We start from the raw sequence: 138,583 nt of genomic DNA on the forward strand, positions 1-138,583 counted from the left end.
ATGGAAAACGGAAATGGAAAGTGGAAATGGAAAACGGAAATGGTCAAATTGTCACGTAAATGTACCCTAGAGTAAAGTCCTTGTTTAGTGGCCACCTCTTAAAGACCACCTTCTTACAAAGACTACCTCTGTACAAAGACCACATTGTAATTGGATCTCAAATAGCTAAGGTATAGTGACCTTATAAGACCACTTCATGGTCACCTTTTATAAAGACCACCTCTTTACAAAGACCGCCTTTTCACATTGTAATAATAGCTAAGTTCCAAACATCAATCATTTCATGACTTTATCAAAACAGCTAGGTCAGCTAAGGTCAACATCTCCTTATGAGACTTCCTTTTTCATTGATCAGTAGGCTGTAGTGACTAGCTGCATTTCACTTGCATGGGCTATTTTTGTTATGACATTCTAGTACAAACTAAGCAATGATTTGAGTAAAGTGTGGAACAAAATATGGGTGACCCCTTTCTGTGAGTCACAAAATACATATTTGAATATTACCATGTAAAGAGGTGGTCTTTGTAAAGAGGTGGACTTTATAAAAGGTGACTATGAAGTGGTCTGATCACCAAGTATACCTTAACTATCTTTTAGAACCTAATTACAATGTGGTCTTTGTACAAATTGTAAAAGGTGGTCTTTAAGAGGTGGCCACTAAACAAGGGTTTTACTCTTGGGTGACAATTTGCCATTTCCACTTTCCATTTCTGGTTTCCATTTCCACTGTTCATTCCAATTGCCTACTGTAGGTTAAGCTTACCCAAACCCCCTTTTAGAGTACATGACTACACCTCCTTATCCTGTGTGGTAGCTACAATGACAGAGACTTAGCTATAAGTGATATAGCTATAAACATTGTGAATGTGAAGAATATAAAGTTCCAGGAAAAGTTTAGTCCCCAGGTCTCGGATTCTTGGTCCTCAGGTCCACTGTTTATGCCAACTCCAATTTACACATTCTTATTGTCGTTACAGAATGCAAATATTCCGTTCCAGTACCGAGATATGACCTGTAAAGTGACGGAATGTAGTTTGCTCCCACATGCCCTGTTTTCGCAGGCCCGGTCACATTTGCTCATAGTTCTTGTTACGCACAGCTATACACAGTCTTGGGAGTAACGCGCTACTTATGTAACGCGTTACGTAATATTATTACTTTTGTGGTAACAAAGTAATATAACGAAATACGCTATAAAAACAGGTAATATAACGCAAGCTACTTTACTTACAAATGTAACGCGCTACCTAAGTAATATAGTTACTGTAACGAGTCTAATATTACGTAATATTATTACTACAAGTAACGAAGTTACTAATCTCGTTAGTTATCATCTGAGTAATGCCTAGCCACAGTGAAGTAACGAGGCCTACTGAATGAAGCTTATTCACCAGCTTCTTACTTATAACCAAAATTTGCATATTGTCCAACAGCGCAATCATGTCACGTGATAAGGTGGTAGTTTCACACGTGACAGCTTAAGGCTGTGGACACAAAGTAATATAATATGTAATATTATTACAGTTACTTTATTTTATAGGTAATATGTAACTGTAACTAAATAGTTCAGTTGCAAGTAATATGTAATATGTAACTAGTTACTTTTACAAAGTAACTTGCCCAACACTGGCTATACAGTAAATTAAAGTAGCCACATAACTATTTTAAAATTGGCATGAAGCGCGCGTTTCTCAGTATCTATTAATTAAATTCCTCACAGATCACACGAGGTAATACGTGAAGGCATTGGTTGGATTGTTTACACAAGAAGGTCGCCTTTTCAAAACATGTTGGTGTTTACCAGGCACGCCTCCAGCAAGCGGGACTGGTGCTGTAAACAACCTGTTACGGTAAACAGACTTGTTTATCGTATGGTCCTGCGTCCTTACACTCCGTTACGACTGTGATTACTTCACCACGACTGAAGAAGTTCAGTGAGGATTCTTCGTTTACGATTACGTGTCAGTCGGCAGTTCCCATTGGGACCCACGTGTGTTCAATTCTCAGAGGAAGGACGCGAGAAGAATGGGGTCCCGATTGCTACTGGGTGAGTCACGCACATTGTTGCTACACTTTTAAATACAACATACGTTAGCAGTGAATGGATGGTACTGTATTAGCTACGGTAGCTATATTCTGGCTACTTGCATCAGCCGGTGTTATTTAAACAGCTGATAATGTTTCATACGGCTTCTTTAGGCGCTTGCATGTGATCAAGTGTATCTTGCTTTGTTCTGTAGTAGCCTTTTTATGCATGGTGATTTTTCGAAGTTTATGATTAGAGGTGACTTTATACCAGTTTAAGAAACAGGAGATGTAGCTATCAAGCTCAAAGTTAAGGTGATAGTTACATAAGCCAATTAACTGTGTTGTGACAAAGCCAACATCAAAATATTTACATTTCATGAATAAAGGTTGATTTGTGCAAGAGTTTAGAGTGCCAGAGTGATGATTAAAGGTGGTGTGATAATATTGCATGATGGCTAGATGTGGCCACATTTTGGTAGAAGAGGTCATTTCATGTGGTAATGTTATTATGTGAGTGTGGTGACTGTGTATAGTTGTGTACTGGTCCTCAAAGTATAGGTGATGTTAGAGGTAAAATTAGTGGTTGTATGTGGTGGCAGACTACAGGGGTACAGATCAAAGGGTTTAAGTGAAGCCTCCTGTAGCCTCTGGGATAAATGCAGTTCCTCTGATGTATTATGATATGGCTTAGTGTTGAAGACTTGCATATTGGCTGGGACACTGGAATGGCTAGTAAGTTTAGAGCAAAAGTGAAAACCATTTCATTTCAATAATTGATATTTTCTCGGTAATCAGTGATTTGTAAGCACGGTTTTATGTACTTGAAGTCGTGTGCTAGTCCTTCTCCAACTAGTTTGACACCTTACATAAGTTGAAGCAGAGCACATTACAGAGCTCGAGACTTACTATTATCTCGATAGTAAAATTGTTATCTTTATCTCAATAGTTCATATAGCTAGTATTAATCTAAAATATTTCCTAGCCTTATTAGTAAGGACTCTGGTAGCAAAATATTATTGTCTGTTATGAAAACTTGTGTAGTTCTTTGCAAAAAAAAGTGCACTGGAGCTTTGGCCAAGGGGGTTGACTGGCCTGGTATTAACTAAGTTATTTACTCTGCTGTTCATTTGAGTGTTCAATAAAGCACTTCTTCACAAACGGAAATCTCAAAGTAGAAAATTTTCAAATGGTGACTCCTTTATTTTTTTGCTTTGCACAATGATTTTCTAATAGAGTATGATGGCTTTTGAGAATATATAGGTGTTGTGGATTCGTAATTTAATTTTGAATTTCAAGACAAGATGGCGTGAGACAACAGCCAGCATTTAAACATTACTTATGCACATATAAATGGGTTGGCTGTGTGGTAATGATAAAATCTATGTCTTGTTAAGTGACAACAATTTTGTCTTGATAATCAATATATGTCAATAATGATGTAACATCATAGGACTGTTTTGTAAACACAATTTTACATATATTTAATTTAATTTTATATTTTATATAATTTTATCATGCCTCCCCAACTAGTTTAACACCTTTCCACAGACTTTACCATCCGACTATGTATAGATTACAATTACTCACTATTATCTTGATAAGCAAATTCATTATCTTATATATGATAGGTGATATAAGTATCTAGATAATCTTTTTATCTAAATTATCTTCCAGTCCTAATGTAATTATTATAGTATAGAATTTCCTTATCAGGGAAATCTTACTAATTGCTTGCAGTGTTGAACAAATCTTTTTTGTGGACTAAAAAATTCTTGTTCTAAAGTAGTTTTCTGAAGGTACACTCCCTGTTTGTATAGGCTGTCTGAAGTGAAGTAGCGGGCGTTACTATTCAGTGGGCTGGACTACTGGACTGACATATTTTTGGTTTTTACACATTCTATGGTTGGATTTATTATGGAATCTTGCTAGTAAGCACCCTTAGGGCACTTGCAGCCCACATCTAAACGCTGAAGACGAACAGTGGAATATGCAAAAACTGAATTTACTACCATTCATTATGCCACTATCATGACGGCACTTATCCCTTACCCTGGTGTGTGGTAATGCTGCAGGCAGTGCAGGGAATGTGACAGCATTAGTTAACCAGCAATCAACTTGCCTGTAGACTTAGAGCAAGCTTGAGGAACAAACTAGTCTCGCTTGTCTTGCTGCTATAGACTTCTCAGTGTTTCAGTGCAGGGGCTTATCAATTAAAGATTATAGCTAAGTGCCCGTGCTGAAAATGGAATTGGTAAGCTCCTGCACTGAACTAGAGGTCTGGCCATGCGAGACTAGCTTGTTCCTCAAGCTTGCTAAGGATATCTCGAAGGATATTGTCTACTGGCAAGTTGATTGCTGGTTAACTATTGCTGTCACATTCCCTGCACTGCCTGCAGCATTACTACACACCAGGGTAAGGAATAAGTGTTGTATAATAGTAGCGAAATTATTAAGAGACAGTTTTCGCATATTCCACTGTTCATCTTCTTCGTTTAGAAGTGGGCTGCAGATGCCCTAAGGGTGCTTAGCTACTAGCAAGATCCAATAAATCCAACCATAGAATGTACAAAAACCTCAGTCCAGTAGTCCAGTCCAGTGTTCCAGTCCAGTAGTCCAGTCCACTGAATAGTAACCCCCTGAAGTAGCTATCACTTACAAGACTGATCATGTCTACTACAATTTTACGAACAGTTACTGCATGCAGGTGACAAACATGTGATTATGTTTTAACAGATCGGTAACTGTATCATCAAAAAGCATGGTTTGTGTATCATTCTTTTTCTAGAGAATTGTGCTGAAAAACAATAAGTGAAGTAGTGCATGCTATAATGAAAAATTAAACAAATTTAATTGCTTTGTCACTCATTAAAAAGTCACAAATTGCTGAAGCTAGTTATACTGTCTTGTTTATAGTTTGCTTAATGCAATGGACACTGTTTGTTTTGCGTTGCAATAGATTCAACTTGGCTGGCATGTATGAGTGAAAAATAGGACTACAACTTTGATGAATATATGGTACATGGCAATGCATGCATTGTAAGTCCCAATCCAGATGTTTCATTCTTCCCTATTGTTTTTTTAATGTTGGGTTACTTATACTGTGGTGATAACATTCCTTTACTGACCACAACATAGCTGTGTATGTGTGTGGACTTTGTTTACCATTTTGCAGTATTATTAGTATGTCAATTATCTTGATATATTCAAAGGCACTGCTCGGGTTTAACTTGCGTATTGCCTGGGAACATGGGAAAGTGGTTTATTCATTTCTTTGATGCTCAACCAGTTCACAGATATGATGCACTTTGACTCGTTATATTGAGCAACACAGAGCGTTACATTTGGTTGTTTTTTATTTAGTTTTATTTTGAAGGTTTAACTAGGCAGAATGTAGCTGAAAAATTTTAAATAGTTAATGAACGATCACTAAAATTATTTGGGCAATGAGTGGATCATGTATGTTTACCCACCGTATGTCAGCCATTGGACAGACCACGGAACAACAAAAGTAAACTACATTGAATACTTCATGCACTTGACTTACTGTTCCAAAAACAAAGTTAGTAGGTTTACAAAATGGTAAACTTAGAAACTCAATCCCACAACTGTCTAGAATTGTGCATGAATAGCTTTCTTAGGACTAGTAGTCCATGCTATTATATAAAATCATGATCGATCATCAAACAAACAGTTAGTTAGTTCTTTCACTTATTAGGTGAGCACACGGTGAGTGATATATATAATCACTCATACATATCACAACTACTTGAGATTGGCTGTATATATATCCTTAGTGCAAGAGCCTGTGGCCCTTGGGTTACTGGGTGTATATATCAGCAATTCCCTTGTAGCCATCCTATACGTAACTTACAATTAGCAGCAGTATAACTATAGCTGGTTGAGCTATTATGTGTATTAATTTGCATCTCAATAATTATGTGATCCCATCTGATAAAACTGCCTTTCCGTATATCCTAGTTTGATAATTCATAAATTCCATGCCTATTACAATTATACTTGAAACATTCCCATTATTGCTCTATGCAAACACTTAAATTGATAAGGTTTAAAGATGCTACCTCATTTACAAGACAAGGTATGTTTTGCAATACGTTATAATGCAACACCGATGACAAATTAGAGAATGGAAAAAGGTGTGTAAGACAGTACCGTGCAGATTTATTTTCTCTGCTACACAATATATATCTAATTTGTCTTACTGTGATAAAATATGATAGCAATAACCACGATACGTAATATACAAAATATTACTAAGTTATTGCACAATGCTATATAGTTGTAGCTAATGTTTACAGCTTATTGACTCATCCTGTTTGTTATTGTATGGCCTAATATATTTCGAGGGGCAAAGTTTTTGAGATTATAATGTACTAGACTATATGAAAGTCTAAATATTACAAGGATAAAGTTTTCATTGTTAACCCTAAAACCTTGAAATCAGCAAAAAAAATTCTCCCTCAAAATATTTAGGTTACATGGTGAGTTCATCTTGACTTTATTTTACACATTGTGAATTGAGAGTGGAGATACTCGGGGATTTCATTGTGCATGTATTATTATATAATTTTAATGTAATAGACAGTACATACCCTACAATGTACATAATATTTAGGAACGTAATTTTTTCTGATAAGCAAAACATTGAGGATCACTTGCTTTTTCACTGCCAATGGGATAAAGTAAATCATAAAATTTTTGGATGAAAATTTCATGTACAGCCAGTAAAAATAACGGTGAAATTATGATCCTTGAAATTTTGTATACGGTATGACTTACTGTATCTTAAAATGTAGAATTAAAATTTTATGTATGCAATAAGATTGTTAAGTTAACAACTCAAATGTTGTACATATGTACATACATATAAATGTGTTTTTCATTTGTTTTGCTATTGTTATTTTAAATTTTATTATACAGTGATAAGCATTGCTAGCATATTAGCATTATCAGAAGAGACTAGTATTTTATCCGCCACTTATTCGTCACTAAATGTTGGTAAGTCAAGTTTATAAAAGACTGTATCATGATCTTATAATACATGTAGCTACTGTAACTGTGGCGTCATCTATAATGTATAAAGAATTGCTTGACTAAATCTATGTATGTACCAAATTCTACCAATGGCATGGTTGGTTGTCACAAAGCTACTAATGCTCCAGTATTTTTAAGCTACAAACTGTACTCTAGTGAAATTGCTGCATTCGTATCTATATAATAAAGAACTTAGGACTGAAAGCCAAAGCGAAAATAATGCTATAATTGCCATACAGAACATTTTATGTGACCACAGTGCTATATTGAGGTAGTTATAGCACTGTGAAGACATTTTGATTAGTTTCGTGGTGCCCAACCCTAAAATGGAGACAACAAGGATGAGTAACTGGAGAAGAAAGCACCCCAGAGGGGTCTTCAAGGTACGTCTATATCCAGAGCGAAGTCGATTGTCTCACTGGAGGCTGCTTGCCAAATCTCGAATACTTTTGCTCGTATTTTGCTCAAGCCCCAGCTTGGAGTTTTTAAAATCAATGAAGTTGCTGTACAAATCAATTTATTTGCTCAAATATATGACCATCTCAGCAAAAAAACAACCTAGCTCACACTTGAGATTGTTTGTTTTCTCACCATTATTCATAGTGTCCAAAAATGGATTACCAAAGTGTCAACCTGTTGTTGTGAGAAGTTATAGTGCTAAGACAATGAATAAATAAACAAATAAATAAGGATTTGGACAGTGATGATTCTGATAATAACTTACAGGTACTACTTACATTTGCAGACAACTTCCATTAGCATTGGTCTATGTAGTTAGGATTTGGCTTGAAATGTTCACCATGGATTGGCACATCAGCCAAGGTATAGTTTTAGCCCTATAGGCCCTTGCACACACATGTACGAAGGCATGTTAAGTGAAGAAATGTATGTCTACTGCATCGTAAACGATCACAGGTGACATGAATACAGTTGGGGGTTACAAAGATATTAATTTTGAACTTTCCATTAGCTGGCGAACAAGATGGTCAATTGATTTGAACTTGCTTCCCGAGTAAAGGCTCAATGAAACAGCAACTAGGTTTTCCTTTGCTGAGATGGTCACATATTATGCGCTAAGTGTAACTCACATACTCACAAACAAACAATACATATCTACAAAAATGTGTATCATACATCACTTCTAAACAATAATAATAATATTGCTCTAGAATAACCTAAAAACTATTACATATAATTGTTTTATTGGAATAAAACACCATCAGCAGAATTAATGGTACATAGTTATTGGTATCTGAAGCCCAGAGTTGAGACCTCCATAGCATAGTCACAGTGTTTCACATGTTGAAGGGCACACACAGAGTCAGAAAGAGTTAAGTTGTAAACAAGTATCCTACATAAACATTCCACACCACAGTGTGGAATTCCATCACAAGGTCACACACATAAAATCACACATTGTGGTCATTGTAAGGTGGGTTGGTATAGTTATGTAAACTAGCTAAGTTGTAAACAACTTCATGCAGAGCTGAACCTATAATTTTGTACAGGCTGACTACTTAGTTGGGGAAATTGAAAACAGTGGAAATGGAAAGTGAAAATGGACAACAGAAATGGTCAAATTGTCATATAAATGTACCCTAGATGTCTAAGGCATACTGACCTCTTTATGGCCACCTTTATAAAGACCACCTCTTCACACTGATAAAAAGCTAAGTTCCAAACATCTATTTTATGACTTTATTAAAACAGCTAGGTCAGCTAAAAAGGCTAGACTCTTCAGAGCATCATCTCCTTATGGAACCTAATTTCTGTTGATACAGTAGGTCGTAGTGTATTAGTCACATTTCTCTTGCATGGGCTATTTTTGTATGACATTTTGGTACTAACTATAAGCAGTGATGGTAGATGACTTGAGTGAAGTGTGGACCAAAATTATGGGAGATGACATTGATCTCTTTCTATAGTCATGCCTTTCTATAGTCATGCCTTTCTATGAGTCATGAAATACATGTTTGAAGCTTATCAAATATTACCATGCAAAGAAGTGGTCTTTGTGAAGAGGTGGTCTTCATAAAAGGTGACCATTAATGAAGTGGTCTAATCAATTAGATCTCAAGTATGCCTTAGTTATCTTTAGAACCTAATCACAATGTGGTCTTTGTACAGAAGTGGTCTTTGTAAAAAGGTGGTCTATAAGAGGTGGCCGCTAAGTGAGGTTTTTACTCTAGGATACATATATATATAAATCGACCATTTTCTGTTTCCAGTTTCAATTTCCGGTTTCCAGTTGTCCACTTAGTTGCTCAAGACCCAGAGGAGGTTGTCATCTAACACCTCATGATCTGAAAGAAAAGTTCAGCACATTCAACCTTGACACCACAGTATCAATGTAAAGTATTGTTACGGTTGCAGAGCCCCTCTTTCAGCTGCCCAACACTTTGTGTGGCTTTTATAACCAAGAAGCAAATGCTACATATTAATAGAATTCCACATTATTCATGAGAATGTCCTCCTTTTGTGTCCCATTTTGTTTTGCTAACAGCCCATGGTGTCGATTTGCAGTAATGCAATGGCTTCCCTACATTTTTAATGGGAATTGTCCGTATTTTCTGTGGTGACTGGATTGATTTCAAAGGCATATTTCGTACTGCTCTTCGTTTGTAACACTGTGAAATGGGCTGAACATAGCTGAAATCGAAGCGTAATGGCTATGTCATTTTCGAGCCAGTAATGGATAGTTGGAGCACATTCAGTTGAAAACATCTTTGTGCGATCCTTTCTTTTGATGTGGCATGCATGGGTTCACCAGTCATAATAATGTTACAAACATGTTAACAAACAAGTACGTATATGGAAAAATTAAGAATTTAAAGTTTGATTTGGGATTGTAGGAAAAAGTAGGGAAGCAAAGGAAGGTTGCCTACACCTGTAGATGTATTAGTGGGCATTTAATCCCTAATTCAGTTGTGGGTACATACTCTTAATCAGGGATTTAATGTCCACAAGTATATCTGCAGGTGTAGGCGACCTCCCTTGTTTCCCAACTTTTTGTTCTACAACCTGTAATTGAACTTTAAGTTCTTTATTATTATTATTGTAAGAAGTTCTTTGAGTATAATATTAATGGCAATACTGTGTGAAACTAAAACATCAGCCTGTAAATAAGATGATGCATTCTAAATGTAAAATTACAATTTATGTGGTTGATTATTTACAATTTATGTGGTTGATTATTTACACTGTATTGTATAATAAATTTTGTGAATGAAAAGTCACATTCTTGGTGAAAATGTTGGTATATTGCTTTCAGGAACAACTTATCATGTTTCTACAAGTACTGTAATTCCCATTGAGTCTTCTGTTATTCCAGAAAGAACAACGTCAGCTGGTGAGTGTAATGTGTAATAGATGCAGTATGAAATCCTTAATGATGTATACATGGTGGGGTAAATCGTTTCATTACACTTTATTACATTACAGAAATTACACCTACTGTTCAAGTTCCTTCAAGTACTGTAATTCCCATTGAGTCTTCTACTGCTATTCCAGAAAGAACAGCATCAGCTGGTGAGTGTAATGTGGTACAGTATGTGGCTCTTATTGATGTAGTGTAAATGCAATGGTTTGTTTGCCTATTTGTTATGTGGTATATTATTGCTGTGAAACTGTTCTGTTATAGTACACCTCACTAATGTGTAATAGTGTGTACTACTTAATAGCTAATCAGATGTTATTATGTAGTCACATACTTACAAGAACCACAACTTTGCATTTTTGGTCATCAGTCTCATCGCAGTACTGGAGACAACTTGACAGGCATGCAAACAAATAGTGATGGTGTATGGGGAGTGCCTTTGAGGCCAAGATACTACGTCTTGAGGCTCAGCTATACTTAAGAAATGTTTGTCTTGTTTGTGTCACTTGTAGTTGTAGGTTGGGAGCCTGGGTTGGATTAGTTTGAAGCTTGTAATAAACAAATGTAATATGTGACCCGGTCTGAGAAAACTGATCTTATCACCTATTTAAAGGTACCGAGAAATGCCAGTTGTAAGTATTTAGTGTGTTGTAGCTTGCTAATGGTTGAAGCTATATATGTGTACCAAATTTTCACATGTTTTACACCAATACCTTACCTTGAAGACAATCCACAGTACAAGTAGCCAACACTCAAGTTTCCCGTCATTTTAGATAGTTTTTAACTCAATGTTGACTGTAACTGGGTGAGGTCCAAAAGGGGTTGGAGGCGAGGGCCAGAGGCGGGCAAGGGACTGTTTTAAAAAATTAAAAAAGAAGGCATAGGAATGAACTAGGCCAAGTTATAGGCCATTCAGGTCTAAAAACTAGCTAAAATGAAAGGACGTTTACAGCTCAGGTGTGTATTCAACAACACGGGACTGTACTGCCATATACAGCCAACCCCAGGCTGGCCAGAGCTCCATCAGGGCCCCAGACCACTTGTATGAATCGTCACTGTGCTTAGGAAAAGCAGCCGGCAAAAGCAAGTCTGATTTTGGTGATAAAGTTTGATAGTTTAGTTTTATAGCTTTGTGTTATTTGTGAAAAATTAAATCTGCTGTCATTATGGATGAACAATGTACATATGATTTTACGGTACTGGGCTTTGCAGTGTGAGGACACTGATTTCCTTTCTCCAACCCCTGTTGTAATTGTGCTTGTAGTTTAGTTGTAGAGTAATTTGCATTGTAGCTGTAGTTAATTTTGTGTTTAATCACGAATTACAAATTTAAAAAAAAAGTCTGCTGTCATTGGCGATCTCAGACCTGTAATAATATTACTAGTTACAGACCTCAGAGTAATATGTAATAATGTAATTTTTTTCTGGGAGTAGTATGTAATTGGAGCATGTTACATTGTGAAAAGTAACAAGTAATATGTATGTAACAAGCCTGGTAACAAGTTACGTTTTTAAAGTAACGATGCAATTCTGGGTATGTATATGCCAAGATATAAGTTGTTTTGTTTTCCACTGTGTGCCTTCTCACGAAACTCACTTTATTCTTTACAATATAAATGTCTTAGCGAAAAGCATTTATTACTATAAAGGCATTGGAGTTAATCCTAGACCTGCACCAAAAATATTACATAATACTCTAAGCAGTTAAGTATTCTAATATGACAGTCGGTTCAACACAAACAAAGCATGGAAGCCATTCAAAATAGAGACCAATGTTAAAGTGACATCTCACAAGAGTCTGTTTGTAGAGAAAACTTGAGCTACATTCCTGTCAAAACCACGAACAAACAGCCAAAGTGTTAGCGCATAGAACTGTTAACCCAAAGGTCCTGGGTTCGATTCCTGCCCATGACAACATTTCAGTGCCACCTTTTTGTGACACACTTTTTGATATGTCAGCTGTTGATGACACTCGGCAATCTGTGCATGTATTGAAGCGAAATGAAATGCTCACCATCTGGCTATGTTGCAAAGTTTATTGTAAGCTTCTACTTGTGTTGCTTCGTCCACTATAGCACGTTGAAGGCCATGATGTAGCTGCATTCTATTGCTAACCACACGATAAACAGCTCAGCTGGTAAAGCACCTCCCTGAAGTTGTTGCAGTTACTGCTGTGTATAGGGTGAGGGTTTGAATCCCAAAGCTTTTTTTTTTCGTTTTATATACCTTTTTGGTACATACTTTTCTAACTCAACTTTATTTCTCATTGTAAGTTCATAGTACTCTGGTATTGTTTCACAGCACATGGACTGTTGGAAAAGTATATAGTAACACATTGATAGGTGTAGAGCAGGCATAAGCAGGGTACATGTTTGTTTGTCTGGCTGTTTGTCCTGTGTGTTCTATTAGAGTAAGTGCCTTCTCTTCAATTCTTTGTAATGTTACCTATTTACCTAAATTATAAAAACAATTATCTAGGAAGTGTACACTTGTGTGTAAAGTTAATTTTGCTCAAACCTTTGCTTGCATTATAGCTACAACAAATAGTACTGCTTTAAATATATATTCTTTGTTGACCACGTTATTAAGAAGTTCTTTGAGTATAGTATCAATGACAATACTGTGTGAAAACTAATAGTATCAGTATAGTGATATTATGCCAGTAGTATAATATAAGATGATGCATTCATATAATGTGACAGGATTTTGGAAAATCACCCGTATGGGCGCATTGTTGATTAACATTTTAATATTTTAAAGCATTGTTACTCACCAGCCTTTGCAGCTATGCATATGGATTTTTCACCAATGATGGAGCAATTCGTAACCTTTAAGAGCACCTGGTCTCCAAGGTAATCCTTGTAGAGTTTCCATAGGTTTTTCACTAGTGTTGCTGTGCTGTATCACGAGTTCTCAAAAAGGGGCGTAGGGTGGGCAAGAGATAGACTACAAAATGGATGAGGTCGATAACAAAACAGCTCGTCAGAGGCAGGAAATAGGCTGAAATCGATGTACATCACATATCCAGCTCCCTGCTCATCTGTCCAGAGTGTATGAACCCCCCTAAGCACTTCTCTGTTGTTCACACACCTGTACAGACGTCTGGCGTGGTTATACAGGCTGCCAGAAAACAGTCCACCAAAAGCGGACCGGATAATTTGAAGGTGAGTTTGATGTGGAGATTGTTAGCCTGATAACGCAGCAACTTCATGCTGGTGTTATTTCAGTTTTGGCTCTTGCGCCCGTATTCAAAATCCAGTCACAAATGTTGTTGTTAACTATTAAACAGATTTGCACCAAACTTGGTATGTAATTGTGCCGCAATGTGTTCTAAAAGTGTACCAAAGTTCACGACAATCAAGGTACACATTTGCATTTTATAAATAGTTTTGTAAAGTGTGCGAAAAGAATAATCTATGTAAGCCCCCAAAAAATGAAGAAATTAAGCTGAATTTTTGAAGGCTTATATTTCATGCGTGTACTAGGTAATCTTGCTCAAATTTGGTATGTGGGGTGCTGAAGGTGGAGAGCATTTGCAGTGTAAAAATTATTCTAATTCAAGAAATGAGCATGGAGCTATGTATGCAGAAAAATTGCGTTTTGTTTCTTCCTGTAAATATACTCACAGTGTGGTGTGCCGGCTTTCTTGGCTACACGACACACTACCGTGTGTCTTGATTGTGGTTGATATTTATGTACACTTTAGTTGGCAAATTTTGTGAATGATAAGTGGTAAGTCATCTCATTATATTACTTACAGAAATAACAACAACTTATCAAGTTCCTACAAGTACTGTAGTTCCCATTGAGTCTTCTACTGTAATTCCACAAAGACCAACGTCAGCTGGTGAGTGTAATGTGTAATAGATGCAGTATAAAACCCTTAATGATGTATACACAGTAGGGTAAATCATTTCATTACACTTATATTATATTTTATTACAGAAATTACATCTACTGTTCAAGTTCCTTCAAGTACTATAGTTTCTATTGTGTCTTACTCCTCAGTTATTCCAGTTCCAACTTCACCTGGTAAGTGTGAACTTGATGGTAATAGATACAGTATTATGTCTTTTAGTGATGTAGTGTAAATACAGTGGTTTATTAATTTAATTTATTGTACAGTGTAGTATAGCTGTTCTGTTACAACGCACCTCACTTTGCTGTGTATTAAAGTGACTACAGCAAATGCATGCAGCACTGATATCGAAGTTCTTTTAATTCTCTTCAAGTACCATTACAATAAAACATTTCTCACAGTCTTTATTTCATAACAGTTCATCCTAAAGTTTACATTTTTATTGCAATCTTTTTCAGACTGGGTCACATATACTGAACATTTGATTGCTATATTAATACATGCTTGTAATGTTCATAGCGCTATATATTTCTACTTCCTTATAATAAGATTTTTCCAAGATTCAAAGGCATAATTATATTGATGCAATACTTACTGTATGTATTTTGAAGGATGCATCATGGGCAATTGGAAACAGTGGAAATGGAAAGTGAAAATGGAAAATGGAAATGGTCAAATCATCATATGTAACCGAATTTTGGAAAACCGTCGATATACGCACAGCAGTACCTTTGTAATAAAACGCATTTAAAAACTATGGGTAAAAAATGCAAGCTCCAGAAAAAAATTACGCAAGCTTTATTGCCTCACTGGTGGGCGAATTAAGCCGCCAATGGATAAATCCTGGACATCATCGTTTTCGCTTGTCCATAGGGAGTACAAAGATCTTTGTTTCAACTCCATACACAAAACGATTCCAAAGTTACAGACGTTTGTTTACATTGCGGTGATGAAAGAATTTACCGATGATCGTTATTCCGTAAATTTGAATTCCTTCTCGAAAACAGAAGCATGCCTGGGGAAAAAAACTATACCTTGGTGGATGCACAAATTCATGGCGAACACAATGAGCCAAGATTCAATTCCGTACGTCGTTGTATCAGTACGTTATGATGGTTTATGTAAGCGCCTGTAGATTCTTTTCTCGATAGCTTCTGTACATGTCAAATTATTTGCTCGTCCGGCTGTCTAGTGCTGTGTTTCCACCGCTGCTTAACTTAGGAAGCTGAAACTTGGCTAGTCCATTCCTCTGTCCCTGTAGAAAACAAAGAACAAATAAAATGCGTTTTGAAAATTGTGCCGATATCGACAGTTTTCTAAAATTAGGTCATGTATATATGTATCCTAGAGTGAAACCCTTGTTTAGTGGCCACCTCTTAAAGACCACCTTCTTAAGAGACCACCTCCATACAAATACCACATTGTAATTAGATCTCGAAGATATTGAGCTGATTTTATAAGACCATTTCATGGTCCACTGAAAGACCACTCTCTTATAAAGACCACCTCTCACATTGTAATAATAGCTATAAGATTTCAAGCATCTATTTCATGACTTTATCAAAACAGCTAGACTCTTATGGTCCTAGGGTAAAACCTCTAAGTGTCACTTTTAAAGACCACCCATGCACAAAGACCACTTCTATACAAAGACTACATTGTATAGGTTCTAAAGATAGGTTCATGGTCATACCTTTTATAAAGACCACATGGTAATATCTGATATGCTTCAACCATGTATTTCGTGACTCATAGAAGAGGTCATTGTCATCTCCCATATATTGGTTCACACTTCACTTAATCATCTACCATTATCGCTTATTTTGTACCAGAATGTGTCAAGTCATTAGTCCATGCAAGTGAAATGTGGCTAGCACACTACCACCTACTGTATTAACAAAAAATGAGAAAGAGACGATGACCTGAAGAGTGTAGTATTTTTTAGCTGACCTAGCTGTTTTGATAAGCCCTGAAATAGATGTTTGGAACCTAGGTATTATAACAGTGTGGAGAGGTGGTCTTTGTAAAGAGGGTGGTCTTATAAAAGGTGACCATGAATTGGTCTAATAAGGTTAGTATGCCTTACCCATCTTTGAGATCTAATTACAAAGTGGTCTTTGTATTGAGGTGGTCTTTATAAGAAGGTGGTATTTAAGAGGTGGCCACTATACAAGGGTTTTACTCTAGGGTACATTTATATGACGATTTGACCATTTCCGTTTTCCATTTCCACTTTCTGTTTCCGGTTTCCATTTCCACTGTTTCCAATTGCCCATGCGTCACTGCTGTGGCTACTGGCATAATTATATTCAAAAGGAATACACGCATTTTAGATGTGACCGGATCTGCAAGAACCCCATATGTTAATGCATTTTTCGAATTCCATCTTATTACTTTTCTTTATCTAGATAGCCAAAGGGACAGTTAACTGAAGTTTCAGCTTTAGAAGGCAAGAATTTTCAAAGTTACAGTGCTACAAAGTTGTAGCAGCAGAGAAATCAATTTGTACAGTGACAATATGGAAAATAAACTACAGGTGCTTACATAAACAGTAATAACTTTTGAATGCAGTCCTTTACCAAGATACAACTTGTATCATTGGATTCTCCATTAACAGGTGAATCCATTGGTTTGTAAGTTTTGTCTTTCAGACATTTCCTAGAAGCTGGGCAAAGGTGAAAACATAAGAAAACAAATGATGAACTACTCCTCCAACGTATGACAAACTAGCACTGATATTACCTTCCATCATTGTGAAACAAGCGCTCAAAAAATTAACAGAATTTTTTTTTGGTTTTGTAAATAAATTTCACCTACAGTATTGCGATAATTGCATTCTACTGTAAAATTAGGCTTACGTTAACGTGTGGGATTCTTGCAGATCTGGTCACTTATTATTGTTTATGTTATTACTTTGTGTTCTATTCATCTGTTCTTGAAAGTATAATATTAATCATGTAGTAATTTTATGTAACTCACAGGTATCCCACCAACACCAACACCGATACCAGGTATGATCTTTATACATAATATTTGTGATCAGCTGAGCAAAAACTGGCCATTTTCGCACATTCCCCGAATTCAACATCTCTGTAATCTATTGTAACAAAAGAGTGGACAGCCAAAGTTTCAGCCTTTTATGATGACTGGTCTTGGAGTTATAGCGCTTGACAGTTGAACAGTGATAAACTCGATTTGTACAGCAACAATACGGGAAATAAATTACAGGCGCTTAGATAATCGATCATAACTCACGATTTAAACCAGCTACAAAGATGGGACTTGGCTCAATCTGTGCACCATGAACTGGCAAATCAATCAAGGTGTAGTGTTTTCCCTGTACTCCTCTGTGTTTACAAAGAAAAAGGCCATTCCAACAAAAAATGATGACAGTGAATGTCGTTTTTACCACATCATAAATAAACTTTCGATAACTCACGTATCCTTTGCTGTGCAAACACAAAACAAAGCTTTGCTTACACTCTGAATCCAGTAATGTATAGGTTTTATTAATTTGAGCCTAATTTCAGTGCGTACGGATGCGATTAAAGCATAATAATACGAGTGTTTTTACCCAGTGTGAAAATGGCCAGTTTTTGCTTAGCAGTTCACATTCATGTGTACCATAAGTGTATATCTAAACTATAATGTACTGTTGAAATTTAGAACAAAAAATTTGAGCACATGTTTTGTAATGAATGTAGGTGCTAATGGTAAAAGCCTTGGAATCATTGTATACCCCAAAACAAGAGTTTTATTTTAGTACTCCCAAGGAGATACATGATGCATTGGTATGCCTTGTGGTAGATTGGCAGTTCACTTTTATCTTTAACTCATAATTTTCAGTTCACCCTGGTCATATAAAAGACTTATAATGCCTAAAAATGGACACACCTATTTATGGGGAACCGTATGGTGTATGTTATGCCACTATAAGACTGCATTCTTAAATTATGTCCATTTTAGTTGATTTTCACTGTACAAGTTGACCTTTTTGTTGTTGCTACTTGGTAGTACTGTGGCTTCTAAAAGTTTCTACTTCTATAGCTGAAACCCTGGTTGACCATTCCATTGGCTATAGTAAATGGAATTGGAAAAATGCTTGAACATGTGGGGGTTTATGCAGATCTGGTTAGATACACGTGCTAAACAGTACTGATAATCAAAAATTTGAAACATTTGTTACATGTAAATGTATTATGCAGTGGTTTGTGATGAAGGAGATGTTCGTTTGGTGGATCGATCTACACCTTCTGAAGGACGTATTGAGATATGTAGCAGCAACACTTGGCTGGTAGTCTGTGATAATCCCTTTAATACTGAGCGTGAAAATCGGGATCGTCTTATTTGCAGACAGCTTGGATATGCTAATGTGTTACACAAGCTACGTGGACTACCTCAAGGATCAGCTTCATACTTACTTCAAGATTGGAATTGCACTGGAACTGAGTCAAATCTACTGGAATGTGCATCAAGTGATGTCACAGAGTTAGAATGTAATGTGGCTGGCGTTGCTTGTGAAAATGTTGTTGGTAGGTTTTCTATATAATCCTTGTAGTGTTCATGTATGATCCAAAGCACACACATGTACGCACTCACATATTTACTAATTTACAACTAGTACTATTAGTTTCCTCCATATGTAGATGGTTGCCGAATTTACCCATCATACCTCAACTTTGACAATGATGTGTGTGAAGAAACTTGCCCATCAGGGACATTTGGAGTAACAAATGGAACTGTGAATGATTTAACTACTGATCGGCTCAGGGCTTGTACTCCAAGTAAGTGAATTAAGATGATGACTTAAGAACTGCTATATATTATATTCAGGCTGTAATCTATGATAGCATGCGACACAATACCATATAGCCGGAAAGTTTGCAAGGAGGAAACTTTGGCAAATTTGTCGCAATATGATTTTGGTGATAATAAAGTTTGGGAATTTTACACATTTGTATTGGACAAACAATTGGCAGATTTTAACTCAGCAAAATACAGCCCACTTGCCAAAAAATGTGCCAAACTTTCCAGCTGTACAGTAATAGGTAAAATAGCATGTAACAACCATTAGTTAGTTTACAATAATCTAATCATGTTATAAGCTGTAATAAAACCTGATAAAAAGAGAATTTCTTTTTGTTCCAATGTGTAGTTTAAAATGTATCATGATAGTTTCTACATAAATGCCACAATAGTGAAAACTGACTCACTAAATTAAACAACAATCTTTGAGAATGCTTGGCTGTGTAGCTATTACATCCCTACACAAAGTGTCAGAGGTGTACGCAGGGACTTGTTGTGTTGAACAACAAGGATTTACAGTGGAACTTCAGTTATCGGAATCCCTTGGGACTAGGGGTGGTCCACAAGTCTGAAAAGTTCATACATATCTCTGAAACTGTGTGTAAATAACTTTAAAATAGCATAAAACAATCCTAAAAGTACCACTACACTAATAAAACAGTCGTTACTCTAAAAATCAGTCATTTCTTTAACTGAGAATCCGGTTGGGGTCCGGATAACTGTACTGTGATTTAGAATCCACTAAGAAAACAAGTAAAATTTAACCCTTAAACTTGTCAGAAAACTGGATTTAAACTTAATAAATGTACATTCCTTGCATGAAATGCTGTAACTTTTGAAGCAATGTCATATTGCTATGCAGTTTATGTGATTACACTCATGATGTAACAAGGATTAAAATGAAACCTAGGGTTTTATCCTAACACTAAATGGTGAAACCAAAATTAGCTATGCAAGTAACTTTTCAATAAGGAAACATGCAAACCCTTTACATACCTTTTTAAAATGATCCATAACTTGATGGCAGCTAATATCAGCTTGCAACAGATTTGCTGTTAAAGTTTTTTGTATTAGGCCATATACGAATCACGTGGGTAAACTTACAATCAAAATTAAACATGTGGCTAGAATTTTGAAACATGGAGATACGGCATACTGTTGTTCATTGCTTCATAACGAGTAAGCCGCTGTAGTTGCAGTGCTCATTTTACCTTCTCCTAGTAGCCCAGTGAACAGACTTTTAATCAGTGTGTTGTTGTATATAGGCTATAAGAATTATACTACTCCACGTAGTGTTGTCATGCACACCCATGTTGTGTAAGCACGCATTTAATTTTCCAATAGAGTTGTGGGTTTAAGGGTTAAGAGTGCATACCATATTTCCTTTTATAGAAGCCCAGGCGTTTTTTATAATTGTGACCGGGCCTGCGAAAATAGGGCATGGGGGTACAAATTACACCCCATCACATAACATCTCATATCTCAGTACTGCGATAGAATAGTTTCATTGTGTAACTTGTGTTGTAAAGCCAACTAAATGTTTAATAAGTGCTAAAAATTTCACAGCCACAAAGTCATGCAATACCACAATATGACACATCAAAGTTTGAATAATTAGGCAATTTTTATGTGCCCACATGCCCTATTTTAACAGGCCCAGTCACACAATTCATCAGTGAACCAGCTGAAAAATCTTGTTGCTCCTTGTGGCAGCTGCTATTGACAAACTTCTGACAAGTTACGGGTTTCAGTAGTTGTAGTAAGGCTTGTTCTACAAATTACTACTCCTTGTATTAAGGTAGCACCCCCTGGCCTTTTTTTGGACCAGGTATTTATTTGAATGTGCATGGATTTTATACGTGAAAATATGGTATGCATTTGGGAAATTATAACAATTATTTTAAGTATATCTAGTAGAGATTTCTGTATAATGTAAATACAAATATTTATTTATATTTTTATCTGCTTGTTTAGTTCCTGCTGGATTCTTCATATTGCTCAATGCTACACAATATGAGTTTGATGTTGATTGTAACAGTCCTAATGGAACAGCTATTTTTGAAGCATCTATCATCCTGGAAGATGTTAACAACATAAATATTGTTGGGGCCCGTTTTATTGGGACTCTGTCGCCATACTTTTTAATTAATGGATTATCCACGTTTAGCATCAGTAGTGGAAGTGCAGGGTTTGGCAGTGTTATTTCATTGACAATCTCACTTGCTCAGCCACTGAGTTGCAGTAGTGAAACTTCAGTGTTGGTAGTTCAGTTACAGACCACAGCATTTGACAGTTCAGGCAATATGTGTGAAGATATTTCAGATGTAATAATCTACAGTAGACCAAGTAAGTCCTATTAATACCTTATTATATGAAATATAATATATGCAATTCCATTTATTATCATACTATATATTGGTGATCATGAAGGTTAGGACTTTTTGGACCAAAAACATCTGCTAAAAACATAATACTTTCAAGGTGCCGCTGCAGTAATGGCTGCGTATACCCAAGCCCAAGGTACCTTCAGTGTAACCCCAAAATAAGTTGCTATGAACTTCCAAAAATTTTGTGAAATTTTCTGCTGACTTTACTATTTACTTACTTACTTGCTAACTTTACCGACTTACCAATGGCATCAAACAAGTGGATAATGGCTATAGCTATGGGCTTGATTTTTTCACTGTTAAAAGTCACTTCAGTCCAACAGGTGCACATGCTGTTTAAGCCTGATCCTATTATGCTTTTGAAATTAACTATTAGTATTTTGACCAATGTGCAAAATTCGTGCCTATTATGCTGGAATGATGCTCAGTTCTTTACCTACCTAAAATGTAAATTAATTAGGTGTCATATTCAGCATAGGCCTAGTGTTCTTTGACATTCCACAGTACACACATCATGGACTTTTCTTTGTCCTTCATTACGTCCCGGTACTTTTCACTGATAATGCAAGGTGTTCATTCATATTTTTCAACCTCTGCCAGGCTCAGGGACTCCAAACGTTTTCTTAGAAATGCCTTAGTTAGATTGGCGTCAATTCCAATTTGAGCGATAGACTCCTGACTAGCCATTTATTAGTGGTATACTGCTTGGATCAACACTTGAACTTTTACTATCTCATTCTACACAAAAGAAAAGTACGAAGCCTGACACAATCACGTAAGCCTAAATTTACAGTATAACACATTGAATATATGTGACCCAGTCTGGGAAAACTGGTCTTATCGCCAATTTAAAAGTATCAAGAAATGCCAGTTTTAAGTATTTAGTATGTTGTAGCTCGCCAATGGTTGAAGCTACGTGTATCTAATTTGCTCACATTTTACATTAATTCCTTACCTTCCACAACATCCACTGTACAAGTAGCCAACAACTAAGTTTAGATAGTTTTAAAACTTTAGTTGATTGTATCAGGCTAGCTCTAATAAGGGAGGGAGGTTGGGGCGCGAAAGGAGAACAAGAAGCTGTTTAAAAAAAATTGAGAAGGAAGTCCTAGGGATGAATTAGGCCAAGGTATGGGTCATTCAGGTCTGAAAACTCACTAAAATAAAAGGAAATTCACAGCAGAGGTATTTATTCAATACCATGGAGCTGTACAGCCACATACAGCCACCCCCAGTCTTATTAGGCCCCACACCGCACGTATGGATTGCCACAGGACTTGGGAAAAGCAGCCAACAAAACTAGGCCACACAAGTCTAGCTGATTTTGATTATGAAATTAGGTAGTCTATTCATGTAGCTTTGTGTTCTGGGTGAAAAATCGAATCTGCTGACATGGACGATAAGACCGATTTTCCCAGACTGGGTCACATATACAATGGATGAAATACTATTTACAATTGTAAAGTTTTTGAAAGCTTTGTACTTCAATGTAGAATGGGGCTAATGATAAAAACGTACATATCATCTTATTCCCCCTACTCAAGAGGAGCCTGAAAATCTTTGTTTTGTTACAGTAGATGCAAGGTTGCAGAAGTTATTGGCAATTGCTTATGTCATGTCGAAATAACACGATTGATCTCTCTTCAATGATGTTGCCTTTGTATGTAGTGATGAAAGGTGATACAAGTTAAAACTTACCCATTCCCCTACTCATGGTAACCACAATGGTGCAAATTTTAACTCTGTGTGTTATTCTGCTTGTAAGTTACAACTGTTTTAGTAAGCGCCTGTAATTTATTTTCCCTATACTTGCTGTACTAATCAATTTTTCTGTTGTTGCTACTTTGTAGGAATGTAACCTCCAAAGTTATTACCATATCAAACTAAAACTTTACTAGAGCATCCATAACTATTAAATTTTAATAAATAGGAATTCGAAAAAATGCGTAATTGTGTTGGGCTTTTGCAGATCCAGTCAAATAATGGTTTCCTTGTGGCTGACTATTCTGTTTATTTCTGTTAGTGACTGAATTAATTGCAGAGATATTTCTCTTACTGTTCTTTGTTTGTAGTACTGTGTAATGGGTAGAACGTACGTAGCTGAAAACGAAGCATAATGGCCTCTTGCTTTGGGACTCACAATGCTACCCAGGTTTATGCTGTTAACACCATCATTTATTGTGTAAGAATGCTAAAAAAAATTTGATTTTAAAAAACAAATTGTAAATATTTTACCTATGGAGTTCTACTGTAAGCAAAATTCAATAGCATGATTGTTACAAACTTCCTAACCACAAAAGGTTTGAGGTTCTATACAGGGTAGTTAGCCTATCCATTTTAAACTTCTTCCCATAAGCAGTGTACCCTGTAGGTACGTCAAATTATTGGTATTATTTTTACTAATGAATAACTTCATGATCATTTATATTGTATTCAAATTAAAATTTCAAGAGAAGAAAAAGAAAGACCAATTTTTTGAAGGCTTGTATCTGGCACAATTTTGCTATGTGGATTACAAGATGGAGGGCATTTCCATAATAAAAATTCTCTCATTTCGTAAAGGATACATGGAGTTGTATATGCATGAAAATCAGGTTATTTTTCTTCCTGTTAATAATGCACTGGTATGATATGCTGGCTTCTTGGGTGACAACACACACAGTAGTGTGCCTTTACTGAAAAAGAATCAAGTCTCTACAATGAATTACGTATGTGTACTAGCTTTTTAATATGTGTTTAAAATGTTTTGTTTTATCATGTGTAGGTGTCTGTGATCCTAATCCTTGTATGAATAATGGAACTTGTGCAGATGGAATTAATTCTTTCACATGTAATTGTGTTGATGGTTTTACTGGAACAAATTGTGAAACTAACACAGATGATTGTAATCCTAATCCTTGTGTGAATAATGGAACTTGTATTGATGGGACTAATTCTTTCACATGCAGTTGTGTCGATGGTTTTACTGGAATGGATTGTTCTATTAACATAGATGACTGTAATCCTAATCCTTGTATGAATAATGGAACTTGTACAGATGGAGTTAACTCTTTCATGTGTAATTGTGTTGATGGTTTTACTGGAATGGATTGTTCAATTAACATAGATGACTGTAATCCTAACCCTTGTAGGAACAATGGAACTTGTACAGATGGAGTTAACTCTTTCACATGTAATTGTGTCGATGGTTTTACTGGGATTGATTGTTCAATTAACATAGATGACTGTAATCCTAATCCTTGTATAAATAATGGAACTTGTACAGATGGAGTTAATTCTTTCACATGCAGTTGTGTCGATGGTTTTACTGGAATGGATTGTTCTATTAACATAGATGGCTGTAATCCTAATCCTTGTATGAATAATGGAACTTGTACAGATGGAGTTAACTCTTTCATGTGTAATTGTGTTGATGGTTTTACTGGAATGGATTGTTCAATTAACATAGATGACTGTAATCCTAATCCTTGTATGAATAATGGAACTTGTACAGATGGAGTTAACTCTTTCATGTGTAATTGTGTTGATGGTTTTACTGGAATGGATTGTTCAATTAACATAGATGACTGTAATCCTAACCCTTGTATGAATAATGGAACTTGTACAGATGGAATTAATTTTTTCTCATGCAGTTGTGCAGAGGGTTTTACTGGGAATGCTTGTGAAACTAACACAGACTTTTGTTCAAATAATCCTTGTATGAATGAAGCTGCATGCATCAACTCTTCGTGTGTATGTGCAAGTGGTTTTACGGGAAGTCTATGTGAAACTGGTAAGTTTATAGTAACTGCACTGTCTGTCAATCATTTTTTTTTTTTTAGTTTTGCAAAATTCTAGTTTATTTTTTCGTTTTCGAACACTGTATCATACAGTGCGGTAGTACTGTATGGTAGTACTGTATGGTAGGGATAAAATGATGCACTCCCCCAAAATCCCAACCATGCAATCCATCACTGAAATACTGAAATGTGTGACTGACTGAGCAGAAAACAGCCATTTCTGTACATTCCTTGAACTCCATTTTAATGCTTCTTTGTTATTCATAATAACAAAGGAGTGCGAAGCAAAAGTTTCAGCTTGTTATCATGAATAGTCTTGAAGTTATAATGCTGAAATAGCAATAAATTTGATACATACAGCAACAATATGGTAAGTAAGTTACGGGTGCTTGTTTATTTGATCACAGATCATGGCAGAAACAAGCTACAAAGACGAGATTTAGCTTAACCTGTTTACCAAATCCATCTAGATATTATAGAACTTTACCTGTACTCCTTGACAAACCCATACCAACAAAGAAATGTGACTGGCTGAGCGTAAACTGGTCATTTTTGCACATTCCTTGAATTCGTTTTATTGCTTAAAGAAAGTGTTATACATTGATGGAGACAGGTAAAGTTGACAGTCGGCCTTTATCCCAGACGTGGCATGGTGGACATGAGTGCAGATATGCATGCACAAGAGCAGAAATGGGACAAATCACAGCTGTGGAATGGATCACACTGTACGTAAACTGCATAGAATAGTTCTTTAGAGTGTAATACACTTTAGTAAATAGCTAGTTGGATTCCGTTTTTGTGTGGGCTGATTTTTACCAAAGTGACTTTGTTGTTAAATAACTTTGTCGTGTTTACTGTTATGCATACAAAAACAATACAGTCGACCTCCTTAGTTTATAACGAGTATTTAGATATATGGTTACTCAGTAGTTCTGTATACTGGACGGTTAGTATGATGTGATTCGGCAGTTCGGCCAGTGGTCCTGGAGAATTTGGCCATCAATGGATTATTAAGGATTAACTGAACAAATACTTTTAAGAAGTGTCCCCAAATCAACTATAGTCAAAGTACTACTAAATATCTGGGCAGCTGGCCCATGTAGCAAGAGTGTATTAACAAGAAATGAGGGCTCAGGTGAATGCGAATATACTATAGTGTCTGTTACTCTGACAATACAATGCCTATGATTTCGTTGGCATACTATACATAATGTTTGAAATAGAATAAAAGTCAGAATAAGCATAAAGTCTTATTTGGGCATTTATTAAAATGTGCTTGTGAACTACTATAGTTGTATGTTTGGACTACCCAACATTTCTTGATGCTCAAAGAGGAGAATGTGTGGAAACATGTCCACCAGGTTATTATGGAGTAGTGTCTGATAGTGATGGATCTGTTACTAGGACTTGTGAACAACGTAAGTGCTTTCATTTTTTTGTAATATAGTTTGATTTTGTTATATCTTGTACAACATGCATAAAGGGTGATTAATTATTTGAGTTGACATTAATAGAAGGGTTTCAAAAGGTTTTCATAATAGAAGCTTTATTTAGCATTCTGAATGATATTTTTACAAGCAATTTCTCACCCTTGATAACACTTTTGAATTTTGTGCTCTTAACCCTTAAAGGTGCATAAGCCACTATAGTAGCAGGATATGATATGTATGGAAAGTCCATGGTGTTTAAGTAACAACTGTTTTAGTAACAAAACTGTATAATTATACTTACTGTGACTGGATTTGCGAAAGGGGTCTTCCACACACATCCAATTCTATAAACATAGGAGACCATAACGTACTGTTCAAGAAACATATTAACTTAAAATTTTCTCCATCAATTAAGTTATGTTGGTGCCTACTACAGACCAAATTTCAAGGCAATAGCTTTTTCCAATTTTAAGTTATAAATCATCAAAGTTTGTAAATTGGATGTGTGTGGAAGACTCCTTTTCACAAATCTGATCACAAATTATAAAAGTCAGTACTGTTTGTCCACTTGTTTCACGGTCTTATACACCTGAATTCAGTTGAAAACCTGTACTTGATTGACAAGAATTGCCATTAGACTCCACTTGTAAAGATGACAATGCAACTGATCTTGAGTGATTTCACTGAAAGTAACACTGTTTGAACAGTGGCATTGTTGACCTTATCAACTTTTAGATCAACATGTAAACTTTCCGTACAACTAAAATTTACATTTTACAGAGTTTAGTAATCTCAAAGATATCTTCTTCTACAACCCTGTGTATTTAAGTATCATAGCTTGCATTATGTGACTGGATTTTACAAATGAATCCAAAATTGCACATCAAGAAAAATCAATCTAGCACCACTGGTGGATAGCTACACTACCAGTCTATTAGTTTTGTTACTCAGCATTACTCAGTATACTTGAGGCTGGTTTTAACTCGGTGGTGTGATGAGCTTGAATGGCAGTTTCTGACCTTCTGAAGGACCTGGCTTTATGAGAATCAAAGGTGCACAGGTGGATGGACTCATATAGTGAGACATACACTTTCTGTGTGGTTTTTTCTGCGCATCAGCCACTAAGGAGCCAGCACAGCCCTGTAATGTCATGTTTGGACTTCAATCGTGGTACGCCTCCATTTTGAAGTCTAGTATCTTGCCCACCACTCTGCCTCCGCCTCAGCACTCATAATACTACTTAGCTCATCCAGCTGAGATTTTCTTCTATTTGGTGGGAAATTCTATTTGCAGCCACAAGTACTGGAAGTGGTTTGAAAACTAATAAATGATTCATCTCTTGTGTATACGCATGCTCACTTCCTTTTGCATGGCTTTTATACTGTTTATCTCAAAATTTCTATTCTGCCATTTGGATTAGTTTTATGAAATTCAGTTATTTTACTCTTTGTGATATCAACATACAGAAAGTATAATATTTCCAGTCCTTACAACCTTCTGTATATGGGTTATAGATTGACAAATATCAATAGCCACTTTAGTGGCTTATGCAGATGCAGTTCATGTATTTATACAGTTTTATATGGCTTTAAGGGTTGTTGTATTTCCTCGTATAAAGCCCAGCTTATTTATTGTTATTATTTGTTAAGGATGTAAAGGCAATACCTGTGTTTCCTGCATGAGTGTGTACATAGTGTAAATTTACAAACAATCATCATGCCAGTAATTATCTAGTCTGTTCTTAAAGGTATTTAGTGAATCAGAATATACTACTTGATAGGGTAAATTGTTCCAATTATTGATCCCTCTTACTGAAAAACAATTTCTTCGACTGAGTATACTTGAAAATGGTTTGTATATTTATAAAGTTGTGGCCCCTTGTGCTGTTAAAAGTTGCTAGATGGAGAAGGGTGGATGTGTCCATGTCAAACTGATTGTGTAAAAGTTGGTAAGTAAAAATCATATCACCTCTCTTATGTTCCAAGGACGGTAAGTTTAGGGATTTATAATCTTGTAATCTAGTACTACCCCTTGTATTAAGCTAGAGCCCCTGGCCTTCAGGACCAGGTGTTTATTTGAATTCAGCTTTTATACAATGAAATTTGGTAAATGTTAAGCTATTTATAGGAGTATGCTATACCTTTTTCTATAATATACTGGTAGTACTTCACTTAAATATTACGTGTTGATGTAATGACATAATTTTTATTTTTTTTTAGTTCCAGCAAACATTTCCTGTTCATTTAATGCTACACATTATGAATTTGACATTGATGTGAACTCTCCCATTGGAACACTTGTTTTTGAAGCACTTTTCTTCCTGAGAAATCCTACAGAGTTTGATACACTACTCTTTAATTTTCCAGATTCAGGAGATGATTGTTCTAGTTTATTCCAAATTAATGGGGTAAGATTAGATCAGATTGTTAGACCAACTGAACAAACTTTATTAAATGTTACACTTAATGAAGACCTGAGTTCTTGTGAGAATCCTACATGGTGTCAATTTCAACTGGCCGCTGTTAAGATTGGAATTGATGGTACAATCACAACCACTGCAAATGTCACACTTCATAAGACAGGTAAATATGTGTAGGTCATGTACTTGATAGTACATACTATAATCATGCAGAAACTTTGTAGTATATGAGTCAAAAAATGATTATTGTAGAAATTTTTGTGTAATCAAACGCATGTTTACAGATGAGTTTATTGTGCCTATTGTCTAATCTTGAATTAGAAATACAAAAACCATGACAAAATAATCATTTTTATTGTCCAAGCCAGATATATTTGTTCTGTCTGTCTGCCTGGTCACAGTCAAAAAGGCGAGAGGCTAGGGACCCACTGATTATGCTTTTTATCAAACGGTACGGTAGTATTGTGTAAGTAGGAATTGTCCCAAAATTTTTACATACCGCCTAAAATTCTGCCTTTGAAAATCACCCTAGAGACATCTTACGTGACAAAAATCGGAATAGTACTAGTTCATATAATACATAATACAGCATACGTAAAATATAACAAAATACTTACTGGTGCCTGGATATAGAAATTTTAAAAAAATCTCCAAAACTCAAATTTTAGTCTCACTGTCTGGCTGCCTTACTGACCACAGTTGCAAGGCTAGAGCCTAAACAAAGCAGCACACGGCCATAATTTTACGCCACAGTAACAAACTCACAAGTGGGATGTGCCTTTTGGGTGCTCTGATGAGTGTAGGCCCTCTGCGCCTTATCTTTTCTTTTATCTCCAATCAGGCAGCTTGTCTTCTTCTTTATCCAATGAAACCCATATCTAGGTGTTAATTTTCTGTATCAACTCTTTCAGTAGCATGTTATTTAGACCAAATTTAGATGCTGCAGGATTATTTCAGAGTTGGATTTTTGTGCTTCAGTCTTGGCGCTCCTAAAAAGGTAAACCGTTCTAGCTAGATATCTGCAACTTCGTGATTGGGATCCCATTCGCAATTTGTCTGGCGGTGCCATACAAAAGGGCTGGCCGATTGTGGTTGAGAAATGAACTCACTTCCATACAGCCTGCTACAATGACTCAATCATTTTGCTATGGAATTACATGTCTAGACAGGTTATTTATGCCAAGTAGAATATTGTAAACAGCATGAATACTTGAAGGTAATGCAACAACACCAAGCGCTAAGATGCTTTTGAACAATGTTAAAATTTAGCCAAAATTTTGCTCAACATTTGTGACCGGATTTGCAAAACCAGGCTTCCACACACATTCAAATCTTTGACTTTAAAAGGGCAGTACGCTAAGCCATACAAGTGTGACAAGCATTTGATGTTGTTTTACATAATTAGCAGTTCTTTTTGGTATTAAATAACAATGCAAACTGCAGGGAAGTTACCTTACGAGTAAAACAGTACAAATTGATACCATTACCATTGCTTTGTTTACAATTATCCCATTAGAAGATCACTACAAGCTCAGGATTTTGTGGTGTTATGTAATAAAACGTAACAAGTTATCACGTCATGAACATATTTGACGGGATGTAAAATTAGCACTTGTATGGCTTGATGTACTGTTAATTTAATCATTTGCAACTCAGTATGCTATTGACCTACGGTTTTCACACAATTTTTTCATTGCATTATACAATAACCCGTCCAGATTTGAAACTGATAGCTTACTCCTACATAGAGGTATAGTCCTTTAAAGTTGTATTAATCTGGATGTGTGTTAAAGCCTGATTTTGTCAAATCTGATCACATTTATGCCTCAGTTCCTATGTTTTACTAATAAATGTGCACTTTATGGTATAGTTAAAGTGCCGCCGTGTGTGTTTATGGAAATTACAGAACAAGGGGTATGTCAAGAGGCCAATACAGCACGAGGCAAAGCCGAATACTGTGTTTGCCTCGAGACACTCTCCGAGTGCTGTATTTTTCATACAAACAAGCATAGGCGGTGTTTTATTGTACTTCCTGGTCGTCTGGCTCGGAGCGATTTTCTGTAGTACTCAAACCGCTGTGATATTTCTAGCCATAGAACAAACTAATAGGATTAGATAGGCTAGTTTAAGAGATTTACAATGCCACGCACATGATCAATCGTGCTGTCTTAGTAGAGTCGTGTTTAAAATATCTTCGTAAACAGACGATTAGTAAGTGTTTGTACAATCCATTTCTAGCTGTAAAACAATCTGGTAGGATTAGTTTGGTTGGTTTTTGCAATTTACAGTGTCATCCAAGTGGGGTTGTTTTTTTTTATAACATTCCTTAAATGTGACCGTCTCAGCGAAAACCCATCTAGTTTGCACAAGGATGCGTTTGAGAAAAATTAAATTAAAAAATTGGTGAATTTATGTGTTACAAAGGAAATTTTACATAAGTTTTAATCAAGCCATTACTCAGAGAAGGAAGACTCAATTCAATTAAACCTATGCATTATCTTGTTCGCCTACTCACGGGGAGTTCAAAACTCTTTGTTTAATTTCTGTATCCCAAATGGTGTGTGTGTCATGTGCATTTATTTATGATGCCGTAGTTGTAAACAAAATCATTGCCATTTCTTCAATAAAACCGCCCTCATACGCTTATGCTCAAGTAATTGCTGGGAAAAAACTAAACCATGGTCGATCTGCCATTCCATATTGAACATTGTAAGCCAAATCCCAACTTTGTAGACTAATCCAAACGGAAGGTATGGCTGTGAATGTAAGCGCCTGTAATTTATTTTTAGTGTAGTCCTATACAAATCGATTTCCTTGCTCTTCCTACTGTCTAGCGGTATAATTCCAAAACTACTCACCATAATGAACTGAAAGTTTGGTGAATCATTCCTTGAACAATAGAGATAATGCTGAGAAAATAAAAATTTGGAAGTTGTGCGAACTAGACAGGTTTTTGCTGACATGGTCACAAATCCACATAACTGTACTGTATTTGCCCAATTAGCTGCAAAACTATACTGTTTGCAGACATGGGGCCAAGTACATTTGAAAGTACTTAAGTAAAGTACAAGTACCTTTGAATTTTCCAAGTACAAGTACTCCAGCAACAATCAAGAGAGTACTTAAGTAAAGTACAAGTACATGCTGGAAGTACTCAAGTAAAGTACAAGTACATTTTGCTGTAACAAAATATATACTGTTTTCAGTGTATTGTAGTATGTAAGTGTACCTAGTGGGGTTGATACTTTCTGGTTTTTGTCAACCATTCAATCTCTTAAACTCTTAAAATGCACTAACTTAAGCAGCAGAATTGTTTTTGTTTGCCAGAATACTATGACATCATTAATCGTGGCTACATGAGACATAGTAAGGTTAGGGAAGGCACTAGAAGAATTGTACACTGCACCTTCATGCAATTTTGTTATGTACCCACTGTGTACAAACTACATACAATGTTTGCAGTACTTACAAGTACGTAAGTACTTGAGTATAAGTGCAAGTACGTTTGGGAAATTAAGAAAGTATTTAAATAAAGTACAAGTACTTTCAAATCTGTACTTAAGTGCACTTAAGTATAAGTACTCATGTACTTGGCCCCATGTCTGACTGTATGACTCATACAGCACAGATATGCTGCTTATTAGTACTGTATGGACAATGCGATACGCGGCATCACTTTGATCCTCCCATGCAAAGTACAATATGGGTAAACAATAAGTGGCTGAAGTGTAATCTTTGCTTGTCAAAATGCACTTCAGAGAAAAAATTGATATACTTTAATAGAACAGTCAGCTGCCTGACTGTTCTATTAGAGTTACTGACTGTTCTATTAGCGTATATCGATCTTTTTCTGTGATATGTATTTTGGCATGCTAGTATGGCACAAGTATTATGCTAGCAATATACCTATTGCTTTCAGGCACCTATGATGTTCAACATTATGCCAGGGATAATTTTGGCCAGTTCCTACTATAGTCACATGGTAAAACCACTATTTTACATGACAATACTTATTTTTTGATTAGAATATTAATGTTAACAATAATAAGCTGTGGACCAGGTGTCCTACAGACCTTCAGCACTTGTGCTGCAAAGTCTTAATATAAATAATAAATACAATATATATACATACAAAAACACAAATGCCTAAGTATATAAGACAAAAATTACTATACAAGATGAAGAAAGTGTGGTCTTTTCCTGCAATCAGTGCTGTTTTCAAAGACTACCGTAGCTGCCCTATAAGTCTTTTTGCAATGACCTTTCCAAAAGCCATTTACAAAAATATCTAGTTGAGCACCATTTTCGATGTTTGATGAAGCAAAGATGAACTGTTTGTCTGTTTACTGGCTGTAAAGGAGGCACTAATTCAACCTCATGGGAGACTTCAGTAGGTGTAGAGTAACTGTCAATCATTATGACATATGGAGGCAAAGCCAGCCACCCTTGGGAAACACATAAGTGAATGTTGAATAGAAAACTTATAGTTCCATAGACATGTTGATGAGGCCCTTCCCATATCTGTGAGTAATGTTATCATGGAAAGCAGTTTTGTGCTGTGAGAAATTGTATTCCTGCTAGGAAAGAACAGAAAAGCAATTAAAGCTTCTTTCCTTACTATCATCTTGATAGGTCTATTAAAACTGGTAGTGGCTTCTTCCAGTAAAGTGGCTATTTGGATGAAATAAGGAGAATTTCAAGCAGAACTTGACTGGAGGCAGAAAACGTGAAAGAACACAGTTTGATAGTATAGCCAGGTGGTGATTGAGATACTCTAATAAAGCAGACACCTTAATATGTAGCCCCACATATGATATTCTTATAAAGTAGTCACACATGCATATCATATATACCCAAGCTGGAAGGTTAGAAATCAGTCTCTTTGTTTTACTGCTTTTCTCACATGGATCCCTACTCATTTTTAATATTTAAATGCATGTTACAATAACTGTCAAAGAATGTGCAAGTAGAACTTGTGATCTAGGCCTGTGCCAACTATGCTAACATAATTTGAGAATAATAGGTCACCAATTTGTGAGAGTAATAAGATGGTTACAGGCATAGTTTTACAATTATCAGAAGTCCATGGGAATAATTGAGGAGTAGGCCTGGGCCTATTATGCTTTTGAAATTGCCTATTATGCTTTTGAGCAATGCTCCAAAATTTCCCCTATTATGCTCCAATTATGCCCAGTTGTGTCCCATTATGCTCCTAATATGCTCATATAAAATTGTGTCTTGACTGCTCTATTAGAATACCTAATGCATCTGTGAGGATATTTCATTATGAGGTGACTGTTCTATTAGAGTATATCGATCTTTAACTAATCTTTTCTTCACAACGTAGCTGTAAATCTGATTTTTACCATGTTTGCACACTATCCCATTCTGCATCATGCAAAATAGACAGAGTTTCAGCTTCTCTGATAGCCAATGCACAAAAATTTGCCTATTATGCTGGCATTATGCTGATGCTTTTGGTTTCCTATTATGCCCCAAATTATGCTGGCATAATCGGCGCAGGCCTATTGAGGAGTGTCTGTTTTTGATTAGGTAGAAGAAAGTTAAGCTACTAAGAATGATATATAGCTGACAGTATTATGCGAGTGTTGGCTGAAAAGCTTTTATAAGATTGATATACTCTCAAATACTCTATTAGAGCAGTCAGATCATTCCAATGTTTGAGAGATACCCAAAAAATTCTACTTTAAGTGAAAATTATAACCACCCCAAAAACACCGCTGTAAAAAAAGGCGCGCCCAAGGAACTACAAGTATCTGGAACCCAATGTAAAAAGCAAAACAAAAAACAGCTCAGCTGAAGTGAAAAGTAACTGGTAGAGCTGATATCTGAAGCGGCCAAAAATTATAATCTGTTTTCCATAATTATTCCTGGTATATATATCTAATCCAAAACAGCCAAGCTGTAAAAAAAGTGTGCGGCCCTCAGAAAGGCTATGGTGAAAAAAGATGTGAAATCCAAGGTGGCGGCCAAGAAATGGCTGTGATGGTAGGTTAATGGTAAAAATTTTAATAACGACAATTCAGGTGAATTTTTGTGCCGCTTCACAAAATTTACCTAAATTGTCATTATTAAAATTTTTACCATTAACCTACCATCACAGCCATTTCTTGGCCGCCACCTTGGATTTCACATCTTTTTTCACCATAGCCTTTCTGAGGGCCGCACACTTTTTTTACAGCTTGGCTGTTTTGGATTAGATTTCATTTCTTTTTGTATTTGTATACCCCAAAGCCGGCCTATGGCCAGCTTTGGGACTTTTTTAACCTATGTTTTTTTCTTTACTACAGGAAGAAGAAAAGATTAAGTAGATGTACTTTAAATATTTTATCAGTAAATGTACAAATTATATATACTGTATAATACATATGTGACCGGATTTGCGAAAAGGGGTCTTCCACACACATCCAATTTGCCAACTTTGACAATTGATAACTTCAGATTGGAAAGAGCTATTGCCTTGAATTTTGGACAGTGGTGAGCACCACTATAGCTGAATACGTGGTGAAATTTTTAGGTTAATATGTTACTTGAACACTGAGTTATGATCTCCAACGGTTACGGAATTGGATGTGTGTGGAAGACCCCTTTTCGCAAATCCGGTCACATATATTGATTACAGAAATCTCCATGGTGGTTTCTTTGTAACTGAACACTCTACAAGGTGACTTCTTCTAATTGCTCTCTCTACAGGGTGAATTGTTTGTAGCTGAACGATCTACAAGGTAACTTCTTCTAGCTGATCTCTCTACAGGGTGATGTGTTTGTAGCTGAAATCTGTATAGGTGATTTGTTTGCAGCTGAGCTCTTTACAGAATGGTTTCTTTGTAGCTGAACTCTCTAAAAGGTAACTTCTTCTAACTGATCTTTCTACAGGGCAATTTGTTTCTGGCAGAATTTTCTACAGGGTGATTTCTTTGCAGCTGAACTCTCTACATGGTGGTTTCTTTGTAGCTGAACTCTCTACAAGGTAATTTCTTCTAGCTGATCTCTCTACAGGGAGATTTGTTTGTAGCTGAACTATCTACAAGGTAACTTCTTATAACTGATCTCTCTACAGGGTGATTTGTTCGTAGTTGAATTCTGTACAGGTGATTTGTTTGCAGCTGAGCTCTTTACAAAATGGTTTCTTTGTAGCTGAACTTTCGCCAAGGTAACTTCTTCTAACTGATCTTTCTACAGGGTGATTTGTTTGTAGCTGGACTATCTACAAGGTAATTTCTTCTAGCTGATCTCTCTACAGGGTGATTTGTTTGTAGCTGAATTCTGTACAAGTGATTTGTTTGCAGCTGAGCTCTTTACAGAATGGTTTCTTTGTAGCTGAACTCTCTACAGGGTGATTTGTTTGTAGCTGAAATCCCTACAAGGTAACTTCTTCTAGCTGATCTTTCTACAGGGAGATTTATTTGTAGCTGAGTTCTCTACAGGGTGTTTATTTGCAGCTGAATTCTCTACATGGTGGTTTCTTTATAGCTGAACTCTCTACAAGGTGACTTCTTCTAGCTGATCTCTCTACAGCGTGATTTGTTTGTAGCTGAACTCTCTACAGGTGATTTGTTTGTAGCTGAACTCTCTACAAGGTGATACTTCTATGTGATCTCTCTACAGGATTCCTTGTTTCTAACTGAACTCTCAACAGGGTGATCTGTTCATAGCTGAACTTTCTACTGGGTGATTTGTTTGCAGCTGAACTCTCTAAATGGTGGTTTCTTTGTAGCTGAACTCTCTACAACGTGACTTCTTCTAGCTGAACTCTCTACAAGGTGACTTGTTTCTAGCTGAACTCTCTACAGGTGATTTGTTTGTAGCTGAACTCTCTACATGGTGGTTTCATTGTAGCTGAACTCTCTACAAGGTAACTTCTTCTAGCTGATCTTTTTACACTGCATATTTGTTTGTAGCTGAGTTCTCTACAGGGTGATTTGTTTGCAGCTGAACTCTCTACATGGGAGTTTCATTGTAGCTGAACTCTCTACAATGTGACTTCTTCTAGCTGAACTCTCTACAGGGTGACTTGTTTCTAGCTGAACTATCTATAGGTGATTTGTTTGCAGCTGAACTCTCTACATGGTGGTTTCTTTGTAGCTGAACTCTCTACAAGGTAACTTCTTCTAGCCGATCTTTCTACAAGGTGATTGAGTTTTTTGCAGCTGAACTCTTTACATGGTGGTTGCTTTGTAGCTGAACTCTCTAAAAGATGACTTCTTCTAGCTGAACTCTCTACAGGATGATTTGTTTGCAGCTGAACTCTCTACGTGGTAGTTTCTTTGTAGCTGAACTCTCTACAATGTGACTTCTTCTAGCTGAACTCTCTACAGGGTGACTTGTTTTTAGCTGATCTCTCTACAGGGTGACTTGTTTCTAGCTGAACTCTCTACAGGTGATTTGTTTGCAGTTGAACTCTCTACATGGTTGTTTCTTTGTAGCTGAACTCTCTACAAGGTAACTTCTTCTAGCTGATCTTTCTACAGGGTGATTTGTTTGTAGCTGAATTCTCTACAGGGTGATTTATTTGCAGCTTAACTCTCTACAAGGTGACTTCTTCTAGTTGAACTCTCAACAGAGTGATTGATTTTTTTTGTAGCTGAACTCTCTACATGGTGGTTTCTTTGTAACTGAACTCTCTACAGGGTGATTTGTTTGTAGCTGAACTCTCTACAGGGTGATTTGTTTGTAGCTGAACTCTCTACAGGGTGATCTGTTCATAGCTGAACTCCCTATAAGGTAACTTCTTCTAGCTAATCTCTCTACAGGGTGATTTGTTTGTAGCTGAATTCTGTATAGGTGATTTGTTTGCAGCTGAGCTCTTTACAGAATGGTTTCTTTGTAGCTGAACTCTCTACAAGGTAACTTCTTCTAGCTGATGTATCTACAGGGTCATTAGTTTGTAGCTGAATTCTCTACATGGTGGTTTCTTTGTAACTGAACTATCTATAAGGTGACATCTTCTAGCTGATCTTTCAACAGGGTGATTTGTTTGTAACTGAACTCTCTACAAGAAAACTTCTTCTAACTGATGTCTGAACAGGGTGAATTGTTTGTAGCTGAACTCTCTACAGGGTGATTTGTTTGTAGCTGATCTCTATACAGGTTACTTATTTCTAACTGATCTCTTGAATTCTGTTCAGGGTGACTGCTCTATTAGGATGACTGCTCTATTAGAGTATCTCGATCTCGCACTTGCTACACCAAGTTGGATTTCGTGTTATAACTCCGTGGCTTTAAGTCTGATTTTTCTACACCATTGAAGAGCCTTTCTAAGATGATAACTCCATCTGTACAGCGATTTTCAAAGCATTACCCCAAGTGGTTTATCTGGTAGGCGTGGCAAGCAAAATAATAATAATAATAATAATAAAAATTAGCTAATCTTGATTGCATAATTGTTACACACTGTTGATGTTTTCGCTGTATCTTCTTGGTTTTTAGCTCGATTTCTTTCAAACCACAAAAGGTTTGAGGTTCAATAGTTAACCTATTCACCCACCGATTTTCAGCTTCTTCCCATACGCGGTTTACCCTGTAGGCGTGACAACATATTGGTGTTATTTTTCGTGCATAATCGCTCATAACTCTTTGCCTGTTTATGGTATTCCAGCCAAAGTTGGTACAGAGATGTGCCTTTATACCCCCCTTCTGTGTGCCACATTTCAAGGCAATCGGATAACGCGTTCGCGTTTTATAGCAGTTTTTGTAAGTGTGCGAAAAGAGGAAGAAAAATAAGAAGAAAAAAAACGAAGAAACTAAGCCAATTTTTGAAGTCGCATATCTCAGGAATGCCTGAAGCGATTTCGCTCAAAGTTGGAATGTGGAGTACTGAAGTTGGAGGGAATGTACACAGCAAAATTTGTCTTGTTTCATCAAGGCAGCACAGAGCTACGGAGGTGCGAAAATTGCGTTTTCTTTCTTCCTGTCAATATACTCACAGGGTTGCGCGCCGGCTTCTTGGGCCGCACGACACACTACCGTGTGTCTTGATAATGGAGTTTAACTTGGTAAACAAGGTTAATGTTGGAAACCAATTGCGCAAAGGTGGGGGAGGGTAATACCATCAAGGAGTAGCTACAGCATTATAGGAACGGGCATCAGATAGAGTCTTGTGTTGACGCATGTGTGAAAGATCCAATGAAGAGCCATGTGGTTGGTGATAGTGTCTTTCTCCCCACCCGAGCCCTACCCCCTAGGTTAAGAAGACATAAACTTAAAAAAAAAATTTTAAGTGTGTAGGCTTTTTACTGTAAATGTGCACATCTCAGGGGAGGAAATGCACCTACACTTTTGAGTGTGTCTCCAGTGTGAGATATAGGAGTTCCTTATCGGCTTTTCCATCCCAGGATTAACTTGGGATGTGATAGTGCAGGGTTTCTTTAGGACCTATAGGTATGCTTTGAAAATTCCTGTTGCTTTAAAGTTAGTAAATCCTCAGGTATTTCACCTCCAAGCCTCATGCAATCAAGAGAGCCACTATTGTGGCTATACATCAAGTGGTCCTGTTAAAAAATCAAATAGAAGAATCCTGGGAACCCTGCACAACCTACCAAATCAACCACCATCAATAGACGGCGGTAGATAAAGGCAGCTGTAGTATGCTTTATCAGTAACTGGAAGCGGCTAATACTAAACAAGTATTTTAGGGTTAAACAAGCGACCAACATTAATATATATATATATGTGTGTAATAGTTGTAACACGGGCATGAGGCCTGAGGACAGAGGGCATACATATTAGGCAAAGCCCAAATGCCCCGTGTTACAGCTAATATGTGACACTTATTAGGCTGATAGTCTGTACAGGGCAGTCAATCACCGAAGCCAATACGAGTGCAGCCGCTGGATGTCTTTTATATGTACACCTAAAATTTTTGATAATGGGTCAGCAGCTAGTACGTTCTGGTTACGTTCGGTTATGATAAATGGACATATCCTAGAGATATCACGGAGAATTTCCGTTACATGAGTAATGCTTTAATCAGTGCTATTGAATTGTTTATGGGAAAACTACACAGTTCACTAAAGGCCTAGACAGGTAAGCTTGCTTGTAGAGTGGTTACTCCGTGCAGAGTGGTAGCTTCGTGATGGGGGCGTGTTCCTTATTCGAAAACGTGTGGAAATGATCAAATGAATAAGCTATAGTGCCAGTTCTCACCTTAGCCCAACATTTTTCAACTTGTAGGATGGCGAGGATAACAAAACGCTCTCCATCTGAGTGGTTTTCATGGCAAAATCCAAGTCGTGCATTCTAATCACGTGAGTATTAATCGGTGTGTGTACTAGATAAAGCACAGCCACGAGTTCTGTTTGGGAAAAATAGCACGAAAAGAGTGGGCGAGAGACAAATAAAGCACGAGGAGAAGCTGAGTGCTATTTTTTGTCTTGAGACCACTTTTTGAGTGCTATATTTCCTGTACAGCATGAGCAAAGGCAATGCTTTATCTGGTATAGGGAACTGTCAACTTGAGATACACACAAGACACATATGAAACTCACAGAGTAGTGTTATCATTGGTAGAATAGGCATTGAGCCTGTGTTTTGCCTGTGTTGCACTGTGCTGCTCCTGCATTAGTCGTTTTGTGAATCTAGTCTGTCTTCTCAACAAATAAAAGTTTTCGATTGTGGTACTTTATTAAGCATATTTTTCCATGATATTCCTAGGACTCATCCGTTTATGTGAACAAAACATAGTAAGAACGTTCACTGCTGCTGACTACAAGCAACCATCATCGAAATCTTCAAGTGTGTATAAATTAAATCCAGTGGTTCTTGTCTTACTGGTTGGGCTGACTGGTCAGCCAGTGCAGTATAAGCTATCAGCCTAGACTGGCTTTATTGATAGGTTGTACTGGCCAAGAGTGAGTGATCACTTATTCAAAACAGGTTATTAGCCTGCAAATAGGCCTGGCAGTTCTATAACTACCTGATATAGAACTGTGGGTCTATAAAGTGTTCTATAACTGCCCAATATAGAACACTTGTGCTTGTATGGCAAATAAAGAACATTTTTTTGCTTTGATCCTCCCACGCAGAGTTCTTTTTATATACATATATATGTATAATATGTATGTAAACAAGTATGCTGTTTGTCTTGTGATAAATAAATTTGTATTCCGCTTTTCTCCTTGTAATATTTACTATGTGGTGTTGTATTTACAGGGGTTTGTGTCACTACTACAGATTCTATAAGATCTACATCAGTTGTTGTTACTCCCTCCATTGGTAAGAATTTATTTTTGACCAGTACTACAAATATCAGTTAAATGCCATGTGCAGTTGTAATTTGCTTATCCGACATAAGTATAAGCACAGTGTATGCCCTATAGTCTTGGTTTCCCACAGTTAATTGCCATCTTTTGTGTATTTGGTAGATAATTTATTTGTGAGTGATGCAGCAGTGTGTTTTCTACTTATAGTTTTGTATTGTATGTAATATAATGTATTTTAGATAAACAATATAATATCCTGATGTAGTTGTATCATCAGCACAAGTGGAGGTATCTTCTACCATAGTTCCATCATCATCTGAGCCAGTACCATCATCATCAATGATGCCAATACCGTCATCATCAATGATGCCAATACCATCATCATCATTGGTGCCAATACCATCATCATCATCAGATCCAGTACCATCATCAACAATGGTGCCAATACCATCATCATCGTCAGAGCCAGTGCCATCATCATCAGTGGTGCCAATACCATCATCATCGTCAGAGCCAGTGCCATCATCATCAGTGGTGCCAATACCATCATCATCAGAGCCAGTACCATCATCAACAATGGTGCCAATACCATCATCATCATCGTCAGAGCCAGTACCATCATCATCAATAGTGCCAATACCATCATCATCATCAGAGCCAGTACCATCATCATCATTGGTGCCAATACCATCATCATCATCAGATCCAGTACCATCATCAACAATGGTGCCAATACCATCATCATCGTCAGAGCCAGTGCCATCATCATCAGTGGTGCCAATACCATCATCATCGTCAGAGCCAGTGCCATCATCATCAGTGGTGCCAATACCATCATCATCAGAGCCAGTACCATCATCAACAATGGTGCCAATACCATCATCATCATCGTCAGAGCCAGTACCATCATCATCAATAGTGCCAATACCATCATCATCATCAGAGCCAGTACCATCATCATCATTGGTGCCAATACCATCATCATTGTCATCATCAGATCCAGTACCATCATCATCAATGGTGCCAATACCATCGTCATCATTTTCAGAGCCAGTACCATCGTCAACATCAGGTACATATTACATCATCGTGAATTTATATGAACATGTACATGGTGTCACTTTTAATAAATACAGATTTGTATATGTACAAACTTACATTAACATGTGGTCGTGATATAAAGATGTAGTTGATAAAAGTCTCATTAAGCTTCTCAGCCCAGTATTCAAACCAGCAGTGATATTTAGAAACTGATAATTATGATAGCCTTCAAATGGAGGCAGACCACAATTGAAATCCAAACTTAAGGTGCTGGCTTCTTAGTGGCTGATATGCTGCAAAACCAATGCAGAAAATGTTTGTCCAACTGCATCAGGACATCTACCTGTACACCACTGATTCTTGTCGAGCCAGGTCCTTCACAATGCCAGAAATTGCCATTCAAGGTTGCCACACCACCTCCTTAAACCCACATATGCTGATAAATCAGTGTGTATGCATGGCTGTAAACAAAGCATTGTATTGTATGAACCGTTCTTTCTATTTCTATGTAATCAACACCATTTTATTTGTAATCAAAAAGGATTAAAATGGTGTCTAGGGGTTTACCCTGGCACAAAAACATGGGGCCACAACTCACCCGAAGCTATCGTTACACAAAATAAGCACGCAAAGCCCTTACATACCAATAGAAAATAGTTAATATCTCCTTCCTACTTTATCAGATATGTGTGAAATAAAGATGAAACGATTCCCATTCAATGGCGAGTGATGCCATATATAGCTCACGTGATTTAATTAATTAAATAACGAAAAATTAAATTTCCTTTTTTCATAGCTCCATAACAAGTAAGCCTCTGTTGTTGCAGTGGCAATTTAGACTTCCTTAAGTAGCCCAATGAATAAACTCTCTGTTGGTATAATTATGGCTTTAGGCTAATAGAGTTAGGCTAGTCTGGCTAGACAGGCCCATTTAAAATGATTTTGTGTGAATAACCACGTATTCCTTAAAGTTACATGTGGGTTTGAAGGGTTAAGAGAGTATAGAAATACACTGACTAGACAGTCTGTCATCAATACGTCTTAAGATTATGTGTGAAAGAATAAAACTTTTTAAAATACTTTTAATATTGCTATATTTTGCAAATTAATCTGTTTTATAATTCCCTCAAAATTTTTGCATTACTGAAAGAGAAGGTATTCATGGTATTGTAAATGTGTGACCATCTCAGTAAAAACCCGTCTAGTTCGCACAACTTTCGAATTTCTTTTTATTTTTGTAGCATTATCTGCATAGTCCAAGGAATGAAGTTTCAGTCGATTATGGTGAGTAGTTTTGGAATTACAGCGCTAGAAAGTAGGAAAAGCAAGGAATTGATTTGTGCAGTGACTATACGAAAAATAAACTACAGGCACTTACATTAGCAACCCTAACTTCCGTTTGGATTAGTTTACAAAGTTGGGATTTGGCTTACAGTGTTCACCATGGATTGGTAGTTCAGCCAAGGTATAGTTTTAGCTCTGCAGTCACTTGCACGTAGGCGTATTAAGGCGGTTTTATTGAAGAAACGGCCATAATTATGTTTACGTCTACCGCTTCATAAACAAATGCACGAGACATGCATACCATTGGATCTACAGAAATGGAACAAAGCTTTTCGAACTCCCCATGAGTAGGCAAATAAGATGGTACATAGGTTTAATTGATTTAACACTACCTTTCTTGAGTAATGGCTCAATTGAAACTTGCGTAAAATTTTCTTTGTAACACGTGTAATTTCACAATTTTTGTTATTTTTATTTCCTTTTTCTCAATACGCATGTTTGTGCAAACTAGACGGGTTTTCACTGAGATGGTCACATTTAGTAATACTTAGATTACGTATTATAAACCTTTAATAGCAAAAGAATGGCTAAATTGAATAACATAACTGAAAGTCATTAACTCATCACAGATCTAATAATACAATCTATAAATAAAGTGCGTAAACCTGTTAGTAACTTTCTCTAGCTTAGTTCAGACTGCATGTTATTCTAATTACATATCTCTCAACAGTTTCCACATCTTCATCAGTGTCAGTATCAATGACACCATCACCAACACCAGGTATGTACGTTTACTAGTATGTTATTTGCTGTGATCATTTCAATTGTATCATGATTTCCAAATTGTGTGATAGTTATATTGAAATTGTAGTATTTTTGAAGGGAATAACTGAGTCCCCAGTGGGATATAACATTATCTTGATTAACTATTCATCAGTTATGTTCCCTTGGTGCCAAAGTTTATAGTTGTTAGCCCAACAGCAAAATACATACTTTTTTCCATAGTTTCATCAAACACAGTGTATTCCAATTTTCATAGATATATTCAAATATTAGGTCACAAAAAGTTAATTATATGTTTCTGGTTCTCTTCCTGGTTATTTTTTGTTGAATGAATTCCACAATCACCATAATTATAATTTTTTTATATCTGTCGAAAGGTTTTCATGTCTTGTAAATACTCTTTTCTTATAAAGATGCACTGATACTTTGTTTTTTTTCCCCTATAATTTGATGTACTGCTACGGTACTGCCCAAGCGCAACATCGCACTCGCTTGCACACACAACTTTGCTCGAGATTTTTAAAAGAATCGCTAATTAAGGGGCGTGGCAACTGTTTTGCTCATGATTCTTGTGAACGAAACAGCTACCACATTGTCTCACAAGCGAAACAAGTGCTACGCCTCTTAATTAGTGATTTTTTAAAGATCTCAAGCAAATTTGTGTGTGCAAGTGAGTGCGACGTTGCACTTGGGCGGTACCGTATGTCATATGAGTGTACCATATTAAAAAAAGTTGCCAAAACAACAAGCCTGATTACCTGGTAAATTTTGGCAAATTGGTAGGACCAGAAACATAAAATTAGCTTTGCACGACCTTACAAGAAAATGTTTAATTTCTACTGATTTGATGGTTAAGAAAAACAATGTACATGCATAATGATATCTTTCTTTTGTTATAGACAACATCACTGTAAGCTTTGCTCAGAGAACTTACACTGTTGGTGAAAATGTTGGAGAGTTTACAGTTGAAATAGTATTGGGTAGATCATCCAGTGAACATATCACTGTAGAAGTGTTCAGTAGAAATGGAACAGCTATGGGTGGTAAGTGATAAAGGTTTACTAGTGCAAACAAAATTGGAGATATGAGTCTCCATTTAAGTAATGAAGGTATTACAAATGTAACCAAATCTTCAGAAACTGAACACGGTTGTGCAAGCTTAATTTTGCAGTAAAAATCATTGTTTATAATGGTTAAAATTCATATATGTGTATTATCAAAAAATTCCATAAATCACTTTAACCCTTAAACCTGCAGCTCTTTTATAAAACATAAGCACTGAAAATGCGTAATCCAGTAAACTGGATTGCATGCTTGCCTTGTAAAACTAAATTCTTTAACACGAATACTGTTGAAGTCTTCTAAAGCGGCAAACACTACCTTACTCACTGTTAAATGTTGGTTTAAATGGTCCCATACTCCATTGCATCCATCCAACCCAGAGATTCCCACTTCATTTTGAAAGAGCAAAAGAACTATATCCCTCCATCTTCCTTCTTCACATAAATATGTACAAAGGCTGTACTTTGCTTTCTGGTGATGGCAATTCAGTTGGATAAGCGTAGATATCACATGATTAAGTCAATGTCGGATGAGCACAATGACGATACGAAGGTGAAAGGACACAAAATGATTCAGCACGTCATAGTGGTTGAGTTCCTTGTTGAATGTTGAAAATTTATACACAGATAGATAGCTTGTTTTTTGCCAATTATCAGTTTTTCTAAGCGATCGGATGAATGCTTCATGAGATGCGCCTGTTTATAACCACCTATGTAAATTGGCAAAAGTATTGTGCGTTTTCAATTCGTTTTCAGGTTTAAGGGTTAATGCTTTTGTTCTTTGGGCTAACAGTAAAATGTGGGTAATCTTATTTGCCTATTGAAGAGAAGTTTGTGGAAATCTTCATAGGTTATGGGTGTTTGTTTGTACGGTCAGTGAATCATGTAACAGCACTCTCAGAGAGAGAGAGACATGCAATAATTGATAATACCACATGCAAGGCTAAAAGCAGACACTCTGACAAGAGAGAGGTGTTTTACAAAAAAAAGACACTTTCAACAGGAGGACAAATATGGTACAACACTAAATCTTCTGCTTCGATAGTCAAATGCATAGCTGATGACAGAGGATGTGATGGGGAAGGTAGTGTGTTAACATGGCTGCTGCAATGTCCAGTGACTCCCATGTTGTTCAGATTCATTCAACTAATAGTTCTGCCAACTCATGCATTATCATTACTGTTGCTTGCATCATGTCTACTACCATGATTTAACTACCATTCCCCCACCACCACACCCATACACTTAGTATTTAATAACAAGTCTATAAGTACTTACAGTATATAAAGGTGTATTCACCATTTCTTGTGGCTATAATTGTTTGGAATATCCAGTTGTCACCATACAAAGATTTACATCAACTGTCAGCACACCTTGTCTTATTATTGTGTTCACAAGCAACCTTTATAAAAGAGTATAGCCAGCAGTATTAGATATAATCACAAGTGCTAGTTATCAACTATTGTTATTTTGAAGCCCAGTTGGCAAAAGCATAGTTTATGAGTCAAGTCCGTAAATACATTTGGTCTCTACAAACCACTAATTTGTCAAAATAATATTTTCAAAGTGAAAGTGTCTTATCATATTTATAAAAGTGTACACTATCTGAATTAGCTGCAATACTGTATCTTGCAAATACAGATAAATTGTTTGAAAGTCACTACTTAATATTTTGGTTTTAACAATGTTTAGGGTTAATTGGAGATTTCGTGTTCACTCGTGCAAGCGTCACGTTTGCTCCTGGTACAATGATTGCAACATTCACAGTTGACATCACTGATGATAGCATGGTAGAACCTAATGAGAATTTCATTATCAACATTGATCAGTCCTCACTACCTGATGGAGTTGTTGTAGTAGATCCTAGTCAAGTAACAGTGACCATTGTGGATAATGATGGTGAGTGTGCATGTATAACACCTCTTGTGTATGCAGTACATGCAATTCAAGTAATTATTCCTAATCTAAAATTGCTATACACAGTAAATTTGTCTTGAGAATGTTGCATATGCCAATTGTGTTCGCATAATTTTGAACATGGTAGGTGAAAAGCATTAAGCATTATACTAGCAATATTCAGGTGTTTTAACAAAAATATATACAATGCTTGTGCAAAAAAAGATCACACTACACATTATTACTGCATATCGTAGTATTATTACCGTGTTCCCTCGAATATCTGTCCCTCTTGGGACCAAGACATACGCATTTACATTACCATTTTGTTTCTTGTGCAATGATTAACAAATCAATTTAAGTATAATTACTTCTTCACAGAATTTATTTCTACCAGTGCACTCCCCACAAGTAGTAGCACTCCAGTTGAACCAACTTCAGTTCCTACAACATCAACAAGTTAGCTAATATATTGTCTAATTGTGTATACAATAGTAATGCAGTTATTGCAGGAATAAGATACACAAGTACATAAAAGATTTGTGTAATCTATTGTAGATTATTGTATTTTAGCTTTACTGTTTTTACAGTAGATGATTTTTAAAAATACGGTAATGCCATATTAGGTATAACAGTTGATTGATAACTTCATCATTTTATTTTGAGTCTCATAAATCATATCCCTAACACACTTTTAATGATTTATATATTGTTGTGTTTTATGCATTTTTTTCAAAATGGCATAAATACTGAAATTTAGAATTTAGAAACTGATATATACCGTCTAGCTTAATGGCTATCATGTAGTTGTGTATGTAACTAAATTAAAAGTCTGTGTAATTGCCATAAAAAATAATTAGCTGAATACACAGTATCAGTTGTCATACATACAAAAATTCTGATTGGGACTCACATGAAAATCAACCAGCCAGATTATTTCAAATTTTTGTGAAGTATCTGATTAACATTTTTACATGATACCACAAGCAAATGATATCGCGAGCAAAAAGAATTGTAACTGACAATTCTCTTGCTGTCTATTGTACTCCATTGTGCTACAGTATATGTTACATAGTCACTAATTAAGTTATTTTTTAACATGTAAACCAGTGTATAATACTCTATGACGTGTGTTCACTGGAGTCTTCTGACTGTATGTTGGTTACAATTTATCACAAATTTGAGCGTCATAGATAATGTTTTTATCTGAACATGCCGCAGCTATCAATTACTGACTCGAAAGTGAAGTGGCAGTGAAGTGGCGATTACGCTTCACTTTTAGCTATATTCAGTCCATTACATAGCACTACAAATAAAGAACAATAGGGGAAGCATCTCTGCAATCAATCCAGTCACCACAAAAAAAATTTGGACAATTCTTGTGCCCCAACTATCGATTACTGACTCGGAAAGTGGTCATTAGGTTTTGCAATCAGCTATGTTCAGCAGCGTAGAACAGTAGAAGCCACCATGGAAAATACAGACGATTCCAGTTTACAAAGATGAGGAAGCCATTGCGCTAGCTACCACGAATTGACACCTTTGGCTGTCAGCAAAAAGAAATGGAACACAAAGGAGGACAAAGTTAAGTCCATGATGTATACATTGTGGTTTGCCAAAAGGCACGTCTCAGGATGAAGCAACATTGAACAGTGGGAAAATCAAGCCTGTAGCCTTAGCCCTAATCGAGTTGCACTTGTCTGACAGCATCAGTCAGTCAGTCAGTAAAAAATTCCACTGAATATTTTTATTTCATAGCAACTTTTTGAAGGCATTTCAGGTCATACTGAAGGCACTTTTGGGCTTGGTTACACTTAAAAAATGCTACCAAGGTGCCATGAAGGTATTGTGAGGCTGGGTTTAGAGTGATATTTTTGTCCAGAAAAGTCTAAACCTTCATTATCCCTAGTATATGTAGTACTGTATGATATTTTGCTGATAACTGAAAGATCATACATGCTTATATTATCTCCTTCTTTAGCTCCACCAGTGGAGTCTACGTCATCATCGTCACCAGGTAAAGGATGATAATTTCTCACTTTGAAAGATGTGAAACTTTATGAACAACTATGAGAATTTAAATAATCAAAATGCTTTAATAAGCCAGCCACCATTCTACGGTGTTTATCTCAATAGAAATGTCATTTAGGAGCAAAACGTTTACTTTAGAATTCTGATGTATGCCTTTGTACAAGGCAAGAATTATGATTTATTTTTAAAAATGTCATCATACCATTAAACTACCTCAGTGCTTAGTATAATCTCATCGTTTAATATTTTTGTATGTGATTAATTAACTGAAATGCTATGCAATTTACAACAAAGACTTAATTATTTTATTGCTTATTCACAGCAATTACAGCTACTAGTATAGTTCCTACAAGTAGTTCAATTGAACCAACTTCAGTGATTACTACTATAATTGGTAAGTTCATGTGTTGTCTTTCTGTGTGTACAGTAAGTGAAACTTACAATATCCCATTACAATAATATGTACAATAAAATCTGCTCAATTTTTATGTAATACAGTAGTGCATAACTCGTGTTCCTTGCAAATTCAAATTGTGATCGTTGCTGTAATATGCAGCATTATATACTTGTAAACATTTCTATAATTGTTTATAATTTTATGCGTGTATGATACGACTATATATATGCTGTATCACTCCACAGATCCTACATCTTCATCAGAACTACCTCCTATAAGCTCACCGACACCAATCGAAACACCAGGTAAAGTTAGCTTAAAGTGTTTTTACTTATGAAAATCGGTGAAGTGATTTGAAAGCAAACAAAATGTACAGAGCACAGAAGCAGATGTTATATTGTCAGAGTTACATAACATGGGCAAGATTAATGCCACATACCATTTTAAGCAATCAGGCCAAAACTGTATTGAGGATATTCAGCAATTTATTTGTTTAAGCTCAATAGAATTTGACCCATCATTATGCATTCATCCTCAAAAAATGTATGTGACCGGATGTGCAAGAATCCCATATGCTCGCGCATGCCTAATTTTACAGTAGAATGCAATAAACACAATGGGTTGAGTATTTGTAAAATCATAAAAAATCAGTAAATTTTGAGCGCTTGTTTCACAATGAAAAAAAGTGAAAATACTAACAACCTTGGTAGCATCGTGATATCCCCAAAGCAAGAGGAATTCCAAATTCTTTGTTTCACGTCAGTACTACCAAGGAGATGGAAGTTATGAGTGTTAGTCTGTCTTGTGTTGGATGAGTGGTTCACTATTTTTTTTCTTATGTTTTTGCCTTCACCCTGGTTGTAGGAATGGCCTGGAAGACAAAACTTACCCAGCAATGGACTTGCATATTCATGGAGAACCCGATGGTCTAAATTACATCTTGGTAGAGGACTTAGGGGCGGATCCAGACTTTTAAAAAGGGGGGTTCCACTTTGAAATTGCAACTTTAGCCTAGCTGTATAAGTTGAAGACCACAAAAAAAAAGGTCATCACCTGCTGACAATAGGTGCCACCTCACCAACTATATTTCCTTCCTTATTTATAACTAGATATAGTTTGCTACACTGCTCCTGAAAAGACTACTGTGACTGCTCTATTAGAGTATCTCGATTTGACTGCTCTATTAGAGTATCTCGAGTGAGAGAGGCTTTTCAAAAGAGGGGTTCCATGGAACCCTTGGAACCCCCCCTGGATCCGCCCCTGGGACTGCATTCATAAGTTATAATCATTTAATCAAGCATCTGTAGTTTATTTTCCATATTGTCACTGTTTAAATCGACTTTTCTGTTGTTGCTACTTTGTAGAACTTTAACTTCGAAAGTTATTGGCTTCTAGAGCTGAAATTATAGTTGACCATCCCTTTGGTTACCTACATGTAGATAAAGAAAATGTAATAAAATGGAATTTGAAAACTATGCTAGCATAATTATAGGGTTCTTGCGGATTTGGTCACACATTTTGGTCAATACAAAGAAAACTCCAAGTTGTTAAGGTTACTATATATAGGAAAATGTGCCAAAAATAATACAGATATTTTAATTGTAAGCCTTCATGAAAAACCATGTTTCAATCCGTCTCTAACCACTGTGCAATACAGCTTACATTATATAGGATAAGTGCTATTATATTTGTCTAAGTTATGGGGGATGGAGTTTCTAAGTCAGCATAATTATACTATAGTATATAAAAAAGGCTGTAGCTTTTTAAGATGAAATTTTGCTGTAGATTCCTTCATCCTCAGTGAATATTGTGATTGTCTTTACCATAACCCATATCTATGTACATGATCATTAATAAACCACAGTTTTGGATTGCAATAACTTTTAATAACTACGAATTAACAGATATTGCATATTCTATTTTCATACAGCTGATTTGTTGATTACAACACAGCCAATGGATCAGGCTGTTGATATTGGGGGCAATGTTGCTATAACTTGTGAAGCTGGTGGGGGCGCCAATCCTCTCAGTTATATATGGCTGTTCAATGATAACGAACTGTTGGCTGATCCTGGACATATATCAGGTGTTGATACAACAACACTGATGATAACAAATGTCACAGTTCAAGATGGTGGTAGTTATAGTTGTAGGGTAATTGATAGTGATAATAACAATGTCACCTCTGATGAAGCAACCTTATTTAGTAAGTGACTAAAGATATATGCATTGAACTGAAAACACAATCATGTACCAAGCTGTAGTAATGTATATTGAAGTTTTATGCTATCTACGTATATGTGACTGTTGATGTGACTATCACGGGTTTTTGCTCAGCCATTAACTTATAAGGAAAATCTCTGATTTGTTATTAAACACATTGTAACTACTAGCCAAAGAGGGAGTTTCGCATACAACTGTAGTTTGGTATACAATTTTGCAACTTGTTTCAGTCTTTGTTATTGCATGTATCCCTAAAATTAATATTTTAGACATTTATTAACCTCACTTTAATCAACAATGAGCAATTTTAGCCTGATTAGTTTGCTACACTAAATAGTTTCTCTGTGCAAAACCACATTCTTACCAATCTGTTGTGTATACACATATGTACGTGTAGTACCGTATTTCTATAAATATAAGCTGCGAGAAATTTTCACGAGTTAAATTTTCGTGTTAAAATTTTTTCACCGGTGTCCTCAAGCGACGAAAATTTTTTAGCAATGAATTATGTAGCTTTATTAATTCGTTAAATTTATACTGTCCTTTTTGTATATAGTAGAGGCAGAATAACAAGCAGTGAATCCATGGAGGCTGCACCCTGAGAGTTGTCCGCCGGTCATAAACTCAAGCCAAGTGGACTGGAATTGCTGTAGCTAGAAGCTCATTCCATGCAATTTACATATTCATATATATATAATGGGTCCTGTAGTAGCTGTGTATCATATGGCATGGCATCATTGCCAATGCTATCGCTGGTGGCGAAATCCCCAGGTGAGGACCCAGCGGCAGCTCTCTCCTGGGATGCAGGAGGCCATTCTTGTTTTATTAGAATGCTGCAGCAAAGACATACTCTTGAAACGCCAACGGCCAAGCTTTGATCCAGGTGGCCAGAAAGCAGTTAACCGAATTTATTCAGCTTCTCTAATATTACGTTGGTAAAAAAGTTTCGTGTAATTAATTTTCGTCAGCTGCTAGCTTCGACAAAAATATTTTTAATGGTTTATAAATATAGAAATACAGTAATGACAGTAGATTTTCATTATCATGTACACAGTTGTAAATTTTATTGTATGTTTCATTGTGCAGTTAATCCATCCATCATCACCCATCCAATGTCACAGTTAACACAAGATGGGGGTAGTATCACTTTTACTTGCCTTGCAGTAGGTTTCCCTTCTCCATCCTACAACTGGTCTACTCCAAGTACCACCACTGATCTTATGACCAGTAGTATTGTGTTCACAGCATCATATAACAGTTATGGTGACTACACTTGTGCTGCTGGTTCTAATGGTGTAGTTGTTATATCTGACATAGCAGTACTAACAGGTATGTATTTATAATTTGATACATGTAATGTGTTTAAATAGAAAAGGTAGTATATAAATAAAACTCCAGGTTTTGTATTGGTTATTTTACATAATTATAATGACCACAAAATTTGACCCATTTTTTTTGGACTTTGAAGCTTCATAACTTTTTGATCATAGCATATAATCGCCTAAAAATTTCCATGAGTGTAGCTAGCTACAGTATCTGGCTACATTTTGATTCTAAGAACAAGTTAATCAGTAGAAACAGTCAAGTGTTACATCATTTTGTTTGCTGGTACGTGAAATGTGTGGAAAAGGTACGTTTTCGCAAATCTGGTCACATATTATTTTAGGGACCTAAGGAATGGTACAGGCCCGCAGCCAGGGATTTTGAAAGGGGGGTTCTTTTTGACCAAAAGTGAATATTGTGACTGTTCTATTAGAGTGTTTGACTGCTCTATTAGAGTATCTCGATCTTGCATTGCATTTAATCCATGCAATGAATGAGTTACTCGAAGCGCTTAATTTAGTTTCTTATTAGTGGTATCTAGTAAACTGTAGCTAATGGACTTTTGCTCCTGAAAATTTGGACTTGTATACCAAAAATTGTGGACCTTTTTTCCAAGAGGGCGGTTCTTCCGAACCCCCCCTGGCTACGGGCCTGTGGTACCATTGAAGGCAAAGTCCAAGGTGATAATTGTACCATTCCAAAAAGTGCAGATACCTGGAAGTGCACAATAACTGCTTTAATTATACTATGGCTAATGTGGCACTGGTCACTGTCCATAATAGTGGTTTTCTGATCAAATTAGCATTTACTTCAGAGGCGGAGGAGACACTTTTTTAGGGTGGGGATGGGGTTTGCAGGGTATGATATGCCTTAGTGTACAAAGCAGTGAAGCATGTCAATATACGAAATCAGGGGGCAGGAAATTTTAATAATTAGAATCACTGGAATTGATTCTGAGAGTGATTTTAGCGGATTATCAGAATACTATCAATATTAGCTTGACTGTTCTATTAGGTGACTGCTCTATTAGAGTATCTTATCTTGGTGGGGACCTTGCAGGAGGACTATTACACAATACAACTTTGCATTAGTGGTGCTCAGCATCCTCAGTAAAAAGGCTGGGGGTGCTCTCAGCACTGTCTCTTTCACTGTATATGATTTGTTACACATAGTATGCTTTGAAGTTTGTATTTAATGAGGCAAATAATACCATATCTAGCAACTAGATATTGTGTGCACATTCTATGACTTGGTAATTCTACGTTCATGGTAGTTAGAAATGTGTTTTTGATTTGCTGGAATAATTTTTTAGGTCTGTATAGAAAAGAAGAAATGTGAGTAAAAAGAAACCTCAAAGTCAGCCATAGGCTGGTTTTGGAGCCTTGCATAGTACAAACTGAAGTGAAATCCACCCAAAAACAGCAAAGTTGTGAAAAAAAATACTGGGTGAAAATAGTAGAGAAATCAAAGGTGCAGTCAAGAAATGGCTGCAATCATGTTAAATGTGCGAAAACCCGACACAATCACAAATTAATTTTTTTAGAATTCTTGTTAATTGATGTAATTAGCCAAGTGTATATACCCTCTGGCAAAGTTTCAGCCTCATATGCCAATAACTTTGGAAGGTACAGCCCAACAAAATAGCAACAACAGAAAAATCAATTTGAACAGCAAGTATTATAGGGAAAATTAATTGCAGACGCTTACAAAAACGGTTGTAACGTACTGGAATAACACAATTTCCATAATCAAAAAAATACATAAATGATTTTGTATTACACATGGCTTGGAAATTTAGTTGTTTCTCATTTCTGTGTGCATGTTTTGACTTGTGAATGTCTTCTCTTTCTGTTCTTTAGTTTCACCACAAGGCAGTGTTTTTATACTACCATCTGAAGACATCATGGCTGCCATAAACTCCACAGTGACCTTGTCATGTATAGCTAGAGGAGGTCCCAACAATGTTGTTGAATGGAGGAAAGATGGAGTGGTCATCAGTGGAGCTAATGATCTTTTGTTATCAATTCCAATAATGACTAGTTCTGATGGTGGAGTGTATCAGTGTACAGTTAGCAATGCTGCTGGAAGTGGTTCTGCTTCTACTACAGTTGTTGGTAAGTATGTAGCACCGAGCTGGAACGTTACTTTTGTTATCATTTGAGTGAAATGATACATGTACAGGGCTGTGGTGTATCATCCAAATTTGGTGAAACTACAATATGTGACTGGGCTCCGAAAATATGGCATGTGGGCACATGATTTTTGCCTCACTTCCATCACTCAAAACTTTTTATATCCAATGCAAATTTTAGCTCTTAGGAAGCGTTTAACTGGCTTTATGATGCAAGTTACAGAATGCAAACATTTTGTTCCAATACTGAGATATGGCCCATAGTGGAAAGGGGTGTAGTTTGTGTCCACATGCCCTATTTTCACAGGCCCGGTCACATATGATATTACCATGGTATTTGGCACTAATGATTAACAGAAAATTTTGTGCTAATAATATGTCTAGAATGGCAAGTTATAATAACTGGAACCGGAATCAGGAATGGGACGGAACGATCACTTTGATAACTCCACTATCAAGCACACTAGTTGTATGAAGGTAAGTTTTTGGTGAGTTCAGGCGAGCTAGGGTTGGAGCGAGCGTCCCGGCAAAGCCGGGCCAACCCTAGCTTGCCCTGAACCACCAAAAACTTACCTACATACAGACAGTAAAAGGCATTATTGTGCTTAACAGGCAAACCTCAGGTTAGGTTGGGATCAGGTTCAGCTTTGGTTTCTTCTTCACCTGGTTTAGTCGTTTTGTTCTGTTCCATTTCTAATTCCGGTTCCAGTTATTATAACTTGCCATCTAGAATGGGTAGCATCACATAATTCCGTTAAGGAAAAAGGATGGCAAATCAGATACTTATTTCATAAAATTGATATACTGTAAAGAATAGTCAAATACTGTAATATAGCAGTCAATACTATAAAAGCATATGTTGATGTTTAATTATCAACTAAGGTTCACTATGATATTTGATAATTTTTATATATTTTCAATGCTGCTCATCCCATGTATAATTTGTGAATGAACAATGTTGTACATATGTTACTGGATTTTAAAAAACCGATCCAAATCACACATCAGTCAAACACCACCAGTGGATAGCTATACTATCAGTCTGTTGGGTTTGACCCTCAGCATTACTTAAACTGTTTTTAACAGACGACTTTTCTGGGTGGTGTGGCTTGCTCGAATGGTAGTTTCTCTAGCCTTGTAAAGGACCTGGTTTTCACAAGAATTAATGGTGCACAGGTGGATGGGCTCATATGGGTGGACAGACATTTTCTGTGTGGTTTATGATGCATATCAGCTACTAAGGAACCAGCACAGCCCTGAAATCTTATGTATGGACTCAATTATGGCATATCTCCATTTTGAATTTTAACCTCTTGCCCACTGCTCCACCCCCAACATACCACCCCTTTGTGAGCACTCATGATACTACTTCAACAGCTCAGATTTTCTATCTTATTTGGTGGGGAAACTCTGCAAGCAGCTACAAGTACTGGAATTGGTTTGAAATTTAATAAATGGTGTAAATTTCATACAGATACTCACTTCCCTTGACAAGTTATAATGGTTTAAAATCTTTTGAACCATTCATCTCAAAACTTCTAATGTGCAATTTAGATTGGTTTTCCAAAATCTAATCACATATAAAAGCATTATAATTTTATTTCAGAAACTATTGATATAGCTAATGTAATTCTACTGTCACCTTTTGTTAATGGTTTATGCATAACAATACTCATTCATTTATAGTTATAGTGCCAACGTTGTGCTTTGGTGAAGCTAGTCAGGCTATTGCAGAAGACGAAGGATCCATTATTTTTACCTTAACCCTCAGCATGCCACTTCTAATGGATATAAACATTACAGTAATTACCACTGATGGAACAGCAACAGGTATGTTAGTGTATATGTGATTGAATCTGTGAGGTTAGCTCAAATAATAGTACTGCTAGCTAATTGTGTTTTTAAAATGTTCAATTCATATATTGTACAAAATTTGCTATATATTTTTGCTAAAATGATACAGGAGGAGATGACTACATCACAGGACCTTATAGTCTAACACTGGAAAGTGGTTCAGCCAGTGTTAGTGGTCAAGTTAGAATAATTGATGATGATTTGTGTGATGCTCCAGAAACCTTTACCCTGACTATTGATAGCTCTTCATTACCTAGTGACGTCACAGTACCACGTGACTGTCAACAAGTTATTACAATTATTGATAATCGTAAGTGTTGCTAAATCTATAGTTACAGCTGAATTACAGCTTGTGTTCTATCTCCTGTAGGACCATCTGTCAGCTTTGATGCTACAATGTACACTGCTAGTGAGACAGATATGTACTCAGAAGATATTACTGTGATTATCACAGAACCTTGTTTGAATCCTTTTTATGTAGTTCTTATAAATAGTGCTGATGGTTCTGCTGAAGGTAAGTACTGTTAATTTTGTATAATGCTAAATTAATAAATTCTGTGTAGGAGGACTTGTTGACTACAATTCAACGCAACAAGTAGTTGGCTTTAACACCAATACAAGGACAGCTGTGATCCGTTACTTCATTGTGGATGATAATATGCTAGAGGATGTTGAATGCTTTAATATTACACTATTGCCATTGTCCCAGGAAGTTTCACTTGGTGATATTCCTGAAGCAACTGTATGCATCACAGATAATAATGGTATGTGCTCTGTAAGATACGTATGATAAAGGCCTGCTAATGTGGAAATGTCAATTAGAATTTACCAGTAATAAAACAGTCATCTTTAGTGATACTGTACATTGCAATATAGTAGTGATCCAGACATTGAGTGATTATTCCAACAGTGTAAAGTTCTTCTATAAAGGTGTTGGACAAATTTGTATGTCTGTAGCAAAGTTATGATTAATGCAATATATAATTATGAATGGGAGTGTTGTTACTGTTTGGTGGTATGGATGTGCATGGATCAAAGGTACCCACTGTAACGTGGGACTAGAATCTCTGGCTAATGATATTTGCATGTAGGCTATTGATGATAATTGTGCATGTCCAGGGAATAATGCTACCATCTTGGTGGTTTGCTGTTGCATTGATAATTCGTTTTGCACAATGTAATAGCCTTTTGTTTGCTTAATTAATGTATTGGCAAATTCATAGTTTGTATTGTGACTTCATAGTGTATGCTTTCTATTACTATGTCGCCTCAAGATGCATGTGTGAACTGGTATACAGCTGATTTATATAACTAACGGCAGCCTTTTGATCTAACAACATACCAGAAACACTTAATACAGTGTCTCAGTCCATTGTCAAAATGGTTACAATAATGCAAGTGACCCATTGCCATTACATTATAGCCATTTCTTCTTTTTATTACAGATATCACTGTGGAGTTGTCAACAGACAGGTTCAGTGGCTCTGAAAACTTTTCACCTCTTATCATAGAATTGGAATTACGAGGAGGCACATTTCAAACTTCATATGATGTTAATGTTATGTTCTCAGATATAACAGCTACAGGTACTATACAGTGTAGTATCATTACATGTTGATCATAACAGTGTTTGACCAATAGGTGGTATTGATTATGACAACACCACATTGGTTGCTACATTTGATGTTGGGAATTCAAGATCCACTGTTGGTATACCAATATACCCTGATTGTGATATTGAAGGAGATGAGGAGTTTACAATCACATTACAAGTCCCACCATTATATGGTGGCAGAGTGTCAGCTGGTACCCAGAGAACTGCTATTGGAGTTATCAGTGATCGTGATGGTAAACATCATTGTACTGTACTGCATTAAAAATAGACTAAATTATTGTCACATGAGTAATGGTTGTGGCCAGCTTTAATGACTTGAGCACTACATTTTTCCTCTTTAGTGGCTTTGAAGTGTTAACAGCAGTGATCTCAAGCGAGCAGTTGTGTACATTTGAATGCATAAGTGAATATCAAAGTGTATATTGGGTGCATTAAAATTGGCCATAAACACTTGAGATCAGCTGCTAGATTGAGACATTCTAATATAACAGTCACCTTAAAATAGTGGTCCCTCGATTATCAGAACTCATTGGGCCCTGAGGGTGTTCAGATAATCAAAAAGTTTGGATAATAGAATCCCATTCATTTATATACAGAGTCCTATACAAATACTCTAATAGAACACACACTTTAGACAAAATACTCTAATAGAACAGTCACCTCCATAGTTCAGATAATTAAAAATTTGGATAATCAATGGCCGGATAATCGAGGGACCACTGTACAATAGTTGTACACAGTATTCTAATACAACTGCTACACGTTTATCTCATAGGTGTGTTATTGAAAAAAAGCTTTATTTTGATAATAAAATAAGGGTTCAAGCAATGAAAAGTAGTGAAAGGGACGTGGATGTATTACAGTATAGTTAGCTTTATGAGAAAATCCCTAAGAGGTGTAATAGAAAAAATTCCTAAGAAGTGTAACAGTGTGGTAATGTAAGAATTTTCCCATATAGCTAGCTGTGTTGTATTACCATTATTTTGCTTATGTCACTGCTCTTTATTGTGCAAATCCTTATATTTATATAAATAGATTGTGTGCAAATCAATGATATTATGCTGTGTTTTTAGGTTGTGTTTTAGATGGAGTGTGCTATGACTATGGTGAACATCAGATTAACTGCACCACAAGATGTACTTGTATGGCTGATAGAGAGTTCACTTGTGTGACTGTGCCTTGTTCTTATGATGGACCAACTTGCGAAGTTGACGGTGATCCTCATTATAAAACATTTGATGGGTACTGGCATCACTTCCAAGGAACTTGTGAATATGTTCTCACTAAACCATGTGATGGTGATGATTTTATCATTTCTGCTGGTAATATTGGACATGAAGGTAGTCCTGTATCTTGTGTAGGCTTTGTAAGAATTAGAATCCCAAGTGAAAGTCTTGAAATTTTGTTAGAACGAGGTGATTTTGGTACAATTTCTATTAATGGAAATCCATTGGGCAATGATGAAGTCTATGTAACAGATAGTGTAGATGTAGTTCGTATTGGTGGATATCCTAATGTATTCCTGAAGACACGAGGTGTACGACTGTTTTTTGATGGGATATATCGTGCTCAGGTTACTGTAGCAAAATTTTTAGAGGGACAACTTTGTGGACTGTGTGGTACTTACAATGGTACAATAATTGATGATCTACAGATGCCAGATGGTACATTTGTTCCTCTACCTGAGTATAGTGAATCGGTAACAATCGATGGAGCCATTAATGACTTCGGTGATAGCTGGTTGGTACCAGATTCTACTAATCCAGAATGTAATGGAGGAAGGTTCAGTAAAAGAAATGCACCAGGTGTTGCTATCTGTTCTACTGATGATGCTATTGTATCAGAAGGACAAACTAGGTGTAGTGTTTTGGAACAAGATCCTTTCACTGCCTGTCATGGCGTAGTTAATGTTACACAATATGTAGCCAATTGCGAATTTGACTATTGTTGTTGTAATGAGACAGAACGTGAAGATTGTTACTGTGATGCATTATCCAGTTATGCTAGTGCTTGTGCTGATGCTGGAGTAGCTATATCAAACTGGAGAACAGCTGATATTTGTCGTAAGTTAGACGTAACTTTTTATGTAATATAGAAAATTGTGTTCTTATAAATATATAACTTATCTTCTTTCCAGCACGTCCATGTCCTGCTGGGATGACATATCAACAATGTGGTCCTTTATGTCCTCAGACATGTGATAATCTTGATCAACCATGTGAAGGTGGATGTGCTGAAGGTTGTTTCTGTCCTTTTGGAGAAGTGCTACTTGGAGGAATGTGTGTGAATAACTCCCAATGTGAAGGTTGGAGAATTTATACCTATACATGTGCACATAATATTATATGGTTGATAAAACATTTCAGGTATCCCAAATGTCACTGTTGTTGGTAATGCTGAGAGGAATGAGACGGCGTTAAAAGATGTTACACTATCAGTTACTATTGATATTGGGTCATCCTTCACATTTACAGTACAGTGGTACTACAATGATCAACCAATAACTGATGATGGAAACTACACTATTAATACTACGTCATCTAGTTCATCACTAACAATACTTACTACAGTTCCTAGTGATACTGGAACATACAGAGTTGATGTTACTAGTAGTGTGGGCAGTGATACTGTATCTTTTACTGTTGACATTGAAGGTCAGTTTGTAGTATACTCTTGAATCAAGACACCACTTAGCATGTGACATCAGTAAAGTCAGCATGCCTCACTATGGGTGTATTGACAGTAATAAAGAGATGCATTTTATGCATGCATAGCTCCATGGTCCCTTCTCTAAGACACCTTTAGCAAACAGGAACTCTAAAAGACACATGCCACTAGTGGGTTTGTTATTGTGGTGTATAATGTTCGCTGCTTTCTTTGGCCTCCAGCCTTGCATCTGTGGTCAGGCTGGCAGACAAAAATTCGAGTTTCAGTTATGTTTCTTTTAAATTCAGCCACCTGTAGTAGTTTATGCTGTTTTTGATGTTAGATGGACCAATATTCCGTAAAGGTGATTTTTGTCGCATAAGATGTCTCTAGAGTGATTTTTAAGGCAGGATTTTAGGTGGTGTGTCACTTTTGAGGGGATCGTAAACTGTACAATTATTGATTCCCAAATCCAGGTGACTCCCCAAACAATGTGAGACTTAAGATAAAATGGCCTAGTATCATCCCGTCAGCTGTCCTGCCTTAAAAAGAAACAATGACAGCTACAAAGTTACATGGACAAACCTGACGCAATTTAAAGTAGTGGTTGATAGGGCTGGGGGGCGAATATTGAAATAAACCTTTGAACAGTCGCTAATAAAATGTTCGAACATTCAAAGCTTTGGTGTTAGCTTTCAAGTTTCAGGTTTTCTTGTAATTACTAGCATCTTTCTTAAGTTTTTATCTTTCTAATCTTATTTATAAGATTGTATGCATTTGGAAAGTGCATGGCAGCAGTACTGAATGATGCAATCGATCGATTGCAAACGGGCGTGTCTGCTATACTGCAATCATGCATAGGTAAATACCAACTAATGGCTAAACAGACATTTTCCTGCATTATCTACCACTTTATAAGGTGTATTAAGGTTATAGCTATGGTAGCAAGCTAAACTACGTTGGTTTAAAAGTGGGCATGGCATGTACGAAGAGACGAACATTGATCATGCAAGATGAATAGCATCTGCAATAAAGACAAGATGTTTATTTGTAATCCTTCCATAGACTATGACTGCATTACGAAGCTTTGAAGGATACTTTTAAAATTCGAAGTTTACTTAACCGTCCAACCAACAAAACATTCGAAGCTTCATCCCAGCCCTAGTGGTAATTATGTTATAAATCAAACTTCTCTCAATTGGGTTGTGAGTCTATTTGTGACCAAATTTTGGAAAATCACCCATATGGGCGTGCATGAAATAATTAGAATTTTCATGTTTAGTGGGTTACTATTATGAGCAGAGGAGAGCTATAAAAATATTTCTAAAATTTTCTAGTAATTTAAGATATGTGACTGGATTTTGGAAAAACGATCCAAATCGCACATTAGAAGTTTCGAGATAAACGGTTTTAAAGAATTGAAGCCAGCATAACTCTCCAAGGATAGCAAGCACGTGTATGAAATTTACACAAAAGATGCATCAATCTGTTACCTTTCAAGCCACTTCCAGTACTTGCAACTGCTTGTGCAGTTTCCCGCCAAATAAGATAGAAAATCTGAGCAGTTGGACGAGCGAAGTAGTATCACGAGTGCTCACAAAGGGGTGGAGGCTGGGGGGTGGCGGGGAGGGCAAAAGATAGGCCTCAAAATGGAGGCAGACCACGATTGGAGTCCAGACACGAGATTACAGGGTTGTGCTGGCTCCATAGTGGCTGATATGTAGCAAAATCTACAGAGAACACGTCTGGCCAACATTATAAGGCTGTCCACCAGTAAACCACTGATTCTTGCCAAGCCAGGTCCTTCACAAGGCCTGAAACCGCAATTTGGGCACTCCACACCACCCAGAAAAGACGTCTATTAAAACCAGCCTCGTGTAGTTTGAGTAGTGCTGAGGGTCCAAACTTGTAGTACGATAGTGTAGCTATCCACTGGTGGTGTTAGTTTGATTTTGCCTGATGTGCGATTTGGTTCGGTTCTGTAAAATCTGGTCACATATTGAGAATGGCTTAAAACCATTAACAAGTAGATTTGCACTGTAAAATTTGTTATTTGGTCATTAAATATTTTAAGTGTCAAATGCACCCATATAGGTGATTTTCTAAAATCCGGTCACATTTGTGTTTCATTCATGCCCTTTTTTATTCACTCATACTTATGCAGATGCGTAAAGGAACACATGTTGGCATTAATTAAAACCATACCAAAAGTAAATAATATGTCAGTAGTGTCTGATTTCTATGTTCTTTCTGGCATTGCTGAGCGGTGAATGTATCATACAGTACGATAGTTACTATATAGTAGGGACCACAAAGCAGTGGGCGTGGCCCACGGATTAATATCACCCAAAACCAGCCTGATTTTTTCCCAACGATGATGAGGCAGCATTGGTTAGGTAAAACTAAACCCAAACAAACTTTTAGATCGACCTGAAATGCTTTCAACAGAGTTTTAAAAATAATTTATTTAATGGAATTTTCTACTGACTGCCTGACTGACTGCCTGATGCCATCAGACAAACGTAACTCAATAACGGCTAAGGCTACAGGCTTTACTGTTCGACGTTGCTTCGGCCCGACTGGTGCCTTTTGGCATACCGCAGTGCGTACAATGCATTCTTCATGGACTTACCATTGTCCTTCTTTGTGTCTCATTCATCTTTGCTGACAGCGAAAAGTGTCGATTTGGTGGTAGTATGTGATGGCTTCCCTTCGTAATGGAAATCATCCGTATTTTTCGTAGTGGCTATTTTAATTGCAGAGGTGCTTTTCAAACAGTACTTGATTGGCACTGCTGTGTAACGGGTTGAACATAGCAGACAACGAAACGCAATGGATAGTTCACTTTTCGGACAATAATTAATATAACTGGGGTGCACGGCACCATTCTTTCTTTTAGTATATGCGTGGATTGCAGAGGTGCTTTTGAACAGTTCTTGATTTGAAATGCTGTGTAACCGGTTGAACATAGCTGACAGCGAAGCGTAATGGATACTTCACTTTTTAGACGATAATTGATATAGCTGGGGCACGTGGCACCATTTCAGTTGTGGTATGCATGGGTTCACCAGTCATAATAATTATTTACAAAAAAAGTTAACAAACAAGTACATGAAAAATTTGGAATTTTCAACTAGAGTAGGGACCATAGCACATCGATAAAAAGTACTGAAACAAGTTGGAGTAGTGCACGGTATTAAATCACAATAAAACAATAAGAAGTGTTATATCCCTACTGTGCTCAAGATACCATAATCGAAATGCACGGTAGGGATATAACACTTCTTATTGTTTTACTGTGATTTAATATTGTGCCTACTCCAACTTGTTTCAGTACTTTTTATCGATGTGCTATGGTCCCTACTCTAGTTGCAAATTCCAAATTTTTCGGTGTACTTGTCGCTATATAAAAGTATAAGGCCCTGGCAGAAGTTGAACAAAATAAAAATTATGTAAAAGACTATACAGAAATTTTAGTTATTAATTTTGGCCAGACAATTGGTGTTTATATTAATTGATATGTTCTACTTTGTTATAGCTGCCACAGTAAGCTTCACTCAGTCCTCCTACAGTGTTAATGAAGGAGTCGGAAATTTCACAGCTACGCTAACATTGAGTTGTCCACCAGTTTCCGAGGTTAGAGTAATGGTGTTGGCCAATAGTGGAACAGCAAATGGTGAGTTTTGTAATATACAAACTTTATCTTGAATAGCATGTTATTTCAGGTAATGATTACTTTGCGGTTCAAACTACTGCAACTTTTGCTGCTGGAGAAATGACAGCTCAACTCACTTTCTCAATAACTGATGATAATATATTGGAAGATGATGAGACCTTTACTCTTACTTTTGATCAGTCCTCACTACTTGATGGAGTTGTTGTAGTAGATCCTAGTCAAGTAACAGTGACCATTGTGGATAATGATGGTGAGTGTATAGTATAGTATTTTAAGTGATGAGCCTATTGATGTAATGCAATCATAGTTTCAGTGTTATCATGTAAATACCTTTATCAATGATAAATTAATCAGTTTTAAAATAATTACGATGTTTTATTATGTGACTATATTGTATAGAGGTGTACCGATATGGATATTAATTTTACCGATGTAACTATACCTAATAATAGTACCTACAAAATTATAGTACCAAGGATTCGATTCTCAGTTAGGTTGACATGTTTTCTTCATTCACCTTAGTTCATCACACCTTTTTGGCAGTTTTTCTTCTTTTTTTTTTACAAAAATCTTTTGACAAACATTTTTTGTCGTAGTGTTTAACATTAGTAGTGTCAATACTGAAAACCTATGCAACCCACTACTATAATGCATTGGTATCAGTATCAAAATGAAAATAGTTAGCTTCTTCATCGTCCCACAATTCTACAACATCAGTCAATACTGAGCAATTATAGTACTTGTGTAGGTGAAACATCTGATAACAGTCTACTTTTCTGTTTTCCAATATTAACAATATTGAAATTTTGGTACCGATACTGATGCCAATGATAATATTAGTACTCCTCTAAACTATACATGTATTAGAAATGTTATAGTAATTTCCCTTTAATACAAATCAACTAGTAATTGTTACAAGCTGAGTAAAAAACTGCATCAATTGATCATAACTCGGGGTTTATGTGGTGGAAAGTTACAAAATCAGCCATGTTACGTACGTGAGTAGAGAGAGGCAGACTGGTAAGATTGATACATTTATTTAATGTTTAGTAATTTAGAGCAGCCGTGATGTATGTCTGTGCTACTCGAGTCACTTCATGACAAATGAATTAATTAGAATATAGGCACTAGAATCAGCTTAATGGTGGCTTTTTGGCTATGATTTGCACTGGAATATAAACTAGTTATAAAGCACTTGTTATAGCTTTGCCAAGGATGAGAGTGATAAAACTTAAGATATTCCCAAGTGTACTGGAATATAAACTAGTTATATCCCAGTACACTTGGCAATATCTTAGTGTTATCACTCTCATCCTTGACGAAGCTATAACAAGTGCTTTTAAATAGGCGTCCTTAATTCCTCACCTGCTTTTCCATAATATATGAGCAAGAAACAAATAAGTACTTACTCTTTATAAACAGACATATCCCATAGTGCACAAATTTAATCTATTCCTTGTTTCATTGCTTACTGAAGCAACAGTACATTAATGTATGCAAATTTTCACCCAGTGTAATTTATAACAACATTTAATGTGGTGATTTATCACTCAGCTGGTCACAATTATTACATATAATCTATTTTGTTGGGTATATTATTTGTATTACTAAATCTTATGTAGCTGTTAGTGTGAGTTTCAACCAGTCAACATACACTGTCAATGAAGACGAAGGACCAGCACAACCTGTACTAGTACTCAGTAACCCATCATCATCTGATATTACTGTAGTTGTGATAAGTAGCGATGGATCAGCTACTGGTAAGAATTAACTGGTCATTAGTATAAGGGTTAATAAATAATTTCAGGTGGAGGAGTGGACTTTGGTTCGGGATCATATTCAGTCACATTTACTGCTGGAGTGACAACCAATTCATTTGATGTTCCAATAACTGATGATACTATAGTGGAATGTGATGATGAAACCTTTGATCTCACCATTCAGTCAACATCACTACCAAATAGAGTTAATGTTACTAACCCATCACAAGCTACCATCACCATAATTGATACTACAAGTAAGTCAGAGCAGTGTACTAAGGGGATTAGTTATAAAAGCCTTATCCCAAATGACATCACACTATTTGGGAGCCTCTTATATTTTTAAGTATTGTTACCAATGGTGATTGATCAAAATATATGTCAAAGATTGGTACAGCAATATCAAGGTGAAACTACCAGGTATGGTTTTTGCAATAAAGAAACGATAGTATTTCTACTCAACTTAGAAAACCAGCTGAAAATTTAAACCCAGCATTAGACAATAGATTTTATACCCTTATATCCATACATGTTAGTTTTAGATCGATATCTTCTGGTATTAAATATTGTTATCTCAATAAGCCCCATCAGAACACAAGCCCAAATTATTGTGTAGGAGTCCTCCAAATAGAATGTTGCAGTCCATGAGGTCATTTGGGATAAGGCTTAATTGTACCATATGTTTATACTGTACATGTATAGGTTATTAATGGCCATGTGACATAGCACTAGATTGCATTATAATCCAGCCAGGTAGTTACAATGTAGACATAGCATTTTGGCATCTAACTATATTATGTATCTGGTTGTTGTACATTTGTAGCTGTAACAATCGGTGTAAAACACTACTGCACCTTTTTATTAATGCATCTTTAGGCATGCATGTGTGTTCCTCATTTCACGTGTGTTCCTCATTTCACAACCACGTATTTGTATTTTCCCAAGCTGGGGTGAACAATAGTTTTACATTATTTAAGAGCTGTAGCTACGCAGCAATGATGAAAAATTGTAATGATTTATTGTGAATCCTTTATGCAGGCATACCGGTGATATTCCGACAAAATGTGTCCATGGGCTCTGAGGCAAGTGGGTCTGTGATTGTCACTCTAGATCTAGTAGGAGGATCATCTAGTAGATCATTTGATGTGATTGTTACTCCATCAGAACAATCACCTGTTTCTGCTGAAGGTTATAACTTTTATATTACATAATTGTTAAACTCACATTCATACATGTGTATATCTGCATTTAGATATAATATGTATTGAGTAATAATGCATATAGGGAAGTTCTAATGTATGTATTACATATATTAAAGGCTTGTGTTGTCATTATTCCTGGAGTTTGTGCTATAGCTGAATTATAAAATTTATTGAAAATGTGTTTCATTGTGTAACAGGTGGTGTTGACTTTAGCACTGCAATACAAACAGCTACCTTCATTGCGGGAGCAACAACAAGTAGTGTTAGTATATCGGTGTTCAGTGACACCATTGTTGAGGGAGATGAAATGTTTGACTTAACATTAACTGTACCAGACGTATGTAATGGAAGGATATCAGCTGGTAATCGTAATATGGCTGTTGGTGACATCACTGATAATACTAGTGAGTTTTGTAGCTATAAAAGATAGTTTTTGTATTGATGGTCTTTTTAAACAAAATGCAATATTCAATAATAATTAAATGGTCACATTCTAACATTCAGGCTATTTATTTGTAGAGGTGTACCGATTGGGAAATTTTGAACCGATCCGATATAAACCGATAAACCGATATACTGAGTCTGAACGCCGATACCGATCCGATATACTGATATAACTAAGTGTAGCTATTTATATTTGAGGAACCACATATGCCATGTTCAACTTTATTTTAACTACTGAAGAAACAAAGACAGTCTTAAGATTATTGGCTATGCTTGGTTACCCATGGTGGTGTGGCCTCTATTGATAGCTCAGACTATAAGGCATCCACAAATATTTTAATACATGCCCCTACCAAGATTAGTCCAGATTACTCTGCATTTTAATGGCTTGTAGAGATGGCTGGTTGTTTTATGCTGTTCTCTTGGTTCATCTTATTGCTGTTTCCCCAGGCCCACCACTATGAGTGTTTGTTGTATGATTGGTAAGCTTTGTGACAACAAAACAGTAAGTATCCACGCACTTAGATGGCTTTGCGCAGCGTACTGCTTTTAGGCAAGGAAGATAACTACTGTTTCCCGCCCTTGTTAGCTAAATAATAGAGTTTATAATGTGGCTTGATCATTGGACAGTGTCCTCAAGATAGTTCAGTTGTATATCGGTGTATTGTATCGGTTTTTAGCAGCAATATCGGCTCCCACCGATATAGTAGAAATGTCTATATCGGCCACCGATACAATATGTATCGGTATATCGGTACACCTCTATTTATTTGTATAAAAGCATATTGCTTTGAGAAGTTATGAAGTACATAACGGTGTTGGGTGATTTCTGATGCATGGATGTAGGATATAGAAGGTTAGGACATGTGATTGCTCTATTAGAAGGTTTTATTAGGTTATAATCACATACAAACTAAATTCAAGCTTAGCATTTACCAATATAGCAGTCTTGATTTCTCAACAGTGGCTATGTTACTTTGTATAGTAGGAATGTGAATTACAGACTCCAAACCTGGTAGCAGGGGAGGGGGCTTTAGAACTAAGCCAATGCCAGTTATGCTAGCATAATAAAAGGAATAATAGGTAGGTAGGCAAAAGCATTGAGCATAATGCCAGCAAAACAGACACAATTTCTGTATATTGGACATTAGAGGAGTTGCAACTCTATCATGTAATAAAACTGTGACATCACCTTCATATGTCAGACAGAAGCAAACAACATGTATATACACACTACATATGCCATACTTGTGTGCCACAAACAGTACTTGTTTTCAGTGATTGTGACCAGATCTGAAATCCCACGTGTTAGTGCAAGTATAATAATAATTATTTCGAATGCTTGCTTTACAATGAAAGAAAGGTGGTAGCAGCAAAACCTTCATGATTCCCGGAGCAGGATGAGTTTTAAAATCTTTGTTCTGTGTCAGTGATAGAGCATATGAGCATTGGTCTGCCTTGCAATAGACAAGTGATTGACTATATCATTTTCTCACATTTTTGCCTTCATCCCAGTCATAGAAAGAAGCAGGAATACTAAATTACCCATAAGGAATTCACCTGTTCATGTAGAACCTGATAATATAACTGATGTTACATCTGACTAGACGACTGCATTCGTAAATTATGACCATTAAAATGCCTGAAGTTTATTTTCCATGTTGCACTGTTCAAATCAGTTTTTCTATTGTTACCACTGTAGCTTCAAAAGTTCGCCATTTCTACAGCTGTAACCTTGCTTAACCATTTCTTTGGCTATTAGTAGAGCAGCTTAGCTAGCAAAATTGTGCGCTTTGTGGAGGAAGTATGAAACTTTGCACATAGTATCTACCTACCATGAAATGTATTTTGAGATGTGGAGCCATCGCAGATTTTGACCTTTGTCTATCATACAGTACGATGGTACTGTATATTAGGGACATCGAAGGTGGGGGGGGGGGCGATCCGTGATATAATATAACCCAAAAACCTGCTGCGATTTTTCCTCACAACGACATGACAGTATTGGTTGGGTAAAACCAAGCCCAAAAGTGTCTTCAGATCGACCCGAAACATTTCCATCAAGTTGCTACAAAATTTAAAAACAATTTAGTCTGGAATTTTCTACTGCCTGCCTGCCTACCTGACGCCTTTCGTCAAGTGTAGTGGAAAACTGGCTAGAGCTACAGCCCTAATTTTTTCACAGAAACGTTTCTAGTTCGCTTAAGAAAAAACCTTTGGTATATTGATAATAAACATACAATGCTTGCGCTATTGTCTTACCTTTTATCCTTCTTTACCATGGCCACCATTCAAGGTTCTACCGCTGAGTGTTAATAGACTACAGTACGGCTTCCATACCAGTGTATATTGCATCAAACTATTCGAATACACGTGGTCGCCGGCTGTACCAAAAACACATGCATACATCAGACTTGCTGTTGATATTGATCAGAGAGAGCAACTCACGGTGAACTATATAGCAATGTGTCAGTCAATAAATATAGTTTATTTAGTAACAATGTTAAACCGAATCGGGTCATCCAGGTCCTGCTTTACAGACTATTCGAGTCTGACCCCACGTGCTATATTAAATGTGGACGTGTTACAACACATCATAGCGAAGCTCTGCTTCTTTCGTGAGCCATGCCCACTTACGTAAATTACTGTCTGTAGACATATGGTAGCCACGTCCATGTGCATAATCCACGTCCATTATTGTCTGCAGGTTTATGTAGAGCCACGCCCACTGATCAGTTGTTATTGTATGAGTCATAATCTAGTATAATAGTGCTGTGAGTAACTCAGCAGATATTTAGTAGTCATGAGCTTGAAAAAAAACTTCACAAACAAGTATAAGAAAAAAATTGGCAAATACTGTAAAACAATAGAAGTGAATATCCCTACTGTGCCACAGTAGGGATATTCACTTATTATTTTACAGTATTTGGACATTACGTACCACTCCGATCCAGCTTGTTTCCGTACTTTTTATTGCAGCATTATACACTGTCCCTAATCTAATTTAAAATTCCATTTTTTTTCTTATACTTGTATATCACCCATATAACACTCAATTTGTTCAAACTAGGTGCCAAATTGAAAATCTTTATCCAAGAAACAAGTTGATACTTGTTGCAAGCTCATAGCATATTCCATTTCAAAGTTATGGTAATTTTTACTAGCAGCAAATTCATAATAGTCAACCACCCATGCAATTACACTCTTCATCTACATTCTTATTTGCCACACATATTTTTAAAGCTAATCATGAGCACTGCAGGTTGCATATACAACAAATAGTGGAGAGATATCCAGGGATGGGGCATGTACCCTCCTCTCTTGGTGTAGTTAAATAAAAGTTCATAATTATATGTATGTGACTGAATTTGACAAAACAAGGCTTCGACGCACAAAGCTTTGTTAGGAGATATGGCGATTTTAAGGAATCATTGTGTAATAACTTCCCAGTGCCTACAGCTGTGCAAACAAAATTTGAACCAATTGTTCATCTGTTCACTAGCTATCACTGAGTGGGTGTATACATTTCTGATACCCAAAATTTGCCCTGTTTTGAGCAGCTTTTTTCGAGCAGGTAATAATATCACAGGTGGTAGTAATAGGGTGGGAGGGTGGGGGTGGACAGTGGTCTTAATATACGAGTATAAAATGAAGTAAGAAGACAATTGGAATCCAAAGGCCACGTTTGGGCTCTCCATGGCCCTCCCTGGCCCTCAAATTACTCCAAATTGACTGAGAACACTATTGGCGAGCTCTCTGTGAAGTCCCAGCTCACTGCACACCATTATCACAAAGCCATGGCCATTAAATGGTGCCAATCTCACACTCGTGGCTTTGACAGGGTTGGAAGAAAGCTGCTACAGAAACCAGACTTGCCAGTGCTGAAGGAAGTACAGTGTGAAATATGATAGTGTGTTAGACCAGCAATCCATTTCTGGTAAAATCGTAAGTTTGATTTTGTGTGTGTGGAAGCCTTGTTATATGAAATCCGGTCACGTATGTTGCTCTGTCAACAGTTTTAACTACAATGGGGGTTCCATATTAGTTCATTTGGGGGTGAGGGGGGGGGGGGGCTTTTTACAAATAAACTCCTTAATCTATAAATCAAAATCTCAGTGAATACGTCAACAACAACTGCAGTATTGAATGAAATACATGACATGTGTATTTTGCCTGGTAGAATACAAGCATTAGATTACTTCTCGTCATTCTTTGGTACTGTAGGTAATTCTCAGGTACTTTAGAGGTTGTAGATAAGAATGCATCTGAGGGAATCTAAAATATCCTGGGGGCATGGCATGCCCCTTTAGATGCCATATGTGTAAACTAGCTATGAACACAAACATCTTTATACCACCGTCCCCCATTACTCTCATTGTGACTACCCTTAAGTCATTTCCTAGATGAAGGTCTGACTGATAATATTGTTTCTAAAACCTGCTGCTAATTTTTTATTACTGTAAAACTTTGGAAAATACTTTTTTGAAGTTATTAGCTTTTTAGCTATACTTGCAAACATGGAACTCATTTTGCTATAGCTATAGAACTAAATTGTGAAACACAAATTGTCGTTGGGTATGCCCTCAGACTCCACCACATTTTGGGTGTGTGTCTCTCTAAAGGCAAATATATATTATTTAAGGGGATACAAGATGTAGGTATAGTTCAGGAGCATAATCTCCCTATAGTCAGCTATCAATTCGGCATGTTAGATACATATAAGGCTTTTAAGGCTTTTCAGCAAATAGTAAGCATGTCAAACCTTAGAGTTTTATGCTTTGAAATATTATAACCATCAAATTTGAGTTTAATCTGACAACAAAACTACATAAATTATGATTTATCTCACAGGAGTATTGTACATAACCCCTATGCCTCACTCCTGGATATTCTCCATGTTTTGGTTGTATACGTAACCTGCAGTGCTCATAGTTAGATTTTTTTTTTAAATTGAATGACAAACAAAGAATGTAGATTACGGTTGTAATTGTGTGGGCGGTTAACTTTATCTAAATTTGCTGCTGGTAAAAATTACCATAACTTTGAAATGGAATATGCTATAAACTTGCAACAAGTATCAACTTGTTTCTTGAATAAAGATCTTCAATTGGCACCTAGTTTGAACAAATTGAGTGTTGTATGGGTGATATATAGACAAAGGTCACTATTTGTAAGCATAAAATGAACTGTAGAGCAGTGTTTTTGATAAGTATTTCAACTCTGATCCAAACTGGCCCAACCCAGACATCTACTGCTCCACCAGTAGTATACCACTGGGCCAATTAGCTTATGTTTGATGTGTATTAGTCACAAAGCTGAACTAGTGATGAGAAAATTGGAGCAGAGACCATGAGTTGTGTGGGTCATTTTGTGTTCACATTAGGCCAATGGAGCACCATATTTCCTTATCAAATACCCTGCTGTAGGGGACACCAAAGGTCAAATCTGTGATGCTTCCATATCTCAAAATACACTTCATGGTAGGTAGGTACTATGTGCAAAGTTTCAAATTTTCTGCACAAAGTGCACAATATTTTGCTATGCCGCTCAACTATGTCTACAAAAAGAAAATGGAGTTTGATAAATGTACTAACATGTGAGGTTATTGCAGATCCAATTGCAATGAACCAAAATGTACATTTCTTTACTTATACTGCTATTGTGTTAAATTCGTTGTGTAGCGGCAGTGATAGACTTTGCTGAAGGACAATTTACTGGTAGTGAATCATCAGGAATAGTAGAGGTGGTAGTTGTTAAGGTTAATGGAACATCTTCAGCTCCTCTTGATGTAATAGTTACTCCTTTTGAACAATCACCAGTATCAGCAACTGGTAAGGAATACATTGGTAGATATGATGTTTAGTGACTACTATACTCCAATAGGATCAGGTGTTGACTTTGACTCTAATGCAATTACTATAACAATTGGAGCTGGATCAACAGAGGGTAGAGGTAACATATCAGTGAGCTGTGACAATGTGGTAGAAGGAGTGGAGACTTTTGATATGAGTTTAACACTTGCTAGTGATAATCCTCTAGTGAGAGTAGGTAGGGACACTTCAGTTGGAAGAATCACTGATAGTACAGGTATGATAGTAGTATAATATATCTGTGTTGATCAGTGTGTGACATATATAATATCATGTATAGTTGTGGTGAACATTGAACCGTCCAGTTATGAGACAAGAGAGAGCAGTAGTGAAGTGACATTAACACTAAGACTCAGTCAAGTATCATCTGAACCATTTGAAGTTGTACTGACTACAATGGACATCACTGCTACAGGTGAGTACGTATATGAAATTGTGCTGTATATTCCAACCATCTGAATGTTATACTGTTTTAGATGTAATGTAGTTATGAACTAAATGTAGCTAAGCTATCCGAATTACAGATGTAACTATTTTATAGTTAGTAAGTAGGCGGTATACTTATGTACCTATATACGTATATGTAACCAACTCTACAAATACCTGTCTCATAGCATTTGACTTTAACAAAACATAACTTATAATGAAACTATATTAGATTGGAAGACTAATGCTTATAATGCGTGTTCAGTTTTCCAAAATATCATTTTAATGCTCCATTATGAACCGTAAAAGTTACACTTCTGGAAAGACTACACAATACACAAGACTGGTTTTCTCAGAGCCTACCACATTATATTACATGTCTTTAAAAGTATGCCAGAAAGGCATGAAAGCATGTTATGTAAGTATGGGTTATTGCACAAATCCAGGTATCTGCACAATTTTATAGACCCAAGGAATGGTGCAATCACTGAAGGCGAAGGTCGCAGATACCTGGATTCAGGCAATAAATGATTTAAAATATAGCTCATGTGGCTCTGGTCACTGCCAGCAGTGGCGGCTTCCTGATCGAATTAGTGAACCAGTTTAAATACCTACCCGAAGGTATCTATTGGAATTAAAATACTTTATTGACAACTAAACATCAAAGCATACTATGCGTGCCATAGTCTAATGTCTCCTTTCACACAACAAGTACAATTCATCCTCATCTGAAACTCCCGAATTCCAACAATAATTCAATATTGTAAGTGTTTAATTAAATGGAATTAGAGATGTTGATGTCTTCAAATTTGAATAATTCTAGCTTAGTGTTATGTTAGTAAGATAGCTAAATTGTCTGGTTAATGCTTTATAAGTCAGGTACTAAGCTAAATGTACCAGTAAGTTAACTATATAATATTCTAGTTATTTGTCTTATTGCAAGAGATTATATCTATCTATTTAAATAATTATACGGATGGAGTCAGCCATTATTTGCATTAAGTTCTATATAAGCCAAGCAAACAGATTGGCATCAAATTAATTTCACTCTATTTATAACATGAAGCACTACCATGCATGTTAGTTGAAGTGTTCATCATCTGTTTCAGCTCTCAGCCATCAGACCATTAGTGAGTATTCATGTAATCTGTTTCTAGTCCTAGAACTAACAAATAGGATCAGTTAAACTAGTTTTTAACTCATGTGATTGAGGTACATACATAGCTGTTTATCTGTTAATACTTTTCAGTAGCTACGTATGTTTACAGGTACAGAAATTAGTATAGCTTTCATACTTTTACCGTATGTACCACATATCTGTTGTTTGTTATTCATAAAAAAACCTTTATGAGTAATTTGGGATTTCAATACTCCAACGTAAAATACCATAAAAATTTAATGATGGAAGTGCACTAAAATGTACTATGGGTTATATAGATATGTGTGACTGACTTTTGGAAAATCACCCATATGGGCGTGCATGAAATAATTAGAAATTTTCATGTTTAGTGAGTTGCTAAAAAGCGCAGGGCACAATTTTGAAATTATTTCAAGAATTTGCTTGCAATTTACATTATTGAGAATGGCTTAAAACCATCAACACGTAGATTTGCACTATAAAGTTTGTGATTTGATCATTAAATATTTTAGGTGTCAAATGCACCTATATGGGTGATTTTCCAAAATTTGGTCACATGTATGTATGCAAATAATTATACAGTATAACATATTGACAGATGGAGAGGATTACAATGGAGGAAGGATGATAGTCAATATTTCTGCTGGAGTATTAACACAATCATTTACAATAGACATTATTGATAATGATGTTGTAGAATGTGATGAAGTGTTCAGAGTCACTATAGAGTCTGTTACCACATGTGGAGTTACTACTGGAGATGTTATCAGTAGTAATGTTACCATAATGGATGATGATGGTGAGTGGATATGTGACCGGATCTGTGAAAATGCGACAGAATCGCACAAGACTAAATTGTAGTATAAAGCATTGACTACAATGGGTGAAATACTTAAGAAGAATACCTTTTCTTTAGAAGTTGTTAATACCGTAGATTCCCTAAAAATTTGGCAGAAATGAATTAATTCCGTTCGTGTCTGGCCGAACAATTAGGAAAAAATGTACCAGCCCGGTGTTATTGTCGAATTTTTAGGGATCTATCCCTAATACACAGTCTGCACGCTTCATGGCTATGTTATTTGAGATCTGCTTACTGGTTACTTTCTGGATTTATTTCTACAGGGACCAACAGGAACGCCTTGTAGCAGAACTGACGATACTGCAGCTGACCGCAACACTCACTTTGCTGCAGCACTATATACCGTAATTGCCTACATTATCCAGGAGAGATGATCAATGTCATTACTACGTCGCTTTTGTATACAGTCACTTGACACTAATAATAATAGAAACCACAATCAATACTATTAAACTAGTTATCTCGTAATAAGTAATTAAATCTCGCTAGCTCCCAGTTGCTGCATGAAGTGTTCCATGACTTGACAGAGTGTTATATCTGAGGATGTATCATGTTTGTGGGCTCCAGGAGAGATGTTATTCTGTGAACGGAAACGAAGATTGTTTTGTGGTAGCCGTGATGTCACACGATGATATCGTTGGGCATGTTCGTTCCGTGAACAATTTCACACTTTGTGCTTCATCCAGCATCGAGGTAGCATAATATGTGAGGTCACTGGGAATCCTCAGTACTGAAGAAACCTTCGTCAATTAGTACTCCAAGTGCCGAAAAATTAGCGCGCTTATAATAGTAACTTTCTTTCTGCTTGCCGAAATTTAGAGCACATTGCATTCAAAGCACGGGGAGTGCCGAATATTTAGAGATGCCAAACTTTTAGGGAATCTACGGTATGCCATCTACGTGTAATCAAAGTATATCAATAGGTCTTGAGATGCTTATTTTCAGGGCCTCCATATGACCCACTTAGCTGTTCTTTGTTATATTATGTACTTTTGCCTAAATTCCCAGCACCTCTCATGGATATGAGTACAGTAGTGAAAAAATTGTTTAAATCATATTTATCTGTGTGATATGTTAAGTAATGTAATAATATGTATAACTTCCATTCTGTTTCATCAACAGAAGCATTGGTGTCTCTGGATAACACAGAATATTCAGTATCAGAAGATGATGGTCAATTACTAGTGGGTGTTACCCTTAGTAGAGTAACATCACAAGATGTAACTATACTAGTCACTACCAATGATGGGACAACTACTGGTAATATTGTTAACCCAATGACTACATGATACTATTAATGTACATATCTTTCACAGGAGACGATTATAATGTAACACAACAATCACTCCAAATACCAGCTGGGTCAACATCAGCATCTATTATTGTAGATATTATTAATGATATGATACATGAAGATGATGAGACATTTGATATTACTATAACATTGATGACAACTTGTTTAGCAATAAGTGTTGATGATAATGTTACTACTGTGACCATCTTTGATGATGAAGGTAAGTCATCAAAAATTCACATTTCTCTTGCAGGTTTTAATGCCACCATAAATGTGACCTGCTGAGAAAAACTGGCCGCTTTCACAAAGTATATAAATAAACTGACTAAAAATTAATATGCTTGCCGCAAAAACATAAAAAATGCACACTTTAGTATGCATTGAAATAAAACTTATATCGATAAAACCTATACACCATCAGATTTTCCTTTTCCTGGAGAGTAAAAAAATCTTTGTTCCATGTTTGTACAGCAAAAAATCAGTGCTTATTTGCGATGCAGCAAAAATAAAGTTTATTATTATCATTTCATTGTTGCTTCTTAGTCCACATGGAGATGTATAGGGATACCTTGATTGATTTTTCAGTTCATGGTGAACAGACTGATACAGATTCTCCTGTCTTTATAGCTCGTTTAGTCATGAGTTATGTTTGAATCAATAAGCACCTGTAATAAATTTGCAGTATTGCTGCTATACAAATCAAATTTATTCCTGTTCCTCACATTTTATTGCTTCTCGGATATCTATAGTAGACAGTGAAAAGTTTCAGCTTTTTGTGATCAATAGTCTTGGAGTTATAATGCTAGACAGTTGGTTCAAAGAATGTGTGAAAATGTCCGGTTTTTGCTCAACTGTTCACTAATGTTACTGGTGGTAATGCATTTGGCTACATGCATACAAAGTGTTTCACGTTCTGAAAACTGAAATTAGTCAGATTTTATTTCATTTTTGTTTCAGTTTTCTTCTATTTTATTGTGTGGTTGGAATCTCAATATTTGAATACATACATCGACTATACCTTGGTTTCACTGTTTGTATATAATTCTCTTTGATTTGAAGAAAGAAAATTAATTGCCATAAATATAATTTATTTGTATAAGTTTCCATATAAAATGGATCTACTAGACTTGCAAAAATTTTATGCATTATTTTGTTGCAAGAGTGTTGTCACCTTCTATGCATTACACAAAGCACACATGCACTTGTAAAACTAGTGAAATTATAAAATAAAATAGTTATTCATAAAGCAGACAGCTGAAGGGAATTAAGAACAAATGTTTGAATGTGTAGCTATACTTGCTAATAGTTATTTACTACAAACCATGTTATGCTGAAAGTGAAACTTAAGGATATCAGTCAATTATTCAAAAATTTGAGCACTAAAAAGGCTTATAACAACATGAAAAGATTTAATCCCTCCCTCCCTTAAAGTAACCCATTGTATTTCATTTTTTGTGAAGTTTAGGTGCATGCTGTTTGAGGTTATTACACTACAGGTTTTAATAAGCACAGCCTACATACAGTAACTACAATTATCCGTTCCAGAAAATACAGTTATCAATTATCTGGTCCCTCAATTATCCGGCCACTGAGACTGTTCTATTAGAATATTTTGTCTAAAGTGTGTGTTCTATTAGAGTATTTGTACAGGGCGCTGTAAATAAATGAATGGGATTCTATATCCGAACTTTTTGATTATCTGAACACCCTCAAGGCCCAATGATTTCAGATAATCAAGGGACCACTGTATACATTTCTCATTTTCCTGTTGTCATTCCTATGCTTTATGCTATGGATATGGACTACAGTCAAAGCTGTAGACTCAATGGCCAATTCTGGAGAACATTGATATTGTATTCTAGTGTTGTTTTCTTTTGAAGATACTAAACCTCATATAAAACTTCTTCAAAAACAGTAACTTGTAACGGGTTGGGCTGCCCCGTTACAGCGCAATGACTGGACTCTCCGGCCATGTGGTTCTTCCTTGTACTATTCTTTTTGATGCAACCCAATACACTGCACGCATGCATACAAGTATACACACAACTAGTCCACAGCTCTGGTTGAAACTTATATAATTGCTTCCACGCACCCTATATATATTTAGCTGTTTAATTCCTTGTGTTGAAATTTAATGGTTTGTTCAGGTTTGTGGTGGCAGATTATCTCTCTATCATGTACCATAGACCCATGATAGTTGTTGTTCCATAAAAACAAAAATATGTACAAATAGTTTTATCAATAATCTCTGCAGGTTATATAATTCTTAGTCCCACCCACACTTTCATTTGTACCATAACCTTAGTGATTAACATACTTGTCTTCTCCCTGTAGTGGCAGAAATATGTTTCGCTGAGACAAGCCAGTCAGTTGATGAGGGTGAAGTGGTAACATACACACTCTCTAGTAGTGTACCATCATCTAATCATTTAATGTTTACAATACATTCTGTTGATGGGACTGCAACAGGTTAGTGATATACATTACCACCACTAGTATTAGTGTATTGTTGTAGGAGGTGATGATTATATGGCTGGTCCTTATATTGTAACACTACATGCTGGAATGACCAGTGTGACTGGACAAGTGACAACACTTCACAATGGCAATATATATGAACGAGATGAAACATTTAGTCTAACAATTAATGAAACACAACTACCTACCAGAGTGGAAACAAGAGATAATTGTGTGCTTGACCTCACAATTGTTGATATTGATAGTAAGTGTATATACAGTAGTAACTAATATACATATATTACATCATGGATGCTCTTGATTTTTGTTTGAGTTGATGCTTCATGCACAATTCCATGTCGTTCTGTTTTCAAATGTCAACAAACTAAAAAAGGATATTAACTGTGTACCTGTACTGAATTTAATGATTATCATATACCTGGAGTTAATGGATTTTTGCCCAATGATGCTGAAAATTGGTGTAAACAAAAATATATACATATGTGATCCACAAATCTGGTCTATATCTTCAGAGGGAAAATACAAGACCTTGTAGATCATTATTTATAAAGTTGTGCATAACATCACATCTGCAGTAATTATGGTTTTGATCTACTTTTGCTTGTCCAATTCACTTTTCCTCACTTTCTAGTCATCAACATCACATTTGATCAGCCAACATATGCTGTTGATGAGGGAGTTATACCACTAGTTCCAACCATAACCCTCAGTAATCCAGCATCATTTGGCTTCTCTGTGAGTGTCCTTGTTGAGGATAGAGCAGCTACTGGTAAGTGTTAGTAGATGTTATTGACTAGTGGTCACTTTTATACTGTACAGAAACTGATGATTACACTAATACATTGCCTGTTATTACAATCCCTGCTGGAATGACCAGTATACGAGCCAATCCCATTGGAATAGTGGATGATACTATAGTGGAATATAATGAGACATTCAGCATCTCATTATCATATCCAGATTATGTTATTGATGGAGACTATACTGAAGTTACAGTGACTATAATAGATAATGATCGTAAGTGTATTAGTCATACAATGGGACCTAGTATTATTATAATACACTAACAGGTGTCAGTGTGAGGTTTACACAGGACATATTCAATGGATCAGAAGCTACAGGGTATCTGTTAGTATCATTAGAACTACTAGGAGGCACAGTTAGTATTCCATTTGGTGTTACTGTTATACCATCAGAACATGTTCCATTACAACTACCAGAGTGTGCTGAAGGTAATAGTACTGTGTACTTACAGGTTGTTAAAAGGGTTCTTTGACAGGTGATGATGACTTTAACACTACCAGTCAGGTTGCTAGATTTGAAGTTGGAATGACAACAAGTTCTGTCACTATATCACTGACTCCTATTGGTGATGATGATGTTGAGATATGGGAAGAGTTTGACTTATCATTACAAGTGTCATCATCACTATTTGATGGTAGGATAACACGTGGTGATCGTTATACTTCAACTGGTCTGATCATTGATCCTCAGAGTGAGTAAAAAGGATTTGTTATGTCAATGCTAAACTAGTAAATGCTATCCACCATAAATAATAGTTATAACACACACCCCTGAGGTTTATATATTTGATTTGTAAATACGATGCCTAGCCTGCACCGATTATGCCAGCATAATTTGGGGCATAATAGGTAGCTAAAAGCATTGAGCATAATGCCAGCGCAATAGGCACACGTTTCATGCATTGGTTATCAGAGAAGCTAAAACTCTGCCTATTTTGCATGATGCAGAATGGGATGGTGTGCAAAAACGGTAAACATCAGATTAACAGCTACGTTGTGAAGAAAAGATTAGTTAAAGATCGATATACTCTAATAGAACAGTCACTACATATTGAAATATCCTATTAGAAAGTTCACAGATACATTAGATGCTCTAATAATAGAACAGTCAAGACACAATTTTATATGAGAACATTTGGATCATATTGAGACACAACTGGGCATAATCAAAGCATAATAGGAAAAATTTTGGAGAATTGCTCAAAAGCTTAATAGGCAATTTCAAAAGCATAATAGGCAACAATGCCAGAAGGCCACACAAAACCAAGTAAGTGTGATATCAATTGTTTCATGGTATGCTGTGTGCACAGATCTAAGAGTTAAGGTGCTCATTTATAACATGGAAGGAAATAAGAGTCTAATGGCTAACATTAGCTATTGCTATGTTTTGTGTCACAGGAATAATCTTATGGCGTTTAGCTAGTTACGTTGAAGTATCCCCGTTATCATATGAGACCAATCTATATATATAAAGCTGAAAAGCCATCTGTCTGTCTACAATTCCGATGGCATCCAACGATTTTCTTGCCAGCTGATGTACGTATCGAAGCGTTTTTTTGTGTCAAACTAACCACCCATCATCTAAGAATTACCTCGCTTTTAACCTTTTTAATGAAGCTTCTAACTGCTGTCATTCGTCATTTACAGCGCGATTGGTGCAAGGGTGCAGACAAAAATTTGCTCGAATTCTTTCTGTAAACTGCATGCAAACTGCAAGTAAACACCTATTCCATTCAACTTAAGCATGTCTTTATAAACAACTTATAGGTTCAAGCAATTCACAGATGACATTTGGTGAAATTGGTAGAGAGTTCAACTTGTGATTGTGCAGTACCAGATCAAATCCTAGTAGTAGCATAGCCTCTTTTTTTTGTTTTTTCTTTTCACCTTACCTTTTTGGTTACAACTTTTTTTTTGCTTCAACAACCTTTTTGGTTACATGTTTTTCTTTGTTACAACTTTGAATTCTGTTTTGGCAATCCTTTTCATTTACACCGTTTTTCTGTTACATGTACTGCACATGTATGCCATATCATACCGTTATTCTTCTCACTGGATACCTGCTTACCATCGCTTTTTTTTTTCAAGTGTTTTTGTCCTTGCAATCAACGCAGTTTTTACTTTACTGAAGAAGGTGTTGAGGTGATGACAAGATATTTATTACATTATATAGGCTAGCATTAATTGCTTCAGTGCTTTGGCCTATTTTTGTTTTACTTTATTGTTAGCTAAGTTAAGTAATTGTAGTCTCAATATCCAGTTTGTTAGGTTAGGTAATGCAAAGGCTGCAGCACATGTTACCTTCAGTGCTGGCCACTTAAAGCTTTAATAAGACTTTAAGTATACAGAAATTAAGAGTGTAACTAATGGCATGTAAGGACTGCACAGGTATCAGTCACAACAATCTATCACCTTACTTGAATGCATAACTGCTGCACCATACCAGTGCTGTAGGGAAATGTACACTGATGCTACATGTTACATTATGTACAAATTCATTTCTTTTTTAGTCAGTAAGCCAAATGTCATGTAGAATCTGAAACGGTATCATTACCTGCATTGCCTGTATGACAGTTACTACTAACACTCTATTATTGTTTACACCTTTGTGGTAAACACAATGGGATAATATAAGGCTTAGCTTAGAGCTACACCAAGCTCACATTCTTTAAAAGTGACATCGTTATCACCATACATGCTACATAGTTACATGAATGGCACTGATGTTTAATGCTTGGTTCTCATTGCTTAGTTAATGTGGAGATGGCTCTGCACATTTAGCACATAACACACACACACACACACACACACACACACACACACACACACACACACACAGTATGGCAAGTGCTGCACTGTAAAGCAGGTACTGTATGTACAAATTCATGTATTTTGTTGTCAGCATCAGCGTGCATAATAGGACAGGTACTACTACTAGCACCATTTGTACCTGTATGGTAAACGCTATAGGTAAACACAATATACCACAGTTTGATTCTGAACATTATTGGTGCAACATTTTCTACATGTGTGCCTTGAAGCATAATCACGTTAAACTAAGTTAAAGTATATAAACTAAGTTAAAGTACAGACAAGTGATGTTTTATACTTTGCTTTCCAATGCTGTGTAGAATTTTTGTCACTAGATATAGCTACATGATTAAACTTAGTGTAAAGTGCATGACATTGTAAGCAGTCCTGCGCCATAGGGCAGGTACCAGTGCTAGTCCACAATACAGTCACACAGTTTATACTTCTATATGATGAGCACCATAAAATATGTATATTAATTTTACAGATACTAGTTACTGTTTTCTGACCCTGTTTGAGGGACAGTAAATTGTGCTGATGTCACTAGCCATTCAGTGACATTATGAGTGGCAATGCAAGATGTGCACGACATAATGTGACCGGATCTACAAGAATCCCACGTGTTAGCGCAAGCCTAATTTTACGGTAGAATGCAATAAGCACAATGGGTGAAATATTTATGAAATTGAAAATATTCCATAAATTTTTTGAGTACTTGTTTCACAATGAAGGAAGGTGACAACAGCAAAAACTATGGTAGCATCATAATCTCCAAAGCAGGAGAAGTTTGCCAATCTTTGCTTCATTCAGTACACTTAAGGAGAGAGAAGATAATTATAAGTGTTACGTTGGATGAGCAGATTGTTATCATTTTTTCTCTCACTTTTTTCCTTTATCCTTGTGGTAGGAAAGGCCTGGAAAACATAACTTACCCAGCAATGGATTCACCTATTAATGGAAAATCTTATGATGTAAGTTGCATCCCGGTAGAGGACTGCATTCAAAAGTTATGACCGTTTATTTAAGCGTCTTTAGTTTATTTTCTGTATTATCATAGTACAAATTGATTTTTCTGCTGTTGCCACTTTGTAACGCTGTAGCTTCAAAAGTACTGGGATTCTAGAGCTGAAACTTTGGTTGGCCGTTCTTTTGGCTATCTGGATAAAGAAAATGTAGTAAAATAGAATTTGAAAAATGTGCTAACATATGGGTTTCTTTCAGATCCGGTCACATATAGTCCCTTACTTTACATAATCCACTAAACGTTCCTGAAATTTCAGGAAACCAGATGGGCTTGCATATATACAAATGCTGGCTATGTTATAAACATAATATCTCTGTAGTTGTCACTTGATTAAGACTCTATTTAACTGTTTTGTTCAGGAAGGTAACCGATCATGCAGTTTTCACTACTTTAATGACATTTTAATCAGTAGTTATTTAGTTCACAACTTATATACAGTACATTAGAGCTGTGACCTGGATCCAGCAAATTATTGACTCTCCATAACTGATTGCCGCACATACAATTATTTCAAATTGTGTAGCTATCTACTAAAATGACTACTTGTGTTATTAAAATTGTGAGTAGTAGCATCTGTACTGCAAGTTTGAACAGAGACAGAGGAAGCATTAAAAGTGCATTAGTTATACTGGGATTGAAATTAGTAAGGAAGTGAATGAAAAATGTACAGTAGATTCAATACCCCATTGTGATTTTTTTGTTCTTTTTAAAGACCTTATAGCGTACCATTTTAGAAACACTTCGACTGCTCTTGCTGACTGTTCTATTAGAGTATACCATTTTTTTAGCAGAAAGTGGTTGGCCATCCTTAACCAGTTTAGCAGATAATTGGGTGGGTTTTGAGCTAATTCGTCAGTAATGTCCGATGGCTGACCACTACATGTATAATCTGCTCTGCTTGCTGTATGTACAAATCAATCTTTTGTTGTGGCTACTTTGTAAGGCTGTAACTCTCAAAGTTATTAGCATTATGAGGTTGAAATTTGCCAGAGCATACACATATAAATATGCAGGATTTGAAAAATGGGAGTTTTTACAAAGCCGGCCACATTTTGTCACTACTGTATTACGACCATACTTTTGCTGATACGTAGTCGCATACTTTATGCAGTCTGTAAATGTTCAGTACTATTATATTGAATCATTTATTTGTTTAAAATTTATTATTTGTATTTTGTACAGGTTGTATTCAAGATGGACATTGCGGACCAGTAAGTTCTGTAATATGCCTAACAATAATGTGTCTGCATACACTAGTAACTGATTTATACTTTAACTTTAGAAATAGTAGTCAAATGTTTAAAACAACTTTTTCCACATCATGTTCTAATCTGATGACCACAACCTTAACATTTGTTAACAAACTGTTGTGGCTATTAAAAAAATATTTGGCATAGATACTGTAGGACAATTGTTCTTGAAAAGATTACTCAGAAGTCAATTGACTTTAGCAGCTAGGGATGCGCCGATTTTGCCGGCAAATTTTTTGGAAAAATACATTGGTAAAAGCAAAGAGCAAAATGCTGGAAAAATAGGTGGAAAATTGGAAAAATGGGCACCAAGGAATGGCAGCTTAGCACATTTTGTATGAAAAAGATCGAGATACTCTAATAGAACAGTCACGCATGGTATTAGCATGATTAGGATAGCATGAGCTCATAGGAAATGGTGACAAAAGATCGAGATACTCTAATAGAGCAGTCACTATGTACAAAATATTCTAATAGAGCAGTCACTATGTACAAAATATTCTAATAGAGCAGTCACACATGCTTGCAAGCTTGAGATACTGCAATTAATTTTTACTGATGCTCAGCAAAATAGAAAAAACCCGAGCAAAATATTGAGCAAAATAGGTGAAAAATAAAAGAATTGCTGGAAAGAAAAATAGGTGGAAAAAAAAGCAAAATAGGCTCATCCCTATTAGCAGCCATGTGACTTATGTAGCTTGAATAAAGGTAATTTAGTAACCGTCTATGAAATATCAAAACCACTCAGTATTATGCATGCAGGGCATTTTGCAGGGTATAATCTGCTTAAGAGATAATCAAATATACATATATGTATTACTTTAGGTTTATGGAGACTTCTGCAAAAAGGAATGTCCAGCGAATGATTTCCCACCACACACTACACTACTACAACAACCAGTTATGCTGAATGAGAATGCTTTCGTTGTTATTCCATCAACCAGAAGACCAGAATTTGGAGATGAGTTCACATTTTATGCTAGTTTCAGTCAAGCCCCAAGTACTACAGCATATTTACTCTTCTATGGCACTAATGCAACTACTATTAACTTTGCTGTACAGTTGGATGGTGTAACAATTCAAGGCAGAACCACGTTAACTATTCAGTATAGTAATGATCGAGCTACATTTGATATTCCTTTATTGAGTGATGGAAATGAACACTGTCTGTTGTTTACATTTCCTCTAATAAGAGTGTTTGTGGATGATGTGCAGGTTGACCTTTCAGGAACAGCAAATTTGGGTTTCTTTGAGCTTCCAGCTTCAGGTGTCACCGAGAACTTGGGAGTAAGTATTATAAAGTATGGGCAATACATAGTAGTTTAGTTGTAAGTTTGTATTTGCAGCTGAAAAATATTCATAAAAACCTACCTCGTTAATAGTAACCTTGCTGTGTTAGTTAGGTATGATCAAGCCCAAGTGCTGCTTGACAAAATAGCTACACTGAGTTTGTAATTATTCCATCTAATTGTTTACTTAGAGCATCTTAAAGAAGCAGGCTAGATATTAATGTTGCTTAGACCAAGGTATGCACTTTCATGTACTGCAGAAAATGAAGAATTTACTCTTATCCCTCGTTATATCCCAGTGAAGGTATACTTCAAAACGATTTACGTACTTCAGCAATATGGTAGTTATTGCCTGAGCAATAGTTATTGCCTGAGCAATAACTACCATATTGTCCAGTAAGGTGTTATCTAATCAAAAACAGCCAAGCTGTAAAAAAAGGTGCGGCCCACAAAAAGGCCATGGTGAAAAAAGATGTGAAATCCAAGGTGGCGGCCAAGAAATGGCTGTGATGGTAGGTTAATGGTAAAAATTTTAATAAAAACAATTCAGGTGAATTTTGTGCCAAGACCAAGTGGCACAAAATTCACCTGAATTGTCGTTATTAAAATTTTTACCATTAACCTACCATCACAGCCATTTCTTGGCTGCCACCTTGGATTTCACATCTTTTTTCACCATGGCCTTTTTGGGGGCCGCACCTTTTTTTACAGCTTGGCTGTTTTTGATTAGATATCACTTCTTTTTGTATTTGTATACTGCAAAGCCGGCCTATGGCTGGCTTTGTGGCTTTTTTAACCCATGTGTTGTTTTTTTTTACCACAGGAAGAAGAAAAGAACTTATAGAAGATTTTTAATACTTCAATTATTTTTGATTTTATTAGTAATTATACAAATTATATACATATATTTATTACATGCCCATTATTCCCCACAGGATATTTTTTAGCAGCTGATCTCTCTACTGGGTGACTTAAAATATAGCTGAACTATATACAAGATGATTTCTTTGTAGCTGAACTCTCTACAAGGTGACCTCTTCTAGCTGATTTCTCTACAGGGTGATTTGTTTCTAGCTGAACTCTCTACATGTTATTTGTTTGCAGCTAAACTCTCTACATCCATGGTGGTTTCTTTGTAGCTGAACTCTCTACATGATGGTTTCTTTGTAGCTGAACTCTCTACAAGGTGACTTCTTCTAGCTGAACTCTCTACAGGGTGATTTCTTTGTAGCTGAACTCTCTGCATGATGGTTTCTTTGTAGCTGAACTCTCTACAAGGTGACTTCTTTTAGCTGATCCCTCTACAGGGTGATTTGTTTGCAGCTGAACTCTTTAGATGGTGATTTCTTTATAGCTGAACTCTCTCCAAGGTGACCTCTTCTAGCTGATCTCTCTACAGGGTGATTTGTTTCTAGCTGAACTCTCCACAGGTGATTTGTTTGCAGCTAAACTCTCTACATGGTGGTTTCTTTGTAGCTGAAGTTTCTACATGATGGTTTCTTTGTAGCTCAACTCTCTACAAGGTAACTTCTTCTAGCTGATCCCTCTACAGGGCGATTTGTTTGTTGTTGAATTCTCTACACAATAATTTGTTTGAGGCTGAACTCTCTACATGGCGGTTTCTTTGTAGCTGAACTCTCTACAAGGTGACTTTTTCTAGCTGAACTCTATACAGAGTGATTTGTTTGCAGCTGAACTCTCTACATGATGGTTTCTTTGTAGCTGAACCCTCTATAAGGTGACCTCTTCTAGCTGAACTCTTTACATTGTGTCTAGTTTCTAGCTGATCTCTCTACAGGGTGATTTGTTTGCAGCTGAAATCTCTACAGGGTGATTTGCTTGTAGCTGAACTCCTTACATTGTGTCTAGTTTCTAGCTGATCTCCGCAGGGTGATTTGTTTGTAGCTGATCTCTCTACAAGTTGATTTGTGTGTAGCTGATTTCTCTGCAGGTTGATTTGTTTGTAACTGATCTCTCTACAGGGCAATTTGTTTGTAGCTGAACTCTCTATAAGGTGATTTGATCTCTCTGCTGGCTGATTTGTTTGTAGCTGAACTCTCTAAAGGGTGATTTGCTTGTAGCTGAACTCCTTACATTGTGTCTAGTTTCTAGCTGATCTCTCTACAGGGTGATTTGTTTGTAGCTGATCTCTCTGCAGGTTGATTTGTTTGTAGCTGAAGTCTCTACAGGGTGATTTGTTTCTAGCTGATCTCTCTACAGGGTGATTTTTTGTAGTTGATCTCTCTGCAAGTTGATTTGTTTGTAGTCGATCTCTCTACAGGGTAATCTGTTTGTAGTTGAACTGTCTATAAGGTGATTTGTTTGTAGCTGATCTCTCTGCAGGTTGATTTGTTTTAGCTGAACTCTGTTTGTAGCTGATCTCTGCAGGTTGATTTGTTTGTAGCTGAAGTCTCTACAGGGTGATTTGTTTCTAGCTGATCTCTCTACAGGGTGATTTTTTGTAGCTGACCTCTCTTCAGGGTGATTTATTTCTAGCTGATCGCTCTACAGGTTGATTTGTTTGTAGCTGAAATCTCAACAGGGTGTATTGCTTGTAGCTGAACTCCTTACATTGTGTCTAGTTTCTAGACCATCTCTCTACAGGGTGATTTGTTTGTAGTTGATCTCTCTGCACATTGATTTGTTTGTAGCTGAACTCTCTACAGGGTGATTTGTTTCTAGCTGATCTCTCTACAAGTTGATTTGTGTGTAGCTGATCTGTCTGCAAGTTGATTTGTTTGTAGTCGATCTCTCTGCACATTGATTTGTTTGTAGCTGAACTCTCTACAGGGTGATTTGTTTCTAGCTGATCTCTCTACAAGTTGATTTGTGTGTAGCTGATCTCTCTGCAAGTTGATTTGTTTGTAGCTGAACTCTCTACAGGGTGTAGCTGAACTGTCTATAAGGTGATTTGTTTGTAGCTGATCTCTCTGCAGGGTAATTTGTTTCTAGCTTATCTCTCTACAGGTTGATTTGTGTGTAACTGATCTCTCTACAAGCTGATTTGTCTGTAGCTGATCTTTCTGCAGGTTTATTTGTTTCTAGCTGATCTCTCTACAAGTTGATTTGTTTGTTGCTGATCACTCTAAAGATTGATTTGTTTGTAGCTGAACTCTCTACAAAGTGTTTTGTTTGTAGCTGATCTCTCTACAGGGTAATTTGTTTGTAGCTGAACTCTCTGCACAGTGACTTATGTGTAGCTGAATTCTCTAGAGAGTGATTTAATTGTAGGTGAACTCTCTACAGGGTGCATGACTTGTTTATAGCTGAACTCTCTTCAGTGTTACTTGTAATGTTCTGAATCTCTACAGTGATATAATTGTAGCTTAACTCTCCACAGGGTGACTTGCTTCTTGCTGAACTGTCTATAAGATTAACTGTTTGCAGCTGAAGTCCCTACAGAATAACTTGTAATGTAATAGAATTCTATAATGGAGTAAATAAATTAGCTGAATGCTCTATTAGGGTGACTGTTCTATTAGAGTATCTCGATCTCGCATTTGCTACATGGAGTTGGCATTCGAATCATAACTCAGTGGTTTGTAATCCAATTCTTCTATACTACTGCAAGGACTTTCTATGCAGATTATTCCAGCTATACACCGATTTTCAGCTCATTGTTCTTAGCGGTTTGCCTAGTAGGCGTAAAAACTAATACTTTTTTATTACTAAAAATCGATTCAGTAATTGTGATACAGGTTGGTTTTTGTGTCATATCTCCGTGGTCTTAATCTCGATTCCTTTTAAACCACCAAAAGGCACTTCTACGATGGTTACTCCATGTACATAGCAATTTTCAACTCATTCCATGAAGTGGTTTACCCTGTATGCGTGACAACAAATCAATCTTGTTTTACGCGAATAATCGGTCATAACTCCTGAACCATTCATCGGATTTGCACCAAATTTGATGCTAGGGTTTGCCTTTGGACTCCCTTTCTGTGTGCCCAATTTCAAGGCAATCGGAGTACACGTTTGCGTTTTATAGCAATTGTTGCAAGTGTGCGAAAAGACAAAAAAAAAAACCAAGAAAAAAAAACCAAACTTTGGCCGCTCATATCTTGGAAATGGCTTGAGTGATTTCCTTTAACTTTGGAATGTAGACTCCCCTAGCTGGCAGGCAACTCTGCAGCAAATTTGGTTTCAATCGCATAAGCTATCACCGAGATTCAAAAGTGTGAAAATGACATTTTCTTTCTTCCTTGTAAATATACTCACGGTGTGGCGCGCCGGTTTCTTGGGCTGCACGACACACTACCATGTGTCTTGATATACCAAAAGTGCAATATTAGCAATGAAAATACAGTGTCAGCATAACATGTTTACACAAACTGAATATGAAGCCATATACATCAAAGTGCTCACAGTGTTTTACGTAGATATAAGTATCACAGTAGTTGGCTGTGACTCATGTCAATAACTAAGACAAGTACACAGAAAAATTTGGAATTTTCTACTAGCACAGTAGAGATATAACACTTCTCACTGTTTTACTGTGATTTAATATTGTGCACTACTCCTACTTGTTTCAGTACTTTTCATTGATGTGCTATGGTTGAAAATTCCAAATTTTTCTGTATACTTGTTTGTTAACTGTTTTTGTAAATAATTATTATGACTGGTGAACTCACGCATGCTGCGAAAGGAATGGTGCCGCGCACACCAGCTATATCAATTATCGTCTGAAAAGTGAAGTATCCATTACACTTCATTGTCAGCTATGTTTAACACGTTACACAGCATTTCGGATCAAGAACTGTTCGAAAAGCACCCCTATAATCAAAATAGCCACTATGAAAAATACGGACGACTTCCGTTACGAAGGGAAGTCATCATGTGCTACCGCCAAATCAACACTTTTCGCTGTCAGCAAAGATGATTGGGCACAAAGGAGGACACTGGTAAGTTCATAAAGAATGCATTGTACGTACTGCGGTATGCCAAAAGGCACCTCTAGGGCCGAAGCGACACCGAACAGTGAAAACATCAAGCCCGTAGCCTTAGCCGTTATCGAGTTACGCTTGTCTGAAGGCATCAGTCAGTCAGTTACTGAGTCAGTCCGTAGAAAATTCCGTTAAATAATTTTGTTTTTAAATTCCGTAGCAACTTGTTGAAAGCGTTTCGGGTTTAGTTTTACCTAACCAATACTGCCTCATCTTCGTCAGGGAAAATTGAGAGTGATTTTTGGGTGATTTTATTTTGTGGTCCCTACTATACAGTACGTACTGTATGATATTCAACTCCTGCTGAGATATAACTATAAAATTTATTTTTCCAACAATATGAAATAGATAATTAATGTACTGGTAATGTTGTGGCTATCATGTTGACATAAGAATAGAAAGGAATAGTACACACACCTTCCTATGTGGTTAAAGTGAAGGTAGCAGCATTTATAGTATTTTGCATGTGTGTATATACTACCTCTTAGAAGTTTTTTGGTGTTAGTTATTTTGTTTAACAGATAGTTAATTGCATATTTGCTTTTCTGTTTCACAAACTCAGGTTACAGATCCTGATGCAGTTAACCTACTAGTAGGAGGGATACCACCTGATGTTGGTTACTTTAGTGGAACAATCAATCAAGTAGCAATATTTAATGGATACCTGTTTGCTAATAGTTCAGTGTGTTCACTAATGGATACCAGTATTGTACGATATGGACGGTGTACACATTATCTCACACTTAGTGGGATCTGTCCACCACCAACTGTTGAAAGTACCGAATTCTGTTTGGAAGACCTGGACAGGTATCTATTTTTATACTTCTACTCCTATGTTTATTAATTTTATTTATTTATTCTTTATTTATTATTTTGACAAGAAGGCAAAAATAGTACAGATAGGTTTCATTAAATTGTACTACATGGTTTATGTGATGGGATCCACAGTCCAATTTTACAGTAGAATGCATTAAATACAATTGGTAAAACACTTACAAAGTTTTCACTTGTTTTACAATGAAGGAAGGTGTTTACAGGAAAACCTTGGTGGTTTTATACCCAATAAAGCCAGAGGAGTTTAAGAGTTTTTGTTTGTGTCAGTGGAGTAGTGATACAGGGATGAAAATAACAGTCGGCCATCAGCCAAAATCTGGCCACTTTGCTAGGTTGGCTGTCCATTCTATCCACAACCGGCCCACTAGCCGAACAATAAATAAACTGGAAGTTATGAACCATTATTAATGCACACTCGTGTGGTTACGTAACGTGCTGAGTTGTTTTTAATTTAAAATGGCCACCAACGTTTCGAGCGATGTTTCAAGTGCCGTTCACACGTCCAGTACTGGCAAGAGAGAATGGACTTCTACTTTGCAACCAAAACGACCAAAGAGACAAGTGTCAAAGGAGACTTTTTTCAAGTGGCAGCAAACCTACGAGCGGGAACATCTGTCTACGGTTTGGCTACGGGCTGATATAGACGACAAAGACAAATCTCCTGTGTCAACTCTTTGGTATGTTGTTTGTAGAAATTATGAAGGCAAAATTTGTGGGCACAAAAATTTCTCCAAGGCATGAATGGACGGTTCCAGCAATCAGAAGACGAGTAATATAATGGACCACACATGTAGCGAACAACACAAATCTGCAATGATGTTTTTTACATAGAGAACAAGCTATAAATCAACATGAACCAATCACCAGTTACAGCCCCATCGTTCAAAGGCTGTTGTCCTCAGCCATGGATCCAGCTGTGAGAGAGCGTGTGAAAAGGAAGTTTGATATCAGCATGGTTGCATGCAAGGATTCCGTTTCTAGTCATCTCTTCCTTTTCTAGTCATCTCTTCCTTGACATTGATGATATGTTACTACAATTATACTACCTTTACGAAAAATCCCCTAAGAAGTGCCAAGAACTTTCAGACATTATTGATGACTTAAAGGAGGTGTACGAATTACCTCAAGGGGAAAACTTACCTGTACGAGCCAGTGGAAGCCGCTGGATCGTACACAAACGTAAAGCTTTACAACGTGTTGTGGATTGCTATGGGGCTTACCTGAACCATATGTGACCATCTCAGCAAAAACTCAACTTGTTCGCACAATTTAAAAAAAAATTATTCACTCAGCATTATTAGCAGTATCCAAGGAATGGATCACCAAAGTTTCAGCCTTCTGTGGTGTGTAGTTTTGAAATTATAGCACTAGCCAGTAGGAAGAGTAAGATAATCGATTTGTACAGCGACTATACTGAAAGTAAACTACAGGCGCTTACATTCGCAGTCATAACTTCCATTTAGATTAGTCTACAACGTTGCAATTTGACCTACAATGTTCACCATGGATCAGCACATCAGCCAAGGTATAGTGTTAGCCCTGTAGATACTTGCACATATGGATATGAAAGCGGTTTAGTAGAAGAAATGATGACAACCTTGTTTACGTTTACCGCATCGTAAACAAATGCTTGTGACATGCACACCATTGAAGCTACAGAAATGAAACAAAGATTTTCGAACTTTTCATGAGCAAGCAAATAAGATGGTATATGTGACCGGATTTCATATAACAAGGCTTCCACACACACAAAATCGAACTTACGATTTTACCAGAAATGGATTGCTGGTCTAATACACTATCATATTTCACACTGTACTTCCTTCAGCACTGGCAAGTCTGGTTTCTGTAGCAGCTTTCTTCCGACCCTGTCAAAGCCACGAGTGTGAGATTGGCACCATTAAATGGCCATGGCTTTGTGATAATGGTGTGTAGTGAGCTGGGACTTCACAGAGAGCTCGCCAATAGTGTTCTCAGTCAATTTGGAGTAATTTGAGGGCCATGGAGGGCCATGGAAGGCCATGGAGAGCCCAAACTTGGCCTCTGGATTCCAATCGTCTTCTTACTTCATTTTACACCCGTATATTAAGACCACCGTCCACCCCCACCCTCCCACCCTATTACTACCACCTGTGATATTATTACCCGCTCGAAAAAAGCTGCTCAAAACAGGGCAAATTTTGGGTATCAGAAATGTATACACCCACTCAGTGATAGCTAGTGAACAGATGAACAATTGATGCAAATTTTGTTTGCACAGCTGTAGGCACTGGGAAGTTATTACACAATGATTCCTTAAAATCGCCATATCTCCTAACAAAGCTTTGTGCGTCGAAGCTTTGTTTTGTCAAATTCAGTCACATATAGTTTTAATCGATTTGAGTCTTCCTTCTTCGAATACTGGCCCGATAGAAACTTTCATATTTTTCTTTGTAGCATGCGTAATTTTACAAATTATTTTTAAATTTCATTTTTCTCAATACGCATGCTTGTGCGAACAAGTCGGTTTTTTGCTGAGACGGTAACATATTGCAACACTTGTGGAAGACAAATTGATCAAGAGTGTGGACAGGCAACGTTTAAAGGGTTACCTTCTTAAATGGAGGCAGGCCACAATGATCATTGGTTCAGCTTTGTATTGTATACTGATGCACTTAAGCCTGCCTCTCTCCTTAGTCTTACCTTACAGGATGATGAAATTGACATGGCACAGGGTATTAGCCACATTCTAAAGTTGCACAACTCTTTAAAGAAGTTAACTACACGAAATCCTGCTGAGTGGCCAGTGACAAAGGTGGCATTAAGCAAACTTAATGATGAGAATGGAGGTAAGGTGTATCAAGGGGCTGAGCTGCATGGTTTTCGAGACAGCACTATCAAAAACCTGCCAAGATTAAGCTCTAGCTGGTTTAAAATCACTTGATGAACGGATGCTTACTCGTTTAGAATGGTCAGGCATTGAATTTCTAAGATCAGTGCTCCTTTTACTGAATACTCAGAGTTGGCAATCACAAGAATCTTAATCAGAAGAAAGCTCCGCTTCTGGTGATGATCGTTTGATTGAAGTGAAGGCAGCCCTTGTAAGTATCACTGATATTTTTTGCACTCCCCTTCAGGCTAAAGGAGTTGACCTTACGTCAACCTTGAATGAGATTGAAGACATCGTAGAGTATGCCAGGACTTACGTACCTTCAGATTGGACATGAAAGTTACAGGAAGATATGGTATCAGCTACACTCTTCACCCGATTCAGTCAAGTGGCCTAATGCGCTACTGGTTAGTGAATTGCTTTTTACCTTACCTTTTTCAACTGCTAAAGTGGAACGCTTATTTTCTACCTTGAAGATCATCAAGAATGAAAGAAGGACGAATCTCAGTTGTTCCACACTTAATGATCTGCTGGAAGTGAACACGGAGGGTCCCAGTTTGAATGACTTTTCAGCTGATGCAGCAGTGGACCTATGGTGGAGTGATTGTTTAACTGGAAGAAGAGTTAACCAAAAGCCTCGAAAAGAGTACTGTCAAAGAAGGAAGGAAAACTCTGAACATAGTGAATCTGAGGAGTCTGAAAATGAACTAGAATTGCAGCAGTGGGATGACTGGTTTCATGATGATGAAGAATTCTCCAGCTCAGCTCCAAGTGATTCTCACCGCACTCCTTTTTTTACAGCTTAGCTGTTTTTGATTAGATAATATATACATAACCATATAAAATTACCAAAATTGCATGTCTGAGCATATAAATTTCAAAAATTTCCTTGGGGCGGGGGGGCATGCCCCAGAAGGCTCAATGCTTAGCATTTCAGAAGCACACTGTGGAACTACTACTTTGTAATGTGTCAGAACAGTCTCACCAATGGCCGACCAAATCATGTTGTGGTCTGACAACTTCAGTCCAAAACAAAAAAGTTATTTTCATCCCTGTGATGAAACCCAGAATGGAACAGAACGGAATGGAACCAATCGGGGCGCATGCTAAGTTAAAAATAGTTTTAAACAGATTGTGCACTGTTTCAAACTTTCACACAATAACTATAATTGTGCTAAAATTAGTTTGTTTCTGTTTAGTTATAGGCATGCTAGAAATCGTTCACTCGAAATTTCTATTAAATGCGCGACACATGGCATGTTGTGTGTAAATAAAATCCATCCAGTTTAGTTTAATACTGATGTCTAAAAGGTAAACCACTGTGGTATTTTCATGTTGTAGTGGTATTCAAGCTTTTTAGTAAAAGTGATGCTGGTTTCCTGAAGCAACTGTAATTCTACCATTATTGGCAGCGATTTATGAGAGTTAGCGAACTGCAGTATGTTATATTAGCAGTGCTTACAAAAAATAGTTTAGCAGCTTAGCTAAATGATCATTGTTCAGCTTAGACGATTATACAACACACTCTTACAGTAGGCATTAAATAGAACCGTCGAGCAAATGACTTCTAGCATGTCTATAAACAGAAACAAACTAATTCTAGCACAATTCTAGTTATTGTGTGAAAGTTGGAAACAGTGCACAATCTGTTTAAAATGATTTTTAATTTAGTGCACATCCCGATTATTTCCATTCCGTTCTGTTCCAATTCGGGTTTCATCACTACCCGTCTCAGTGTTCTTTAAGAATCGAAGAATGTTCTTTAAGGAATTTCAGAATCTTTGTAGGAGTTTGAGAATCTTTGTTCATGTCAGTATTCAGACAGCAAAGCCACTTTGATAGGAAGGCCATCAAGTCAAAATACGTAGTTAACCACAGTAATTTTTTTGTCATTAGTGAATATAGAATGGCTGTCCTGCTCAGAGGCATAGCTACACCTGACGTTGTCTGAGTATCAGAAAAAGTTTTAGTATGGCAGCCACACATGAAAAGTACTGTTTTTAATACATTCCACAAGTTTTTTTTTAAATTTTGATTCTATCCACCATGATTAATCTTTGTTCGTGCCAGTGTTTTCTTATGTTTCCATTGTCTTTTTCTCACAGTCTTTGCCTTTGCCCTGGTCATACGTATGTAGGGCCTAAAAGACCTGACTTGTATACCCAACAATAGTTTAGTCTTTTATGCATGGGGAATGTGATGCTGTATTTAAGTTACATCTCCATAACTTGCTGCATTTGTAAGTAATGACTGTTTAATTAAGTGCCTGTAGTTTATTACTGTACATTTATATATATACACCTGCTCTCTAGCTTCTAAAGCTCTCAGCGTCTAGTGCTACAACTTTGGTTTAACCTACTATTGACTATGTAGATAATGGAAAATGTAATAATTAATGGAGTTGAAACAATGCATGAACCTGTGGGGTTTTTACACAGACGTGTAAGTTACAATTGCTGTCTATAGTTAGTCATTCTGATATGGTAACTTATTATATTATCGTTATTCTTCTTGTTTAGGTGTGATCCATCATTGAGGTGTTTCCCAGGTATCCTTGCTACTCACACTTGTCAATATGTTCCTCCAAGTAAGAATGTATTGATGTAATAATTTGGTATTATTACATTGTGAATTTTCAGTTTGTACTAGTGATGATGATTGTCGTGAAGGATCTTATTGTGGAGAAGAACTGCCATCTTATATTAGTGAGGGTTACTTAGAGTCTGATGCATCAACAATTAGTGGTGAAGAGACCAGTTACATTTCATCATCTACCAAATTTGATGGACTAACTGTTATCACAAGACCAGCTACAGATCACCCTGATCTTGATAGAGACCTGACAATATTTGCTATCCTACAACAAGATAGTGACAATGATGGTTATGTTATTGCTAAAGGTGCTGACAGGAGCACAGTAGATTGGGCATTATACTTACAATCCAGTGAAAGTCAAATAACACTATCATATAGAACAGTTAATGGTACAACGTATATGATAACCTTTATGAATGTGGCTATTGCTGATGTTTACAACCACTCTGTTAGTGCAGTAATAGATGGTACTAATAGTAGAGCTCTACTCTTTATTGATGGAGAGATTGTTGGAGTGGAAGAAGATATCCCAGAATGTCAATTCCAACCAGGAGTAGGTTTTTCATAACATTCTATTTACACAATTTAAGTATTTTCCAATATGTGCATAGATCTGCCTTATATAATTCATTACAATAACCGATTCACTTAGTAACCAATTGCAATAGATGCACTCCTGTGTACCCTCAACAACTGTACTGTTGATGTTTATAATGGTAGCACTGCAAAGCATTAGGTTAGATAAGGTCATCAGTTCTTATGTACCTACATCAAACTTAGCCAACTTAATGGGACACATAACAGCTATAAGGGTCAAAATTATAACAGCCAATGAAAGATGATGAGCAAAACTCTCCTTTACTAGCATGATTAGAACTTACAGGAGGACATATTAGGCAAATAAACAAAAACTGGCACAGTTTTTAGTCTAACCTGAATAAACTGTGTTGAACTTTTGTCGTACACGGATTGTAGCTGATATCTTCAATATTATTGCAGATGTGTTTCTGTTCAGTAATACATATTAAAAACCCACATACATATAGTTAACACCATTTCCACAATGTGACTATCTTAGCAAAAGCATAGCTTTAGTCACTTGCACATACACAGGGGTGTATGTATGAAGGGTGTTTACGTTTACTGTATTGCAAAATAAACAGATGTGAAATGCATACCATTGGGGCTACAAAAACAAAACAAATCTTTTGAAATATCCATGAGTAGGTGAATTATGTTTTATTTTACTAAACGTATATGAATATTGAATAGGATGTCTTTATGAACAAAATTCTCTGTTGCAGTTCAATGATCTCCTCATTGGAGGGATACCAGAGGGACCACATATACAAAGTGTCAATGGTCGATTCAGTGGTACCATCTCATACCTTGCTGTCTACAACACTGCTTTAACCTATGGTGAAATAGCACAACTCAACTCCACAACTAATAGTAAATTTACTTTGGAGCGATATTGTAGAGAATATATAAAAGAAGAAGGATTGTGTTATCTTGGTGATAGTAGTGATTATAGGTATGTTGCTATGATTGTATGTAATGTGTATTGGTCCTCTATCCTTGTAATGGAATAAGATTGTACACTATAAATTTGTGGTCAATTGATCTAGCTTCTTTTGAATAATAAGTTTAGATGCATAATCTACCTAAACGTTTGTTTAATGTGCACAGCATATGCTTAGATAAGGAGGCATAGATATACTTTTGATTAGAGATTACACAGTTGTGGTGATATCAATTAGTACATATTAATTTTATCATTTATATGCATACCGTAATTACTTGGTTAAATGCTGCACCTTCAATAGTACAGTAGCTTCACTTGAGTGGTGCCACAATAATATAAAGGCTTCAATGTCAATTTTGGGCATCAAGTGATGGTCAAATTCAAATAGTCACCGCATCAATTATTATAACTCGAGTTAATAACTGCTGCAGTGTTTAACCAAGTAATTACAGTATTCAAGAATTTCTTGGTAGTTGCTTATAGCTGTGTACTTGGTTGGTACCTTTATATATATTTCAGGTGTGATGAAACTACCGAATGTGTCCCAGTAGTAAAGAACAGTATAGTTGTTAGTCTTCCAGTGTTATCTGGTGGTCGGCGTACTACTGAACAACGTCATTTAACGGCTCAATTACCACAAGCTGGTATTGACTTTAGCATTACTGATGTTGTTGGTCGTTGTGTTACTCCATGTTCCTGTAACACTCCTCAGTTAAGTGATAAAGTGTGTGGAGCTGATGGAAGAACTTATGATAGCCAATGTTATGCTGATTGTGTTCGTGTACAAGTAAGTGATGAATCCTGTGTAGAAATATTGGTGGGATTTTTTCCCTTGTTTCTTTGTTAATGATTGACTATGTGTAAAGCAAACAGTTGAAAATGTGCAGTGTTGTAGAAAATGTTCACTGAATTATTTTATTCGTAGCACTTATTAACTACATTACAATAGTGCCACTTGCTTTGTTCCTGTTTGCTATTTGAGTGTCCAGAATTTTCCATCGTGATATTCTATAAGACATTTAGACACATGAGCGTATTGTAAACTATTGTTTTGAGCTGCTGCAGCTTGCTTTCTTGTTTATGCAATTTCCATGACTTGTATATGCAATATTTATTATGAAATTCCCATTCCCATGACAATTGCCATGAGTAGCTGAGTCACACTATCCTAAAAGTAAGCCCTGTACTACTACCAAGAGTTCATAACATAAAAAGAGAGGAGAGTGTCCTACTTCAGTATAGCCTGTACAAACGCGTATCTCGAAGTAATGCAGTAAAACTTTGATTTCTTTAGGATATCATGTCAACACATACAGTGTTAAGGAGCACTGACAATGACTTCAGTGAACTGCTTATTAAAGCCATAACTACAACAGTCATTGAAACTTAATGCTGAGTAGAGACCTGACCAACTAACACATTGTAAGTGATATAGGTATTGCATCATAACTTTGAGATTCGCGTTTGTACAGGCTATACTGCACTAGGACACTCTCCTCTCTTTTTTATATTATGAACTCTTGCTACTACGTAGTCTTTCACAAAACCAGCTAGTGACAGTTAATTTGTTTAGCATATTTATAGCCTAATACCGTACCTGTTTCACTGCCCATACAAAAGTCTCAATAGTAGCAGTGAAATTTATCCCGTATTTCACTGACAGCAGTGAAAAAGTTGTAATTGCAATTTCATTGGCTAGAATTTATGTTAACAATGTAGCGTCAATTAGTGTTGACACGTGTTTACTACATAGTGACAAATTGCGTACATAGCAATGCTAATGCAGCGAGTATGGTATTAATTGGGAATAGCATGAGTAACAGTGAAATTTGAGATAAATACCATGAGTGTTGTATTGGAAATTTTCCCCCATTTCCAATACAACACTCGTGGTATTTATCCAAATTTCACTGCTACTCATGCTATTACTAGTACATATTGCAACGCTTACGACTTTAATTACTAGATTTAATACAAGGTTTAAGTGCAGGGCTTAATATTGGTCAGCGTTGAAACCGGGTCGGGTCTTCCGGGTCAACCGGGTCACATTTTCTCCGGGTCATCCGGGTCTGACCCGGTTTACAAATTATCCGGGTCTGACCCGGATTGGATCACGTGAGAAACTAAATTGATCGTTTAACGACGTGGAACCTATAAACGTTAGTCGCGTAGCTCTTTCGTGAGCCACGCCCACTTATTGTGTTACAAACATACGCTCAGCCACGCCCATTTATTAGTAAGTGCAGTCTGTAGCATGTAGCTGTGTCCGTTGCTGTCTACAAGCTTACGTGGAGCCACGCCCACTATTCGATTATTGTATGAGTTGTATATAGTCTAGGTCTAGTCTTGCAGCAGGATAAGTACTTTTGTGAGCCACACCCATTTTATTATATTGGGAAAATGCAATACTAAGTATGTATGAAGCCACACCCAATTGCTGTCTGTAAACTCACAGTAACTACGTGGAACTAAACCCACTGACTGATTTTTAAATTATAAACTTATCGGCGTAGTTATTACATAACTACTAGTTTACTCAACACGAATCGAACGCTAAAACGTAGTCTCGCTCGCTCAAGAATACCCGAAACATAGCTCTTATCACGCGCCTCGGCTTAATTTAATCTGGGTCACATCCGGGTCAAATCCGGGTCTGACCCGGATTGCTATCCGGGTCAGTGGGTCATCCGGGTCAGTGGTAGTGACCCGGTTTCAATGCTGATATTGGTATATAAGAAGGTTTTTTAAGGCACTCATTATTGTTTTAACAGCTGTTCATATCCAAAACTAACAAAACCACCTATTATCAACACTAAAGCCTTCTCCAAACTATATACCATTAATGTAGAGTTGTTGCTGTCACTTCAAATGTACATCATTACACAATTACCCATTACTTCAAAGCAATGAAGCATGCTGTAGTTACATACATATTTCTCTGAGAAATGAAGTTAAGAATACATACTGTATTACTCTGAGGCCAGTTGGTAGTATTAACATTACAGGTAGCAATAAGATTCTCTAATGTAGTTTAGCCATCGTGGCATACTTTGCTCCACATAGTATGTTGGCCAAGCTCAACCTAATATCATACTCACTGAAAGTGATCATTCAAACAATGTACAACAGATCATCAAGCACTCATTATAAAATGGATAAGCTTAATGCAATACATATTAATTTATCAGATAGAATGTTCGGTGGTTGTGGTAATGAAAAGAATTAAGTTTGTTGAAATAAAATGTATACATGTTATTATCAAGTTACTGATGATTTGGCATTATTTGTATATCCCTAGGTTATAGATTCTACAGGACCCTGTGCATTAACATATGCAGAACTGTACAGGATGAGGAACCCCTAACCACCATATTATAGGAGATGACTTCTACAATAATGACTTCTACAATAAACACTACATTATATTATATTAGCAAATAGAAATGCATATAAATTATTATGAACACTATTATAGACACTGTGTGTTTATGTAAATGCCATTATATACAAAATGTTGTGCTTATTGTGTATGTTAAAGCATGTTGAAGGGTTATATTCTATGAATAATGCACATGGCTGGATGCAGAGTGTTTTGTTGTATAAGGTCATGTTGTACATAGTTAATATTTCCTAGTGGACTCATGCTAAAGTCTAGTAAAGACAAAATGTGACTGGGCCTGCGAAAACAGGGAATGTGGGTACAAACTACACCCTGTCACACTAAAGGATGTATCTCAGTACTGAAACAGAATATTTGCATTACAAAGCCGATGAAATTCTTACTAGCTGCTAAAAGTTGCATTGCCATAGCATTTTGGTATAAAAAGTTATGAGTGATGAACATTTGAAAAAGTAGGTAAAAATCATATGCCCTATTTTCAGAGGCCCAGTCACAAATGGTAACATGGCAGCTTATTATTGGTTGTGTAGGTTGTGAGTATACACTGATGCAAGTTATGGTAACTTACAGCCTCCTTGTATATAGTGTACCCTTTAATCTAGAAGTCACATGTAATGTAAACTTATGTTGACATTGATTACAGGTGTACTTACTGTTCATGACTAACTGTTTATTTACACTGTACTAAGTGGGTTCAACGAATCTAGAAGTACCACATGCACAATGAAGTGATCCATGATCCTTACAAGGGACTAGTTGTAAGTGACTTGTAGCTAATTATAAAGAGATGGTACTGGTTGTAAAAATCAGATCCCCTTTTGGACAATGTTCCTACCAATGGTAGGATTGTATTGAAGCAATGGGCATGCATAAACTCATTACAAAAGAATTGGTTGAATTTCTGTGTCAAGATTGAGGTACTCTATGGAGCAGTCACTAGTCCAGTGGAACAATAGCAAATTAGGGATTGTAGCCTAGGCTTGACTCTTCATTCTATTATGCTTTAAAATTTAACTATTATGCTTTTGGAATTTCCTCCAAAATTGCTCATTTTTTGTGCTTTTACAATTAAAACAATGATGCAAAGCTGCAAACTGTTGCATAAAAATTTCATTAAGAATAGTTTGTACCTTACAACATCTGCTTCCCAACTTGAACAAATACTGCATGATAACTTAATCTTGGAGTCAAAACTTCAGCAATCACTAGGCTTGAGTCTGTTATGCTCCAAAATTTGCCTATTATACTTTTTGGCATTTCCCCAATTTTCTGTCTATTAGCTATGCTTGTTTTTATGCTTTTATTTTGTGTATGTTTTCTTTGTGTAGAGAAGTTCTTCATATGATAGAATGTAAATGGAAAATTGTCACTTCAACTGTAACATACAAATAAAATAGCATAGCTTGAAATTGGGATGTGCTCCAGAATTAGTAGACATATTAGTCTTTCCTTGGCTTCTCGAAAGCTTTCGACAGAGTGACTCACACCTGTCTTTTACTCAAAAATTGTTACATTATGGAATCAGCGGTTCTCTACATAATTGAATTAAGAGTTTTTTTAAAACTAATAGATGGCAACAAGTAATACTGGACAACTGTCACAGTGATCCATGTTGAGTGTCTTCAGGTGGACCCACAGGGCTCTGTTATGGAACCTGTACTTTTTTCCTTCTATATTAATATTATTAATGACCTGACAAACAATGTTTCTTCCACTATGAGGATGATACTATTATTTGCAGAGTTACCCATTCAAATGACAACATTGATAAGGTACAAAAGGATCTTGATACATTGTTCCAATGGTCAACAGACTGGTTTATGCTTTTAATATATCCTAATGTAAACACCTAATTCAAACAAATGTGCACCATTAAACTCCACTTATAAGATTGACAACTATATTATCAATAAAGTCAGATCAGCAAAATACCTTGGAATCACTATTACTCACAATCTTTTATGGAAAGAGCAGATTATAGTATGGCGGCTAAGTGAAAAAATCGTTCACTTTTTTATACAGGCACCAAACTTGGTACAACATTTGCTTAATCCATATACAATTTTGTATTAGATATGGTGTCATTAAAATTGCCAATCATATCACACTCAAAGAACCAGAAAATTAAAATCAGTAGAAAACACATTGGTGAAGCTGTAAAGTGCTTTGAGCTGGCTCAATAGTAAATATACCAAACTTTTCACCTGAGTAGACAAGCAAGGGACGGTCATATCCAAAAGCTGCATGATCAAGGGAGGTGTCCATCCAGGTCATTAGCTTGCCATTTTAAGAAACACGGAGGGTAATGGTATATGAAGCCATAGATATGCTATACGTTATTTCTATTGGATCATACCTGTACTTTAACACTGAAATATTGGCTGCATTAGAAATGTTTAAAAACAGGTTATTTTACTACATTAGAAAGGTTTTCTGACTACATCTGTAAATTTGAGATACATTCATGCTAATTAAGCAAAAACAAAAATTTTGGATGTACTTATATGGTTTCCTGCATGGCTAGAAATGGGCTTATCAGGGGTGGATCCAGGGGGGGGGGGGGGGTTCAAAGGGTTCTATGGAACCCCCCTTTTGAAAGAGCCTAGCCGCCGGCTCTCTTACTCGAGATACTCTAATAGAGCAGTCACAGTAGTCTTTTGAGTAGCAGTGTAGCAAGCTATGTATCTAGTTATAAATAAGGAAATATAGTTGGTGAAGGCATCTATGGTGAGGGGCAGCTATTGTCAGAAGGTGATGACCTTTTTTTAAAATTTTATTTTGGTCTTCAACTTACAGCTAGGCTGAAGTTGCAATTCCAAAGTGGTGGAACCACCCTTTTTAAAAGTTTGGATCCGCCCCTGCTTATAACCTAGTTTTATAGTTTCAAAACATGCCCTTAGGCAATGATTTTGCTGTGGCAGCATATCTCTAATGATTTAGTATACCTTACTCAACTTCCATAGAAAATTTGGTGCTTTTATCATAAAGTGAACGATTTTATCAAAATTTGTTGCTTAGCGGTTCTATTACCATAGATCCTTTACACATTAAAGGATCTATGCTATTACATAGATAGATAGTAGCTAACCATCAGAGAAGAACTACAATGACTTAGTGGCAACGCTAAAACGCACCTAGAGCCCAAACTACTGACAATAGCTGAAAGATTCGAATTTCATAAACGAAATCAGCTCGAGGGTGAGACGATCGCACAATACCTGGCAGAATTAGGGAGACTTAAGCTTACGCAATATTGTGATTTTCAATAGTACTTAGAGCAAGCTCTTTGCGACCGTCTGGTGTGTGGCATTGGACGAGAAGCAATACAGATGTTAGGCGCAATCCATGAATTTGCGCAATTTATAAATTTCGCTGCGCGTTTTGTGAATTCATAAAATGCGCAACGATTTATAAATTGCGCAGGTGTCGTACTGACATAGCAAAGGGGAACGCGAGATGCGACACATTATGGTTGTATCTGTTGCCGGCCTACTGTCGTTCCAAGTGTTGGATCACGAAATTTCCTCTTGGCAGTGTATACGAGGTGTGAGTTTCGAATCACTGAGTTTAGACTGATACGTTGGAAAGGGTCACGCACACCCTGAGAGCTTCTGTAGAGGAAAATATCTTGATCCCAATCACACCTCCAAAAGCAAAACAGTAACTTAACGGAGGAGAGAGTGCAAAAGATAACAGACGTTTTGAATGGAGTGGAAAGAAGTGGTATTTCAGTAGCCCTTTCATTGCTGAAACAAAGAAGCCTCCGGGTTTGTTTTGTTAAACCACCCAGAGCTCATGCAGTGAAGTTCAGGAAGATGTTCTATATTTGCCTGCCAAGCAAAGGGTAAGAAACTAAACCTGCTTTGTTTGTGTCTGCACTTCCCAAATTCTGTCATGAGAAGGACAAAACTGTCTTAGGCCACCATCATTTAGTTGCAACAGTTGAGTAGCTAGTGAGAATTTTTATCATGTCAGTGGCGGATCTAGGATTTTTAAAAGGGGGTTTCTGAAGGTTGGTGTAGCTAAATAAGACATCTTATGACAGACAATTTTGAGATTTTAGAAGCTCTGAAATTGGATTTTAGACTACTTTTAGTTAGCAATTAGCTACAAGAAATCCAATGCTTTAAACTGTAAATACCATAGCTAACTATGGCCACACCAAGTCAAACCTTAGTTTCTGGTCACCCGCCCGCATGGAAAACTGGAACCCCAGTTGAGGACTATTATTAATATTACAGGCGCTTAAGTGTACGTGACCAAGGACAGTGATTTTTAAACACTGCAAAAGATCGAGATACTCTAATAGAGCAGTCACACTACCTTTAACTTTAATACTAGAATAGACAGATACTACTATAACGTTTTTGACTTGTCCTTGATTAGCTATATAGCTATTAGTAATGCTTCTGTTGCCAGTAGCTAAGTAACTTCAGTACAGTATGTATGTAGCATTGATCACTATAGCCTAATGATCAGATATACCATAGCTTAAACTTTCCTAACAATTCAGATGTGGTCCTCTAATGATTAATCTAGTAACTCTTCTAGTGGATCTAAACTTGGACTTCCTTATCACTGATCACTGATATACTGACTAGAAATCCGGTAACATTTGGTGAGCTCAAACTTCAACTTTTCCATGATTAAATAATTGCAAGTATGGTCCTAAATTAACAAGTGCATGGCATCCCTTAGTTAAAACATTAACTTAGCTTTCCCACATGATCACTGAAACTGAAACACTAGCCTGGAGCACTCAACAACTCAACTCAAAACTTTGACAGCTACTTTACTGAAGGTTTACTGTATAGAAGGCTGGAAACACATGCATATATAGTTGACTAAGACTTCACATTTGAAAGAGTTTCTGAGGTGTTAATATAGTTTTGGATTATTATTAGCTAGCTAATAAATAATAATTTCCTGACATAGCTAATGAAACATTTCATTTGTAAAGCAAAAGTAGCTACATGAGCAGACCTTTCCTTAGTGTTAGCTACACATTGTTGTGCTCAGCAGTGTAGCTAGCCATCAACAATTTTCCTGGTGCACTTTGCAGAAGCATAATTAACTACTTATGCTATAAGAATGTTGGTTAAGCTTGGTTGTAAACTCAATATGAAATGGGTAAATTGAGCAAAATATTAATAACATTACAGTATTACTGGTGTATATGTAAGAGTCTATGATAGTCCTGAAGTCCTGATCATCCGCCCGCCCGCATCCTTTTGTTGGCTAGGGAGTGACCAGAAACTAAGGTATGACTTGGAGTGGCCTATAGGGCAAAGATGGTGACTATAAATAAGCTGTAGCTTTGATTGCTCTATTAGAGTAGTTACTTGACTGCTCTATTAGAGTATCTCGATCGTTTTTAATGCAGTGGGAGATGAAAAGTGAAGTGATGCTGAGGGTTTAATAGCTATAAATGGTGTTAGTTAAGTGCAGCTGCATGCATGCTACTGAAATACAGTGGTATATAGTTGTTTGATATTACAAATTGTCAGTACAATGTTTATGTATTTAGACTTCCACTGAGCATCCGCCACTGCATGTAGTAGAGCGTGTGCATTCAACTGAAAATGGACATGTAGACTACAAGACAATACTTACAGAGGTATGGAAGTATAGTGAATTATGTATGCTATCATATTCTCAATCATCACAAAAATTTATAGCCACTAGTCATAAGACCTGGACATTGTGGAGATGTGTGTTTAATTATATAGCAATACTGAATAAGTGGTCCAGTTCCCAAGTTTGTAATAATGCCAAGCTGTAGTGAAGGACAAGTCAGGCTGGATTTTAGCAGATATTTTTGCAGGAGACCAACCTTTGTGATCCCCACAGACATAGCAACCAGCTATCAATTTATGGAGCCCACCTATCAATTTTCTGATATATTAGTTTGGAAAAAGATTGATAAAACAGTCATTTGTTCTAATAGAGCAATCAGCAAGTGAAATCTGTAGGGGCATGTCTCCAGACCCCCTAGTTATGTGTGTATTTTCACACAGTACTTAGCTTTACAACTACCTGGAACAGACCCCCCCGATTTCTTCACTTTTCAATGTCGCTTGGTATCTTAATTTGGCATACCGCAGTACTTAATTATAATGCGAACATCATGGACCTACTTGAGTCTTCTTTTATGTATCTTTGCTGACAGTGGAAGATGTTGATTTGTAGTAGCTAGTTTCACGTAATGGCTTCCCTACACATGTAACAGAAGTTATCTGTATTTTCTGTTACTGTAGTGACTGGAATGGTTCCAGAGGAGCTTCCCATGCAATGCTGTGTAAATGGCTGAAAGCAAAGTGTAGTGGCCTAATTATTGTTGGTGGCATGTTCAGATGAATACATGAAGTCTGGCACCTATTTTCAGTGATCTATTTGACTTTACTCTGTTTGTGCAGACTACCCACTGAGTGAAACTCAACTATCCTTTGTTTAAAATGAAATGTATTGAATTAAGTTAGACTATTCGGCTCAATCCACAAAAATTATTATAATTATGTACTTATTAATTGCTTCAGTAAACAGTTCAATAGACATCATCACATTCTGTGTACTCATTTGTACCATTAAGTAAACATATACACGTTTGTATCTATATTGTTCTAACCTTGGTGAATAGTTGGATTTCTTGGTGAATCAGTGAATTTCTTTTCATAGTCTGTTGTATATTCCGATGAGTTATGATGTGTCACATGCATTATTAACAGATAGTGTTTGTTATTTAGAATCACTTGATGACTATTGTCATTCTTGTGAAGTTTGGATAATGATATGACTGACATGGTGAGGTCTAGTTATGTAAACAAATTTTGAATTCATGTGTGGATTCCATAGGTCAGGTGCAATAGTTGCTCATCAGGGGTACGTACGGTACCATGAACGACGTCTAGGAAGACATGTGGTTACAGTCAGGCAAGATGAAAGTGGATATAACTTTTCTAGGTCTTGCTGTTCATCACAATTGATCAAATGGAGCTGTGCCTTTGTAACTCATGTATTGGAGTATACCTAGCTACAAGTGTAACACAGCATAACTGATTCCAAACACTATATGTTTGCACTAACAGCTGTATGAGGTGACATTATGTAACTGCATAATATTGTGTTACATCTATATGCATGGGATAACGTGAGAGTGAACTATAAGTACGTGTGCCATTAAATTGGACATTAAAGATATGATGTTGGGACACGAGTTACAATGCACCAAACCTTATGTGCTGATATACATTTCATTACTGGTGGAGCATGCATGTGCATGTGCAGGTGCAGTGTTTGTTTGTGCTGGACAACTGCTAGAAAAACATACAAGCAGGCTGGACTGTACATGTGCCCATCAATATCAGCTGATCGAAACGAGATGAAACTGCTAGCTACCACAAATGCTGTAGTACGCAGAGGGCACAACTAAGAGAGAAAGACAGTATGCACCTTATCCAGGCCAGCTGCAAGCACACAAAGGAACCTTGGAGGGAGAGATAGTCTGCAATGTAGCTAGAATGCATCTGTATCCATGTCCCTTTAGCTAGTAAATATATTAAGGGAGAAGCCTGTTATTCCTCCCTGAAAACAGCTATGATACGCACTTGAATCATAATGGCGGTACGCCGAATGGACCAGAATCCAGTTGATGTTCATAAAATGCGCAGCTCTTACGGTAGTTCACCACTGGTAGTTCACAAACTGCGCAGCGCAATTCATAGGGTATCACTCTTTTCACCCTATTTCATAACCCTACAGAACTTAGACAAAAAAAGGTGAACCAAAAAGGCGAAAAAAAAGTGCAATATTGAAGGGGATCGAGCCCAGGATCCCAGTGTGATAGTCCAGTGTGCTGCCGATTATGCTACCCCTGCTAGCTCCCTTGATTCCCTTCTTTTGTATCTTATAAATATGACTAACGAAATAAGCTGTATATAGTAAGAAGAACCTAACCCTAAAGGTGAAGAAGAGACCAAAGCTGAACCCTAACCCTAACCCTAACACTACTGTACGCTTCCCCTAAAGTCTACTACTCGCGGCAACTACTGGACGCATCCCCTAAAGTCGACTACTCGCGGCAACTACTAGATGCGTGCCCTAAAGTCGAAGAGAGAGAGCAACAACTACAGTAGGAAGTCTGGATGCCTTTGAGCTTAATATTACGTAAGGGTTATTATTATTATTATTATTATTATTATTATTGTTACTGAGCAGACAGCACAGCTGATATGCTCAGGAAAAAAAAGCAATCATAAAATGAATTTAGCTACGTAGTTACAAAGATTACAGTTATAGAGTTCCATACAATGTTTGCAGTTCCGCTGAAAAAGAGTCAATATTGTTGCTCTCAATGATGGAAGATGGTAAGTTGTTCCAATCCTTAATTGATCTGGAGAAAAAGCTCTGTTGGTATGAATGGGTAGATGAATTTGGTAGAATAAAACGATGTGGGTGATATAGTCTGGTGGATCTTGTCATTGAAATAAAATGAAGAGGAATTGACAGTGAATAATCTTGATGTATAATTTTAAAAAGTGCTTGTAATCTGGATATTTTACGTCTCAGCTGAAGGCTTGGCCAAGAAAGATGCTGTAACATAGCTGTGACTGAGCTGAATCGATTGAAATCATTTAGGACCCATCTAGCTGCCCTACGCTGTACTTTCTCTAGCTGTTGAATATTGTTATGAAAGGTGGTGAAAAGAGTAAAACCCGCAATTCATAACTGCGCAGATTCACAGATTGCGCCTAACACAGAAAAGATTATTAGCAGTGGGCAATCTTATCTTAGCACAAGCTCAAGAATTTGCTATGAGCATGGAAGCTGCAGCAAAGAACGAGCCAAGCAAGGATCTGCCCCTGTATTTTGGTCTGGTGTAGCTAACTACAACAACCATTAATTTTGATTCTGACTGCTATCCAATTTTTGGAGACGAGGATGGAGGCTGTTGCTATATACTAGTGTGCTTGATAGTGAGAGAGAAATCTAGTGGACTCCAACCATAGCACTGAAAAATATTAATGGCAAAAATCAACAGCGAGACACTTTTAAGAGTGATTATTTGCTGCTTCAAAAATGCAGCAACTAACAAGAGAATCTGGCTCTCCTCAACCACCTAGCTATAACTTAGCTTGTTTGTGCCCCTCCCCTTGCCAATTCCTATATCCGGTCCAGAGCAAATAAATTATATATGCACAACAACAAACGAGTAATGTTCTCCGCCCCCTCTTTATATCATTGGTTAGATTGCTTACACATGTGAAGGCTGCCATACGCAAACGTGTTGGTGCTAGACTACGTGACAGCCGTTGTGCCCAAGGCAAGTTTCGTCCTGCCTATACTGAGAAGCGGCGGCCGTAATCAGTCCGTGAAGTTACTGGTCAAGAGGTCGGTCATGGTTAAAACCACGTACGAAATTGTTAAAGATTTTTGTAAAAATTTCAAGGTTTGAGCTTGAAATTTCTAATTTGAACTAAATTTATAAATGCCTAATACAGTAATAGTATTATAATTCTCCTGAAGGATCCAGTAAGACGTAGGTAGTTACGTGCATACAGTGATGAATAGCTACACTATTGCAGTTGCCTCCAACATTTTGAGAACTTAATTGTCTTGCATAAACTTGCAAGATAAACCTTCATAGCAACTCTTATCCTGTATACTCATCAGCAATGTTCACCGTTAAATCTAAATCTTACCTAGGGCTTTACTGAGAAGCAGCTGTAACAAAAAGCTTTACAACGTCAAAACAATAATATTTTTAAGGCACCTATTTCGTACTAGATGTTCGGGTAACAGTTTATAGGTAAATGTGTGTTTTGCCACCATAAAAGTTGGCAATAAGTACCTGTTACAGATGTAGCTTTTACTGAATTCAAGAAAAACTTGTCCACAGCTCATCACGTTCCATGGAATATGGAGTTAGGCGTGCGCTAATGAAAATATCCAGGCCAAAATTTTCGAATGTCAGACCAAAATTTCAAATTTCAAAGGGCCTGTACGAATATTTTAGAGCGTGACTAACGCCTTGTTACTGGCAGGTCAATACTGAACATGGAATCAATCAGTTATTGCAAGAGTTCATAATATATGTGACCGAATTTTGGAAAACCGTCGATATACGCACAACAGTACTTTTGTAATAAACGTGTTATGAACCGTACGCGTATTTTGCTCCGTACGCATATGGGGCATCCCATACACATATGGGGCAGATCACTTGCCCCATACGTATATGGGACGCCCATACGCGTATGGGGCCCCGTACGCGTATGGGCGCTCCATACGCGTACGGGCAGCCCATACGCGTATGGGACAGCTCTCATCTCTATTTTATAGCAACCTGGGCTTGATGGACTACCATCCCCAGCTCGCCCCAGCCGCATGTGATTTAAAGATTTTTATTTATTATTTTTTTCAATTTAAAGATGGCACGTGTATACAGTATTAGCTACTGACCCTGCCCAGGCCAATCAGGGGGCGATTGTGAGGTTTCCAGAAACTGAAATATAAATTGTTGCAAAAAAATCGAGATTCTTTAAAACTAAAATAGATGTTGCAAACTCAGTGGCTGATCTAGGATTTTTGTAAGGGGTTTCTGAAATAATAATGGAAATAAATAAAAGTTCTGAGGAAACCCAGCTAGAAAATTTTGATAGCTATTCTAGAAAGTTTTGAATTCTAAAATATTTTAGGCTACCTTAACTACTGAGCACTTAACTAACCTGTGGCAATGGCTCAAATCTTACTCAAAGTACCAATCTCAGTGTGTCAAAATGCTGTGCAATGTTCTCTCAAGAGTGGGTACTGATGAAAGCCGGAATGGAACGGAACGGAATCGATCGGGGCGCGCGCCAAGTTAAAAATCGTTTAAAACAGATTGTGCGCTATTTCCAACTGTCACACAATAACTATAATTATGCTAGAATTAGTTTGTTTCTGTTTATAGGCATGCTAGTAATCGTTTGCTCGAAAGTTCTATTAAATGCGCACCACATGGTATGGTGTGTGTAAATAAAATCCATCCAGTTTAGTTTAAACCTGTTGTAGAAGTACTTCCTTACCATTCCAAGAGGTAAACTACTGTAGTATTTTCATGTTGTAGCGGTATTCAAACCTTTTTGTACATGTGTCCCTGGTTTTCTGAAGCGACTATAATTCTACCATTATTAGCAGGGATTTACGAGAGTTCGCAAACTGCAGTATGTTATATTACCAGTGCTTACAAAAAAATAGGTTAACAGCTTAGCTAGATGATCGTTGTTCAGCTTAGACGATTGTACAACGCATTCTTGCAGTGGGCATTAGATAGAGTTGTAGAGCAAATGTTTTCTAGCATGTTTATAGCAGAAGCGAGCTAATTCTAGCACAATTCTAGTTATTGTGTGAAAGTTGGAAACAGTGTTTAAAACTATTTTTTAACTTGGCGCACGCCCCTATTGATTCCATTCCGTTCCGTTCCATTCCGGCTTTCATCAGTACCCTTCAAGAGTACCACAAGGTAGTATCCGTTGGCCACCATTATTATCAATGATTTTCCAGAGAGTATTCGCTCTTCAATTCTTTTTCTGTTTGTTGATGATACTAAATGACTGCAGATTATCAATTCATATAAACTAAGGACTTAACATCATCTCACTCTGGAGCTGCAACACTAATATTCTTTACACTGGAGCTGAATTTAGTTATATTCATGTACAATTCTGGCCAAGAGCTTCAACTCTCCAAACAAACCAAAACATTGCACAAAGAAGACCTCAGTGGTATTATTTTTACTGACAATCCGCAATGGTCAGAGCACTATAGCTATAAAATCGTTGCAGGAAAAGCCTAACAAACCCTGCATGGGACTTCTCCATTGTACTTTTAGGGACAAACACTATATCCTAGTGAAAAACAATTATATGTTTTCTTAGTCAGATCTCAGTTGCTCTATTGTTCTCAACTATATGGAGTCCACGGTTAATCAAGGACATATACTCACATTGGAATGCATTCAATGCAGGGCAATGAAATTCATATTAAATCATTAATAACTGATTTTAAAAACTCGACTTGAGCAGCTATAATTGCTACCACTAATGTACACATACTACTACACATTATGAACTCAATGACTAATGTTTCAGTAAAGTGCCCTAAACAGCTATCTGATCATTAACATTCATTAGCATAACATTAGCAGTAATCTAATGAAAATAGCTGTAAGGTACAGGTATACAAGCAGGGACGGATCTGGGATTTATAAAAGGGGGGATAACTCAAGGTACTAATCTCTTGGGTAGAGATGTGCGAAGCATGCTGGAACTAGGGGGGTCTGGGGGCATGCCCCCCCCAGGAAAATTTTGAAAAATGGATGCTAAAATACTGCAATTTGGAGACATTTCCACATAAAATTCATAATATTTTCTTCCTGTAGATATTTTATATACTGCCTTTAGATTATAGGTATGGCTCTCTGAAGCATGTTGCTAATGGAAAAGTTTGGGTAGGTACAGACAACCAAGTACTGTACATGATGCACCCCTGTCACAATTGCGAATAAGAGTGTTGAAAGTGGAAAATTTTGAAATTTGAACAATACAAGATTGAATCTGAGAACATTTTCAGTGGAAATTGTGTACCTGAATTAAGTATTGCTATACATATTAACTACACAAGTAGATGAATGAAACCCTTTAAACAGACCAATGCACTTCATTGTATGTATAGGTGCAGGCAGATTTGGAAAAATTCCATAACAGAACCAACTACATGTTTCCAGTGAATGTTCTATTAGAGTAGTTAGCTGACTGCTCTATTAGAGTATCTCGATCTTGTACACCTCCAATGCTGATCCGGGTCCTTGTTGCATAAACTTTAGCATAAATCCACTGATAATACCTTGGAAAGATGTTTATAAGGTGGTTTTATGAGTATTTGTATTATTAGTGATCATATAATTATGCTAAGACAAAATTTCATTATAATACTCAGCATATTGATCAAGTAAAGCCTAAATATGAAGGGGGGGCTTCAGCCCCTAAAGCCCCCCCCCCCTCCCCCCCTGGATCCGCCCCTGACAAGATCTGGAAACTCTTGCAAGTTACTGTAGTTCATTCCAATTCACCTTCTTCCATACATCAGCACTTTTATTTCAATGGAATTGTCAGACTGTGGAACCATCTCAGGGCGGACCTAGGATTTTTGAAAGGGGAGGCTAAGCCAGACAGGGACAGCCAGACATTAGATGATACCAAGCCTTCTCACAAGGATAGCACTTATATATATATATATATATATATATATATAAGGGGTATTTTAATGCAGAGACCAAGTGATAAGATTCATCTAGTATCCATAGCTGTTTGAAATAAAGGCTACATTAGTGTGCAAAGCACACCAACCTAGGGGGTCTTGGGGTACCCCCAGTAAATTTTTGAAACTTAGATTCTAAAGGTGTGTTTTCAGCTGTTTGCAGTGGAAAATAGTGGAAAATAATGATATTTTATATCATTTACTTTTCCATTGTATCAAAGCTGATTGCAATTCAGTGGAAGCTCAGTTGTCTAGACCTTACTTACCCAGATTCTCGCTTAACCGAACTACAGCAATGACTGCTCTATTAGAGTAGTGTCTGTTCAAAGATCATTTGTACACATTTTCAGATATACAGACTTTTCAGACTTATGGACCACCCCTACATGATCCCAAGGGGTTTGGATAACAGGTTCCACTGTATATGCACTGAGTATCATGAATAATAATATTCATTTGTAACTATAAAGCATTTACTCTAGCTATAGCTATATACCATTGTTACCTATACTGAATCAGCTCTTCTTAGCCATGTTCTAATCACTAAATCTGTGATATGGAAACAGGTATGGCAGTAGTGTTGAGCATAATGACACATTTAAATATCATAATTACTATGCATGCTCCTTAGCTTAGTGACACTTTGTTAGCCTTAAGCACTAAATAAAGAGTAAAAGCAGAAGGCAGTCAGTATACCAGTAGCTATTAGTCATCCTTAGCAAGGTGTATGCAGCTGCTATACTTGCATTTATGATAATGAACTTTCTGAATTAATTTGCTGTTGTGATTATGAGTCAACTAGATCTGCCAGGTTATGAAGACTGATCTAGCTACGTAACTACAAATGCTAGCACCATGCATAATCCACAGCATGGGGTCATGTCAGAAGGTAACTGAATTGGATACAAATTTAACATTCATAGACAAGTGAGTGAATATGCTATAGCTATATAGCTACCTTATTAGACTGTCAATTACCAAGACTACAGTTTTGCTAAATGGCTAAGTTGGGACTATATACTGACTATAATCAGTTAAACCAGCTAACACTTTTAATCAAACCACACTTTATCACCTCTTATAGCAATAGGGGAAAACAATGGTTAAAACAAAACCCACGATTTAAACTTCTGTAACTATGGAGATGCAACCCACAATCAAAACCTTTCCATGATGAACTCTGAGGAAAAAGAAACTGTGTATACTCTCCTGGAGCAGAGTTGAACAATAGGTATAATTTAATAAGCCTGCTTTTGATACACATAGAGGATTTAGGGTTTTATTGGCCAAGTAATAACTTTAAAAGGAATTGGAAAGGGCTGCCACCTCCCTAAATCCGCCCCTGTCATCTACCTGTAATCAACACATCTCTTTAGTACATCAACTTAAGCAACATCAAGACACACGGTAGTGTGTCGTGCGGCCCAAGAAGCCGGCGTGCCACCCGTGAGTATATTAACAGGAAGAAAGAAAACGCAATTTTCACACCTATGTAGCTCTGTGATCCCTTACCCGATTGGAACCAAATTTGCTAGAGAGGTGCCGGCCAGTAAGGGGAGTCTACACACCAAATTTGAACAAAAATCGCTCAAGCCATTTCCGAAATACGAGCGAATAAAATTTCGTTTTAATTTCTTCGTATTTTTCTTCTTCTACTTCTTCATTTCGCACACTTCGCAAAATCCGCCATAAAACACGAATGTGTGCTCGGATCGGGCTGAAATTTGGCACACTTAAAGGGCTCATTAAGGCGGACCTGTGAACCAACTTTGGTAGTAATCCGATGAATATTCACGGCGTTATGACCGATTATTTGCGTAAAATAAAGTCGAAGGTCTGTCACGCCTACAGGGTAAACTCCTTTGAGGTATCAGTTGAAAATTGCTATGTGGATGGAGCAACCATCGTAGTAGTGCCTTTTTGTGGTTTGAAAGGAATCGGGATAAAGACCACGGAGATATGACACAAAACCCGACCTGTGTCAAAATTACGCGATCGATTTTTATGAATAAAAAACTATTAGTTTTCGTGTCTATCAGGCAAACCGCTTAGAGCAATGAGCTGAAAATCAGTATGTAGCTGGAATAATCATCATAGAAAGTCCTTGCAGTAGTACAGAAGAATTGGATTACAAACCACTGAGTTATGATTCGAAAGGCAACTACGTGTAGCAAATGCGAGATCGAGATACTCTAATAGAACAGTCACCCTAATAAAGCATTCAGCTGCATTTATAATTTACTCAATTATATTACATTGCAAATTATTCTGTAGGGAATTCAGTTACAAACAAGTCACCCTGTAGTCGGATCAGCCAGAAGAAGGTACCTAATAGAGAGTTCAGCTACAAAGAAACCATCATGTAGAGAGTTCAGCTCAAACAAATTGCCCTGTAGAGAGATCAGCTAGAAGAAGTTACCTTGTAGGGAGTTCAGCTACAAACAAATCACCCTGTAGAGAGTTCAGCTACAATGAAATCATCATGTAGAGAGTTCAGCTGCAAACAAATCATCCTGTAGAGAGTTCAGCTATGAAAATATCACCCTGTAGAGAGTTCAGCTAGAATAAGTCACCTTTTAGAGAGTTCAGTTACAAAGCTACCACCATGTAGAGAGTTCAGCTGCAAAAACATCAATCACTCTGTAGAGAGTTCAGCTAGAAGAAGTCACCTTGTAGAGAGTTCAGCTGCAAATAAATCACCCTGTAGAGAATTCAGCTACAAACAAATCACCCTGTAGAAAGATCAGCTAGAAGAAGTTATCTTGTAGAGAGTTCAGCTACAAAGAAACCAGAGTTCAGCTGCAAACAAATCACTTGTAGAGAGTTCAGCTAGAAACAAGTCACCCTGTAGAGAGATTAGCTAGAAACAAGTCACCCTGTAGAGAGTTCAGCTAGAAGAAGTCACATTGTAGAGAGTTCAGTTACAATGAAACTCCCATGTAGAGAGTTCAGCTGCAAACAAATCACCTGTAGAGAACTCAGCTACAAACAAATATGCCCTGTAAAAAGATCAGCTAGAAGAAGTTACCTTGTAGAGAGTTCAGCTACAACAAAACCATCATGTAGAGAGTTCAGCTACAAACAAATCACCTGTAGAGAGTTCAGCTAGAAACAAGTCACCCTGTAGAGAGATCAGCTAGAAAACAAGTCACCTTGTAGAGAGTTCAGCTAGAAGAAGTCACATTGTAGAGAATTCAGCTACAAAGAAACTACTATGTAGAGAGTTCAGCTGCAAACAAATCACCCTGTAGAAAGTTCAGCTATGAACAGATCACCCTGCAAAGAGATCAGCTAGAAACAAGTCACCCTGTAGAGAGTTCAACTAGAAGAAATTACCTTGTAGAGAGTTCAGCTACAAAGAAACCACCATGTAGAGAGTTCAGCTGCAAACAAATCACCCAGTAGAAAGTTCAGCTATGACCAGATCACCCTGTAGATAGTTCAGTTAGAAACAAGTCATCCTGTAGAGAGATCACCTAGAAGTATCACCTTGTAGAGAGTTCAGCTACAAACAAATCACCTGTAGAGAGTTCAGCTACAAACAAATCACCCTGTAGAGAGATCAGCTAGAAGGAGTCACCTTGTAGAGAGTTCAGCTATAAAGAAACCACCACGTAGAGCATTCAGCTGCAAACAAACACCCTGTAGAGAACTCAGCTAGAAGAAGTTACCTTGTAGAGAGTTCAGCTACAAAGAAACCACCATGTAGAGAGTTCAGCTGCAAACAAATCACCTGTAGAGAGTTCTGCTAGAAACAAATCACCCTGTAGAGAGATCAGCTAGAAACAAGTCACCCTGTAGAGAGTTCAGCTAGAAGAAGTCACATTGTAGAGAGTTCAGCTGCAAACAAATCACCCTGTAGAGAACTCAGCTACAAACACATAATTTTATGCCCTGTAAAAATATCAGCTAGAAGAAGTTACCTTGTAGAGAGTTCAGCTAGAAGAAGTCAAAATGTAGAGAGTTCAGCTACAATGAAACTCTCACGTAGAGAGTTCAGCTGCAAACAAATCACCCTGTAGAGAACTCAGCTATGTACAAACAAATATGCCCTGTAAAAATATCAGCTAGAAGAAGTTACCTTGTAGAGAGTTCAGCTACAAAGAAACCACCATGTAGAGAGTTCAGCTGCAAACAAATCACCTGTAGAGAGTTCAACTAGAAACAAGTCACACTGTAGAGAGATTAGCTAGAAACAAGTCACCCTGTAGAGAGTTCAGCTAGAAGAAGTCACATTGTACAGAGTTCAGCTACAAAGAAACCACCATGTAGAGAGTTCAGCTACAAACAAATCACCCAGTAGAAAGTTCAGCTATGAACAGATCACCCTGTTGATAGTTCAGTTAGAAACAAGTCATCCTGTAGAGAGATCACCTAGACGTATCACCTTGTAGAGAGTTCAGCTACAAACAAGTCATCCTGTAGAGAGAACAATGCAGCTAGAAGAAGTTATCTTGTAGAGAGTTCAGCTGCAAAGAAACCACCATGTAGAGAGTTCAGCTGCAAGCAAATCACCCAGTAGAAAGTTCAGCTATGGACAGATCACCCTATTGAGAGTTCAGTTAGAAACAAGTCATCCTGTAGAGAGATCACCTAGAAGTATCACCTTGTAGAGAGTTCAGCTACAAACAAATCACCTGTAGGGATTTCAGCTACAAACAAATCACCCTGTAAAGAGTTCAACTACAAAGAAATCATCATGTAGAGAGTTCAGCTGCAAACAAATCATCCTGTAGAGAGTTCAGCTATGAAAAGATCATCCTGTAGAGAGTTCAGCTATAAGAAGTCACCTTTTAGAGAGTTCAGCTACAAATTAAAGCAACCACCATGTAGAGAGTTCAGCTGCAAACAAATCACCCTGTAGAGAATTCAGCTAGAAACAAATCTCCCTGTAAAGAGACCACCTAGAAACAAGTCACCCTGTAGACAGATCAGCTAGAAGAAGTTACCTTGTAGAGAGTTCAGCTGCAAACAAATCACCCTGTAGAGAATGTAACTACAAACAGATAGCCCTGCAGAGAGTTCAGCTAGAGTCAAGTCACCCTGTAGAGAGAATCCTGTAAAGAGCTCATCTACATACAAGCAGATCACCCTGTAGAGAGTTCAGCTACATTTCAAGTCATCCAGTAGAGAGATCAGCTGCAAATTATCCTGTGGGGATTAATTGACATGAAATAAATATATGCAAGAGTTCATAATATAATGAACTATTGATATATGCATTATATATATAATTTGTACATTTACTGATAAAATCAGAATGAGTTAAAGTATTTACAAAATCTGCTTCATCTTTTTCTTTTTCCTGTGGTAAAGAAAAATATATAGGTTAAAAAGTCCCAAATCTGGCCATAGGCCGGCTTTGGGGTATACAAATACAAAAAGAAGTGAAATCTAATCAAAAACAGCCAAGCTTTAAAAAAAGGAGTGCGGCCCTTGAAAAGGCTATGATGAAAAAGATGTGAAATCCAAGGTGGCGGCCAAGAAATGGCTGTGATGGTAGGTTAATGGTAAAAATTTTAATAACAACAATTCAGGTGAATTTGGTGCCGCTTGGTCTCTTGGCCGCCACCTTGGATTTCACTTCTTTTTTCACCATAGCCTTTTCAAGGGCCACACTCCTTTTTTTACAGCTTGGCTGTTTTTGATTAGATTAACTATATCCAGAAAGAATTCTTAATCCTGATTTACCCTGCAACTTTCATACTGTCTATTCCTGTTATTGATGATCAGCTATTCCAGTTTTAACTAACTTCCACACTTTTAACACAAATTAACTCTGATCAGCGACTCAACACAATTTACTTGTAATTCAGTCATGCAAACACCATGCAAAGCTGCAATTTGTTTTCAGGTTACAGGACCGTCGAGTCCTGTAGACCTCCAGCTTTTATGCTGTGAAGTTTTAATAACTGTCAAATAAACTAACTGTAAGACGAGAGTTGTACTAAGTTGTAGCCTGACTGCTCTATTAGAGTGACTGTTCTATTAGAGTATCTCCATCACTTGATAGCTATAAAATCAAAAGTAAAGTTAAACCAGTCTAGATTGATTGATTGATGATTGATTGATTGATTGACATTAGATTCGCCGATTCATTTTAAACCAGTCTAGATTCGCCACTGCATGATACTGTCAGTGTCAGGACTTGAATAGCCGTTAGCTAGCTAGCCTAGGCAACCAGAAGGTTTTAAAACGAATTTTTATCATCTCCTTGGATGAAAGATTTAGCTAATAGATCGATTTAAGCTAGTGACCCATACGCGTATGCGTATAGGAAGCCCGTATAGGTATACTCATATCCCATACGCGTATAAGACAAATACGCGTTTGGGTCACAACAAACGCATTAAAAAAGTATGGGTAAGAACGCAAGCTCCAGAAAAAATTACGCAAGTTTTTATCGCCTCGCTGGTTGGCGAATTAAGCCGCGAATGGATAAATCCGGATAAATCCTGGGAATCATCATGTTCGCCTGTCCATAGGGAGTACAAAAGTCTTTGTTTCATCTCCATACACAAAAAGATTCCAAAGTTACAGACGTTTGTTTACGTTGCGGTGACGAAAGAATTTACCGACCAATCGTTTTTCAGTGAATTTGCCTTCCTTCTCGAACAAAGAAGCATGCCTGGGAAAACTATACCTTGGTATATGCACAAATTGATGGCGAACACAATGAGCCAAGATTCAATTCCGTACGTCGTTGTATCAGTAAGTTATGATGGTTTATGTAAGCGCCTGTAGATTCTTTTCTCGATAGCTTCTGCATGTACGTATCAAAAAAATATAATTATTTGTTCGTCCGGCTGTCTAGTGCTGTATTTCCAACGCTGCTTAACTTAGGAAGCTGAAACTTGGCTAGTCCATTCCTCTGTCCCTGTAGAAAAAAAAGAACAAATAAAATACATTTTGAAAATTGTGCGGACATCGACGGTTTTCTAAAATTAGGTCACATTTATTCATACAGTATATACGATAGTAACTGTATAGTAGGGACCACAAACCACCCCAAGTGTTGTTGTTTGCTGATGATGTTAAGTTGTTTTGCCCAATTGTAAACCAGCAGAGTAACTTTCAATTGGAACAAGATCTCTTATTACTAAAAGAGTGGTCAATGAAGTTGTTGCTGAATTTCAACATTGTTAAGACATTTGTTATGCATCTGGGTAACTCTAACCCGTGTCATACATATTATATGGACGGACAACTCCTACAAGTAGTATCAGAACATAAAGACTTAGGAATAATAGTGGATTCTAGCTTAAAGTTCCATATCCAAGCAACCTCTGCTATAAACAAAGCCAATTGTGTATTGGGATTAATCAAACAATCATTTAACACTCTAAATAGAAAGACCCTTCCAATACTCTACAAGGCTCTGGTAAGACCTCACCTTGAATATGCCAATGTTGTATGGGGACCCAATTATATTGGAGATTGTGACAGGATCATGATCTGTCCAGGATCATGAACTGTCCAGTTTAGAGCATGATGAACGTCTGGTTACCCTCAAGCTTCCTACATTGTCATATCGAAGGCATCGTGCTGACATGATTATGGTATATAATATCTTACAAGGGAATGTTAATCTTCAACCTGAATTATTTTTTCACCTGAATTTGACAAGTGCGACAAGGGGACATGACTTCAAACTTTTTAAACCTCATGCCAAAAAGAACGTTCGCAGTAAATCCTTTTCAGTAAGAACCATCAATTCATGGAATAATTTACTCAATTATGTAGTGTCGTCTAATTCTACTGACAATTTTAAATTTTGATTGATAACTTTTATTCTTAATGTAATTGTTTATTGTAATGAGCAAAACTCACAGGCATAATGCCTTGATCTCTGTATTTAATAATATAATAACAAAGGAGTAAGCGTGGTCCACAAAATAATATCACCCAAAAATCAGCTTCAATTTTCTCTTACGACGATGAGGCAGTATTGGTGAGGAAAAACTAAGCCCAAACAAGCTTTCAGATCTACCCGAAACGCTTTCAACAAGTTGCTACGGAATTTTAAAAAATTATATTCAACGAGATTTTCTGACTGATTCCTTCAGACAAGCGTAACTCGATAAAGGCTAAGGATACCGGCTTGATTTTTTCACTGTTCGACGTCGCTTCGGCCCCACAGGTGCCTTTTGGCATACAGAAGCACGTACAATGGATTATTCATGAACTTACCAGTGTCCTCCTTTGTGTCCCATTCTTTGCTGATAGGGAAAGGTGTCGATTTGGCGCGAGCACGTGATGGCTTCCCTTCGTCCGTATTTTTCATCGTGGCTATTTTGATTGCCGGGGTGCTTTTCGAACAGCTCTTGATTTGAAATGTTGTGTAACGGGTTGAACATAGCTGACAACGAAGCGTAATGGATACTTCACTTCCATTCGTTACGCTGGGAAACCCATTGGTGAGTTTCTTCAGGGTGTGGTGAATCAATATGGTAAAAAAGAAGCGTTTTGTTGTTTCGGATCCGCCATTGTGCAGCTCGAGTATCGCTGATTCAGCAAATCATCAGTCTTTGTCGGTGTCTGCGCTTTCTTTGGCTGGCAATGGCTCATTCGTCACTTCGAAAAATTCCGTTAAAGTTGTGCCTTGTCCAGCAGTTCCAGATAAATGTGTTACTGTTCCAGCAAGTACTGTTGTATCTGTCACTGTTCCAGCAAGTCCTGAAGTACCTGTCACTGTTCCAGCAAGCCCATCTGTCACTGTTCCAGCAAGTCCTGATGTATTTGTTCCTGTTCCAGCAAGTCCTGATGTATCTGTCACTGTTCCAGCAAGCCCATCTGTCACTGTTCCAGCAAGTCCCGATGTATTTGTTACTGTTCCAGCAAGTCTTGATGTATCTGTTCCAGCAAGTCTTGAAGTGTCTGTTTCTGCCTCAGCAAGTCCTGTTGTATCTGTTCCTATTCCAGCAAGTCCTGATGTGTCTGTCACTGTTCCAACAAGTCCTGATGCTTTTACTTCAGCAAGTCCTGTTGTTGTTGCTACTCCAGCAAGTTTTGATCCCATTGTTCCTCCGACAGCAAGTTTTGGTGATGTTGTTACCACTCTTGATCCTATAGTTACTTTCACAGCTAGTCCTGATGTTGGCGCCCCAGCAAGTCCTGATGTTGTCACTCCGCCCCCTCCTCATCGGTGGCTGTGGATACCTCAGCCGTGCCTGAGTGTTCTTCCATTCTAACCTGTCCTAAGTCTTGCTCTTCTTGTTCTCTATTGTGGCAACACATCAATTCTATGCATATTTTTAGAGCGGTTTTTCCACCTGCTGCTTTCTTTGCCGAATGCAACCATCTTATTTGCTCAGTTCCTTCCTGCCGTTGGGCCTCTCATGATTGTTATCGTAAGACAGGATGTCGACGCCTCCTTAAGCCTGGCCAACACTGTAATACTCCTTTGGTTTAAGCTTCTGACTTACCTGCTGTGTTTAGTATCCAGCTTCCTCCTTGTTCTCCATCACCTCCTTGGTTACCTCCACCAACATACCCAGTGATCCTTTAGAGTTAGCTCTTCTTTCTGCTTCAGTTTGTTCATTTATTGGCCCACCTAATCTAAAATCAGGGGGCCTCACAGTGCTAATGGAAGCTGTCATGGTTTTCCCAGGTTCTACAATTGTGCACATCCCCGTAGTGTTCGTCCATTGCTTGCAAAAGTCTTGTCAACTGAACCTTGCAATACAACTTCCTCACTTTGGGGCTTTGTGCGTCTTTTCTTGTTTGCTAAAGTTGTGTTGCGTATGCCACCATTCCGTCAACGCCGTCGTCGTTTTGTTTTAGCTTCTATGTTGATGGAGCGCCTACACGTTTGGTCTCACTCTGATGGATTGTACACTCTATGGAAGTCTTACAAGATTATCTTTGTGTCCGCAAATCCACTAGTGGTCCTCAGACTAAATCATACAATGTTTCTCGAGCTCTGTTTTGAGCACGTGAAGGACGATATAGGAATGCTGTTCAGTCACTCACTTCTACTCGTGTAGCTGATAAGAATGATGATTGCGCTTTTCAAGAGTTGCTAGAATGCCACCCAACTCTGATCCTCCTTCCTGTTCTGCTCCTGAGTCAGCTTCTTTGGTTGTTGATGAATCAGCTGTGCTCATGTGCTTGAAAGGGTTCCCTAGGGTAGGGTTCGCAATGTGAAATTTTGACCTCTGAGAATCAACTACCAAACCACCCACAAATGCTAGGCTAGGTACCACTTAGAAAATGCCAGATTGGCGTTATTTTTCATTAACGTATTGTCGTGTAAATCGGCGAATATGCTTACAAATTACGAGATTTTTTGCTATATCTTAAAGGAAATGTCTTTTAAAGCTACAATACGCGCTCTCAACCTTCCTTATTAACTGTACTCTAAACTAAAACCATCAGTGGCTGCATTGTCTGGAGCAATTTCCAGCCGCAGCATCGCGAAAATGAAATTTCGGTCTCAAAAAAAGTTTCGATGTCACTGGAGCACACAGTATCGATGCCAAAGTAACCCTCCCAGGTCAAACTGGTCTGCCACGGGTTCAACTACTACCACACCAAATATCATCGAATTCCAAAATTGTTTGCCATCTGGCTGAGCTTGACGGTTGTCAAAAATTCGTCAAAAATGCCGATTTTATTCATTGACGGGAACTTTTGCTAGCCAGATGTGCTAGTTTACTTCTCAAAAGCTTGCTAGACACATAGCCTGGAGCTTTCATTCATAGGGTTGGTCTGGCAGCTCTTCTAGCGACCTCAAAAACCGCCAAATGCCGATATCCACGAATTTTGCCGATGTTGACCAATTTACAATCCGTTAAAGAAATCTTGCACACCAAACGTGATGCTTTGCCTCTCTTAAGTCATGCTGTATACTTGTTTAGTTACATTCGTCCATAGGGTGGCACTGGCGGCTCTCTAATCGAGACCAAAATCCATCAAAATGCCCATGTCACCATTTGTCATCAGTTTTAGGAAGTTTTACATATCAGACATGTTGGTTTACCTCTCTACATCCTTGCTGGACCATTCAATAACCTTCATCTGTGTAGGCAGCTTTCTTCAGTCTCTTGAAAATGCCAGAGCACGCCAATTGGGTGCAACCATCAATACCAGTTAATGCTTAGCTATTTTGTTTTATTGGTTCCACGCAAGAATGACAGGAAAACCAGCAGAAATGTAATAAAGCGCAAATGGAGTTAGTCTAGCTCTAAATATTGTACTCTACATGTTTATACAAATGATTACTGAAATGCAAATTCCGATTATCAAAAACCACAATCGAAATTTCCATTCGTGAAGAGTTCCGAAGGGTGGATATTCAAAACTAGACTAACTCCAGTTGGGTTATGTAATATTTCGGCTGGATTTTCGTGGAATCAATGAAACAAAATAAGCAGTAAGTGTTGATGGTTGCGCCGCGGCCCAATTGTCGTGCTCTGACATATTCAAGAGACTGAAGAAAGGTGCCTACATAGACGAAGGTGATTGAAACATCCAGTAAAGATGTAGAGAGGCAAACTAGCATGTTTGACTTGTAAAACTTCCTAAAACTGATGACAAATAGTGACATGGGCATTTTGATGGATTTTGGCCTCGATTAGAGAGCCGCCATTGCCACCCTATGGACAAATATAACTAAAAAAGGATGCAGCATGACTTTAGAGAAGCAAAGCATCACGTTTGGTGAGAAAAATTTCTTTAACGCATTGTAAATTGGTCGATGTCAGCAAAATGCGTTGATATCGGCATTTGGCGGGTTTTGAGGTTGCTTGAAGAGATACCAGACCAATCCTATGAATGAAAGCTCCAGGCTATGTGTCTAGCAAGCTTTTGAGAAGTAAACCAGCACATCTGGCTAGCAAAAGTTCCCATCAGTGAATAAAATCGGCATTTTTTACGAATTTTTTACAGCCGTCGAGCTCAGCCAGATGGCAAACAATTTTGGAATTCGATGATATTTGGTGTGGTAGTAGTTGAACCCATGCCAGACCAGTTTGACCTGGGAGGGTTACTTTGGCATCGCTACTGCGTGCTCCAGTGACATCGAAACTTTTTTCGAGACCGAAATTTCATTTTCGCGATGCTGCGGCTGGAAATTGCTCCAGACAATGCAGCCACTGATGGTTTTAGTTTAGAATGCAGTTAGTAAGGAAGGTTGAGAGCGCGTATTGTAGCTTTAAAAGACATTTCCTTTAAGATATAGCAAAAAATCTCGTAATTTGTAAGCATATTCGCCGATTTGCACGACAAAACGTTAATGAAAAATAACGCCAATCTGGCATTTTCTAAGTGGTACCTAGCCTAGCATTTGTGGGTGGTTTGGTAGTTGATTCTCAGATGTCGAAATTTCACGTTGCGGACCCTACCTAGGGGTACCAGTCCTAGTGACTAGGCGTTAGGGAGAGCACATTAGCACTCCGTGAAATTAAAGCTCACGTGATCTCACGTGACCTTATGACGTCACACAAGCACACACTGTGTAACACGTCATCGTCCGGGTGCGTTCACTTCGGACTTGTAGCACCAAGGCCACATCAAGTGTGAATTTCAGTGCATCGTTTTTATACCGCTCCTAGCTGAAATCGATGGTGGGTATCTATAAACAACGTCTTGAAAACGTTTTCAGACTGTACCGAACTTAGAAAAAAACTGAAAAGTCTCGAGCGAAAAAAAAAGTTTACTACAGCGGGAATCGAACCTTCGACCGATCGGTTTCAAGCCTCACGCACCACCGCTTCGCTACTGTGACTACTTGTATAATACTTCCTAATTCTAGCTATAAAAGTCAAACACTATTGAGCCCTAGTAAAGACACTGCAAGCCAATTTAGTTGCAAGAGCTTTCTATCTTTATTATCGACTTCTGAATGGCTGCCTAACCCTAACCTCGTACATATATGTGACCGGGCCTGCGAAAACAGGTCATGTGGGTACAAACTACACCCCATCACTCTACAGGTCATATCTCAGTACTCGAAAAGTATATTTCCATTCTGTAACTTGCATCATGATGCCAACTAAATGTCTACTAAGAGCTGAAAATTGCAATGTCATAGTATAATGGTATAAAACGTTATGCGTGATGAAAGTGTGAAAAAGTAGGCAAAATTCATGTGCCCACATGCCCTATTATCGCAGGCCCGGTCACATATTTTAAAACTATTTCCTAACCCTAACCTAATATTACTACCCGTATCCAGTTCCCTGATCCTAACTGAATAGAAATGATTGCCTAACTCTTACCCTAACCCTAACCTAACAGATTATAAAGATTGCCTAACTCTTACCCTAACCCTAACCTAGCAGATTATAAATGATTGCCTAACTCTTACCCTAACCCTAATCAAACTTTTACTACCCGATGTGACATTAAAGCGAGTCAGTTCTCTAACCTCGAGACGGAACAGGCTCAGGAAAGTGTTCCTTCACTACCATTCTAATCTCTATAGACTAAATAAAAGACTAACCAGTCATATGAAAATCCATTCTATATTCCGCGAGGCATTTCATCATTACCTCGTGGCCAGGAAGACCAGACTAATCACGTGATATAGATTACGCGATAATTTACGGTATGCTAATGTGCTTTCCCTAATGGTTACTGTCTGGTTTGCGTGCTCAGCATATTCTTGACACAGTTAGTGGACATACTACTTCATCTGCTGAGGACTGTCTTCATGCTCTCACTAGGATTATGAACTTCTTGTTATCTGGTAAAGCATCTCCTTTGTTAGCTCCCTGGCTGTGTGGTGCCCCTTTAACAGCTCTTCTGAAAAAGACAGGGGGTGTTCGGCCCGTTGCTGTTGGTGAAGTCCTTCGTCGCCTTGCCAGTCGGTTGTGCTGTCACTTTGTTCGTCCATTTCTTCCAGATGTCTTCCTTCCTCATGGCCAAGTTGGAGTTGGCATTCCAGGTGGCTTGGAAGGGGCTATTTATGCTGTCAGTCATGCTCTATCTCAGTTGGGTGGTGATGAATCACTAGCTCTTCTGAAGATAGATATGAAAAATGCCTTTAATGAATGCAGCCGCACTGATTTTCTCAGTCGTGTTTATAAGGATTTTCCTGAAATATCTCGTTGGGTGTACTGGTGTTATTACCAGCCTGCAGCTGCAGACTCGGAATTACGTTTTGGCCACTGTCGTATTCTTGCTTCCACTGGTGTACAGCAGGGTGATCCACTTGGTCCTCTGTTATTCTCATCAGTTTTGCTTCAGTTTCTTGGTTCCAATCCTCTTAGTGAAAATTGTCTCCTAAGTTTGTGGTATTTAGATGATGGCACTTTTATTGGGTATAGGTCTTTTCTCCTTGCTTTACTATCATGCTTTACCCAGTCTGGGCCAAGTTTTGGATTGCATATCAATCTATCCAAATGTGAGTTGTATTGGCCTTCTGGGGATAGCTCTTTCCCTGAATTTCCTCATGCAATTAAACGAATTAATCCTGAAAGCAGTGGTTTGGAGCTTTTAGGGTCTCCTGTGTGGGGACCACCTACTTTTTTTTGATTCTTTTTTGTCTAGTAAACTTGAAAAAACTGCATCTATTCAGGAGAAGCTTGCAGAACTTGGAGATCCTCAAATTGAATTGAATTTGCTTAGGAGCTGTCTCAGTGTTTGTAAGATCACTCACATTGTCAGCCGTAAATGACTGGGCTTTTAATCTTAGCGCCAAGCTCAGCATTCATTGTGTTTTTTTGGATTTTGCGAAAGCCTTCGATTCAGTACCTCATCAACGTTTACTATTGAAGTTAAGGCTTATGGTATTAATGGTTCCATGCTTAAATGGTTTTCTTCATTTCTCACTACCAGGAGGCAGCAAGTTGTCATAAATGGTTGTGCTTCTGATTGGTCTCCAGTCTCATCTGGGGTCCCTCAAGGCTCCATCCTGGGACCATTACTTTTTATTTTGTATATTAATGATTTACCATCTGCTGTTAGCTCCACAATGAAAATATTTGCTGATGATGTAGCTATGTATTGCTCAGTTGATTCTCAATCTGACTGTATTGCCTTTCAAGATGACCTAGATCTGATAACTGATTGGTGTTCTAAATGGCAGATGCGATTGAATCCTTCCAAGTGTGAACTTCTGTGCATTTCAAACAAACATACACCTACAAAGCCGCTCTGTTATATCAATAACCATCTTCCCCATTGGGCCAGGTCTGTTAAGTACTTGGGGGTTATTGTAGACACCAAACTTTCGTGGAATAGCAATGTTTCACATGTTTCCAAGAAAGCTACTAGAGTATTAAATCTCCTACGCCGTCATATGCTCACCTGTAAAGCTTCTTCAAAACAAAAGGCCTTTAGGTCACTTGTGATTCCTATTCTGGATTATGCAAGTACTGTGTGGAATCCACACACTCATAAAAACTCCATTGCCCTTGAATGAGTACAAAACCGTGGTTCTCGCTGGATTTGTGGCAGCAGATTGTGTCCTAGACCTATAAATGGTCTAAATCATCTGAGGAATGCTGTACAGAGCTATCATGGCCATCTCTTTCCACCCGACATAAATATCTGTCATTGACAATTATCTATGATATTCTTCACCATCATATATCTCTAAAGTTTAGCGATTACTTCACTTTTTCTTCTGCTGCCTCTACCAGATCACACTCATTGTCTATTCTATGCAAGCAGTCCTCCATAAACTCTTACCGTTACTCCTTTTTGTGAACAGTGTTTTTTGGTGGAACTCCATCCCATTTGACATTCTGTCAACTACACGCCGCACTACTTTTAGGCGAATATTATACAATTTTCTTTTTGTTTCTGATTAAGTCATGTATGTTTTTAATGTAGGCTTTTATTTCAATGCACTGTAAGTTGTCTTTATAATGTATCCTTAGTTGTTTGGTTTTGTATTGTAATGTTTTGTAGGTGGTACTCATATAGGCATATTTGCCTTTTGTATTCACCTTACCTTTTGGTTAAACTAATAAAAATAAATAAATAAACATATTGCGCTGTGTCCCTTCTTCATCATTAGGCTGCTTTCCATCTGTGTTTGACTCTAACCTACACAACTGTCTTAGTAGAATTTTGTGCTGTAGCATCTCTGATAATGCTTGGTCTCAAGCTACTTTGCCATTCTGGTTAGGAGGCTTGGGTTTGCGTGAGTCCCAATGCTCTTCACATCCAGCCTTTTTGGGTTTCTATAACTCAGCCCGGATTTTGGTATCCCGTTTAGCACCAAATTTTGATGTGGCTTCCTTTTTCCAGGTGAAAATTGTGCTATATATCTCCTATTTCCAAAGTCTATCCATCTTGCCTCCTAACTTATCTTCCCAAAATGACTTACAGGCTTTCCTTGATGATCAATTATTTGCAAGCATTTTCAACACCTCCACAATCCGTGACCAGGCTCGTTTACATGCTGTTGTTCACTCCTCTGGTGTCAGCAGTGGCTGGCTGAAGGACATCCCTCAACCAACATTGGGTTTGGCCTTTTCTCCACATGAGTTTGTTATCGCTGTCCGTTTATGGTTGGGTGTTCCTCTTTTCCCATTGTACACTTTGTACATGGGAAAAGGTTGGGTGTTCCTCTTTTCCCATTGTACACTTTGTATATGTTTGTCTGTCATAGATCAGTTTGGTGACCATCTTCTTGGTTGCTCTCATGGCCCACTACGTATCCAACGACATGATGCTCTTGTTTCTATATAGTACATAATGCTCTACTGCAAGATCACCCTGGTGTTCTCCGTGAGCAAAGCATTGCCTCTGATCAATCTCGTCCTGGGGACATTTACCATCCTGATTTTACTCTAGGCCATCCTGCTTACTTTGACCTCTCTGTCAGGTGCACAACTCAGCCTTCCTTTATTTCCGCTGCTGCATCTAAGGCTGGGGTAGCTGCTGCTGCTGGTGAGGAGGCTAAGGATGACCATTAGAGTAGAGGCTGGTATTGTGGGACAGGGGGTAATATGGGTCGCATAGCTTAAAACCAGTTGAGCAGGTTAAATCCTGCAGATTTAGGAGTAAAGAAATAGTACCTATTCAGACCATCACAGATAGTGATTAAAAGTCAACCACAAAGCTAATTATGGGATGACGTGGCTCCTTAAATTTACTACAACATATTGGCATACTGTTGATGATTCTCTTTGTACCACTCACTATGTAGTTAAGAGTACAAAGATGTAAAGTAGACACACGAAGTCAATTAATTTTTTCGACTGTCTACACTGTCCCTGCTACTCTTTACATATGAAATCTACCGTAATTAAATATGAACTAGTCAACTTTCAAGCACAGCGTCTCATAATACCCCCATATGTCTCATAATACACACATCTACAGTGTTCCAGAACAATTATCATACAGACCACCACAAAGCAGAAATTTTTTTGAATTTTTAGGTTAATGTAGTTTATGGGTACAATTTTCCATAGTATTAGTGTGAAATACCAGGGTTACAGTTTTAGGTAACTTCAATGCTTTGAAGTTAAGTGTCTCATAACTACCACCACTACTCTATTTGGAAACTGTTAACAACCATGGTGGTGAATTTTTCCCCCTGGTTTGCGAGTCGTTTGGTGTTTGGACACCCTTTGCTTTATCAACCTTATCCACGATTTCCGACCGTACCACTGTTAAAAGTGGTATTCCCAGACAGTTAGCAAGGAAAAAATTGCTTCAGCGCTTGTCAGTTACTCTCTGGCGATATAATGCCAAAATGATTCTGAGGCATTATGGCTTATGCCCAGAAGATGGCATAGACTTGTTGAACTAAGTTATTAATTAAGGTTGTTTTGTAGTTAAGGTAGCTAGTTTTGTAGTTAAAGTACTTAGTTTGATAGTTAAGCTAGTTAGAATTTTGTATATAATACGCGCGACGCGGTTAATCGCAAAAATCTCACTCGCAAATCGAAATCGTTTCAAGACGACTTAACTCTCAAGACGTGTTTAGGTTTTTTTATTATTTTTCTAACCCGGGCTTGATGGACTGCCCTTGCCTACCACCCCCAGCACAAAGGAAGGCATGTGCTGGACAACTGTAAAATACAAAAGAAAAACTGAGTAATTCTTGTGTGCGTACTGCGAATTGGTGCAATCAGCAATGACTGTGCCTGACGCTGGATACGGCATATTTTGAAGGTATCTGTTCCTTTTTTGTTCACACTTTTGTCCGCTTCCGTTTTTTGCAGTTCGTCGTCATTTTATTTCCGTGACCAAATGTCAAGACGTCTCGAAGGACGCTCATCCACTAGAAGGCGGAAGAAGAAGCCACCTGACTTTAGCAGTGATAGTGGAAAGCAGGAGGAAGATCCAAATAAACTTTGGTGCTTATGTAGAAGACCAGACAGAGGCGAATTTATGATCAAATGTGTTGAATGTGGCGAGTGGCTACATGGTGAATGTGTAGATCTTTCAAGTTCTGAGGGACAGCAGCTCCAGGAGAATGGTGAGAGATATTTGTGTCCACTTTGTGTTTCTGACACCCGGCCTCCTACTCCAACTACTGACCAGGACACTACTTTTATTTGGGGATCCGGCCTGTCCAGCTCCGAATTTATTTCTAGGTTAAACATCACATATTCGCAAGTTGTTCATTGGAAGCAAAACTTATTTTCAGTTCCCTCCTGTAGTGCTGGATTCAGTTTTGTTAAAGAATTGTCAACTCTCTTTAAAGCCTATGGTCATGTGGCTCTCAAGGCCGCTATGGTACTTCCACCTTTCAAGGGATGGGGTAAAACCGGGATGGGGACAGGGACGGGGACGGGGACAATAGGGGTAAAACCGGGACGGGGAAAATAAGGGTAAAACCGGGACGAGGACAGGGACGGGGACGGGGACGGCCAACAGGAGTAAAACCGGGACGAGGACAGCCGAAGTATAGGGACCACTGTTAGAGTAAGCGATTTCTCTGAAGGGATTGAATCTTGGATTGGATATAAGTTATGTATGGCTAAGCAAAAATATCAAGTAGCTTTGAGGTAATTTAATCTTTAAACTGTCACTTAAGGTTTGAGAGATTTTGACGTCCTTATAAGCTAGTGCATGGCTTAGCTAAGAAAAATCAAGTAGCTTTCTCGAGTAACCTTTGAACTACCATATAAGGTTAGAGAGATTTTGACATCCTCAGCTAGCTATATAAACCCAGACCTCACACTAAGACACTCTTCAGTGGTTTTTCAAATGGATTGTGAAGTGGAAGATCAAATCATTTCGTGCCCAGATTGTAATTATTGTCTTTGTGTATACAAGATCCCCCCGGGAAGCCTGCACAGTATTAAAAATTACTTTCTAGCGATTTGAATGTATCTCTGGACTACAACCAAGTTGTAGATCACTTGGAGAATTCTGACACAACGTATAAGGAGTACATCAACACTTTGGATGCTAATTCTCCCATCCAACCTATAAAGGAGGGACAGTGTTCCTTTATGATCTAGGTCTATAGATGAAGCACAGTGGGAAGTCAAGAAAAAGAAGCTAAGGCAAGTGGAATTATTTAGCTCAAGCCGCCGTGCAAGCTGAAAATTAGTTTACTCATATGCTAGGCAAGAGTTCATAATATAGTAGTGGAGGAGAGTGTCTAACTGAAATACTTCCATGGAACACACTGTGTTAAGTTACACCTGAATCTGATCAAAGAATAAAGACTTGACCTTATCAGCACCAATTAATGCTAATCAAACGTTCTCTATCACCAGTGGAGGTAGTTTTCTGTTTATATCCACAGGTATTTTCATGCAGGATAATATAGCAATACTTAGTAATATATAAGGTCATAGGCGGATCTGAGGGTGGTGCAAGGGGTGCTGTGCCAAGATACTGGAATCATGCATTCATACTGTTCAAAAGTATAGAAAACTAATGGACAAATAGAAGACAACAGTTATAAGTACACTTTACAGTTATACTGTACATTGTAAAGAAAGTGAGACAAATAAGTTTGATTTTTGTGCTAAGATCGAGATACTCTAATAGAGCAGTCACTACTCTAATAGAACAGTAACAATTCTAATGTCATTATAACAATACTATTGCTGTCCTTATTTTAGATTTAGCTAGTACACTTTACCATCAAACAGGTTTTATCTCAAATAGACTAACTAATCTTTATATGCATTGCAAGCATACACTTTGTTAGCTAAATGTTATCAAAAATGCTCCCAAATTCAAACCTATATATAGGAGGTCTAATTTAAAAAAATTTTTTCTCTAACTACAGTCTTACAACTGTATGTCTATCACTCATCCAGCCATACTGAATAAAGTTATGCAACTAAATATAACTTGTGTACTAGAATTCCTCTTAGTGGAATAAACACTGTTGTACACTAAAACTCCTTGCCCCTCCTTGGCTGCCTCCTAGGTCTACCTATGTATAAGATTGCCACTAGCTAGCTATACTGATAAGACAAATGATGACATGATAAACACTGAAAATAATTATAGGATTAGCTATTTAAGACACTAAAATCATGAATTAAAAATGAAGCTCAGTACCTACAGTATAATAAAACAAATGCTAAGAAAAATCATAGACATAACAATGTGTGGCATGCAAAACATAGAGTTATTATCTACAAAAGGTAACTGATTAGCATGTGAACCAGTTGAAATTTTCAACTTTGTGGTCATGTTAGAGGAATATTAATTTTACAAATGACTGTTGTTTTGTTGACTTCATACCATCATAATATTAGGGACGTCCATGCCACAATATCTTGATAGAATAATGATGAGTAACAATGACAATTAAGTTATTGATTTCTTTGAGGCCGGTTGATTCTATGCTGATCAGAATTACCCATGGACTTTTATTGGTAAACAGGCATGACAAAACTTTTGATTTACCTTTGCATTCATAAAACTGATTTCTTATACTGTTTGCTGTACAGGCAGTAGCAGCAATTCAATCAGCAATGATATATTTTGCCTTTCAAGGTGGCGTGCTGGGAAATTCAGTTCCACAATAAGCCATGACATGGCCTGGGATGGGAAATATGATCCATCAATCCAAGGAGTCAAGCAAAAACAATGAAGTTTAACTTCATCCATCTCAGACTGATAAAGATCCTCTGAGGAGGAAGAAAGATCAAACATTTTATCATTGGCTTCTTTCAAAGAAAGGAAATTGTATGCGGCATTTTTGTAGCAGCTTTATTGTCCAATTCAATATTGGCCAGGTCTAGGTGTTCATCCATACAAGCTACAATTAGCAG

The 138,583-nt window shown here is 37.2% G+C and overlaps 2 protein-coding genes across 5 annotated transcripts; both read left to right on the plus strand.

The window, feature by feature from the left end:
• Positions 1-1,833: 1,833 nt before the first annotated feature.
• Positions 1,834-104,269, plus strand: LOC136246606 (uncharacterized). 4 transcript variants are annotated; one of them, XM_066038130.1, is made up of 61 exons: positions 1,834-2,047; positions 6,967-7,044; positions 10,352-10,429; positions 10,522-10,608; positions 14,217-14,303; positions 14,402-14,488; positions 17,297-17,326; positions 18,521-18,847; positions 18,962-19,099; positions 21,096-21,467; positions 24,273-25,280; positions 26,580-26,705; positions 28,937-29,299; positions 41,308-41,370; positions 41,623-42,090; positions 42,208-42,429; positions 44,413-44,463; positions 45,365-45,508; positions 47,219-47,425; positions 47,804-47,881; positions 49,404-49,439; positions 49,776-49,847; positions 50,096-50,155; positions 51,781-52,056; positions 53,160-53,402; positions 55,256-55,510; positions 57,214-57,357; positions 57,491-57,691; positions 57,752-57,895; positions 57,945-58,145; positions 58,827-58,967; positions 59,023-59,229; positions 60,070-61,059; positions 61,134-61,301; positions 61,363-61,650; positions 65,181-65,318; positions 65,368-65,568; positions 66,941-67,078; positions 67,126-67,335; positions 68,117-68,266; positions 68,478-68,684; positions 74,406-74,555; positions 74,608-74,811; positions 74,875-75,009; positions 76,757-76,957; positions 78,140-78,277; positions 78,334-78,531; positions 80,646-80,780; positions 80,827-81,033; positions 81,421-81,558; positions 81,609-81,806; positions 81,860-82,021; positions 82,069-82,284; positions 86,610-86,638; positions 87,503-87,964; positions 93,472-93,716; positions 99,132-99,199; positions 99,252-99,760; positions 100,512-100,741; positions 101,252-101,519; positions 104,031-104,269. In XM_066038130.1, exons 1-61 carry the CDS (start codon positions 2,026-2,028, stop codon positions 104,094-104,096), a joined length of 12,465 nt encoding a protein of 4,154 aa, XP_065894202.1. In that variant the 5' UTR covers positions 1,834-2,025; the 3' UTR covers positions 104,097-104,269. The 4 variants fall into 4 exon arrangements, with proteins under 4 accessions (XP_065894202.1, XP_065894201.1, XP_065894200.1 ...); XM_066038129.1 differs by having other exon boundaries at positions 41,623-42,009; positions 42,046-42,429; XM_066038128.1 differs by having other exon boundaries at positions 41,623-42,429.
• Positions 104,270-125,875: 21,606 nt separating this feature from the next.
• LOC136247803 (uncharacterized) lies at positions 125,876-126,619 on the plus strand. Its single transcript, XM_066039627.1, has one exon. The coding sequence runs from the start codon at positions 125,876-125,878 to the stop codon at positions 126,617-126,619; it is 744 nt and encodes a 247-aa protein (XP_065895699.1).
• The last annotated feature ends 11,964 nt before the right edge of the window (positions 126,620-138,583 follow it).

Source organism: Dysidea avara, chromosome 2, assembly GCF_963678975.1.
Source record: "Dysidea avara chromosome 2, odDysAvar1.4, whole genome shotgun sequence".
In the NCBI taxonomy this organism is placed as follows: Eukaryota; Metazoa; Porifera; class Demospongiae; order Dictyoceratida; family Dysideidae; genus Dysidea; species Dysidea avara.

Excerpts from the sequence above, each read along its gene's own strand:
- LOC136247803 (XM_066039627.1), top strand. The coding sequence starts at position 125,876 with ATGGTAAAAAAGAAGCGTTTTGTTGTTTCGGATCCGCCATTGTGCAGC.
- LOC136246606 (XM_066038128.1), top strand. The coding sequence starts at position 2,026 with ATGGGGTCCCGATTGCTACTGG. Across the intron at positions 49,440-49,775 it reads TACGTCATCATCGTCACCAG|CAATTACAGCTACTAGTATA; the intron begins GTAAAGGATGAT and ends GCTTATTCACAG. Across the intron at positions 68,267-68,477 it reads ATCACCTGTTTCTGCTGAAG|GTGGTGTTGACTTTAGCACT; the intron begins GTTATAACTTTT and ends ATTGTGTAACAG.